We start from the raw sequence: 144,179 nt of genomic DNA, 5'->3' as shown, positions 1-144,179 counted from the left end.
ATTTCTTGTGCTGGAGGAAGGATTGTGTTGTCCTCTCTATGAGTCAGAAGAAGTTCTCATCAAGCCCATTGCAGAATTGATCTCTGAGAGGATTCAGTACACCCCATGTGAAAACAATAAAGACAAAATCAGCATTCCTGGATACTTGAAGACTCTGGTGGAGAAGAAAGTCTCAGTGTGGGTTCAGAATGCCTTTCTGGCAATGTTACTGAAAGAAGGACGAGAATATGTCGTAGAAAATGACAACATCTGTCCAGTGGACTTCAGATCCACTGGTATTGTTGAACTGAATAAGAAATGGGGGGATGGTCTGCAGCAGTTTGTGGAGGTTAAACACCAAGTCAAACTGAGCACAATTTCAACAGTGACAAACTACATTTCCAACATCTCCTTTTTTGAGAAATACCAGGGGAAAATATACGGAACAACAGGAACACTGGGGAGCAAAGCAGACATTCAGTTTTTGCAGGACCTGTATCCAAATCTCTCTGTGTGCAAAATACCAACATTCAGCAGGAAGAAGTTATTTGAGGTCAAAGGTACTCTGAAAAAAACAGCTGAAGAATGGAAATCTGAAATAAAAGATGTGGTCATGGCTCAGATTTCCCCAAATTCATACAGAGAAGGAAGAGCAGCGTTGGTGATCTGTGAAACTATAAACAAAGCCAAAGAGATCTACGAAGAGCTGAAGAGCAGCATCCCAAATAAAAAATTGATTCTCTACTGCCGCAGTGACAGAGACAGTTTGAGTAAAATAGACAAGGAGCTTCATCCTGGTGATGTCATTGTTGCCACAAACCTTGCCGGCCGTGGCACAGACATAAAAGTGTCCCCAAAGGTGAACAATAATGGAGGGTTATTTGTGATCCTCTCCTTCCTTTCTGAGAACACAAGAGTGGAACTCCAGGCTTTTGGACGAACTGCACGCAAAGGTAAACCTGGATCTGCTCAGATAATCATTTCCACTGAACACCTGCAGCCATCTTTTCACACAATGTCCTCTCTGGAGGAAGCCAAGAGCACAAGAGACAGACTTGCAGCAGAAAAGATAAGTTACATGATGAACGATGTTGCTGAGATGAAACTGCGGGAGGACCTGTTTTCAGAATACTGTGAAACACTTCAAGATATTTATGACACCACTGATGGAGACGAGGAAAGAGCTGTTGTTGCCATCATGAATGAGTTCTGGGGGATTTGGCTGCAAACTAAATCAGAAGAAATTGATCAGTTGAAGAGAAATGAACTGCAAGAGAGTCTGAAAGCTGATTTGTCAAAGGCAAAAAGTCAGTCTGAAAGTCAGACTTCACCAAGTTCCAGCATTTATCACTACATCAAGTTTGGAAATGTTGCACTGGATGAAAAAAAGTGGGACACCGCAGCCATAATGTTTGAAAAAGCCACGACAGAGGATAAAAGCTGGGCAGCTGTAGCTTTTTACACTCGTGCATACTGCACTATACAACAGGCGGAAGGAGATTACCTCACCAAGGCAATAGATGATCTAATGAAGGCACAGGAATCTCTGAAGTTTCTCAGTGAAGAATCACTAGTCTGCCTTCAGTTTGTAACAATGTCCTCTGCATACTCAGCCAACAGCAACCCAACCAGTCTGGAAAAACAGTTATCAACCAAGTGCAACGTTCTAAGTTACTTTGACAAAAACATTACTGAGGCCATCAAAAAGTTGGATAAAATAAAACAGCAGAATCCAGTGGTAAAAAAATCCCCTATTTTCTGCTTGGTATCAGGGGCTGATAAAGATCTCCAAGTTGAAGTCTATACCCTCTATAATAGAGGTCTGAGATATATATTTTCTGTGGAAGATGAGCCTCGTTTCTCATGGGAAGGTCTTCTAGTGACCTTTTTTGCAGTTTTACAGAATATTGGAGGATCATTGCTCACTGCATGTATGTTTCATAGATTGGCTCAAGTTGGCATGGGACTCATTACTGAAGAAAAAACAGACAGCACGAGTGAGTCTACGATGACAGGAGAAATCAGCTGGAAGTCATGGGCAACAGAAAAAGCCATTTCTCTTGGTGTATCTCTCGTTGGGTTTGGAGTTGGAAAGTTGGTCGCAAACAGCTTCAAATCTTCTGAAATATTACTCAAAGGAATGGGCAAAAAGATGAAGCCGATGCCAAAGTTTCTCTCCAGACAGGCTGAAGAAAATGTTAGTCCTGTGACAAATATGAAGAATGCAGAAATGACAATCATTACTAATGGTTTTGGGAATAAAGAAGAGAAAATACTGGCAGATATAGTAAACAGCATCAAATCTGATTTAAAAGAAAGGATTGTCCCCAGTGTGGAATCAAACATGGAAAAAGACCCCTTAGCTACATTAGTAGACTTCATCATTCTCTCACAAGCTGAGGATAAAAAGCAACTTCAAGATCTTCTGAACGATAAGAGCACAAAGAATAATCTCTTGGCCATTTTCAAAGAGTTAAGCAAAACTGCAGTGCAGCCATTCTATGCAGACCTCAGTTGGCAAAATAAACTGAATTCATCTCTCTCTAAAATAACTGAAAAAGCCAAATCACACACCAAAGACAATGCATCTGCAATTCTTACCACAATCCAAACTCGTTACATGGGCCGACTGACAGACAATACCATCAGTACAGTGCTCAGCCTCTCATATAAGTTTTTCTCAAATCTTCATGAACAGCTGAAAATATTTAAAGAAAAGAAAAGCAACGAGAATGTGAAAGTAAGTGATCTATCTGGAGAGGACATTAAACTTTTGAAAGACTTCAAGCAAGACTTAGCATCCACCATCAATACTTTATTGGCTAATGCTTTGGTAGAAGTCTTCGACCACAAGTTCTCTACTTACATTGTTTCTCATGTTCACGGTCAAATAAAAAGCAATATTGACCATCATATAATCATAAACAGCTTAAAGAGTGACAGGACAGAGAAAAAACTCAGAGCTGGGCAGAACAACATATACACCCCAAGAAAGCTGAATTCTAAACACAAACTTAAAGGAGAGGCAGGTCAGTGCTCACAATCACATGCTGAAAAGATCAAGAACTCCACGACTGCAGGTACCATCCTCGATATCAAAGTTCTGTCAGAAGCCACTGGCACTAAAGTTGTCATCCTAACAGAGGACAGCAATGGAAGACTTACCAAAATGCAGGAGCTGAGCCCAGACACTCGACCTGCCAATACAACTGTGACATTGATCTACAGACAAAAGAGTGACCAATACCCTGATGGCCATTATGATGTGCACATCAATAACCAGACAGTGATTATAGAGAGTGAGGGCAAGAGCTGTTTGTTTCATGCTTTGGCACGGGGTATGAAACCAGAAGGCAGCTCTGCCGAGATCGCTTTGAAAGCAGACTGCCTTCGATCTGTGGAGGCTGATGCTCTCCTCAGTAACCCAGGCCAATGGGAGCCTTTCCTCAAGCACAAAGAGTTGACTGAATCAATCAGGGGAGGGGACTGGTACGTGGCAGAAGTAGCTGCACCCAAAAAGGCCATAGAAGAAAGCAAAAGGTTACACCAGGAAGAGTTTGGAAAAGTAGAGTTATACCAAGAATGGCAAAAATATACAAAGAAAAACAAGGAACACAATCCTCAGCGTCCTCTACTGAACAGGTACAATCACATTTGATATGATACTAAATTACAGCTAAAATAAAAAATCTGTGCTTTATTTTTAATTGTTATGTTTTGCTCCCTGGTCTAGAGTTATGGATTTATTGTACATTTGTAAAGCAGGATTATAACATTTAATGAATGTGATTGGTGCATGACGCTGTTACACACAATACTTTGATTTGTGGCAAGATTTGACAAGATGGATGTGTTTTTTTTTCTTTCTTTTCTTTCCAGTAACAACAACTGAGAACAAGACTGGTGAACAATCAAACAATTCTTCCGCCTGTCTGATCATCATCAAGAGACCTCTCTATTATGATATGATACTTTTAATTCAGTTTTTTTTTTTTACTTTATTGAAGACAAAAATACAAAAAACCACACACATTTACCTCAATTTGGACATTGAGGCAATTTTTCAATTTAGTTTTAATTTAGATCTTTTGATTCTGTAGTAAAACATACATATTTAATACAGGTAAGACGGCATAAGAATCATACATACTGTTAGAAATCCTTAGTCCTAAATGCTGTTTAGGATTAGGTAAGGTAGGGCCGTTTGATTTCTTTCTAAAAGATTATTTTCAGACTTCAAACAAATTTTGACATGATCAGAAATCAGTAAAGTATAAAGGTCAAATATTCAATTCTAAGGTATTTCCAGACACCATAGCAAAGGATAGCATATTTTAGTCGACTGCATTATTAATCAGTCAGGAAAAAAGAAAGGTTAGCCTGTCTACATGTCCTTCTGTTGTCAGTTTCCAAGTATATTCCCAGTTACTGCCCTATAATGTAACTCTATCTAATATGTAATCTTTTTTCAACAAAAAAGTCATTTATTTTCGATGCAATTTGATTATTACATTGATTATATTGTTTTGCTTATTTACAAAACCAATTCCAAGTATTTGGGATTCTGTGTAAAATGGAAATAGAAACCAAATACAATGATTTGCAGATATTATAAGTTCATATATCTACATTTCAGCCTTGTGAATGCTGCCAATTCCATTATTGCTGCCTAATGGGGGAAAGATATCCAATTGTGATTTTTTGCTTTGATCACTGTACAATTTTTTTTCCAGACTCTGAATTTTTTAATGATGTTGGCATATCTTTCTAATTTTGGACATAGTTATATTGTTCTGAAATAGTTCCATAATTTAAAGGCAGTTTCTTGCAGATTGGTGAACCTCTACCCATCTTAACTTCTGAGATTTTCTTTTTTTTTAATACCCGGTCATGTTAGTGACCTGTTGTCAATTCATATAATTAGTTCCAAAATGTTGCTCCAGTTGTTTTAAGTTTAGTACCACCCTCTTGTTGTTCTTTCCCAACCTTTTTGAGACATGTTGCTACTATTAAATTCAAAATGAGCTAATATTTTTAATAAAATTCTGAACTATGTCTCAGTTTAAACATTTGATATATTTTTACATTTTATTAAGACCATTGCTTTCTTTTTGTATTTAATTTTCTAGCTTTTTAAAAAAAAATGGTTTGTAATCTGATGTATCTCTTCTGTGTGCAAGACTACTTAATTAATTTGATTGTTCAATAACATATAATCAAACAAAAGTATTAATCAATTGACTTATATGGAATTGTTTATATATGTGTCAACCAATAAATGGAAATTAAGTAATGATGTAATAACAAGAGATGATGTAATGTTCTTTATCAGCATCAGGCATTATCATTAAAGTGTTTCAAATTTATGTTGAAATCAAGACTTTAAACTAACTGCAAGTCTACTACATTATCAGAGAACGCTAAAATTGATATTTCTGAGGTTAAAAGTGATCTGTGCAATTACAAAACATATATATATATGTGTATATATATATATACATATAATATTTATTTGTCTTCATAAATCGAGCTTAAATTTACTGTGATCTCTGACTATGTAATATATGAAATCATTACATTTGAATTTGCAAATACACTTCATGAAAATGTGATTATTTATATTTTTATCTAAACATAATTTAGTCTTGTACTTTTCACATATTCTTTAAGGATATTGTAGTTTTGCAAAATCATCCTATAGACTGCTCTGCCAACCATCTGGCATTGACCAATCATGAGAGAAAAATGAATATTTCCTGACTGATCATCAGGGGTTCCTGTAGGTAGGCTGATGGCAGTTGCTAGGTAAATAATGGCTAAGGCCCCAGTGATGCATGTCTACAGACTAGTAGGAGACTCTTGACAACCCCCTGTTGCTAAGAAGAAACTGGTGTTTTACAACCACTGGCAAAAACCACCTTCGGATTTGTGACTTTGGTACCAACAAAGACAAACAAATACATGATCACACTGTCATCAGTATAGCAGAGACTGAAGTGTCCCAGAAGCTGCAGGCAGTCAGACTTAACCTTGGAGAAAGGTATCAGTACAGCTCATCAGTTCAACAAAATAATCAGAGAGTAATGTGGAAGAACAACAGACAACATAAAACATAAACTTCTGAAAAGTTAAGCCAAAGCTGAAGCGTCTTAAAGTTGCATTTCTATGGCTACCAGGGGGTGATATTTGTAGTTCTAGTCCTATATAAGTGACTAGTAAAATGGCTTTCTGACTGATTTCTAAACATTTTCCTAGTGAGTTTGTGTGCTCACATTTTGGGTCATATTGAATGCACTAAGGCCCAGTAGAATAATAAATAAATAAATAAATGCATAAATAAATAAATATCATTTTGAATTACTTTGAATGCAAAGCAAATCTAGTAGTCTGAAATAAGTATAACAGACCCAGTTTTACATGCCTATTTATCTTCTACATTGTCTCAGTCAATGAACTGTCACAGACATTAAACACTAAGATTGTGTAGATGTACTTACTGAACCAAGTGACACAGTTACAAAGAGCTTGGGTTGTCAGAAGAAGTCATGTAACACTCAACACATCTGACAAAATTTCAGAATAAACAGAATTCACAGAATAAATCAGAATTTAAAAGCGGCACTGACAAAATAATGATGATAAATAATCAGATTTCCTCCTCTAAACTGATGTAATCCAGCTAAAAGAAACGTAAAGTCTGTGGATTGTGCAGTATTATACACAAGTTACATAAATTCATGCATATTACCAAAGAGCGGCAGTAAAGATGGCCAAAGGTTTACAATAGTTAGTACGTGACAAGTGATGGAAACTGTGGCTTTGACTGTGGGTTTGTGTGAGCGTATATGAGCCAAGAGATGGCTGTTTGCTTTGTCTATTGCTGTTGCGTGAACTGCTATTTCCTCATTATTGTTCTGTAGACGTGGCTTATTGTGACACCAGTTTTATTCATCAACTATGGTTGAAAGCTTACATTCACATCACAGGAATAATTTAAGGGATTTTAATGATTTGTTTGAAGTGTTCTTTCTCCCGGTTAGAATGATTGCACAGAGTACATCTTTAATTCTGTGCACAGCCACAGAGAACTGTTGATGTTGTAACAGCAAACTGTACTTTGGCAAATACATGAACAGGTTAAACAGTCAGTAAGTACTGAAAGTCATTACTGCAGGCAAATCACCAGCATCAGTCAGATCAGATCAAAGCTCTGCAAATATACATTTATTACTGCAAGTCATCAAGGAAAGGTCTGATGGATCTTCCAGGAATAGTGATGTTGCTTTTAAGATTACTGATTGGTTAGTAGGCGGCAATACCTTCATCTTCATAGTACAGAAACAGTTGCATACTTTGATCTCTTCAGTTTGTTTACTTGTAAGTTTGTGAAAGTAGATGTGAACGGATTGTGGCTGCATATTCATAGGCTTTTTACGTGTTATGATACTAATTTAAAGGCTTGTAAACAGATCTTGTGATTGTTGAGATAGTATGGATAGCTGTTACATCCTGTCTTCAGTCTTTATGCTACATAATTAAGTTTGTAAGCTGTTTTTTTTAAAAAAAATATAGTATTCCATCTATCATCTAGGAAGAATATAACGAAGCATAATGAAATTAAACTCAACTCAATTTTTTTGTAAACCAAGATTAAAGGAGTGGTTTTCACTGTAGTAAAACCACAGCTGTCAATGTATTTGGGTCGCACCTCTTATGCACTCTTATTAATGTAAGTAAGTTTCGTGTTGATAATGACTTGCAGTTTCCTGTTAGTAAGAAAACACAGCTGGCAGTCTGTTATTGCCACATCTTTGTCCACAGCAGTTCTAGTGAGCATCAGCTTTCTGTTCGTTTCTTTTGTCAGCCATGGACAAAACTGTGCTGCTCCTGTTGTGCCTGCAGGTTGTTCTGCTCATCACTGCCTTTCCTTCAGACGCAGCTGGTCAAGTCGTAGTGAAAGGTCCAGATCAGGTAAAAAGATCCGCAACAGCAATCAAAAAGGTAGGGATACATACCTTTAATTATCTGTCTGAATTTACTACAAATTCCATATTATATTTTGTGGAGAGAGGAACTGAATGCCGCAGAAGAGAAAGCTCGCTGTTTTAGGTTGTATCAACAGACCTGGATCATGTGGCTGGCAAATGTGTTTGATTTTGAGTGTATTTCTACTTTTCCATTACAAAATTGGAACGTAGCATCATAATAGGTGTTTGTGCAGTTTTGTGCTCCCTTAAGTTCATTCCTTGTGTTTGGAAAGATTCATCAAAACTTCTAAATGAACAAGTAACTAAGAACTCGTTACTTGTACTTGTACATTTTCTCAGTTTAAACATTTGATCTGTTGTTTTATTAGATCAAATGTGGGATTGTGAGATTTGCAATTTATTGCCTTCTGTATTTATTTACTGTTTACACAGGATCACAATTTTTCAAACTCCTTGTGGACTTTGTATATTAATCTATAAATGTCATGACCATGATTTCTTTATACAGTAACAACATGTCTATACTTTATGTTGATTTTAATTTATCATCATTACATAAAAACGCAATGTTCATGTCATTTCATTATAGGTGGCAAACAGGACGGTCAACCCACCAAACCAAGAACAACAGAAGAGAAGGTGTTCCATTAGACGTGGAGGGTGCGGCCCAATGGTAAATTGTTTTGTTATTTACATTTTCTTTATTTCCTGCTGTTACAGAACAGCAACTTGATAAACACTGAATCATCTTGTGAATTATCCTTCTGTTTCCAAAGCTTTCTTATTACAGAAAACAATAATGGATTGCGAAGCCCATGTTTTTCTTTATAAAGAAAAAGCTGGTCCTGTTATTATGATCACTATTGAATTTATTTATTTATTTTAATTTCAAGCACATAGATATTTAAAGCTAAAGCAGAGCAAAGACTGTTTTATTTATTTCTCTCTCTGCAGGGCCAGTAGTTTACCCATCACACATCGCTGCGGCCAGAAACTCCTTCCTGCATTTTTCCATTGACCTGGGTGCTTCAATAATCTACGCATATAAACTATCACAACAACAGATTCTCTGCAAACATGTTGCAACATTGCAGTTGGTGCAGAAGTCACCTCGCATACATCAGACAGATGCAAAATTTGAACCAGCTCACTGGACTTCTCTGAGAAGTCAGAAATTAAACACAAACAACATTCAACCACTAAAACTAATTTTGGAAGTAAATATAAGGCGGAGTATTAGGGCCACATTAAGAAAATAAAATATTCTGATCAATTTGAGAATAAAGTCAAAATTTCACGATTAAAATCGAAAATCTATTTTGAGAAAAGCATCAAAATGTGGAGATTACTTTTGTTGTTTCAAGACAAACTGCCACGTTTCTTATACCTTTGTGTAGATGAGTTAGCCATTTCACATTACACGAATGCAACCATCTGCACCATCTTTTCAACATCCTTTTACATATCACCATAATATGTTTGTGTGCTAAAAAAGAAATCATTTCCTTCCTTGTTACTTAAGTCGATTCTGAAGTACGATTTCACTCAGAGGGTACAGCAACCATGGCTGATTGTCTTGAAACAAAATAGAATTATAATATTATTCTCAAAATGATGAATGATATTGTTTTTTTAATGCGACCCTAATACTACGTCGTATAAATAACCTTTGCATCTTAATTTAAAAAAAAATAAATCCTAAAGCACTTAACTGTTTTAAGATATATTTTTTTGTAAAACTATGAATTTGAAAAATCATAGATAACAACAATAATTATTTTGATATTAAATAAATAATTGCATGTTGGAGGATTAACCACAGGAACATAAAAAGTGTTTTTGGTAATTACCAGTATTGTGTATTTAGGGCAGCTGTGAGTACCTTGTGTGGAACCTTGTACTGGATAGTAATAATAATTTTGTTAAGTACTGCATGTGCTGAGTATAAACTGGACTAATAAAATATTTAAAGCACTGCACATTTGCGTGAATTAGACTGATATTCTGAAAAGAAGTTGTGTAGTTAATTGTAAGATTGTCCAATGATGACAAATAAAGACATGATAACATGGTGTTAAACACAGCGCCAGAAAATCAGATGTATCAGATGTATATTTGCTTCTCCTTCAAGCCCCTGACTCACTGACTTTGAACAACTGTAAAACTTCCACATGTTTTCTGCACATTTTATTCAGTAACTTACTGACTTACCTGTGTTTGGTTTTAAGACAGTGAAAGAAGAGTTTACTAAAAAAAAAAATAGTTTGATCAGACAATCTGTTCTTGCACTGAGGATGCAACATCAAAACACAGAAGAAGCTTTTCTATATGCAAAAAAATCCCTATTTTCTTTGTAACACTTACTGAAACTGTCAAACTTTTGAGCAGAGTCAGTCACATTACACAGTATATAACTGGTGGCCACAAGCAAACACTACAAAATAAGACTTCTGTTGCCCAGAACATAAACACTTAAAAGCACTTGAGTCTTAGTTTAGTAGTTTCAGTATCAAAAACAGCAATTGTCACACTGCCAGTGTACTTCAATGTAGTTCATTTACTGGAGGTAAAAACCACTGAATGTGAAATTCCTTTGTTTAAATCATCCTTTATACAAAAAACTTAAACCTCTACACTTTAATACCATCAGTAACACAAATATATTAGAACTGCCAGCACAAATGTATTCAGGAGACCAATGCATGAGGAGTGAGGAGTGATCAGAGGCACTAAGTGTTCTGACTCATTAGTAGGTTGGCTCCAGCTCAAAGAGTGTAAGCCTGTTTGAGGTGCACAGTGTTTGAAATAAGACAAATTTAAGTACAACTTTATCCTACTATAAAATTAGCCTGTGCGGAGGGAAAATTTACAGCTCAGCACCATTTTAAAGGGATCACCTGATGCCTCCACTTTGCCTCCAAAGATTCAAACACGAACAAAACTTAAACTGTAACTGAACAAAAATTGTAAATGACATCAAAAAATCAAAACAAGTTTAATAGTTCAATGACTTTGTAGGTAAGTTTGAATAATGTCTATACCTGAAAGTATGTGGAAGATGCTGTCACCTCAGTTGCCCAAATAACTATTATTATCACTTGCATGCTGATAACAGCTTGCATGTTGTGGTCATGTCTAGTAGTTTAAAAAAAAACTTCTGTGCAATCAAATAAATGCTTTGTGTCTTATCAAGCTAAAAGACTTTGTACGTCCTTCAGCACCACTTATTAGGAGATTTGAGTGAGAGCATGTAAATGTTTGAACTTGTACTGTTGACCCTGTGTGGATCAAAACCCAAAATAACTTAATATTTTTTAAAGACATTAAATGTCGAATCATTCACCCTGAAAAAGAACTGTTCAAAAAATCCTTAAAAAATGATGACTGTTTGTAAGCTTATGAACTCAACTGTAGTTTGTACTTAGTTACCACTAGTATTGTAATGATGACTTTCTCATTATTGTTTTATAGAAGTGGCCAATTGCGCATAAACTTTCATTTATCCACAACATGTTTCCTGTTAAAACAACTGACACTTTCCAAGAATTAAGCGATTAAGAAGGAAGGAAATGTTACATACAAAATAAATATGTTAACTTTTTTAAAATTATAATGAGATTCTGTCTGATATAAGTCATTAACAAACATCAGTACCAGCACTTACCATAATATAGCATTATGACTGGAAACAGGACGAAATCTCAAGCTTAAATGCGAAAGGTTATATCTGGTTGTTCAGTGATGACGCAACGAATCCTACTTCCGGGCCTAAAGTAGTCTGCGTTTAATATGGCTTTTGTGTTGTTAACATGTTTAATGTTATGTATTTTCTTCTATTTGATCTCAAAAAGCTCCAAAAACAGTCAGTGATCACTGTTGACCTCCCTCGGCTTTTATTACCGCTAATCATTTATTTAAGCTCAGTTTTTAAAACCTTAGGATGTAGCTACAGCCCATCCCATGCAGCAGTATATGAATGACTAACCTCGTATTGTGGATGGATTATCTCAGTTGTTCTCCTGGCTGAAGTTTGGTCCTTTTACAGCATCCTGCCATGCGATTACATTTGTTCCTGACCACCGAGAACACTCACGTTAACTTTTATCGAGTGGGAAAAAAAAGTTAGCTTGTTTATATTATGCTAACATAGCTGTGTCGCTAGCGGTCACGTAGCACATCATTATATACCAGCTAGCCCAACTTCAGTAACCCTACAAACGTCACTGCTGTTTAGTTTTCTGTCTTCATTTATGAAAGTGAAAGTGATAACAGAGCTGTACGTTTTAATTTGTTTCCAAAACCCGCAGTCAGGACATGCTATATTGTATTTAGATAGAAGCTAGCGAGCTAACTCCCTGCTAACTTCTAACTCCGTTAAATGTCATAAATTCCGTTTTCATGGATGCCTGGATGTTAAACTCAATTGTTACACCTGGTAGAGCAGAACGCTGATCATTTTATTAAAGATGAAAGACTTTAGACAGTTTTTCAACTCTCAGTAATGCCATAGTGATCGTTTGATATATGGACCTGCAGCGGAGTTTAGGTCCACGTCAGTGACGTCAGACTGAACAATCGGATAATGAAATTGTTGGTAAAGTCACACACACATTGGCGTAATTAGAAACTCTTAATGGTTCTGGTGGATGGGTTATATTTCTAGTCAAGGCTAGCTGTGCTGTAGTAATGGCTGGTCCATTGAGGTAAAGTAAGTTGCACTATTTTTTAAACATGAAAGAGATGAAGATATAATTAAACTTCCATTATTTAAATTCAATTGAAATGCCTTAACAGTGCTATTAATTTCATTTTAATAAAATTTTTAACATTCTTGAAAATGTTTTTTAACGATTTCTTTATCCTGAGCTGTTATTAGCCAAGTATAAAGTATAAATTGGGGGAAGTCCAGCCAAGTTTGACGGGGGAGTTCATGTGTGATGATGTATCTCATGACACGCATACTATGTCACGATGAATGTCCAACGTGAAACAAATGCAAAAGCAGAGCATAAGATCACCAGTGGTTGATAAATGTGAAAATCAAAACAGTTGGGATTAATAAAAAATCTTTTTTTTAAACGTACAGACGTCATTAGTCACCTTATGTGTTGCATTTCATTGAGACTGGCTCACTGGTTAAGGGGGAGGTAGGATCCATACACACGTATACATAATACACTACAATCTTAATAGTAAGTATATAGTAACCAAAAAATAGTCCAAAATGTATTTTTCCCATTGCATTCCTGCTTTGTTTTGTTTGTTTTTTGGGGTTTTTTTTTTAAGTTGAGCAGTGTCAGTTGCCTTAGCCAATGCTAACACTGGCTACCTTGTTGTAACAGCACTGAAGGACTGTTAAGTGATTGAAGGACAGCCGTGGTGAAATGATGAGACCTGTGCGATGATGGCACAACATCTTACCTCTCTGACTCAGCTGCCTGGACAGGACAGGACTTACCTGTCACTGATCGGCAGACTGCTGCACAGGCTACAACATAAAAAAGTGTTTTTATATTACAGGTAGTAACCTTCACACATGCAAATTAACTCTCGCACAGGCAAAATTTAATTTGCTAGTACTAAAGTGAATTATCTCTCATCCTCATTTTTGTTATCATTCAATGTGTTCCATACTAGCTCTAGGAGCACATAAAGGTTGGCTTTGTGTTATTTTTAGTGGGTCGGTCATGGACAGAACTTTGATGCTGATCCTGTCAGGCCTGCAGGCTTTCCTGCTCATCATTGCCTTTACTTCTTCTGCTTCTGCAGCTGCTCTGGTCACAGTGGGTAGTTTCACAACAGCATTCAAACATGAAATGACAGTCAGTCGTATTTAAAATATATAGCTGATAATGCGCTAATAATATTAAAAAAATTATATCTGCTATGTGCAATTATATATTTGTGACGAAGAGGGAAGTTTAGAAAAGCTAGTGTAAGACTGATTAGAAAAGAAGAGACAGTTCTATAGTCTAGATTGAGAGCATGTGGCTGGTAAACATGTTTGGTTTTGACAGTTTTATCATATTTCAGTAAAGACCTGAATCTATTCTTGCAAGCGTCGATATGTAACATGTTAAACCTATCTACAAGAAAATCTGTTTGCTTTGTAACACCAACAGTCAGAGCATATCCACAATATGTTACTAGTGTTCAGTAAGACTGGGGGGGTCTTTGTCAAGCAAAGATCAAAGTCATCAATAAGAACAGGATGGACAAAACTGGTACATGTACACTACAAGACTGATAAAGTGAGGGGAACTGCAGGGGAACTAATCAGCATGTGAATGATGGTGGAATGTGGAGTGAACAACTGAGGACCTCTGGTGGGTGAAATCGGTGTTGCAAGGAAACAGTCATAAATGACCAACAAGGGTATGACAGAAATATTCAGCACAGACCAAACTGGCTTACATAATTGATGAGGCTGTGCTCATGTCATATGTGCCACCCCTACATGTCATATGTAAAGATTAAAAACTGCACTCAAAATGTAATGCAATGTACATAAAATTTGAGTTTCACACTGTAATAATGCATAAATTAATAGACAACCAGCTCCAAAACTGCACTTTTGATTTCAAAATTAAGGAAGAAAATATGGCAGAAGAATTGGAAAACAAACATTTTTCGATTAACATGATTTTTAAAAAATGGACATCGTGACGTGGGCGTCGTGTAATTTTCATCAAGATTCAGAAAACAGTCTGCAAGTGAGCACAAAAGCAGAGTCAGTCTGACTTATTTTTAGTTGGTCTGTCTTTATTTTTAACTATTGTATACAAAGTGAAGCATTTTGAGGTAACATCCCTTCACATATACACATATACATTCCTCGGAGTTGTTAAATTTGTTGATATTTACGTGTCTTGCATTAGCCTAAGTCAGGGGTAGGCAACTCCAGGCCTCTGGTGCTGGTGCCATTCAGGTTTTAAATCTCACCCTGGGTCAACACACCTGAATCAAATGCTTAGTTCATTACCAGGCCTCTGGTGAACTTCATGACATGTTGAGGAGGTCATTTAGAAATTTGAATGAGCAGTGCTGGATCAAGGACATATAAAACCTGCAGGACAGCGGCATTCAAGGCCTGGAGTTGCCTACCCCTGGCCTAAGATGTTGTAGTGGTCTGTCTTAGTGTATCTATGTACTATGACCAAAAGATGGAGTCAGTCCACCTTTATTTTCATTCAGTATAGTTTGTTGCATGCAAAATTAAGTATTTATTTGGAGACGTTGACACAGATAACAATTTACCTAAAAACTGTCTTTAATAAACATCAAAACAAAGAAGAAGCCTTGTTTATTAATTAATTTATTATCAGGTAATGAATATAATCAAAGGAAAAATGTGGTAAATACTCTAACTTTAGTCTTACTAAACTTACTGTAACTTTCCATCTTGTTTATAGTCATATCCAGGATGTGATATGAAACATATTATCCAATATTTCTTATGCAAAAGCTACTGGAAAATTACATGTTTACCATTTACAATTTTTCTTGTAAAAACCTAAATACACTCTTACTGCTTCCAGGTGTGTCTTACACAATGCCAAGGAGGAAAAACATCAGCAATAATCCTAGAGATGCTGCGGTTGCTTCCTATCAATCTGGGAAGGATTAAACACCATTTCTAAATAATAAGTCCATCATTTTTCCAGACGTGGCTGTCTGAATAAGTTCACTGCAAGGCCAATCATGCAGACAAACTTCAGATAAAGAAAAAAGAGCCTCAGACTCTAGAGACATTAGTTAACATTTTAAATGTATGCTAATAAGTACAGTTTGGTTTGTTTGGAGTGGTTTCTGTCACAGTTACGTCAAAAAGGGCCCAGATGCAGAAGCCACGGACAACAAGGAAACAAAACTAAGCTTTAATTAGGTCAGGTATAGAAACAAAATAAAACAAATAAAACAAAATCCAGAGTGAAAAAGGGACTGTGAACATCCTCATGAGATCCACAGAGGAACAAACCCAGCTTATCTGACGAAGATATAATGAATGACGCCACTATAGATACACACAAGGTAATCAGAGGAAGTAAACACAACTGGGGGAAACAGGGCACAGGCGAACAGGATCTAGAGAACAACAAAGGGGAATAAGACTAAATGCAAAACACAGGATCGTGACAGCTGCCAGGAGAGAGCCGCGTCTTTCTAAAAGGAACATGGCAGCACAGGGACGATGTCCTCTAGTGAGACAAGACCAAAGTGGAGACATTTGGACATCATGCACAGCCCTGTGTTTGGCAAAATCACACACAGAATATCAACACAAGGATCTCATACCAACGTTTAAGCATGTTGATGGTGGGGTGATGGTTTGGGCTTGTTTTGTAGCCGCAGGAGCTGGGCACCTATCAGTTACTGAGTTGATTAGAACTCAAATATATGAGAAAGTGTAGAGTCAAATGTGAGGCTAACTGCGGGACAGCTAAAGCTTGGCCAAAATTGCAAAAGGCCCAGACAAAGTCCAGACCTCAACCGAATTGAAATAATTTGTCAGGACTTTAGAGAGCTGTGCAAAAGCAAATGTTCACAAATAGCACTGTTCTGCTCAGTTAAGCCCTCAACCAGCTTTCTACTGGAAGCCTCATCCAAGCACTGACACTTGCATTTCTATGCCTACGCACTTTTTAACTCTAACTTCTAAGTAATAGTAGACTAGTGTTTGCACCACAGACACTCACCTAATGCATCAGATGGATGCATTGTGAACAACTCAGGGTTCAGTATCTTGTCCAGAGGTACTTTGTGACGCAGATAAGTGCGGCAAATTCTCCCACAAACATCTACTTCAAATTATTGTTTCTAAAGGGGACTCTACAAGTTAGTCAGTTGAGTTCTAGGAAAACATTCTTCTGTGGATAACTGCATGTGCTGAAAAGTCAGAAGAGAGTCAGCATTATGAAAATATGTGCATGTGTATGGACGAATTAAATGCCTCGATTCTGCCTCTATCAGATATCGGATTTCAGAATCTTTATTGTAAACTCCCTCCTCTCTGTCCACGTAGAAATGATTATTTAGCAGGGATTATATAAATACTGGAGTGTTTCACAACTGCATTACACTCCTCAGTTCACCATGGACAGAAAAGTGCTGCTGCTCCTCTTGAGTCTGCAGGTTTTCCTGCTCATCACAGCCTTCACTTCCACAGATGCAGCCACACTGCCAGACGATCAGAAACAATCTCTGGATGTGGTAAGAAGTCATAAACTTTGGGAACTGCTGGATACATATTAATGCATGTTTCATGTTGTTGCATTAGATGCTTTATTTATTTATTATTTTTTCCTAAATTTTCTAAGACCAATAGTGAATAAAGCATTCTCTTGTTGGTGAAGGGAATAACCAGGGATGACAGACGAAAGGGAAGAGAAAGAGTCAAACGACAGTCCTGTTCCTCGAGGCCTGGTGGATGTTCCCTCCTTGGCCAAGTAAGACCAGATTTCTTTATTTTTTCATTCACAGTAAAATTAATGGATCTAATAATAAACTCACCATTAAAGAGATTGTCTTGCATATAAATGACACAAATTAATTATTTGTTGTTGTTTTGCCACAGGCCAACCCTAATATTCCTGGTAATAAGGTAAACTTACCACAGATGTCTGCAAGTAGCATAAACAAGTGAAATGAGGTGTCTAATGGGAGGCACTGTGCATTGTATATTTGTGTGCATGCTACAGATTAAAAAAAAAAAAAAACTGATTTAGAAGTTTAGATGTTGCCAAAAGAACATCTCACTCAGGCAGCGCTGCTTTCATGTCTAACACGTGCAGCCTGTGGAAGCAGGCTGTGTTGTAATCACACTCTGTTTCTCTCTCTGGTTTTACAGAATGGTAAAACAACATCAATGCCTCCCCGGGCCGTTCTGAAGAAAACCTGAAATGTTTTTTTCGATACACAAAACAAAAAAAAGTGAGCAAAAAATAACTCATCTATGCACTCAGGAAAACTGCTATAGTAACTGATCTATTACAACCAGTCAAATGTTAAATACGTTTTTTTCTGTGTGTGTCTCAGTGATCAGAAGAAAACCAGATGACCCACCGGAGAGCTGAAAACTGAGACCTTTACCGACTACATCTTCCTTCGTTACAAGAAATGTTTTTCGTTGTTTCCATGTACTATTATGAAGGCAATAACCAGTGATGCTTTGCATGATGTAAGAAATCCCTATATTCTTCACTGATATGTATCTGCATTAAAAGAATCAATAATCCCCAGTATACATTTGCACTTATCACACCTGACTGAAGGAAAGCATGAAGCATTCAAACTTGCAGAAAGGTTTTATGGCCTTACTCATGTTCTTCATTGAAATAATAAGCTTTCTCCAAGTGCTGTTGATTTCATAACAGTTCACTTTGTGTATTCTGTGCTGCAAAATAAAGCTGACTGAAGTAGAAATTGTCATCTTTGTGCATCATCTTTAACGGTAATAGAAAGCCATGAAGCATTAAACTTTAAAAAAGCTGTCATCGTGTAAGCGCTCGGCTGGGTCAGTAAATCCTGTACAGTTCTGCGTAGTTTTAAAAGCAAAGCAGTGGAGGCACTTGAGGTCTGTATAATGTTTAACTACAGTGTTATTATTTCATTTTGATGCTGCCTCTCAACTTCCTCCTCCCTGTCCACATTGAAATTATAGCTAGCAGGGAGAATACAAATATTCAAGAGTTTCACAGCTGTATCACACTCCTCAGTTTATCAAATTCAAATTTTATTTGTCACACACACACACAACCATACACAGTATGACATGGGGGTGAAATGCTTGTAGCTGTACAGTGCCCGACCATTAAATGACAGAAGAAAAGTTTTACAATATTTACAATTTACAGTTTACTACAAAATTTACAAATTAACTTAGGAATTTACAGTAAAGAATGTGCAAATAGCAGAAGAGATTATAAAGATAAGGATTATAAATTATAGGAATTATAGGATTATAGGAAATGTGTGGTGGTGCGTGTGGTGACGTGTGTGAGAGTCCAGTCTTATAGTGACGTGTTTGGGAGAGTCCAGTCCTACACCTGGTTCAGGCCCCGAATAGCCTGGGGGAAGAAGCTCCTCCTCATTCTCTCTGTTTTGGCCTTAAGGGAGCGGAAGCGCTTCCCAGACCTCAACAGTGAGAAGAGTCCGTTGTTGGGATGGGAGAGGTCCATCATAATCTTCCTAGCTTTGGACTTGCACCGCTTGGTGTAGATGGACAGCAGGTCAGGGAGCTCTGATTGAATGATGCGTTCTGCCGAGCCCACCACCCTTTGCAGATCTCGTCTGTCCTGCTTGGTGCTGTTCCCAAACCAGGTGCAGATGTTTGCCGTCAGGACGCTCTCGATGGTGCAGGAGTAGAAGTTCTTGAGCACCTTCAGTGGCAGATGGAAGTCTCTAAGTCTTCTGAGGAAGAAGAGACGCTGACGGGCTTTCTTAACCAGGGTGTTGATGTGGCAGGACCATGACAGGTCCTGAGTGATGTGGACACCCAGGTATCGGAAACTGTCCACTCTCTCCACTGGCGTGCCACTGATGATGAGGGGTTTGTAATTCCTCGCCTGCTTTGTAGTGAAGTCCACGATCAGCTCCTTAGTCTTGCTGATGTTTAGGAGGAGGTTATTCTCCTGGCACCAGGTCTCCAGGTTCCTAATCTCCTCCAGGTAGGCCGTCTCGATGTTGTCGGAGATCAGGCCCACAACAGCAGTGTCGTCAGCAAACTTGACAATGGAGGTGGTGTCTGATGTGGCTACACAGTCATAAGTGTACAGTGAGTACAGCAGGGGGCTTAAAACACAGCCCTGAGGCACTCCAGTCAGTGCTGAGTGAGATGGAGGGGGAGACTTGTTTTCCCACCCTCACTGATTGGGGTCTGTCTGTGAGGAAGTTGAGGATCCACTGACACAGTGATGAGCTGAGTCCTAGATCCGTCAACTTGGTGAAAAGCTTAGAGGGAATTATTGTGTTGAATGCTGAACTGTAGTCCACGAACAGCATCCTAACATAATTCCCTCTGCCAGTGTCCAGGTGACTCAGGGATGTGTGGAGCAGGTGAGATATGGCATCGTCTGTGGAACGATTAGTCCGGTAAGCAAACTGAAGTGAGTCGATGGTGGCAGGAAGTGAAGAAGTGATGTGATCTCTCATCAGTCTTTCAAAACACTTCATCACAATTGAAGTCAGTGCTACTGGACGGTAGTCATTGTGGCAAGCGGGCTGTTGTTTCTTTGGAACAGGGACAATAATGGACTGTTTGAAGCACGTGGGAACCACAGCTTGGGCCAGGGAGAGGTTGAAGATCTACGTGAACACCGGTGCTAGTTGATCAGCGCAGGCTCTAAGGACCCGGCCAGGGATTGCATCTGGTCCTGCTGCCTTCCTGGTGTTCACCCTCCTGAAGGTGTTCCTCACGGCATGCTCTGTGATGACGAATGCATTTTCTTCACTGGTGCACTCCGAGCGCGCGCAGCCGTTTGTTGTTTTAATTGCTGCGGCGTCGAAGCGAGCATAAAACGTGTTCAGCTCATCAGCCAGTGAAGCATCTGCATTCATCATTGAAGAAGCTGGTCGTTTATAGTCCGTTATAGTCCGCAGTCCTTTCCACAGGCTCCTAGAGTCGCACAGCCTTGTATAGGTCCATATTACCGGAGACAAGCCCTTCATTGTAGGCAGCGGTGCGTGATCTCAGAGCGTCGCGGATGTTTTTATCCACCCACGGCTTCTGGTTGGGAAACGTTCGGATGATAGTTCTTTCTGCTGTGTCGTCCGCTAGTTTCCCGATAAATCCCACAACCGCTTCCGTAAACATGTTGATGTCATCAGAGCTGCGCCGAAACATGTCCCAGATGTCATGGACAGAACTGTGCTGCTGCTCCTGTTGAGGCCCCGTGCAGCCCCCTGCACGCTATGTACCACTGGTAGCTAAAAAAAAAAAAAAATTGCTGGCATCCAGAAATCCTACCAGTAGCTGGAAAAAGGTGGACTCAAAGACAACACAGAGGCACTAATCATGGCAGCACAGGAACAAGCCCTAAGTACAAGATCCATAGAGGCTGGAGCCTACCACACCAGGCAAGACCCCAGGTGCAGGCTGTGTAAAGATGCCCCTGAGACAATCCAGCACATAACAGCAGGATGCAAGATGCAAGCAGGCAGGGCATACATAGAATGCCATAACCAAGTGGCGGCACAGTATACAGAAACATCTGTCCCGAGTATGGCCAAGAAGGGCCGAGGTCAAAATCGGAGGCGCCTCTAAGGATGGTTGAAAATGACCCAGCTAAGACCCTCTGGGTTTTCTAGATACAGACGGACAAACTGGTGATAGCTAACCAACTGGACATAGTAGTGGTGGACAACCAGAGGAAGACGACCGTAGCGACTGACATAGCGATACAGAATGATAGCTGCATCTGGAAAAAGGAACATGAGAAGCTGGAGAAGTACCAAGGACTCAGAGAAGAGCTCCAGAAGATGTGGAGGGTGAAGGTAACAGTGGTTCCAGTAGGAATCGGAGCACTTGGTTCAGTGACTCTGAAGCTAGCCGAGTGACTCCAGCAGATCTCAGGAACAACATCTGAGATCTCTGTCCAGAAGAGCTAAGATACTGTGCAGGACTGTCTTTTTGTGAAGGTAATTATGTATGAATGTAAACTCAGAAATCAAAATGTTATCTTGCACTGAAATGAATTGTCACGTGTCACATGTGCAGTTATTACACCCTCCGAGTCATAAAGAACTTGACTTAAATTTATAACCACTTTATGCAGTAAGTAAGAAACAGAAACAAGTCAAATCAGGTGTGCAATATCAGGTCGTGTGTACTGCATAAAAAAGTTCTGATGTCTGCTAAAAGAAGATCCGAGCTGGATGATGCGGCCTTCATGTTGAACACCTGCACACAGGAAACAGTGCAGGCTGTGGAAAGATCTCTTTTTACAGTTTATGGCAACAACATAACCCTTGACAGGAAGCTCTGAAAAAACAGTGAAACACATTTTGATCAAATTTTGATCACATCGGTTGTGCAGGTGAGGAAAAAGAAAACATCTCTGCATGCAAGAAAAGTGCTGCTGTTTTATTAACATCAGTCCAATGTTAATTCCTCTGCAATGAGTTTTCCTCTTTTCTGTTTGCGTGTGTGTGTGTGTGTGTGTGTGTGTGTGTGTGTGTGTGTGTGTGTGTGTGTGTGTGTGTGTGTGTGTGTGTTTTCAGAAGAAAACCAGATGAAACAAGACCAGAGAACTAAAGACTATCGCAAGAAATATTCATCACTGCAACTTTATATCAATGTAAATAATTTATATTGATTTGTATACTGTAGCGCCCACTATCTTCATCAAGGATCAATAATTTGCAAGTACCTGCTAGTTATGAAGTTTAACACATATGTTTTAACATAAAAAGGTCAAACTCACATCAACCGCTACAAGTCTGAGTTATAATCACACTGACAGCTGGAAAGCGTGAAGAGCATTCATTATTCTATTCAGTAAATATATCACTTGAAATAATGATTTTATTCCTAGTCTAACGAGCTTGGAAAGAAGGCGACTGGACTCGACTTTTTAGGGTTTTCCATTAGATGGAAATACACGGTACAAGATTTTTTTTTCTGGCCTGGGTTCTAAGAGTTGAGTCAATCTTAAAATGTGACATCCACAGACTGCACGCCACCAATCGGCCACTCAGTGACGAGGGCAACAGGCCGAGCAGCAGGTATACCATCACCTCGACATCCTCTGTTTTTTTGTGTTGAGTGTGTGTGGCATACAAATGATGTCACAGACTTTTGGACGCATTACCATGACTACCGCAAGCACATTGAGGTAATGCTCAGTTGCAATGGAAATTGGAGTAACTGATTTGTAATCGGAGTCTTTGCTTGGCCGATTCTGGCCTCCCCGCAATAAGTTTGACACCCCTGTTGTAAAAGAAAAGTCCACATGTATTACATAACAGCAGGTTTTCCTTCTCTTTACGGGGAATTACAGGACAAACACGCACTTCTCTTGTAGCTGTAATGTGGCAAACAGACACAACAGTGTGTGTCGGCTGTTGGAACGAAAACATTTAGTAAGTGCACATTTCACAATAATGAACCCACATCCACCCACTCATAAACGAAACAACATCTAAGAATGTTCATTTTCTACTGGGTTTTATGTTATACTATTTCCCTGAAGATTCCCCATCTCAACATATCACTTGTTACCGTAAAACAGAGATAAAATCCGCTTTAAACCCACACCACTTCCCTTACAGTGAAGGGCATGTTGTGGTTTTATGCATGTTAGCAACACTTTGTTATGCGACTAAGGCCACAGTGGTTAACAGCTACCAAATTATTAACTCTACTGTTTAAAACATATAGTTTAGAACATATAGAAGCAAATATCCAGGTTATCCTTAAGAAAACACCTCACGAGACTGAAATTTAAAATCTTCCTTCTCGAATGTTGCTTGTGGAAAAAGGTCTTCAATAGAAAGTGAAACTCTGACAGTCCTGTGTTTATTCATTCTTTTTTTATAATGAAGATTAAGTGTTTCATTTCTGGTCTTTGCTGAGTTCAGTGACACATTTTTTTTTAACTGTTGTGAAATACCCAAGGAGGGACTGCAGGAAGGAAACCAAGAGATCAGGTAAATAAACACAGAGTAAATGACGTGATCAAATTAAATCAAGATAAGTTAAACAACCCCCTTCAAACAGCTTTCATATATGCTGCACGTTTTTGGACAAGCTACATTTTATCTACACACACACCCTATTTTTTTCCCTCTTCAGATGGAAGTTATTTGTTGGCGAAGAGTATATAAAGGCCTATGTGTGTGTGTGTGTTTCACATCTTTATCAAACTCTTCAGCCACTTGTCATGAACAAAAACACATTGCTGGTCCTTTTGTGTCTGCAGGCGATCCTGCTCATCACGGCCTCATCTGAGATGACAGCTGAACAGCCGACACCGGTAAGGAGGACAACTTTACAAAACCAGTGTCTAGATTTTCATTAATTATTACAGAAACTATCAAAATGAAATGAAATAAGAAGATGTGGTGTCTAAATATTGAATACTTTTTTCCCAGACAGAGGAGATAACTTCTGTACACAACACGAAGGTGAAAAGCCCAAATGTTAAACATCTGAAAAAATGCCGCGTGACACAAGCAGGATGTCGACGACACCACACAGTAAGGCAAATTTCTGTTTAACAAGTAAAATAAATTAAGGAATAATCATAATAATTTCAGTATTTACATCTCAAAACAATTTGCAGCATATCAGCAGTTTACTCTTTCTGTTGTTTAAAAGAAAAATCAGCAGTTTGACTGCATCTCATTCATTTTACTTCTGCATGGTGTGTGAAACTAGCAGCTCCCCCTAAAACCCTTTTCTCTTTTTATTACAGAAACCACAGCAGGGATCAGACATAAAGCCACAACCCTACAGGTAACCACACAGTGCAATAAAAAAAAAATCAAGAATCAGGTCCAAGTTTCTGCTGAGCAGCAGCACCAATGAAGAAATGTGTGGCATTTTTGGTATGAAGATCAACACAGCAGGACTGGTTCATTTTTTATTTTTTATTTTTTGTTTTGTTCCTAACAGACCCAAAACTCGTAGAGGGAGTCTGGCTCCAATTCTGATACAGTAAAGGAATGAAGTGAAGGAGTGATCACGTCTAGCGCGTAAGTACATGAAAAGTGAAGACAATGGGAACGATTACTAACACATTAAATGACTCCAGTTGCTATTTTATCTGGTTGATGGATTAACATTGTTCAAACTGATGTATTTATTCCTCCACTTCTTCTCAGTGAGTCTCCTGCTTTGTTTCTTCTGAAGATGATGAAATAAAAAGAAAAACAGAAATGAAGACCGACACTATAACTATAAAAATCACAATATTTCTCAGACCAGTGGTATATAAGAAATATGTGTGTAATATAAAAAGGTTATTAAGGCACTACATAAATGAATGTATCTGATACAATTATAATTTGATGTTTATGTTCACAAGTTTTGAATGTGGCCTTGTTCATTTTACTGGTTTTGATGAAATAAAGAGTAAGTTTTCAGACTTCTGTCTGTAACTGTTATTGTTTCATGAATTTCAGTTTCAAATAAAGTCATCCAGAGTTAAAGCACAAAAAACTAGTTATTTGTCGAATGTACTACACACACACACACACATAGAGAGAGAGAGATCCTACATCACCACCGAGTTTCTAGAGCATGTGATAGAGCCAGGTCGCAGGGCCTGAAGGATATGCTGCCAATTCACTGTTATTAGAAACTCCAGCACCAAGATTATTGAATAACCAAGGTTAAATAATGAAATACTAAAACTATATGTGAAAAAAGTTCATTTAACTAAAGATGCAAAAAAAGAAAAATTAATAAAATATTGAACAAATAAAAACTATCTTAAAACAACCTAAAACCAAATAAAAACACATGAGGAAATCTCCTTAGTTTTAGTATTTGTTACACCAATCAAATGTGTTACAACAACTTGCCTGATGTGGCCTTAATGGACATGTTTATTGAGAATTTGGACATCTTCTGTTTTGCAACTTAGCAGGGCAACTTTGTGGTGTGGTGGGATGTAATGATGTAATTTTTGCCCCATGCAGGCCGCTTTGTAATAATTAAAAAGACAATGTCATTTTTCTGCGATAATCACTGACAGAGCAGCTCACTCAGAGAAATAACAAATGCAAAACAATTTCATTCATAAAATCAGAGCGAACTGAGTGTCTGTTGGTTTCCTGTTGATCGAACAGCTCCAACTGGCCTCAGTGGGAACGCTGAACAGAAGAGAAAAAACTCTGTTCTTCTGCCAAATGTGGATAGATGAAAAACAAATCTTCACTCTTCACTCTGCAGGCTGTTATCGCCGTGGGCGTGGGCGTACAGTGAAATACAGTACATCTCTCAGTGGCACTGGTCTACTTCCTCCTTCTTTGAACTCTCCCTGTCCAAATGTTCTTAGAGTGTCTACTCTGACTCAGTCTAAACATGTTCTGTCATGTTCAGACACAGAAACAATTCCTCAATAAACACCACAAACAAATGGTTTAGTGTGACTTGGTTTCTGTCTCCTGTCACTTGACTTCTCTCGGTCTGAGTCATCCTTCTCAGAAGTGCAATTGAACTGCACGGATACAAGATTCAGCTGGACTTGAAACTGGACAGATTTCCTCCCAGTGGTAAGAACAGTTCCTGACTCGATGACAGACAAATCCTTTAACAACTCCGTCAGTGATATATTATTGTTGGAACGTCAGAAAACGATAGAAATGGAAACAGAAATACTTTTTCTTTGTTTTATATCACATGCATTACATAAAAGGGTTTTTCATCACATTGTTAAACTTTGCAGCAACATAAAACTTGTTTTGAAATCCTGTCCCCTTTATTTTTTCTGCAAATGTGAATGCATTTGAAACCAGCGGGTGCTCCCTTCACACAGAGACAGCCCAAATATAATCAAAGTATCCGGGTGGCAGAGTATATTTGATGCAAGCTAACAAACATTAAATTTGAATTAAATCTGACAAAATATGGAGGAAACCTACTGTTAAACTCATCCGGCTGGAAAATGAGTTTCAGCTTTAAACCAAATGCTTAGAACAATTTGTGCTTTATGAGAACTGCTGCAAAGCAAGTTGGTTTTTAAGGTGTTAAAACTGTGTTCGGGTAAGTTTAGTGTAGGGTTTGGAGTTATGGATGTGGCTTAGTATTCAAATGCAGAGTAACAAGTGTGTCCGCATGTGTCATCTCCAGGCATGTGCATAGGTTTCTTCCAAGCACTGGTGGGACATCAGTGGGAGCATTTGAGCATGAAGGGTTCAGTTCCTTGATTTGTGCAGAATTTTGTGCATTTTCTCCACCGGCTTCTGCTGGAGTTTTTCATTTACGTGAAGAGAAACCCGAAAACAAAGCACCAGATGGCACAACCAGATTCCCTGAGTAAATCCTTTGCTTCTTTCTTGTTTTTACTGTGGGGCCTACATACATCTGTTTTAAATACTGGAGCGAGGTATGCCCGCTGAGCAGCCCGAAAATCTCCACATGTGCTTTCTGTTAAATCCAAAGCTTGAGTCTTTATTTTAGTATTTATGAATACAGAGTTTTATTCAATTTGCAGTGGAGAAACAAATGGAAACTTCACAATGGCAGTTTCTGTCCCTTACAATAATCCACTCCTGCACATGCATTGCAAAAAAATAGTTTAGGTAAATAAAATAAATGCAGTGGTGTTACATGCTTACCCTTTCAGATAAACAAAAACTTTAAAATAAAAAATCTGAATCGATCAAACTCACATACTGATTTGTTTTTTTGTTGTTTTTTTTACTTCCCGCCCACACGCGCTGCGCTGGTGTCAAATCAAACGTACCTCCTCAGAGCAGTCTGAAGCCGGTCAGCAGCTTGGAGCGAGCTCGCTGTGCACACGGGACCGATCGTTAATAAGACACAGTGAGTAAATATCAAACACCTTTATGTATCTATGAGACATATTCATGTTTCTATTGTATTCATGCAAGCTTCGTTTTAAAAGCTGATTGGCTGCTTAGATTTACGGTGAACACGAGAGACAGGTTTGTTGTGAGTTCGTTTTTTCCACCTGTGCTATGCAGTCACCATTCATTTATTTTTGTAATATTTTATATTACTGAGTGATTTAAGTCTGTTTGTTTGTCAGTTTTTCGTAATGTAGGTATTAAGAAGTCAGAAACATTATAACGAAGCAGTTATTGAATAAGAAGTTAGATATTTACTTGAGTCATGCATTCCAGTAAAGTTTTTAGTAAAATAAAGATTTAAATAGCTTTACATGCAAATGAATGTAAAATAATCAGCAGCAAGTACAATTTAAAGTAATATTAGAAATGTGATTTATCGTAACTGGTTCTTAGATTGTTTTGCTGAATCAATGTGGAGTGACATGCAGATATTTATTCAAGCACAGCATGTAATATGAGGTACTTTCACTTTATCATTTATACTTTAAATACACCAGATCCACTAAAAAGAAATGATAAGGTCTTTTACAAGCTTGTACGAAGATAAACATGTATTAGTGAGAGTATGGCCTTTTTCTCATTTATTTAAGTGTAGGACTTTCACATGTAAATGACTATATTTTAACATAGTACGACTGAAATTTTTGAACTTATCGACTCAATTATTATTATTCCTTTATTACTGTTTTCTACAGTGCAGAGTAAAACTAATGAGCACTCAGTAAACATTAAACAGGAACATTATTGCACAAAAAGAAGATCATCAATTTCCTCCTTGAGCAGCACTTTGTTGGCTGGGTGTAAAAAAAGTCCCTTTCCATAGCAAGACATCTTGAAGAAACCTTCAATCAAGAATCAGGCTCTCATTATGGATGGTCGTGAGCTTGGACCAACTGGGGTTGTGTAAATAACACATATGGATTCATTGTAAACCAACATATGTCTTTAATCAGAATCAGAATCAGCATACTTCATTAATTCCTGGGGAAATTATGTGGGTTACAGTTGCTCCAGTACCGTAACATCAACAAAAACAGACCAGACTATTTAACAGTAGAATATGTTAAGATATAGGGAATAGCAGAATATAATATATAATCACCAAATAATAAATCATTCCTTAACATTACGCTTTGATAAGAGTTTTACTTTAATTAGTTTTGTTAATTTTGCCTCAAGATGTTTATTCTGAAGCCATTCTCACATATGCTGAACACGTGTTGCTTTTCCTTCACTTTACAATCCAGCTCATCCCAAGCCATCTCTGTTGGGTCTACGCTGGGGGAGTAAGGAGGCCAGGTCATCTGTTATGGTGGTTTGCTCACTGTCCTGTTAAAGGACAAGTGATTCAACTTCATTTCAAGTTAGCAACGGTGGCATTGAAAAAGAACAATTTCTAGAGGAGGAAACCTGGGGCAGAACCACATTCAAGGAGGGTGGACCACAGCAATAACCAGCTGTGGTGGAGAGATAATGTTCACTATAAACTCCAAACAGATGATGATTGTTTGTCGTTCCAAGCTGTTGACTTAGGTGTTCCTTTGAATTCTGAATAAATTACAATAAATCAACCTTGTCACACAAAGATCCTCTCAAACCATCACAGTTCCTTCTCAGTGCTACACAGCAGGATCCACAAACATCCAACCAACTTTGTGTCTTGAAACAGTTAGATCTAAACTAAGACTAATCGGGCCAGAGTAAAAATTTCCACTGCTCTGATGTCATGTCTGATGTGTCTCTTGGCCAGAGTAGTTCTCCAAATCGTATCTGTCTTTCTCGATAATGCTTTATTTCATTTTGTTTATTTATTTTTTACAAATGAAAATATCAGAGGGACAGCTTATGTTGAATAGTTTTGAGATGAAGTTATAGAGGCAACACTGAAATGGTTTGAACGTTACTTGCCTGACTGCATTGTGCAAGTGTAAAGTTTAGTGGAGGGGGTGGGGGTTGTTTTTTCAGGACTTTATCTGAGGCCTGTGATTCCAGTGAAAGGACAGTTTCATTCTTCTGACTTTGTGGGAAAAGTTGGGGGATGGTCCCTGTGCATAAAGCAAGGTCTATAAAGACATGGTTGGGCAGATTTGGTGTGGAAGAACTTAAATGGCCTGCACAGAGTCCTGACCTCAACCTGACAGAACACCTTTGGGATGAATTAGAGAAATGTATTTCTGGAAGAATGGTTGAAAATTCCCATACACGCACTCCTAAACCTTGTCTAAAGCCTTCCCTGGAGAGTTAAAGCTGTTATAGATTGGGTGGGCTGATATCACATTAAACCCTATAGATTAAAAATGGGATCTCACCCAAGTTCATGTGGGTGTGAAGGCAGATGAGCAAATACCTTTGGAGCATAAGACGAGGCGAAAGACCACAGAGAAGATTCATGGATGTAGTGAAGGTGGACATGCAGGAGATTGGTGTGACAGGATGGTAGAGATAGGGTAAGATATATAGGGTAAGCTATAGTGACCATTAAGTGGGATTTATGGTCCATGACCATATTGTGCTCCTTTGTTTCCTTGGCGGTATGTTTTGGGTCATTGTCATGCTGGAAGAACCATCCACGACCCATCTTCAGTGTTTTCCTGAGGGAAGTAGGTACTTGTCCAAGAATTTGTCCTGTACCCTTGGCATAAAAACAGTCCCAGGATATTTTTCCACCTCCATGCTCCATGCTTGATTTTGGTTTCATCTGATCACAGCACTTTCTCCCAAGCCTTGTATCATTTAAATGTTCACTGGCCTGTACATGTCTGTTCTTGAGCAGGGGGACGTTGCAGGAACTGCAAGATTTCTATCTATTAATGTATAGATCGTTACGGATGGCATTTTAGTGACTGTGGTCACAAATGCCTTCAGATCATTAACAACTCTTCCTGTGTAGTTTTGGGCTGATCCACCACCTTTCTAATGATCATTCTCACCCGTGAGAGTCATGGTCTGAATGCTGTGTTGGGTGTTGGGACAATAGTCTAGGATGAAGAACTTTGGCCACGTTTAATGTAAGAGTCCATGACTATGACACTACATACAGAAAGGATGCTTTTCTGAATATGGTTGCTCTGCAGAAAACAACCAATGGCCTTTTAATAATGCCCAACAGTTAACTGAAAAACATTCCACATGATAAACCCATATAACCAGGCAAAAGTAATGAAGATACTGCCAGTAGTGTTGTGTCTACAGTTTATTTTACAAGGGGAAAAATCATATTACAAACAACCTTGATTGGGTCAGTCTGTGCAAATGTTTGACATGGTTCTCTAAATATTTCCCGTGCCATTGCACTTTATTTGTTGATCATTTATTTGTGTGTAGAAGTGAAAAAATGTGGGCATCTCGTGCTCTGAACTTGACTCTAAAAACCTCGAAATCAATGTCTAAAAAAGGGGAACACTTTGAAGATAATTATAAATGTAATTGTCAAATGAATGTAGTGGCAACAATAATATTCCCCTGTGAAAGTCAATGGAGAGGAGATTAATGTGCTGTAATCTTTGCAAGAGGATCTCCAGGGAAATTTGATAACATGCACTGGTAGAAACTAGTGCACTTTGGACTTATCAGTCTGCACAGAGGCTAAATGAACTTGTTTTATTTATCAAAGTGAAGGTACAAAAAGGGAGGAAGAGTTCAAGTCAGGGTATGGTGTCCAGATGTTACCACTGATAGCATCACGACAGAATAATTAACACACAATCACACAACTGTTTCCAGATTGCAGTATTTCTTCTTTACATGTATTTTCTTAAACCCAGGGAACGTGAAGTTTCTAAATGTTTCCTAATGTGGCTCCAGTTCTGCTTACAGCTTAGCAGTGTTGTATTTTACTGTTTTATTGTAATGGGAACATAAAATCCAGACATCAGATCTATAGTTGCCTGCAGCTTTACAGGAATCGTGGCGCTAAATTTTGATTTATTTTTGTCAGTTTCTAATTTGTGTTCCTTCTTGATTTAAGATAGTCCCCCTGCCAAGTAATGTGCACACTGTTGCTCAAGCAGAATGTTTAAAGACACGGTGAAATGCTTTTCAGTATTTTTACAACAAAATCCCTCTCTTCTTTTAACCAATAAGGTATATAAATTGTTCAGTATTCTTATGTTTGAGGAGTGGTTATATGAATCACCTGTGGTATACATCCTGACCTCTGTTGCACTGACTTCACTCCCTCAGAACAATCTCTCATTCAGCATTTCTCGCAATAGTGAAACTCTTGAAAATACAAAAAAAACTGAAGCTGAGAAGAAAACAGAGAAAATAGAAATGAGAACTACAGCACTCGGTTTTAAAACTACAGCCATGGCAGAATGCGTCCTCTGGTTGCACCCTTCTCTATAACACTAACAGCCACTTGCCTTTAAAGTTGTTGATTAAATTTTCATGAGGAAAACTTTTTCATTGTTTTCTTGTATGCATATTCGAGGTGATCATGAACCCCAAAGCTGTATGGCTTTTGGGAATTTGTGCTAGCGTTACTGACATCCTTACCTTAAAAATATGAAACACATCATATGACATACTAGCCATGCTGTAACTTGGGTTTTGGAATTTGGGGTTCCTGTGACATTTTCTTCTTTTTTGATCATAATCAAGCATTATTCATTTTGCAGATTAATTTCACTGTACTCATATCTATTGTTTCGATGAGAGTGGGTCAGCCTATACTTAACCATATTATTACAATAATATGGTGTGTTCATACAAAAAGCAAACCAACTTTTCCCCTCAGATATTGGTCCCCAACATTTAAAAAGAGGAGGAGCACGGCAACCAATCACGTTACAGCAACATACTTTCAGCCGTTACAGTGTAGCCTACCTTTCTCCAAACTGAGTTCATTTTCTCTGTGTTTTATCTAAAAGCAAAGTTTAACCAGACCACTCCAATCGTTATCTCTGCATCCTCCATTTCTGATTTGTCAGTGGTGTCAGGAGAACCCCAGCTGGTTCATGCTTAGGCTGTTTTTCAGCAATGTTGCAATATTTAAACTTGCACAAATGTACTATGCCCTCTTCTTTGGTTTTGTTGAGAATGCACCATTACGCATGCAGTCATAGCTTTTACTACGAATGATCAAGAGAGACTGGAGGACAGGAAAAAAGAAAAGCTTGAAAGAGAATGAAACGTACAGTGCTCTTACAACATAAATAAAGTTTCATTTGGTTAATCTCTAAGGTTTCAGGGTTTTTGGGTTTTTTCTAAGAGGATAATCAAGGAAATTCTAAATGACTGCCCTGAATTACTGCAGTTAAGTCATATCTCAAGAACTGGATTTAAATCTGCCTCGTATATAAATCCTGCAAGTGTTTGTTGTTTGTATCACTCTGGGGATGTATATTTTTGTGAATGTTTACATCTGTATTTCCCTTGACAGTTTTATATCATCAACATGGAATTCTCAGAGGAAGACTACGACTATGAAAACACCACCTACAACTTCACCTATGATGACTATCCTGCCGTATGCGAGAAAGGGGACATCCGATCTTTCGCAGCCCTCTTCCTGCCCATCATGTACACCGTGTGTCTGGTGGTGGGACTGGCTGGAAACGTTTTAGTCGTGGCTGTCTACGCCTACCACAAACGCCTGAAGACCATGACAGATGCCTTCTTGACCCACTTGGCTGTGGCCGACTTGCTCCTGCTCCTCACGCTCCCTTTCTGGGCTGCTGATGCTGCAAGGGGCTGGGAGCTAGGGGAGGTTGTTTGTAAAATCGTGTCCGCCTGCTACACAGTGAATTTCACCTGCTGCATGTTGCTGCTGGCGTGCATCAGCTTGGATCGTTATTTATCGCTGGTCAGAGCACAGGATAGAGACCAAAGACGATGGCTACAGAGGGCGTTCACCAGGAAATGCTGTTGGAAGGTGTGTTTAGCTGTTTGGGTGACAGCTTTCCTCCTTGGCCTTCCTGATTTAATACTCTCAGAAGTGAGGCAGGCATCTGATAGAAATATCTGTCTAACCATCTATCCTTCATCTATGGCTCGAGGAGGTAAAGCTGTCCTAGAGGTGGTCGAGGTGTTGTTGGGATTCCTACTTCCTCTGCTGGTCATGGTGACCTGCTACTGGCGGGTGGGCTGTGCACTCCGGGGCCTCCCTGATGAGAGCAGAGGGAAGAAGTGGAAAGCTCTGCGTGTCCTTCTCATTGTCGTAGGGGTGTTTGTGATGACTCAGCTGCCTTACAACGTGGTTAAGGTGTATCGGGCAATGGATACAGTCTACAGTTTAGTGACCCACTGCGGGGCGAGTAAGGTGCTTGATCAGGCGGCTCAGGTGACAGAAAGCCTGGCTCTCACTCACTGCTGTCTGAACCCGATCCTCTATGCCTTTGTGGGGTCTTCCTTTAAGATGCACATGATGAGAGTGGCCAAGAAGTTTGAAGCGAAGCGAAGGAAGAGGGGAAGCAAAACAACAGAAACTAATGTGGAGGAGGGGATGGAAATGTCATTCAACTCCCACACTGCATCCCAAGAGACAAACTCATTCTCAATATGAGACATGACTAAAATGTCAGCGAGGTCTATGTGTCTATATATGCACACAAGGTCCAGCTGGAGAGCATATAAAGCTTTTGTTGATGTAGGGTGTAGCAGCAGTAGCAAAATGCTTGCAAATCATTAAACTGTTCAAAAATTCCACTAGTTTTAACAGTCTGTTCCTAAAAACAGTCTTTTTCTGCCAAAGCGAACAGTTTATGTGCTGGTTTCAAAGAGCTCCAATATATATTACTTTTGCCCTCTGTTGAAGAGAAAAAAAAATCATTTCAGCCACATATATTTTATGAAAAGACCTGCTGAGACAGTTTGTAGTTACTCTTTGCAGGAGTAGATGTATTTATTTACAGTAGTATCCATTAGTGACAATGACATCCACCACAGTGGGTTCACTGAGAACTAATTCAAGTATTGCATTAACTTTTCAAGAATTACGGACATTCTTATACACAGTGCTCCGTTTTCAAAATCTGGAAATTTTTTGATTTTATATTTAAAATAAATTTTAGATATAAGGATTCTTTTTAATAGCTGGATGAAAATCCAAGTCCACGGACATCACCAACTGCTGCATTTCATTTCTTGAGATACTCCACTTGGCTCTTACTACAGCTACTTCAGTTGCTGCTTGTTTTTTTGGATTCAAAAAGCATGCTTTTCTAAGTTGAAGTCAGGTGACCAAGTGGCAAGTTAAGAATATCCCAGCTCTCTGCCCCGAGAAACTCTTGGGTTGATTTTCCAGGATGTTTTGGGTTTTTTCCGTGTGCACTGTAAAATGCTATCTGAGCAGAGACTACAGGCCTGTACACTTCATAATTCATCCAGCTACTTCTATAAGCAGGCACATCAAACACTAGTGACCCGGTTGCACTGGCAGCCATGCCAATGCCATAACACTGCCTCCACTATGTTTGACAGATGATGTGGTTTGATTCATATCACGAGTCATTTCTCTCTTCCTCCATATGTTTCTTGTCGTATCAGTCTGATAAAAGTTCATCTTGGTTTCATTTGTAAAAAAAAAAAAGGGAAAGTCTAATCTGTCTTTCATGTTGCTGAATGTAACCAGCGGTTTGCACCTTGTGAAACACACTGTGCTGATCATTTATCATGAGGGTGTATCTGGAGAGTAGACTTTGCCAATAATATGTCTACCTCCTCCCCAGTGTTCTTGGTTGTTTTTTTAAACCAAGGAAAGAATTCTGCAATATTCCACTTTAGTTGCTTTCTGTGGTCTTTCAGGTCTTGTTTTTGAGCTGGCCTTCTTTTAAAGAACATACTAGATTGCAGAGTTAGAGATTTATGCTCTCTTTGACAGGTTTGTTTGTTTGTTTGTTTTTTCAACCTAATGTCCTACCTCACCCTTTTTTAATATCTTGCAGGACGTAATATAAGGAGTTCAGTAGACAGTTACCAAATACAAGCTCAACACTTTGAACCAAATGCAGATATTTGTTTAGTTTTCCATTATTCTGCTTCTCAACTGTCCAGTTACATCTAAACCTCTGAAAATGGGAGTCTGTGTAGCTATAAAGTCAGTACATTAATCACGTTTTATCGTTTGATTTAAAAATCTGCTGAGGTGGTGAACAGAGGTAAAATTACATAAAAATATTCTCCAAATACTTATGGACCTAACTATCCTTTTAATCCAGATCTTCAAGTTAACTTGTGCTTCTCTGAAATTTCACCAGAAACTTGCACTCTGCCCACACAGTTAAGATTTATTACTAAACTCTCTCTGCATTACACACTAAAAACACCCACAAAGGAAAGAAAAACCAGACCTGCTGGAACTTCAGCTTTGTTGAAAAAGTGCTTTGTTTAATTACAATCAACCATGAATAAAAACTCCAGACCCATTTCATGTAATAATCTGCACAGCCTGTAAACCAGATATTATATCGTGCACCTATGAAAGGGTGAGCAAAGACTTTAAACCTCTGTATGTTTGCCATATATCTGTTTTTCTCAGCTCAGGATGTATCCTGAAAACTCTTAAAAAAACAAAAACAAAAAAAACCAACAAACATTAACCATCAACAGAATTGCTGTAGTGCGCTGCTGGTGTTTCAGAATCGTGTGATATATCTACATCCACTGGGACTTTGGTTTGATGTGGGAACGCCGCATTTGTTGTTTCCTGAATTCCTAGGAACATCTGAAACACACATTTTTCCACACACAGATTCGCTCCTCTGCACTGAGAGCCGAGGCTGCACAGCGGGGTAAAAAACACTTTTTTATGAGTCAATGACGACAAGTTTGTAATCGTACTTTATCACTACATATGGGTTTACCACTGAGCTGAAATTCCTTAGAAAATGTGTAGCTGCAGACAGAGGGAGGGCTGGACACATTCAGATATTGTTACCCTTACCGTCCAGCATCGGCATCATTAACCCTGACAGATGTAAACAGGATACTGCATAGTTCAAATGTTTTTGATGTCTGTTGCAACTTGTTTTTCTTTTTTCCTTTTTTTTTTTTTTAAATGCTCCAATTTGACAAAATGTATACAATCGAATGTTTACTTGTGTCATTCATTTTCTATTCATTAGATGTGAGGTTTATTTATTATTCTTTGGTATTTTTTTTTCCCTGCATCCCAGCTGGTGGAACTCAAGTATTGGTGTATACTGCAGGTCACACAATGTGGAAAGCATCTGAGAAATGTTATCCATCTGTTAAAAGAGCAAAACACTTTATTGAGCCAAAAAAGAAAAAAAAAAAAAAGGGGGGGGGGGGGGGGAGGGGGTTGATCCAATTTGAATTGTTGCATACCTTCTGTGTGATTCAAGACAATTTTGAAAACAATTACTTGTTTCAGACTCAAAATTTGCATTCGAGTGATTTTTGTTCATTTTCCTTACATGAATTTCCTTTGCAAATACAACTGTGCTCATTAAACTGATTTATTGAGAACATAAACAATATATCTTACAATAAAAAATGAAGTATACAAAAAAAAAAAACCAACTCTGCATTTGTACTATATTTAGAACAAAAGTGCAACAAATTAAATTAAATTATGATTAAGGCAGTCAACTAACTTCAGTTTCAAACCTGAACTACTTTTTTTTTTAATTAAATAAGTAAAAATATTCAATTATTTAACTAATGATAGGATAAACTGAGGCCTAAAATGGCAGTATCACAATAATTTAGAAAAGAAAACTTTCTGACATTTTCACAAAAACAAGGTAAACAAAATGTAGCCAAACCATTAATTCAATAAATACAAAACGGTGGTTGAAATTTAACTGGGAAACTGAACAGATGAAGACGTACTGCATGAAGACAAAGCTTACATCTCCTGAACTGGATCATCAAAGAAGCAAATACTGAAATGTTATTGCAAAGTTCAACTTATCTACAACACTGTTACAGTCCCAAAAGTGGATAAGCTGTGCAAAGGAAAACAGTTATCAACAACTCAAGCTTTCCGCTGGATGTGGAAAAATACAGAGACACAAAAGTGCAGCAGGAATGTGAAGGATTTCTCTGTTTACTTGAGACCTCGTGGCTCATGGCTTTATAAATACCTTATGGTTCATTAAATCAGGCACTTTTTGCTGGACAGAGTCTGGATATGTTTAGCTGTGAGGTGCACATCAGTGAAGTCTTTGTTTTTTGTTTTTGTAAGATGACAGTGGTATATCAAAGTATCATCTCTGAAATTTTAACAAATAGGACAAATCTTTACAGTTTTTAAGAGGCAGAAAGTGCTTCTCAAGATTGTAAGAGTGTGCATCAGAGTCACTGTCAGACATCAGTAATTCAGGATCTGCACATCAAACAGGTCACACACTCCCTCGTTGTCATCCAGGTTGAAGCTGTAGTCTATACCTGAATTTGGAGAAAGGAATCAGTGCAAAAATGAAAAGATGGCACCCACACTGAACACACATTCCAGCTGTTGATGATTTAGGACCTAGATCAGAATGTGAAAGGCAAGACCCAGAGTTCAGAATTGGCCCGACAAAGACATTAATCCAGCCCGCTGCACTGCTTTGGAAAATGTGAAGGAGGGCAAACATTTACACTTTCATCTGTATTTTCATAAGTTTTACAGCTCCTTTAATAGATAAACAATTAAATAACATTTTATATTCATGTTTAACATTCCTGTTTTTTTCGTAGTCTACTATAGAAATTTCCCTTTTCTTAATTAACAAAAATGTTTTGAACAATGAGCTACCAGAACTTTTTCGGTAATTTTACACTTTTATTTTTGAGTTTAAGCCCAAAGAGTTGTGCTGTCAGAGCAGCATTTCTTCTTTAGACTGTAGAAGTGGATGACTTGGGTGACTGATGAAATGTTTCTCCCACTGAAAACACTACTCCCAGGTGAACAGAAGCAACTTTTTGGGAAATGTTAATATGCCAAATTAAGATGTTAAATATGTCAAATAATAAACCTGCTAAGCATCAGGATGTTAGCATTAACTCAGGAGCATCTGTTAATCATTTGAATGTCTTCTCTTTGACCTCCAGTCGTTAAAATGGACACATTATAGTGATGCCTAAGGTCTGAAAGGTAAAACCAGAGAGCTTTATAACAGAGTTAGGGGTCTCAGTTTATCTGAAATAGGACTTTATGGAGGTCTATATGTAGGTAGACTACCTCCAGTAGTTAGGGGTAAGTGTGCCCCCAATTAGACAGCATTACAGAAAATTGGGGCGATGAATGGAAGCCAAGCAATGCACTGCTGTGGAGGGGTGAGCAGCAATATATATTTAAGCGTAGATACTGAATGTAGTTAAAACAGGTGCTGTGATGCTTACCATCAGTGGACATGAGTTCCTCAATCAGGTCAACAGCTCCTACAAAGAAAATTAAAAACATGTTTCTATTCCACTGTGGTGTTAAACGTTCACTGTTCTGGACCATTTGTAGCATATCTGTAAACAATTCATTCCTTTCCTCCCACTGAAAGAAAAAACATTAAATAAAAGCATGCTTAGACCTAAGAACGTCAACTGAATCAGAACTGAAACAAATGTGAAGTAAACATTAAAAAAAAGGAAAAAGACTTATGATTCTATTCATATCCCTGGGCCTCACCCTCTCGGTTATCCTTCATGTGGTCTCCAGTGGCACTGAGCTTCAGTAGGCTGCTCACATCCAGAACAGACTGGAACTCCTGGTCCACCAAGTCCATCTCCTGCTGCTCCAACCCCATCACTGGTCGACCGTGATAGACTGCAGACAGAATGAGGAGTCGAAACAAGGTCACTTGACCTCATAATGAAGGATTAAGTTATCTGGAGGCAGAAAACAACAAATGTTGGAATGTGCACTTGTTTACTATAACCCTGGAGAACCCATGGGGTCAAATTTGACCCCATGGTTTCCTTCAAAAACCAATGTGGTCAGCTCTGACCCCATGGGTTCTCCAGGGTTAATGTAAGAGTTCGAAAAACATGATTACCACCAATCTCATTTGTCCAGTAAATAAGAAGTTAATGCCAAAAGGCTGTTAATTTATTAATGTCCACGAGGTCATGCCTGAAAAGAATCCTATACATGGCCCACTTTAAATCTGAATTATTTTTACCTAACTCATTCTTAATGTACAAAAAAAATAAACACACCCAACCCTATGCACTGGCTTCTCATCTACACACCACTGTGCAAAACATACCATAAGCTTTCATTTTACAGAATCCAAGTGTTTCCAAATGTTGAGTAAGTAAAAATCATTCAGTGAAAGGTCTTGTGATTTTGTTGGGGCAATTCCTCATTTTTTTATTTTCTGGAAGGATGGTCAGACTGGGTTTCGCTTTGACACTCTTCTACTTTTAGTGCAACTCTGACTCATCCTCTATAAAACTTAGAGCTGTCAGCTGTCGATCTGTCAGATATACTGGAAGTCTTTTTTTAATAAAGCCACATGAACATATGCAATGATTAGCCACATTAAAACCAGTGAAGTATATGGCACCGCAATGCAATATTCTGATGGAGGGAAACTGGCATCAACGTGGATGTTACAAGCACCACCCACCTAAATACTGTTATAACCCTTAACAGGCTGCCCACAGGTTGCATGGAATCCAGTCTCAGCATTACAGAAATGTACAAAAACAAGTCAAATTAAGGGAGCGCCAACAAGACCCACTGCAGGCATCCTGGTGACGGACACCACAGGATAACTTCAGCGGTCCTGTGACCATACTCAGAGGGGCCAGAGCTGTTTTGCACAAGTGTATTTTTCCACAGTATTAGGCAGGTGGTGAGGCAACCTTTAAGCAGTGTAAACAAGTTGTCAAGTAGCTGCGATTGGGAGAAATTTGATATCTTGTGACTCATTTAGGTGGAGAATGTTATTCCAGAGAATCTGATAAATAAAAATGAAACTGTCCCATAGTAACAGCACTTTGAGGTTATTGAAGATCAAGTTTTCTGTGCAAAATTTTGTTCATACTCTCCTTGTTTATCATTTTTTCACAAGCTACAAGAGATTGAAGTAAATCTGCAAAGAAATGGGTCAAACTGTGCATACTGACGCTACAGTTTTCCTAAGACTTTAGATTCTTTTCTTACGGCCTAGATCTGGTTCATGTAACTCTGAAAGTCAGCTTGCTAAGAGAGGGAACATAGTGACAGACAGCAGTTTTATTTTTTGTTTCAAGATATTAGCACTGTATAGTATTACAGAAGAAAGTAGCAACTAATAAGTTCTGCTGTTCTTGCATGTCAAGACTCTACAACAGCTAATACTTCCAAGTCAGCTGATAAACAGCAATACTTTTAAAACAATAAATCAATCACATTTACATAATCAATTTCAGTGTTGTCCGTGGACAGTGTCTGATTAAAGTGCAGACTTTCCGGTTTCTTTAAAGGGTTTTAAGAAAAGTACTGCAGCAACCGTTTTGGAATTGCAGCTATTTTAATACACAAGCTCCACATTCAGTGACTCAGAACTCACTAGACAACTGACTGACAAGCAGCTTCCTGTCAAGTGAGGCTTGTTTCCACGTTACCTCACAATAAAACATCTATGACTTCCATGTTGATGTTGCGTACGTGGTTTACTGGAAGCTGAGTCTGTCTGGACTGTGTCTGTAGGCAAAACATTTCCCTGAAGCCATCCTGCAATACAGTTAAACAACCAGGAGATCCTCTGATATTTTTATAAGACTGACAGGCCAATCATTTTGCATTCCAGTGCTGCTGACAAACACCTTTATAACCAGATACTAAAAAGTAAATAGCAAATTGAGAATTTTACATGGTGAATTACAAGAATTACATTTACCTCTATTTACCATTAAAAATAATGATAATGCAAGTTTTTCTTCACCTTGAAAGTTATGGTGTGGATTTGGTAATTTCTGGTATTGTTAAGGAACTATTTTTGAATAAATGCCAGCAAAGGCTGCACAGTACCGGTTGCAGTAATATGCCAAGAAGCGTTGCAATGCATCCGGCCATGACCAGACATGACTATGTGAACATCAAAAATACCAGAAGTGAAATCCTTAAATGAAGAAGGAAGCACTTTTGACTGCTCCTGAGGGGTCACCACAGAGGACACATCTGCACGTTTTATTCTGACACAGATTTCACGCCGGATGCCCTTACTAACACAATCCTCCTCCCATTTATCCAGACTTGTGACTGGCACTCCCAGTACACAGGCCTGGGGCCCCCTGAGGCTTAAATACATTAAAGTGTTAAAAATCAGGACCACACATGCAGTTTATTCTGTTAAAATAGGCACTGAAGTTCAGAAACAACATGCGCAACTGTTACTTGAGGCCAGTTTATACCACCTTCACATTATATCTAAAATATTTTATCAGTTTCTTTCTTTAAGCCAACATGCATGGGATTTATAACTATAGATTTATAGTTAACATCCATAACAATCTGGCACTACAGAAAGAAGAGGAACGCAAACTCCATTGTTAAAAGCAGTTAAATGAAGGGCAGTGCTTACAAATCAAATGTAACAGCAAAAGCACCCATCACTCATAGTAGATCACTCATTGTTTAACATCGACAGTGTGTCTTTCTTAAAAGAAAACACACTATCATGTGTGTTAGGACACATTCATTCTTTTAAGAATATATGATGTTTGATACATTTATTTATTTTTATTTTTTTATAGAAACGACAGTCTTTATATAGGACCTCAAAAAAGGGGTGTACAAAACAAACTGACCGACATCAGAACAACATATAATGGCTTCCTGAAAACTTTCTTTTCCTAGCTAAACATGAGTAACTTCCAAGTCTACAACAAAGGATAGGAAGTCTTCTAATGAAAATATGTATTAAATGCTCTTTTTTAGCAGAAAATTTAATCTATAATTAACAGCTCTCACTAAACATATGGCTAGCAATTAAATCATTTACAAAATAACCAAAATGCTGTTATCAAACAATAAACTGCAATAAAGTTACAACAATATAAAGTAATATTTATTACCCTAGTGCAGTGGTTTTCACATTTGCTCCTGTGTGTGACTCTGACACCGAAAACCTGAAACCTTATGTAGCACCACAAATTGGTTGACTATATAATTAGTAAAAACTATTCCAACGAAAACTGAACATCAGAAAGTAAACCTAGTTCTTCTGAATTGGTCACTATGTCAGAAGTTTCTTCTGAGGCCACTTTAAATTTCACAAATGACTCAGGTTGTAGAAGTTTTTCTTGACTACAAATGCAAAATTTTTATTACACATGTGTTCACCGCAGCCTCTTTAGCAGGCAGTAAAACTCTGTGGTGGTTTTGTTGAAGAACTTCAACAGCATTAAAATTCACATGCCCTAAAGCCCATCCTTACCCATCTGCACGTCAGGAGGGGTGGCCGACGGAGTCAGCACATCATCATGTTCTGGCAGCACCATCTGGTGGTCTGAGCAGAAAGACTCCTGGCTGCAGCAAGAGGTGGTGTTGGTGTTGGAAGTGGAAACTGAAAGAGGGAATCTCTGCAGGCTCGCGGGGGTGCTGGGTGGAGTTGGCATCTGACAGATGTCATCAGTGGGGGGTACAGAGAAGACCACAGGCACTCTGGAATCTGAATCTCTGTTGATAAGCATGACCTGAATGGGAGCAGAGTGGCTGCGCAGGTTCACCTGGTACTTCTTTTGACCACTCTGACCCTTAAAAACAGCAGCATGTCATTAAGTATGTCATTTAATAAAGCAGTTATATAGTTGATCTTTTTTTTAAGAATATTTAAAACTGATCACATGATCACAAGGGCATGAAATAAGATGCTTGCAGTGATAAACACAGAAAACTGTCAGATAAATGTGCAGTGTTTTTAGGTTTGCACTGTTTAGTTTCTGTGCAACTTTACAGTTTTACTGTTTACCATCACAGCAATATCTAGACGCTCATAAAGTTACAGGCTAGCTGATTGATGTTAGAGCACACATATGTACACTTATGTACAAAATAAAAAGCCAAATGTAACGAGAATCTTGCAGCTCACTCACAAGCTTTTATCCACCTGTAATAAAATCTGCTAGATAAAGCCTGTGCTGTGTCTGGCGTCTGTTCTCATTAAAGCAGAGTCAAATAAAACAGTACATTTCTATACAACCAAAGCAATACTACCATTTCTGGCAGTGGCACCTCCAGCTGAGTCCCAGCAGGAGCCACAACAGCTAGAAGTGTTTCTTCACTAAAAGCGCTGCAGATGTCTTCATGCGTCACAAATTTATATGTGTAGAAGTGTTAAAGAAGCCGGATTACTGTTTGAAGGAAATGGAGACAATAAACTTGAAAAACAAGAACTGTGAGCATTGTGCAAATCGGGATTAGCCTGGATGTCACTTCACTACTTGACAATGGCAATTATATTTATAATCCCTGCTTTATAGTGTTTTCTTTGATCAATAGGCAAACAATGTTAAAAGGATCAGAGGAGGATTTGTTGTCTCTGAACTGAGTAAATGGGGCCTCGAGGGAACTAGAATTACAAACCATGCAGACAACAGTACAAAAAAACACCTGGTGATATTTCACTGCAAAACAAAGCAAGCCCTACTAACAGATATTTTACTCATTTAATATGAAAAAAATGAGTTAAGATTTGGTTATTTTACAAAGTCTTAAGATGAAAAAGAAAATCAGAACTTCTCTTCTGCCAACATATGATAGAAAAGGCAGAGCGATGACATGAGATGCACAAAAGCAGTGTCTCCAAGTGAACTAAATAAAAACATTTATTTCAAAAATGTAGTCATAAAAAGGATATGTGTTGACAATGGGATCGTGGTTCAAGTGTTTGATGTTCTCCTCCAGCCAGGCCTTCTGGTTGTCCAGCTCTTTCTCTTGGGCTTCCAGCTCAGCAATTTGGGCCTTTAAGACATTTACCTGCTCCAAAGCCTCCTCAGTTTGGCTGGCTATGTTCTCACCCCTTAACATAACGTACAGGATAAGGATGTTTTCTCAGCATTTGCTCCATCTGCTTCATCTTCAATTAAAGTGTGTTTATCTTTAAATTAATGTAAGCACCAACTCTGCATGCATTTTTAAATCTACAGGAACATTAAAATAATAACAACTTTTTGAAATAGTAAACATTTTGTCTCACACCTCCACTGGATTACATTCTTGTTTTTCTTCTCAATTAGCCCCACCCCTTCCAGTACATTGGTGATATCATATATCCTCCTCTTCTGCTTCACTGCCAAGCTGTCTGCAGCCTGTTAATTCAGACAGACATATCAACATCACATCCATATTTCCATATCAGCTGTTCGTTTATAGCATCTTGAGATATACACTTGCAGGTCCATCATAGATACCAGGAAGTTTCTGCAGGAAATGCTTCATCGGTGAATCCAAGAAATAGGGAATTTGGCAAATTAAGCTGCACAAAATAACAAATCAAACTCCTTGGCAGAAGAAGCCAGTTATACAATACCAGAGGCAAAGGGAGGAGGGAAAGGGCTGAGTAACCTGCTGTGTAAACATTGCCCAAGTTTGGCGGGCAAGAAGAGAGGGAAAATGCTACCAATGATAAAAAATAAATAAATAAATAAACAGTTGCAGTAATTAAAGCTTCAAGTAGATCAGAGATTGACACAGGCAGTTAACATGAAACAGAAGTCTCCAAGGAGAGCACTGGAGTGTAAAAGTCATTTACAAATTTTACTAGATGCCCAATACTTAAGGACATTGCTAGTGGGGAAATTGAATAGATGAAATCAATTACATATATAAAACTGACTGGAAAAAATTTGATTTGGGTACCGCATTGTTATATGTTACTGCAGGATCCCACAGGGAGTCAATTGATATCTGCTAGGTCTCAGGAGCATAAAGACAGGTAGGCAGAAACCTTAATTTCAGGAGTTAAGTCTTAGCCTTCTCTTTTAAAAGGAGATGATTCCTATTTCATCTTATAGCCCATGGACATATGAACCTGGTGACACTGGGTCACAGGATAATGCCATGTTTAATCATAATGCAAAAAGACTGGGGATCAGGGTGCCACTCTGGCATCTCCCCGGTCGCTCATTAAAAGTAGGTTTCAAGGGAGACTGCTAAGTGTATTTTAGTGCAATTCAATTAGGCCTGATTTAGCATTAAACACACGATAAATTGATAAAGCATATGAAATACAATGATTAGCTAATTTTCTGTCAACAAATACTCTAAAAAAAATTTCTTTAATGAAGAAAAAAAAACCTAGTCCACCTGTTAAAAAAATCAGTATACCTGACTGGACCCGTAATGACCGACAGCCCTTTGTTCGCATCTGTTGTATTAATGTTGTCAGTGGAAAACACCACTTAATGCTCCCCCCAAAACAACCCACAAAACCCGTCGTCTCCGTTTTACTGACCACTTTCAAATCAAGGACGCCGTCCTTGGCTTCTTGGAGCAGGCTGACAAACTTAATAGTGAGGAGCCCCAAACTTTTCTCATGGCGACTCGATGTCGAGGGTGCCGTCTCAGTCGTCTCAAACTCCATCTTCTTTTTATAAAAGAAACCCTTACTTGTTTTTACTCAGCCACCTACGTTTTAATGAGAATAACGATAATTTCTTTAAATAGCAAATAACGCCGGATCCCTTAACGGGACGATAGCAGCACCTGAAGGGTTTTTAAATGAACGGACGTTACGTTAGGGTCCTGTTGCTATGGCAACCCATTTGCGGCTCGTGCCACGGTCGACCCCCACCGCCGAGCTCGTGCCAACTAAGTCCCGCCTCCCCGCACATCAAACATCACTGACCAATCGGTACGATTAGTATTAGTATGGAAGCCCATAGCAGCCAAAAATATAGGTTAGCATTTTTTTTAACTAATTAAAAAAAACATAACATTTTATTGAGCTATTCTACTTATTTAAATTATTTTGTTATAGGTCGTGTTTAAATTTAGCTTTCCTAACAAGGATTTCATACCATCTAAGTATATCTTATCATATTTTGGTAAAATTCCCAAACACTATATTCAAATTAACTTTTTTTTTTTATCTTTACTTGATAAGTCATAGTAACTTAACATTCTTGTCATTTTTATTTTTTAAAATGGGGAAAAATCAACTAATCCTAACAACTAATCCTATATACAGGATTATATATAGCACCTATTTAACACAAATTACAAAAATGTTTGGACATCTGTAAAATCACAGTGAAGTGACTTTTAAATCTCATGATCCCATGGGGTGTTTTGTTATTCACAACTGAGACATTTTGTTTTATAATGACAAGTTCTAGCTTATTTTGAGTTTGATGGATGGCAGCAACATATCCCAAAAAGGACAGCACTGGGACAATGAAAGCCTGAAAAAAAATGATTTAAAAGAGAGAGAAAGAGAGAGAGAGAGAGAGAGAGAGAGAGAGAGAGAGAGAGAGAGAGAGAGAGAGAGAGAGAGAGGCCAAAGGACTATTTTACTAATTAACTAGCAACAGGTCAGTAATGTGACTGGTTATAAAAAGAGAGGTGTATCATAGAGGCAGATTTTCTCAGAAGTAAAGATAAGCAGAGGAAGAACAGGTTCACAAATATGAAAAAAAAGACCTGCACTACAAATTGCATTATAAATGACAATTTCAGAAAACTGTTCATCAGCGTGAAATTGTGAATACTTTGAATATCTCATCATCTACAGTATGTGATAGCATCAAAAGATTCTGGGACAAGGCCAAAATTAAATATTATATGCCTGTCATCTCTGATGATATAGGGGTCCATTAGCATCAATGGCAAATTGGCAGCCTGCACCTCTGGAAATGCACTATTTATGTTGCAGGGTCTACAGGTTGTAGGGCAATATACCGTAATTCCCGAACTACAGAGCGCACCTGATTAAAAGCCGCATGCTCTAATTGTAGAAAGAAAATCAATTTTGTACTTGTACAGGCCGCACCGGATTTTAAGCCGTATGCGTTTCACCTGTAATATGAGATATTTACACAGAAATATTACACGTGAGGATTTTTAACGTTTAATATAAGGTAACATAAACATGGTAACATAAACGTTATGGTAACATACAAAAATACATACTGCAAATGCTTTTTTTCCTCGAACAGCGCCTGTAACACGGCTACCTTTAAGTCTACGTACGTATCGTAACACACAAATTACGTTGCTTATGGTTTTTTTACGGAACAGTGCACAAACAACATTACAACGTCTCTTAACAACTGATAAAAATATATACCGTGTATATATACACTACTTGTCATTTTGATTGGTCTACTGTTACCAGGCAAAATGTTTTTGGCCGCATGAAAAAAGAAATGCATTAGCCGCACGTCAGTATAAGTCGCAGTGTTCACAGTGTGGGAAAAAAGTAGCAGCTTATGACCCGAAAACTACGGTATATGCTCCCATCAACATCTTTTTCTGGGAAGGCCTTGCATGTTTCAGCAAGACAATGCTAAACCAAATACTGTAGCTATTACAACAGCAGGACTTCACAGTAGAGGTGTCCATGTGCCAAACCGGCCTCCAACAGTCCAGACCTTTCATTGCAGTTAGAATCAGACAAGAATGGAACACCATTCTCCCAAAAGTCCAAGAACTGATCTCCTCAGTTCCCAGATATTTACAGACTGTTGCTTAAAGTAGAACGGATGCCACACAGTGGTAAACATGGCCCTAGCCCATCTTTTTTGAGATGTGTGACAATCATCAAATTGAAAATTATCCTATTTTTTTATTTCTTAAAATATTATATCTATTCACTTAAAACAATTAATGTATTTTATTTTTTCTATTATGACTACAATATGGCTTTATGAGATGTGCAAAAAATTGCATTCTGTTTTTGTTTACATTCATCACAGCACCCAAACTTTTTGGAATTAAGGTTGTATTTCTTCATTTTAAATGAAAGGAAAACCTTCTGAATTAATTTCTGTTTACCTGCCTATCTTGGAGCAGTTAGACCACAAAGCTGTAATTTAATAACCATTTCAGCCTTAAATAAAACTGCAGGTTTGCATAACGTAGTGACATAACATTAAAGCAGTCAGTTTTGTGCTTTCCTGTGTTTACTCGGAACTGGAGTAGTTATGATTGTTCTTAATGTAACTCTGTATTTAAGAACACAATTTAGCTTCTTTCTATCTGAACTAACCACAAACTGTTAAATCATTATGTCTCATTAGCCTTTTGTGGTCTCTGGTTAGAAACAGAAAACAAAAATAAGATCAAAGAAGAATTTATTGAATAAATAATACAGTACTAAAATAGAACTTATTCTAAAACAAAAATACAAAAACAACCCCGTTATTTGTTAAAAGTCTTTTAGTACACTGCTGAGACGTTTCATTTTCTCTTCCATGATTCTCTTGTTAGTTTCTGTCTCCTCCAGGAGCTGCCGCATCTCCTCCTCCACTTCAAATACCTGAGGAAGAAGCACAGACAGACAACATCAGCAGCAGAAACACAAACTGCTTTTCAAAACATTTGTATGTTAACTAGCATTTTATTAACCATGTCTTGATGGGTAAAATGCAATTAAAACCAGGCAATGACCAGAGCACACATTGGCAACATATGACCAGAGGGCCAGAACCGGTCGCTGAACCATCTCAACCCAGCCCTGGGTGTCTTAAAAGGACAAATAAACAATCCAACAAAAAAAGGAAATGGCATATTTTATGTATCAATTTTATCTATTATGTATATTTTATGTTGAGATGATTAAGTCTAATACATCTGTAAATGGTAAATGGCCTGTATTTGTATAGTGCTTTACTTAGTCCCTATGGACCCCAAAGCGCTTTACACTATATTCAGTGATCGACCCATTCACACACACATTCACACACTGGTGATGGCAAGCTACATTGCAGCCACATCCCAAGGACACAACGACCGAGACTGTCCGGGGCTCGAAACGGCAACCTTCCGATTACAAGATGAACTGCCAACTCTTGAGCCACAATTGCCCCCAATAATACCATTCAGTAAGACTCCAAATGAATGTGTGCCACACAAACAAAGCTTTTCTGTGCACTACAGCACTTTTTACTCATATTTTTCTGGGGGGGGTGTCAAGATTTACTTTATTGTCATTCAGCACTACTTCAAAGATGTAATGCAGAACAAAACTATGTTGCACAAGCTCACTTCTTGGTTTTTGGACTGAGGTCCCATTCTTATTTGTAATGTGTACAAAAATCTGTGGACTATCATTCAATGCTGTGTGTACCACGTTTACATCAAAGTGCAGCACTTTACTTACTTTATGTTAGACAACATAGCCCTCTGAAGAAAACCCACCCCTTGACTGGAGGTATGACAAAAGAAAACATGCTTTACTTTAAAACATTTTCCTCGTCATTATTTTTTAATCTAACGTTGTCACAGTGACTTTTATTTTGACCAGAAAAAGTGATGAATGTCATCAACTGTTGCATAACAACAAACCGTTACAGTATGAGAAGAATTTCAGTTTTTCAGTGACTGAATCTTCCCCATAATTTATAATGAATTATGAATCCAACAGTGAAGCAAGCAACTAAAGTCTGTTACGAAATGCTTCCGTTGCAGCCTCTCTTACACCTTATTTTTGAACTGTCACAGAGGAGGCAAACCAACGCTTGCGTTCCCCTTTCTCATACCAAGACATACCAGTTTCTTTCTTCCACTTTGGAGAAAAAAACATTTGTGGGAAAGCTGCCCACATTTTACCTTCTGATTGGCCTCTTCTATCTTTTGGTGTTTTTCATTAGCAAGTCCCAGAAGCTCAGCTTGATGGGCAGCCTGGACGGACTCCAGCTGTCGACGGAAAGCATCGTCCACGCAGTGTAATTTCTCTAGTGCAGCTCTGCGGAACAGACCAACACAAACGTGACAGGTTGCGTAAGGAGTGGTACTTTGGATGCTCTCCAAATGCTGCCTTGGGAAAAATACATGTCTGCGTTTTTGATGGTGAAGGGCCACAGGTATAAAGTACTAACACAGGAAGTGCAGCCTTATGTGATCATTTATTTACAACAAAAGCATTCACCTTGCCTTGCTTTATGGGGAAAAGACTCAAACACTTTCCTAATCCTGATATGACATCTGAGACTTTTTAAGTACCATAACATTACAGTTTCATAAGGGCTTTGTTAAAAACTACTTCTTACTGGTGCAAAATCTACAAAGCTATATATCATCTTTCTTCTGAGTTCTTCCCAGCAGGCAGGCAAACATCAAACACACAACAATCAATGATAGAAACCAAACAACAGCACTCTAGACACAAAGAAAGGCAAATAAAATGCATTTCAACATGCCTGACCCAAGAGAGTGAACCAGCAGCAGTGCAAAAGTATCACTGAAAGTCCCTGATAAGGGCAGTCTCTGAACAACCGGGAGAGAATAACTTGATATTTAACATACCTGTGTGCTTCTGTTGCCTTTTCTCTTTCTTCCAGCAGCAAGCACTCCCTGGAATCAAAGTTCTCCTTCATACGCTTCACCTGGCTCTCCAGCCGAGTGAGCAAGTCTGCCTTCTCCTGCCACTTCTTAGTGGATTCACTAAAAAGATGAAAGACACAAAGCATAAAACATACTGGTTTAGAAACAGCTTAAAGCTTTAATGTCTGATCATCTTCGGGTCAGTAGCACCACTAACATTGGAACTTGTTTGATTTAAACACAATTGTTACCCTAAAATGTCAGAAAGTACTCTGCCTAAAGCAGGCCCTTTTCCTTTTTGTGGTTATGCTGGGGTACTTGCCTGTAAACTCTTTTGACCTGCTCGAGCTCTGCCTCCTTGTCTTCCAGCTGCTGCTTCAGTTCCTCCTTGCGCAGGCTCAGATGTTCCACTCGCTCTTTCAGTTCAGCCTGCTGGGTTGTTTCCTCCTCCAGCTGCTCTTGAAGCCTCTTCTGAGCCTTTGCTGCCTCCTCCTTCAGCCTTCGGATCTGATCATCACGCTCCTGCAAGGACTACAAAGCAGTGACTGATAATGAGAAACTGCATGATAATATGAATAAATGCATAAATGATTACAAAGCACAACAATGACGGTTAAAACACAAAAGTTTTGTTTTGTTGTTGTTTAGCTTGGAGTTTGAGCCCTCTGGCTTGAGTAAAACAAGTTCTCAACCTACCTCTTTGAGTCTGCGAATGGTTTCTGTCTGGTCGTCCATGATTTTGGCTTTGATTCTAAGAGTATCATTGTCCTTCTCATTCTGTTTCCTTTGAGCCTCCAACTCAGCACTCAGCACCTCTATCCTGGCCTCTAAACGACCACGGTCCTGAGCCAAAGACGCTCCTGGAAAAGAATAACCCATCAAAATATCGCTTTAACTCTCTATGTAAACACATGTGGAAGACAAACGTTAAGAGGGATATAAAAAAGAAAGCTGGCCCGGTGTTTTCTAATTGTGCATCTGGGCTATAACCACTAGATGGCAGACTTTTACCTGATAAAAATGTAAATCAGCACGTACTGTATTGAGCCTCTTTTTAAATTACCTCTAAGGTGGAAATCTCCAAAATTTTACGAGTTAAGCACAAGTCAGTGCATTAGATTGGCTCCAGGGAGGACCCGCACCACTGATTGCCAATAAACAGCTAAAACTGCATTATCAGCTTTTTCTGTGCACTGCAGGGCAGACTCAAGGTGCAAAACAAGTACTCTCCTGAATTTTTCCCACCTTGCTGAGCGAGCTCCTGGCCCCAAATCTTCCTCTCTACCTTGAGGCCGTCTATCACCGACTCCTGAGCCATGAGCTGAGACAACACTCTAGCCTTATCTTTCTTAAGCAACTCTAGCTGCAGGCCAAGATGCCGGTCCTGTCCTACCTCTGCTTCCAAGGAATGCAGACGGCTCTGGCAGAGAGAGACAGACAGTATTAATGATCAATGGCCATCTGTCATGGATGGCAGATGGGAAGGCAGCTGGACCATTCAGTATTCATGATGTCTCAAAGTAGTCAGTCTCCTACAGGACCAGGGTTAACATGTTTTTGAAAAGGCAGTGACTGATGAATCTGTGCCCATGCTATCTCACATGAAGTCATATTTCAATATTTTAAATCCTGCAATCTGGGCTCAAATCCAGTTGAAATGCTGGAATAAAAATCACCCACATCTCCCTCTCTTACTGCAATGCTGCACACCTTTAGATCAGTGACAGCGTCTCTCTTGGCTTTGATGAGCTCAGAGATGCGGCTCTTCTGTTCTTTGACCATAGCAGTGAGCTCCTGCACTAGAGAGCCTGATTTCCTCTCCCTCTCTTGGGACTGGGCCAGGGTTGCCTTGAGTTCCATCAGCTCTGCAGTCATCTGATCACACGCCTCCTTTACCTACAGAAAAAAGTGAGAGTGTGGAACTGAATGTTAATAAGAAATCTTGGGAGTTAACCAAAGCGTAGGTCCGAGCATTACCTGACACTTTAATCGGTCAGAACAGTTTCAGAGCCATGGCTTTACAGAAACACGTGCCCCACAATAGCTTTTTCACACTTTTCTCAAAGGTCACAAGTTTGGGTGACTAAGAGCAGAAATTTGTGCAAGCAGTAGCAATCAAAAATGAGATTACATTTTTGAACATTCTGAATTGATTCGAGCCCAATCCTTTTGTAAGCTTCTGTCCATGTGGCAATCAAAGACTACTTGTCCAGAGGCAAAAGATCCTAATTCAATACCAGTTTTCCCCATCGTGCTGAAAAAAAAACCCATCAGCCAAGTCTCTCCCAACTGGGTGAAATCAAGTTCAATCATTTCACTTTTTAGTGTTCAAAGTAATCATTTATCAGCTGGACTGCTCAGAGATTGTAGTGTAAATTTCAGGGCAACATTACAGTGATTATAGGCCATCTGGATGGCAGGGGTCCATCTTTTAGCAGACCTCAGAGAAGCGAGCAGCCTCAATGGTTAGCGCCATGCGGAACTCGTCCTCCAGAGCAGTGTACTGTTTCCTGCCCTCTGCCAGCTTCTCCTGCAGCTCCGCCTCCCTGTGGCTGTGCCTTTCTTCCACTGATGCCACTTCCTTTGCCACAGCATCATGAAAATCTGCCCCACCGGGTTGTAACCGCAACTCTAGTTGTTTTCTGTAGGAAGAATGACGCAAACGAGGATAAACGCCTCTTTAAATGGAGACTGTGTCGTCAACAGAAACTCTAAAGGCATGTAACTGCTTATTGTAATCTGTTTTTGCATTTGTATCTTTTTTTGCATTTGCATCCAATATTTAATTTAGATGCAAATTTCTAAATTAAACAACATTAGATATTAGAACCCCTTGAAACTTGGCATTCAATCGGGTACCTTGGGGGATTCATGACAAATAAGCAATAATAAAACTTTTCCAGATTTCTAAGCATTTTATAATATTTCAAAATTTATGAGAAAATGTTGCATTTATCTAGGATCACACTGCTCATGAGAAGCAACTCTTTTACAGAAATGGTTTCCATGGAATCTAAAGATGAACTTTATATTTAGCAGGGGTTCTTCTTCTTAGATGTACCTGTGCTCTTGTTCCCTGGCTGCCAGCAGTTCATGCAGCTGCTGCAGTTTGTCTTTGTGCTGTCGTACTGACGCTCTCTGGATGTCCAACTCTCTCTTCAGAGCTGCTGCCTTGTTCTGCAGTTCCTGTTGCCTTTTTATCTGAGGAAGGTCAGCACATGTTTTATACCAGCCTGTCAGAGCTGAATGACCTCTCTGTACTGAATCCTTTTATCTATCTGAATGTATTCACTCCAGGCTGGATCAGTGAACTAATGCGTCGTTACAATCAAAAATTAGAGCGATAAGGGGAGCTCAGCGGCAGGTAATCGAATGTAGCAGAAGCAGTGTGATAAACTTGCTTTGATGGGAGAAAAACTGTATGTCGAGCATCGATTAGCACCGCCTGACTGAATATACCTTATCTTTATCAACATGATTTGTTCTAGGGGAAATAAGCGAACATCTGTACCTCTTCAGCCTGCTGGTGAGCCCTAAGCGCCTCTCCGTGGGAAACGCTTTCCTCCAGTCTATGCAGTGCAGTTTTGTGCTGCTCCTCACAGCTGCGGGCCTGCTCCAGCTGCTGGGTTAGGGATCGACACCTCCCCTCCAGCTCCTCAACACGAGCCTGCAGCTCAGAGTGCCCCGATCGCTCTTTCAGCAGCAATTCTTTCAGTCTGGACGGGGAGAAAAATACGATAAGGGTGTCCAAGGGAAGCCGCGGTAATACCCTGAATTTCTCTTTTCACTTTATATAGAAATTGGTACCAGAAAGCACTCCCCAATTCTGTGATGCCCTTGGCTGTCCTTCCATAGTGTCAAATATGTGATAGCTTTTGAAATTGAAGAACTCTAACGCTATAGTATAGTCAAAATCTTATCTCATGGGAGAGACAATGGAAGTAGAAATGGAAATGAGGCACACAGGGGACAACTAAGAAACTATAAAACAGTAGAAGCAGCTCACGCACAGTAGTCCACTATTAAAATGTGCTTTGATGAGTCACTGTAATCTGTCTCTCGCTGAGCATGGACGGCAACAGTAACAGCCGTGTTCAGTGTCATTAGAAAGTGACAGTTAAGATTGATTTGTGTAATACTGCTGACATATGCGCGTCATCGGGCCTCTAATTACAACCATAATGCAGATTTATCTAAGCAGGATGTGGTGCCAGCGAAGACCGTACAGAGCAGAAGTAAAATGGCCTTGTGGCAGCAGAGATAGGAATATTTAATCAAAGCCTCTGGAAATTTAAACGTTAGGTATATAATCAGGATGGCTGCGTCGCTTAATGATCTTTATACTAAATAGCTTTATTATCGCAGACAACTGCAGGCATACTTGAAAGGTTTTTGGTGTAATGGAGCCAAAATGTGAGCATGATTTCTAAAGAGACTATGGCACCGTGATAGTGAGACATTTTAATGGTGGGATAGATACTCATTGTTGAACAATGAGACATGCAGCAGGCCTTGGTCTCAAGAGAGCCAATACAAAAGATGAAGAGAGTAGAAACAGATGAGGATCCATTATGAAGCTGACAACTAAAATCCACAGAGAAGAGTTCAATTATCGCTTTTTTTCCCAGCATGATATCTGCTTTAGAGCTGCCTAACAGATTCAAGTGGAGGTTTGTGATGAGAGGCGTCCACGGTAAATGTGCCTCCCTCTTACCTGTCTGTAGTGTGCAGGGCCATGCTCTGAAGGTCCTTTTCCTCGCTGACCTTGGTCTGCAGGCACTTGAGCTCCTCTGTTAGCTTTCTCACAGCTTGTTCTGCTTTCCAGCGTCTTTCCCGTTCCTGGTCACGCTCCTCCACAATCGTCTGAGCAGAACACATACACAAAGCATGAATTCCCAGAGTAAACACACACTGAACGCTTAAAAAAAAATTTAAAAAAAAAGTCATTTTTTCTTTAAGTTGAAATACCAATTTATTCTTACAGCTCAAGTGTTTTTTACAGTTTTATTTAAAGCATCTCGTTGTTTTTGTAGGAACAATGAAAGCAACATTGAGGATTTTTACCCCCCTGTATAAACAAGTGAGTACCCCTCAAAAAATATTGTTAGGAATAAAAGATATTTCCACCATTTTTCTCTCGTGTTACATCTGCTTTGAGGATAAATCCAATATTAGAAATTACTGCATGGGATACGTGCCAGAAACAAAAGCCTGTGCTGTCCAAAAAAACATTAAAGAACAACTACCATCTGCCAATAAACATGGAGGACATGACACTGCTTATTTTTTTTTTTTGCTTTTTTTTAAAATAATATGCTCTGAACGGGCAGATCAAATAAAAGAGATGTTTGGCCACAGTGGCAGCAGATATTATCGATGCATATGAATCACAGTTTTTCAGGAAGAGACCCTGAAAGAGTCTGTGAATTATGACTGTAGAAATATTATGACTGGTGTTGCTTTGTTGCCTCAGGATTGGGGAGTTTGCAGGAATTGATTGAACTGTGAATTCTGCTTGAAGATAACAGACGAGCGTTTGTCCAAACGTTGAAGTAAAAGTGGACCCGTCAGCAGGATAAAGAATGGCAGACAAAGAACAAGAAGCACAGATTTAAATCATTTCAGATGTTGGGGGCATTTGAAGCACACAGTATAAGTATGAAAAATCATTAATCTCTTGCAATAGAATGAATTTTACATGGAGGTTGTCAAATAATATCAGCAAACTAATGTAAGAGACTTGTAGAGAACTACATGAAATGCCTACAAGAAGTTTGTTCTGTTACTTTGACAGAAGAATGTTGGATCTGTTGATATTTTTGTTGAATAAATGATTGAAAAAATAGAAACTTTCTTTGTGGAAAGGAATCGAATGTTTTCTTATCACAACAAAAAGCCAAGAGTTTCATTAAATGTACTGAAATTAAATAACCAAACAGATGATGGACTACTGGCTTGAACTCTATTTTGCGCATAATTTAACAAAGTTACCACAAAGAAGTTATTGACATCACAAAGATAAAGTCAATGTTACTGAAACAAAGCTCTCAGAAACAAAGAGCAAAACATGAAAAACCTTCTGTTTACTGTGGTCCTATTTCTGCTGTCACCTTCTAAAAGCATTATCCATTTATTCTATTCCTGCATTTTTTTTTTTGTTTACACAAATGTTTCTGCAAACACACCAATTTACTCTCTTTTTGAATGGGGACAGAACCGTTTCTATTTTACAGTCACTCAATAAAAACAGAAGCAGCTAGGTGACCCGTCCATCGTGTACCCTGTAGGTTTCCTCCTCTTCAGTGGATCTGGTTTTCATATCGCCTGAGGCCTTAGCTGCTCTTAAAGGTCCTTTCCTTGTTGGCCTCACTGCCTCTGCACTCCCTGTGCTACCAGCCTTCGTCCTGGATCCAACGGCAGACTTTGAAGCCCTCCGTTTATGATTCTCCTGATCGCTGCACATAAAACAAATCACAAGTATTAAACTGGCTGTAAAATAGATTCTAAACAACCCTCCAGCTAATGTCTGGCTAAACAAAGGTCAAAGCAGAAGATTTACTGAGTTTTATAGGGAAGCAAAGTCTGAACAACTTTGAATTTTGAAGTAATATTTCAAAGTAACCTTTTTTTGATGAGGGCTATTGTGAGATTACTTAAGTTAAATTTCTGAATCTTAAGCACATGTCATTAGTGGATGATGAAGTAAGATGAGGGGGTTGACCAGAGAAGCGTGGCCATTAATCATGCGAGTGAGCTGCCGGCGGTAATTTCTAACAGAGAGGAGAAACGTCTATAACATATCATCTCTCTGAGGAAAATTTATCACCCCCTCTCAAGTGGGAGGTAAAAGGAATTTCCCTAATCAAGATACCTGATAATATTAAGTTGATGCATGATGAACAATATGGAAAAACCCATTGCTGCATATTGTTTGGTGAATGTATGAATGTGATTATCATTGCTTAGAGGTACACTCTCTGATTTTGATGTAGTGCCCACCAGTGCTGAAAATGTCTTCACATAGTTTAGGTTCATCAAGTTTTAGGCTTTGCTAAGTTGGATCTCAGCTGCTATAACAAAATCAGGGAGTCCAAATATAAACATGATGGCATTTCAAAGCAGCTAACATGACACCAGAAATCTCTTTTGGTGCAGAATCACCTCTCTGATCTCTTGGTCTCTTTGGTGGTTGTCGACGATGTTACGCTGTCATGGTATTTGGGAATTCTCGTTTGCCTCCTGTTTTCCTTCCCGCTGTCACATTCACTTTCTGAAGTGCGGTCTGTGTCCCGCTTGGCTTTCCGTACCATCACCACAGAATGGGCAGATCTTCTGGATTTATTATCTGCAGGGTTCTGGGTAAATAACAAAGAAATACTTAAAGGGTTTTTTTGTCACCCCCCGGTTCCTTATATTTTTCTAGGAAATATAAAAAAGTGGGAAATAGGTACACCAACATCAGTTAACACAAATGGCACATAAGGCAAAAACAGAGTTTTTACAGTTTGAAGCTGTGATCAGACTCTTTTCAGATGGTGGGTCAAATATGAATATACTTTTTTGGGGACAAGATCCCCAACATCAGTGGCTGAAATCCTGCCCGAAACCATGATAGAGCCTCCACTGTGTTCAACAGATAGGCTACTTACAGCTGGGAGGGGTACAAATGACAAGAAAGCCTGGCTCATTATAAGCAAAATATAAAGAGCAGAGGGGTGATTTAGGAGTTTTGCACACTACTTTATTTGGGGATAAATCACCATTTAAGAGCCAAATGTGCAAAAATTAATTCATGTAAAGATGACTTCAAAATATCTCCATGAATAATTTATATTGAACAAATAACTTCAAAGTGCAGTAGATTAAGAGAACATCAATTACATTAACATTTAGTACAACTTTTTCTTTCCCACCTTTTCCTACTATCATTATTTTAAAAAAAAGCCAAAAAACAAAAGAAAAAAAAAACAACAAGGCACATATGCGCAAAAAATTGATCTTCAAAAAGGTGTACACCTGCTGGATGAGCTGGGACATCTGGTGCTCCAGTTTCCTGATGCGCTCTTCATTAACGGGGTCTCCTTTATCAGTCACAGTGGAGCGAACCGGCTGTGTGCGCGGAGGTTCTGGTTGTGTGACTGGGTCTGTGATTACTTCTGAGGTAGCACCTCTCTGACGAAACTGGGTCAGCAGCTGGTCAATGCGGGGTGTGGTGAGAGGAGCATCGCCTCTGACCTGCAACGGAAACTTTCACTTTTATTTCAGAGTTTCCAAATGCAAAAGTGTGGTTTCGAATTATAATGTATTTACAGGACTTCATTGCAGAGACAGAAAAGAGTTAATAACGGCAAGAAAAATGGCTTCTACTGCAGTTTGTTTTCCTGTAGAAAAACAGACAGAAACTGCCATCTGGTGCAATGAATATGCAAAGTAGTATATTGTAAAGCAACCAAACTTTCATCATCCCAGTATACATAAATTCATTATGTTCCAATAATTCAGTGACAACCGGGAAATCTATTTGGCTCGATGATATTCCTCGTTGCAGCGAAGCAGACCTACATAATTAGGTCTTCTATAAGCAAAGCTGTGTAATTATGATATTTTGTCTTAGGTTAATACAAAGTGTTTGTGTGAGGTTTCTCCGGGTGAACCGATTTCCTCCGACGGTACAAAGAGGTGCATTAATTGTTGACTTTAAATTGGACAAAGGTAAAGATGTGAATGGTTGTCTGTCTGTTCTCTGATGGACTGGTGACCTGTACACTGCATCCTGCCCTACGACAGCTGATGGGATAGATGGAATTTGTGTTTTTGCATAACTAACCACCCTCTACTCTTCTGTAAATAGTACGTGCTTTATTTATTAAATTTTTTCTGTGCTTATTAATCTATTATTATATTTTATTTATTTATTTGTGTAGTGAACCCGAAAAGTAAGAACCTCATTGCTCAACATACCCACAGTTATTTGTGGTGTGTATGACAATAAAATTCTCGGTTCTTCTTTCTTTTGTATCAGGAGCGCAGGATTTTGATATGCTGCCTATCAGGCAGTTGAGCATCACTCATACAATAAGTGGAAACTGTTCTACAACTTTCTTGTTCTCATGCGTCTCACATTCTGTTGCGTTATGAAAGCTGTAAATTAATTGTTGGGAAATAACTTTATGTTTGTGTCAGTTGCAAAAAAGCAAACACATGGCGAGAGACTTTCCGGTCAAATAAAACAGGATTTAATAACAAAAGTCCCTAAAGCATGGTGAGTATATCTAAACAAATAAAAGAACTACACTGGAATTGATAGTAGCTTAGCATAAAAAATTACCGGTTCATTGTGACTTGTGTCAGATGAGAGTAGAAGGTCCACGTAATCTTCTAGACCGGGGATATCACAGAGACTACTGAGACTTTGAGGTGATCGGTTTCCCAGTCGGTTTAGGCCATCCAGAACAGAGACCTGCGGCAGTGACCGCAAAACAATCTCCCTGTAACCTGCAGTAAGATAGGAACGCAGGTATATCAGAGAAACCTGTCGAGGCTAGAGCTGCCTGATTGCCATGAGTCTCTTATTCAGTAATGTCACATCAGTGGTGCATATGACCTTCATGAAAGATCAAATAATTCATTCTGAATGAATAACCTTTGTGTGTCACCTTCATATGCACTACTGATGTACCCTATTTAATAGGTAGTGAGCACAACTTATGCAAGTATATCTACACATACAGACAGCAAGAGTTGCAAGAGTGCCTTCTCGTATTTAACAACATGAAAAGAGACGCCTTCAACAACTAGTGCTGTGAATTAATCATTAACTGGAAGATATGGATAATGGGTGCAAAGGATCACTGAAAAGCTTTTTTACATTAATTTAACTGCAGCCAATCCAATTAATGAAGAAGCCAAATATAAGATAAACAAAGAGATTAAAAGATCACAGTCATTACTAATAGCGGCTGTCAGTTTGACTGATATTCACTGGACTTTCATTACAGGGGGAGTTTTAAATCAGTTATTCTGCAAAATTGGAAAAAATATCCTCTAAAACTGCTGTTCATAGCTGATATGCTGGGTGCTATTATTAAAGTTTGATCCAACTGCAGTTGGAAAATATGAATTAAATTGTTTATCTTTTTTATATATATATAATTTATGTATCGACCTATTTTTTTCTGTAATTGGATAACGTACAACAAACTTTTGCTTTTTGCAAATTCAGCGAACTGACATACTCGCATTTGATGCGGAAATGCTCAAAATAAAGTGTAATCCAAAGAAGCGATCCTGGAAGACCTGGAACAAAGTTACAATTCCAACTTTTCATCTTTTCATCTCCTCTCACCCCTGCCATCAGAGACCCTGGCCTTGTTACCACAGCCAGTCTGCAGTAAACATCACATCATAGTCTTTGGTTCACCACAACAGGAAACCTCATTAGTGCTTATCTCCATCAATAAAGCCAAAATATCATACCCCCTGGAGTCCCATCTGCACTCTAGTCTTCCTTCTTACAAAACTACGCACAATTCTGAAGTTAGCCTAACTCTGCCCAGGAGCACACAACAGAGACACAACCATAAAGCACAACTAACAGAGTATTATTACAAAATGAACATCTTACAATAATAATAATAACAATAATAATCTTTCATAGTAGCTGATGTGATGATTTCTCACTGACTTCTGAGATTAGATGGTTGACATTCCATTTAAGTGCCCTCCATTATGTTTCCTGGGATTTTTCCATTCCTTCAGTGTGTTATAGGACTTTGTTGGTACATGTTAAATGTCTGCAAAGTGTCAAAGGGAGTTTTTCTTCCCCTATTCTTCTGAATTTATATCCATTCTTTGCTACTTAGCAAACACCTTGTTGACAGTCCAGTCTTTCATCTACATCATTATGTGATACATGCAAAATGCCTGACAAAAGGTGAATTTGGGATGTTCTTAAACAAAGAATGAACAGCTACCAAGCAGCTTGCCAGATGCTTTTCTTACTCAAAACAATGACCTAAGGCGTTAGGAGAGACTGGACTTCTTTGTCCAAGGTGTATTTGATGTCCTATCCACTCTAGAAAACCTCGTCACAGAGAGACACCTCCCTGCCCTCTTTGCTCTGGAAGGTGTTCCAACGAGCATCTTTTCAATAGCTGTCCAAAAGCCTTTAGAGGCAAGCACTATTGCTGGTGCCATGACCAGGTCTTCAAGGTAAATGCTTTTAGAAACACCAGATGCAACCATCTGGCAATGACTATCACCTTTATAAGAATTGGAGAGAAATCTCGCCCCTAAGCTGAAACTACCGCCTTGGTTAAGCAGCCGAAGTTCTCAGTCCAGATTATAATATCAAAACTGCAGCCAGACGTGACCACTGTGTCCACATTCACCAAGGAAGTGATTATGCTGGAAATAATAGTACTCTGGGAACATCATATGGATGAGGAAATTGAAAGCATGTCAAGTTAATGCGTGCTGAAGAAAAGGCAGGTGATCCCGCTGACAAAAGGAGGACCATTAAATCAGCTGCCAAAACCACAGAGAGAGCAACTATGTGGCTTTCAATTACGAGGGTGGATTTATGGACAATTCCTTGTGGGACACAAGTATGAGGTGCCGTAAGGGACATTATTACTGAAACGCTCTCACACACACAACTGAAACACTCTCACACACACAACTGAAATTTTAGCTCTCACACACACTACTGAAACGCTCTCACACACACAACTGAAATTTTAGCTCTCACACACACTACTGAAACGCTCTCACACACACAACTGAAATTTTAGCTCTCACACACACTACTGAAACGCTCTCACACACACTACTGAAACGCTCTCACACACACACAACTGAAACGCTCTCACACACACACACAACTGAAACGCTCTCACACACACTACTGAAACGCTCTCACACACACTACTGAAATTTTAGCTCTCACACACACAACTGAAACGCTCTCACACACACAACTGAAACGCTCTCACACACACAACTGAAACGCTCTCACACACACAACTGAAACGCTCTCACACACACAACTGAAACGCTCTCACACACACAACTGAAATTTTAGCTCTCACACACACTACTGAAACGCTCTCACACACACAACTGAAACGCTCTCACACACACAACTGAAACGCTCTCACACACACAACTGAAATTTTAGCTCTCACACACACAACTGAAATTTTAGCTCTCACACACACTACTGAAACGCTCTCACACACACTACTGAAACGCTCTCTCACACACACACAACTGAAACGCTCTCACACACACACACAACTGAAACGCTCTCACACACACAACTGAAACGCTCTCACACACACAACTGAAACGCTCTCACACACACACAACTGAAATTTTAGCTCTCACACACACAACTGAAACGCTCTCACACACACAACTGAAACGCTCTCACACACACTACTGAAACGCTCTCACACACACTACTGAAACGCTCTCACACACACTACTGAAACGCTCTCACACACACACACTACTGAAACGCTCTCACACACACAACTGAAACGCTCTCACACACACTAGGGCTGCTCGATTATGGCAAAAATGATAATCACGATTATTTTCACTGAAATTGAGATCACGATTATTTGACGATATTTATTTCGTCCGCCAGAGCTTATATTATTTTTTTTTACATGCTGTAGTGCCATTTGTGGGAGCATTTCAAGTTGCTATACATCAATACAACTGTTATAGCCCATATTTTAAAAATGTGTATGCATTAAGTCCATAGTAACTACATTAATTGCAAAAAAGTGCAATAAACTACAAAAAAATTGAAAATCGTTTTTGTTTTTACATATATTTCTACTTGGAGAAATTTAAGAGGTTTATCCCTCAAAACTTTAAATACAAAAAAGTTGCAAAAAATAGTTTACAACAACAGGAAATTTTTTTTGAGTGTCTTCATAGTTTTATTTTTGGAGATACAGCAATTTTTATATACTGCAGGAAAAACAAAAAAACAATCCTATGATGCAAATTTGCAAAGAATGTGCATGTGCATCAAAATAAACTATTTCCAGCAGTGCAATTCGAGTTCTGAGAGCGTTTCAGTAGTGTGTGTGAGAGCGTTTCAGTAGTGTGTGTGAGAGCTAAAATTTCAGTTGTGTGTGTGAGAGCGTTTCAGTAGTGTGTGTGAGAGCGTTTCAGTAGTGTGTGTGAGAGCGTTTCAGTAGTGTGTGTGAGAGCGTTTCAGTAGTGTGTGTGAGAGCGTTTCAGTTGTGTGTGTGAGAGCGTTTCAGTTGTGTGTGTGAGAGCGTTTCAGTTGTGTGTGTGAGAGCGTTTCAGTTGTGTGTGTGAGAGCTAAAATTTCAGTAGTGTGTGTGAGAGCTAAAATTTCAGTAGTGTGTGTGAGAGCTAAAATTTCAGTAGTGTGTGTGAGAGCTAAAATTTCAGTAGTGTGTGTGAGAGCTAAAATTTCAGTAGTGTGTGTGAGAGCGTTTCAGTAGTGTGTGTGAGAGCGTTTCAGTTGTGTGTGTGAGAGCGTTTCAGTTGTGTGTGTGAGAGCGTTTCAGTTGTGTGTGTGAGAGCGTTTCAGTAGTGTGTGTGAGAGCTAAAATTTCAGTAGTGTGTGTGAGAGCTAAAATTTCAGTAGTGTGTGTCAGTAGTGTGTGTGAGAGCTAAAATTTCAGTAGTGTGTGTGAGAGCTAAAATTTCAGTAGTGTGTGTGAGAGCTAAAATTTCAGTAGTGTGTGTGAGAGCGTTTCAGTAGTGTGTGTGAGAGCGTTTCAGTAGTGTGTGTGAGAGCGTTTCAGTTGTGTGTGTGAGAGCGTTTCAGTTGTGTGTGTGAGAGCGTTTCAGTTGTGTGTGTGAGAGCGTTTCAGTAGTGTGTGTGAGAGCGTTTCAGTAGTGTGTGTGAGAGCTAAAATTTCAGTTGTGTGTGTGAGAGCGTTTCAGTTGTGTGTGTGAGAGCGTTTCAGTAGTGTGTGTGAGAGCGTTTCAGTTGTGTGTGTGAGAGCGTTTCAGTAGTGTGTGTGAGAGCGTTTCAGTTGTGTGTGTGAGAGCGTTTCAGTAGTGTGTGTGAGAGCGTTTCAGTAGTGTGTGTGAGAGCTAAAATTTCAGTAGTGTGTGTGAGAGCGTTTCAGTTGTGTGTGTGAGAGCGTTTCAGTAGTGTGTGTGAGAGCTAAAATTTCAGTAGTGTGTGTGAGAGCGTTTCAGTAGTGTGTGTGAGAGCTAAAATTTCAGTAGTGTGTGTGAGAGCGTTTCAGTAGTGTGTGTGAGAGCGTTTCAGTAGTGTGTGTGAGAGCGTTTCAGTTGTGTGTGTGAGAGCGTTTCAGTTGTGTGTGTGAGAGCGTTTCAGTAGTGTGTGTGAGAGCTAAAATTTCAGTAGTGTGTGTGAGAGCTAAAATTTCAGTAGTGTGTGTGAGAGCGTTTCAGTTGTGTGTGTGAGAGCGTTTCAGTAGTGTGTGTGAGAGCGTTTCAGTAGTGTGTGTCAGTAGTGTGTGTGAGAGCGTTTCAGTAGTGTGTGTCAGTAGTGTGTGTGAGAGCGTTTCAGTAGTGTGTATGAGAGCGTTTCAGTTGTGTGTGTGAGAGCGTTTCAGTAGTGTGTGTGAGAGCGTTTCAGTTGTGTGTGAGAGAGCGTTTCAGTAGTGTGTGTGAGAGCGTTTCAGTAGTGTGTGTGAGAGCTAAAATTTCAGTAGTGTGTGTGAGAGCGTTTCAGTTGTGTGTGTGAGAGCGTTTCAGTAGTGTGTGTGAGAGCGTTTCAGTAGTGTGTGTGAGAGCTAAAATTTCAGTAGTGTGTGTGAGAGCTAAAATTTCAGTAGTGTGTGTGAGAGCGTTTCAGTAGTGTGTGTGAGAGCGTTTCAGTAGTGTGTGTGAGAGCGTTTCAGTTGTGTGTGTGAGAGCGTTTCAGTAGTGTGTGTGAGAGCGTTTCAGTAGTGTGTGTGAGAGCTAAAATTTCAGTAGTGTGTGTGAGAGCGTTTCAGTAGTGTGTGTGAGAGCTAAAATTTCAGTAGTGTGTGTGAGAGCTAAAATTTCAGTAGTGTGTGTGAGAGCTAAAATTTCAGTAGTGTGTGTGAGAGCGTTTCAGTAGTGTGTGTGAGAGCGTTTCAGTTGTGTGTGTGAGAGTGTTTCAGTTGTGTGTGTGAGAGCGTTTCAGTTGTGTGTGTGAGAGCGTTTCAGTAGTGTGTGTGAGAGCTAAAATTTCAGTAGTGTGTGTGAGAGCTAAAATTTCAGTAGTGTGTGTGAGAGCGTTTCAGTAGTGTGTGTCAGTAGTGTGTGTGAGAGCGTTTCAGTAGTGTGTGTGAGAGCTAAAATTTCAGTAGTGTGTGTGAGAGCTAAAATTTCAGTAGTGTGTGTGAGAGCGTTTCAGTAGTGTGTGTGAGAGCGTTTCAGTTGTGTGTGTGAGAGCTAAAATTTCAGTAGTGTGTGTGAGAGCGTTTCAGTAGTGTGTGTGAGAGCGTTTCAGTAGTGTGTGTGAGAGCGTTTCAGTAGTGTGTGTGAGAGCGTTTCAGTAATAATGTCCCTTACGGCACCTCATACACAAGCTGGGATCAGACCAACCTCAACTAGCTCACCCCACTGTTGTAACACCTGAAAAAGCACCTACAAAAGCTTCCACAAGATATGTTTCATCTAGCTAACTAACATACACTTGGACAACAATGACAACACAGCATTTGTAGATATTTAAAACTTTAAATTTGACACTGAATGTATGCAATATGAGTAAGCTAATTTAGTCTGAATTACAGACTACAGTTTTATCACTACTTAAGGGACAAATTTACTTTGCAACAGTGAGCTCCTATTGGCAAAATAAGTCATTTCCTGTATACTGCTGGTTCCATTAAAAAACACATACACACACGCAAACATTTTTTTTAAATGCAAAAAAGACTGAACAAATTGCGTAAAAAATAAATATATGGAAGACTGGTATATTTTTCCGCTTGAGGAGCAAGTCTCACACGCACCATTAGGGCGCTGCTCTAATATAGCCATTTACATTGATGTCAGTGAAAACGTATTGCTGCACTTGCTGGGCGTATGTTATTACACATTCAGTATAGCTACAGGTTCGTACTAAAAATGAAAGGAACAGAAACAAATGAATTCAGAGGGAAACAGCTCAAATATACAAGTACAATGACTTTCAATGCTGAGCTAATGCCCTTTTAGATAAACCATGTTTTCAATGCATTGTGTTTTAATGAAAATTCCATCCCAACAAACATAAGCCTTCTTGTTTGGTTCTCCTACATCAGGCCAGTGCATTTACACATCTGATAGGTCAACATGTACAGCTATCACATCAATCAGCTGCTTGATACAACTGCACTCCAATACAGAAGTGGTCACAGGCTCTATCAGCTGATGTGTCTGCTGGCCTTGTGGTTCAGATAAGATATTGAATACATATCACAAAGCTTCTGGCTCGTTTGTTGCTTCCGTTCTCTCTGCATTTTAAATCTGTATTTCTACAATCACTGTTCACCCTCTGAATATCGTTAAGTACCAGTTTTTTGTTATAGATGTGAACAGGGCTCCTGTCTATGAGTGTTAAGGTTTCCTACCTGGTGACCTACAGACAGGGTTGTCTCTGCCATCCTGACTTAAAATCACCTCTCTTAACCCTTGTATTCCCAGAAGGCACTGCAGGAGGTGATCAATGCTGTCCAGGTAGTTGCTATGGAGACTGAGGTGTTTCAGCTTGTACTCCGTGCCATGGAGATACAACAAGCCTAATGAAGGCATGAAGAATTGACAGCATTGAAGCATCATTCACTTGTTAGCATTCTCATTTGGATGCAGAAAAAGAAAACACTGTTCAGGCAAAATTCAACTCACCGCTGAGATCATTTATCTGATTGTAGGACAAGTTTAATCTCGTTAAATTCACAAGCCCATTCAGTGCTGGAGTGAAGGGAGAGGACATTAACAACTGAGTGATTTTACAGCTCATAGAGCAGTGACAGCAATGTCAGGGTAAACACAAGATCCACTAATAAAGAATTATTACTTGGAGAACTCACAGAGAGCAGAGGCATTTATTATCTCTGTTAAATGGTGACTAAAGACTCACCTTCAACCTTGGTGATTAAGTTGCAGGATAAATTTAAAGTCCTCAGGGAAGTGAGGGAACTCAGACCCTCAATCTTAGAAATGCAATTGGAGGAAAGGTCTAAGTGTCGCAGGTGCCAAGCTGAGGTCAGGCCCTTGATCCTCGGGATGTGATTGCAGTGCAGATTAAGTGACGCTACAGTGGGTATCAGGGGAATATCTAGCAAGCTAGAAAGAGGGCAACAAGGTCAGATTCACAGCGGAAGGTAAAACTTTGTGCAAATAAGTACATGTTCTGAAGGTAAATGTGTACCAACTAATGACTATTATAACAATAACAATAAATTTGTTAATTTATTTAATCAATTGCTTAACAGTTTACTTTAAATGATGTAAAATCTCCTCTGAAAATTCTAAAAACTCAATCCAAGTGTTTAAAACTTAGAGGGTATTCAGTTTTCAATGACATTAAAGACAATTCTCATATTTTACTACAAAGAAAATATTCCAGATAAGCAACCTCTTGTGGACTACTAAAAACATGGCATTTATGCAAATACAGTTTCTGTTGCCTAAGTGTCTCTCAGTTGACTGATGATTCTACTTGTACTTCTATTCTCTCCATATTCGCGAGTTATAGTCTTTACACAAACTGTGAGAACTGAAAAAGCAATCAAACATGAAATCAAACAGAATAACTGGCAAGTCCTGACGGCGAATAAATTAAGAAAAGTCAAGCCCTCTGGTTACAGCTTTTCAGCTAAGAGAATAGGTTTCTGTTATTAAAATATTTTTGGGTTTGGATTTTCAGTCTGTCATACACCCATCAGTCACTGTATTAGTTACACCTGTCCTACTGCTATTAAACACAAATATTTACTCAGCCAATCACATTCCAGCAGGGCTCGAGGAAATTGAGGATAGAGTTCATACAGGGTCACCAGACCTGAACAACAGAATATTGGAGAAATGATGTGGATCTGTACATCTGCAACATTTCAATATGGACCAAAATATTAACAATGAATTGCCACAATGAATTAGGAGAAAATGCATCTTACCCTGCAATGAAAAGGTGTGCCTATTACAGTGACTAGAAAGTTCAAATTATATACAGAACATGGGAATTTAGAACTAATTTAAAACTGACAACCACATAGCCCTTTTTTATTTGCACTTGTTTGTCTGCATATTGCAAGACAGTAATATTGAATTCTTGGTAGTAAAGCTTTTGTCCACCTAACATACAGTCTTTTTAAAATCTGTATTCACTAGATAATGAAGTAGATGACGCTAATAACCTATATAGGCCTTTTCCCCACAGTGCTTAACTTATCTAGGCTTTACTTTAAAGAAATAAAATATTTGTGTTACTTCATTTCGCAATTCAACATTATTTACAGCATTCTTTGTCTGCACTCGCAGGAATGTATCATCTTATTTTATCTTATCTAGAATCAGATCTATACAATTGAAGAATGGTACTGATGTCAACAAAATGTTATTCATATGTTATTCACACGTGTCATTCTCATACAGCAATGAGTTATAGTTCACATTGTATGGGGTCTTATTGTTCCTTATAAATATCACGTTTATCATCAGATTAAAATTGTAACGTAAAGCTCGTCATGAAGTAAGTAAATATTCATGCCAGACTTAATCGGTTCGTCAGTGGTACATAGTAGTCCCTTATTAGCTGATGTAATGTAAATTTTGATACGTTAGTTGTGAATAGGTAACTTTACCTTGTTATGTTCTTGTCAATAAGACTCAGCTCCTTGCCTGCCATAACGACGACATGTAGCTGTCCCACCGCTACGCGTAAAGTCTGCTAACTAACAAAATAAACCAAGGAACCGCTACCGACATCAGGCTAAACACGTAGAAAACTCGCTAAAAAAAAGTCGACGAACACATCCTCTGAACAATCCTGCTAAGTTACCCAGCAGGCTAGCCAAAGTTTAGCGACTACCGAGCGGCCTCAAAGGAGCCAAACTTATTATAGGCCATCAACAGAGAACAACTGCAACTTCTGGGAGAGCCCAAAAGCCTTTCGTACTTCATTTTCTAACAAAGTGTTGTAAATTTATTGTTCGTTGGAGTTCAGTTGAACTAACCGCTTCTCGTATCATACTTCCTGTTTACTAGACGTCGCTAACGGGCACATCCGGGACAGATTCTTTGCTCCGCCCACCTCTAGAAACGTAACATGTTCTCTTCACTCATTAGTACATTTCAATTTCAATTTTTAATCATCTTAACCTGCTGCACATCCTTTCAGCTTGATCCCTCTTCCTACCCAATCAATACAAGTCCTTTTGTCATTCCTTAGTGTCCTGTCTCAAATACAACTCGCTATATGCCTTTTCCTTTGCCTTCACCTCCTCGTTCTTTACCTACTTGACAATCCCACTTTTCCTTTGCTGACTTATTCTACCTTTGCCTTTGAATGCTTTACTGCACTTCCTGATTTCATCACCCAGTATGCATTAGAGTCACATCTTTAAATATTTCTGAAGTTTTATCAAAGAAGGAAAGCAAAGCTAAACTAAACTAAATCTGAAGCACTGGTGTTTGGCATGTCAGGGAATTAATCAGGAATGGTTCATAATATCACAGTGTACACTGTGATATTTGTAATACACTCAGTTAAAAGTGTAAATGAATAAAATTAATACACGTGTGAGAAATTTCATACGCTTAATTATGTGAAAGTGATAAATGACAGCCAGAGTGAAATACACCAACTCTGACCATGTAAAACAAATAGAAGAACATAAAGCTGATGACAGTTGACAGTTTTTGCAGTTCTGGAATTATTCATGGAGCAATAATTTAAATACAGATTTCTCCTTTCATGCTTGCATCCCCAAAGTTATAATTAATAAAACTTCCTACATTAGCACCGTCCTTGACTTATAGCCCTGTGAAACAATGCTTTCTCTAAGTTGAGTATCTTCGCTCAACTATGGCTAATCACAGATGTATTATAAAGATCCTGACCCCTATTATAGTCATAATTTATCCAGCAGCTCTGCAGGCCGGTGATTGATTCAGTTCATCTCACAGTGAGCATTGTCCATATTAGAGACGCTGCATGACTGATCACTGTACTCACTGGCTGCTCGCCAGCAACGATAGAACCAATTATACCTGCAACCCAGCCAATGGCCCTCCTTAACCTGTGAAAATGATGATCTGGTGCAAATGAAGTGAGTGAATTAGAAATCCCATCTGTTGATGCTTCGGCACCTTATCTCTCATTGGCTGCAGTTTTCAAGGTCACTGTAATAAAAAATTTCAAAAGACAGAGGGGAGGAATAATCTCAAAGCCAATTAGGAATCAGTACTAATGCACAAGGGTGCTGTAATTAAAGCCAACTGGAGAATTTTAGCATCATTCTGCACCTTTGTTTTCATCTTATTACTCCCATTTGTTTTGAAAATTGTTTGAGGCTGGCGTGAAAGGTTACAGAGAAGTAAAGCTTCAGGCTTTGGTACAAGCTTGGAAAAGGTTAATAAGAGTGCCTCCCTGATGCTTTGAGCTGAACACATTTGTTTTTTTTTTTCTCTTTAACAACACTGGTCCGGTCGGGTTGAGTCAAACGATGATTTAATGATCACACACGTGGGAGATGGACACTGATGCAGACAGCCTCAAATCTCAAAGTGGTGGAGCATTGCTCAAACTCTTATAGCCTCTGGTTCTCCCATCTTATCATAAAAGCCTAAACATTCACATTCTTTCTCTCACACGGCGCCTAAGCTACGACCTTGGCTCCCTGTTTATCTGCTCGTGCTGAGATGGGGCAGAAAACTCCAGCATGTTCTATTCTCTTCTAATCAGACAAATAAGGCGATGACTTTCTGCGAACAGTATTCCTTATAACTCAACAGTATAATGCATCATAAACAATATCATTCATTCACAATAAATCAGCAGTCTAATGCAATGCAAATCAGTTTAAATACTGCAATAATTATCACCTTCTTCTAATTCAGGAGAATAATGCCAACTTAAACTACATAATAATTCACAATCTTTATTTCGGGGTCTAACATGGCATAAAATAATATCATAATTTTACAATTCCCCCTGATGAGCTCATTATTCTAATGAGCTCACAAACACCCTGTAGCCCAGTGTGGCCGGGTTCATCTCTTCTCACTCCTGAGGTCCTTTGTCCCCCTGACGGGCAAACCATATGTAAGATGACCTCTGTGTTTGCGCAAGTCAGGTGCAAGACAAACTATTACTACAAGGATAGCAGGTCCAGATGACACTCCCCTGTTCTCCCACAGCTTTATTTGGTGTTCCCTTATACCATTCAGACGTAGACTAGAACCTCTGTCCGAAGAGCTCTTAACCTTTATTTTATTGCTGCAGCTACCAGTGTCGTCCAGTTGCGTGATCCTCTGTTCTTCTTACTTCAACCTCAGGGGTTAGACAACCCTTCAGTCGTGACACAGATCAGGGGATATTCTGCCCCTATTTCAAACAACGATCTGTGTATCCTCGGGTCCTGTGTCTCCCGTGTATCCTCCAGAAAAGAACAGGAAGACGTCCCCCTTTTGCCCAAGAGCCTCTCGAACCTCGTTGGTCTGGTGTTTCCGGATTTCCGTCAACCCCTTCATGGTTATTGCTGTATTTATGGGATTCATCCTTTTGAAGTGACTAGCTGGAGCCCAAACGCCATGACCCTTGGACCCAGTTGGTGTCTCGGCAGTCACTGTATCTGTCTCTGCTGCGAAGGACCCTCGTATCTCTGTGGCCTCGTCTGGTGTCTGTTCCTTTCTCTGTAAGAGACAGAAAACCAAAACACCCCCTTCCTAGCCCTAATAATCTAATGTTATTATCTACTGACCTTCTAGTGGATGGAAATAATGATAAATAAATAATGATTTATGCTTCTCACTGATTCTCTACAAAAGACCGTAAACTTCTCGGGCCACCATTAGCTTAAGCTTTACCATTCCTAAGTTATTAAAGACACAAATCAAGTTATAAAAATGTTCAAACAATCCTTGTTTGATGTTGAAACCCAACTTCCCCCCCCCCCCCCCCCCCTTTTTTGACACATTCCAATGTGTCAAATCAACAGAACTAGAACATTAAAAGAAAAGGTGAGGCAGGCACCACGTTACCCAGAATATTAAGTTGATCTGCGTGCAATGTTCTGACTCAAGTATTTTTAATATTTTAATGAATATCGTCTAATTAACTGCCACTACTTATACCTAGCAAAAGACATAATTGAATAAAAATCACAAAGAATAACATGATCTTAGTGTTATGTAAGCGCGTGCAGCCCTCCATGCTCGAAGTCACTCCACACCATAGATCAGTCAGACCTCGCGCTGACTGTAGCTTTTGACCCTTATTAACTTGAGCGCAACTCTATAATGAGCAACAAACTGCCATATGTATATAAATTATCATGATTACCCCTGCAAAGAAAAATTAAATCAATATCCTAACACCTGTAAATAAAAGACTAATCAGAGGTTATAACAATCACAGGGACACAAATGTTAGAATACGGTCAAAAGCTTCTATAAATGCTCGTTGCATAAGTCTCATACAACAATAAAATGCTGATATTAAAACAACAGTAAAACACCCCCTTTTGTCCCATTCAACCTGACACATAAACGTTTATAGATGGCTCTCTTAAATTTGACATTCTCCTGATTTTTCTTCACTGACCACAGCAGGGGAAACTCTGCCATGATACAGCCATAAATGCAGCTCACCTGATTCATCACTGAGCTCCATCGTCACTGGGGTCTGACAGGGTGGCGCTGCATACTCTTCTCATCTAATGTGTCTATTTTCAACCTGTTTAGTCAGAGTGCTCAAACATGAGGCAGACTACGTCCACAACAAGTCAACACAGCCGTAAATGTGGCCAATTATCAATCTATTACCAATCAATAACAACAGATAGCTTTTATTTTATGAATGTTTTCAATCAACCACTCACCCAGAGGATCTTCAATCCCAGGAACTTCCTTCTTCTCATTTAATGAGTCTGTCCTCTTTCCAAGACCTGGTAACTGGTCTATCCAGAGCCACCTGATCTCAAAATATACTTACAACAAGCCAAACCACCCGTTGGTCACACCAACCCTTTTCCGCCCTAAAGATGTTCAACGGCTAAAGATGTTCAATGCCATCGTAGACTGGAGTGCCGAAAGAGACTTTAACGCCAACTGTTCCAACAATCCATTTTATATTGCTTCCTGGTCAGAGTTGCAAAACTCCACACCAGGGTTCAAATCGTTTTACTATTTTCATTAGTTCTTATTTTTTATTTTAGTTTCGACTCCAGATTTACAATAGTCATCAGTCCTGATGTTTGTACCAGGTGTAATCAATGTTTACCAAGTCTTTGCTAGTTTAGTCTAATTTATATTGTCCGAAAATCCTCAGTTTCAGGTTAATGTTGATTAGTGCCAGTTATAATTTTAGTTGTATTTTGCCAAAACTAAGTGTCACAAAATTCCAGTTTCAACACATCAGCCATGCTCCCCTGCTTATCCCTGGGTATTAAGACTATTAACTCCTGCTGCACTGCGTGTTCATAATTTTGGTCAATCGACAAACCTTTTGAAGGTGCTCGCACAATTATTTAGATGTTCCAATCCTGTTGTCTCGAGCTGCACCACGCTGCCTTATCTGGTGTTAGCTGTTTTCCGGTGATGTGGGTTGAATGGGGGAGCTCTTCAAGGAGGGGGAGTATGCTCCCCCTGATGAGCTCTTCAAGGTCAGCTAAGCTAACCTTCGTGTGTGAGCTTTTCAAGTGCATTTCAAGATTTGTGGGATTTTTGCTTTATAAATGTCCCTCATAACCCCCTGACGGCCCTCTAATTTATTTTAACACACCATAGTGTACATTTAGTGTTCACTTGTAGCTCTCATACTCTACTTACCACTCTTCTAAGTCCTGATGTTTCTTAAAGAGGACAACCGTACCTTTAAATAATATCACATGTGTGGGGTGGTGGTCTTACCAATTGTTTTTTCCCACCCTTTTTACATTTTATGAAAGCCAGAGAGACAGACCTGATATTTTCATTTGAAACATTTTGTTAAACTCAGAGTTTTATTTTATTATTTTTATTTATTTATTTTAAGCTTATTTAATTTCACGGAGAACATGCCTAACCTATTAATTTATACTGTAGTGCACGTCGGGACTTTATACTTATATTCATTTCACTTTTTCCTAGTAGACAACTCTTTAACAAGGGCATAGAGAATTCTTGACTGAATAGCGAGATTCAAACATAATTTTTCAAAAGGTAAGAGTCATGTGAGCCAGATAGGGGAGAGTGACACCCCAGGAGGAACAACACAAAGATTATCGAGATGCAGTGGCAGGTGTAATGGAGGAAAACACAGGGCCACAATCTGTCGTCCTATCTGGTTCAAAACTGATATGCAGGAGAATGTGGAATTTTGATTTTTGTTAAAAACAAATATGGATAAAATGCAAAAATATTTTCCAATAAAGTAAAACTGAGAGTCGCACTTATAACTGACTCCATGTCACCTGATTGTTTCTACAAGATCACATTTTTGCTAAGAGTTATTAGTGATCTCAATGTGCGAAAAGACTTCACCATATTTGGAGTTCAAACTCCTCTTGACTGAGAGACCTGGAACAAACATGTGAACAAAACCTGACTAGTACTAGTAATGAAGAGCTCTCTCCAAACGTCAAGAATAAAAGCCCCAATCAGATGGGATTATAACAGAATATGGTTCGCTCCGTTTGCCTGAAATAATTAGGAGTCACAGGCATTTCAGTTGTGGAATGGTTGGGTGCAACAGTAAACATATGTGAGATGTGGGAAGTGCCAAATGTTCCTTTGTGTCTCCAAATTAAATCACAATACTTCCTCAGATATCATAAATGAGTTGACTTTTGTGTAATAGAAAGCCCAGTGCAATCACTTATTCCTAAACCAATGGTTTACAGCTAGTCAAGTGTCAGTGACTTCTAAGTTGGTCCCTGATCTACATTTTTGATATTGTTATATAAATAAGTTTTAATATCCTGCTTATAAAAATTTCAGTGGAACCTGTAAGTTTCTTACATAGCTCCTAAATCTTATTAGTTTCACAGTAGTGATCAATGAACTCCCCTTGTGCACTATGTAAAGTTTAAATGACTTGACTATCGTAGGGCATACACACAACAATGGTGCTACACACATTTTGCTATAAATCCAATTGATTTTAATTAGTTTTGTAAACACTTTTCTTATTTTGATTTTATTTCCGTTAGCACAAATGTTTTTCCACTTCTAGTTTTTGCTATTTCATTTGTATTCTTTAGTAATAATAATCCTGCTCTGCTCACTAGAATAAACATAATCAACGTGATCGACAGCTTACTGCGTATCGATTCACCATCTTATCAATTCATTTGCTTCATCCTTTTGTGGTTTATAACCTTATATTTTATTTCAACCTACTTTGTCTCTAAATATTTGAAGAATTTTTCAAGTTCGGGGTCAAATTTTAAGAATTTGACCATAAGTGAAAGTTATGGTGTTATCACCCCCTTTGGGGCTTACCTTTCCCAGTTTTGGTGATTTTCCTCCCCATTCTCTATTCTCTACAAGTACTCCTTTTCGGTGGCGAAAAACTGTTGGTGTGGTCAAGCGGGTGCTGTAAAAACAAAAGCTCAGGACAGAACAGTCACCAGTCATGTACTTCACTCAAAATTAGCATATATCAAACTTCATATTGATCCTCTGAGTGTAATGGTACATTTTAATTTAAACTTCTCAAAGCTAAACACAATATTTTACTTTATCTTACTCTCGTTCTTGTGCAGCACCACCCCTGTCGGTTCTATCTTACTTTTAAATTGCTGACTATTTCAAGATGTCACCCAAAAGGCGGGGACCAGTATTTATCATTACATTATCTCTATTTTGCGTGTGGCAAGTCTATCATTCCCTGTTATTTATAGGCCTCGGTAGAGGGTTTTTTTCTTTTTTTTTTCTTTCTTTCCTCTAAAAAAGTTACTTGACTCTTTACAGTGACCCACTATGATTAATACTAATAACATGTTCAGTCATAAGTGAATTCAAACCTTTTCTTCATTTTAGCATTTAACATTCCCAACCATTTTATAATGGTACCCTAATCGAAACACAGCTACTAAAACACAATTTTTTATGTAAGCATCAGTAACTCCAACTTGGCAACCCAAGGGTTAAATCCGCAGTTCACACTCCTGTGAAGCTACAGCCTCCCCCCTCAGTCTCTGTCAACCTTCTGCTCTTGCAAAAACAAAACAAAGCAAGACAAAACATCCACCCTTCTTTTACAGGCTGGGTGAACTGTCTGTGGACATTTACTAATCCTAAAGTCGGTACCGTCTTTGTCTCAGTACCAAGTCAGTTAAAGCTTTTAGTCGTCAGTCCATAACAGTCCAGTCACATGCATACATCCACACACATTCATACCAGATATTGCTGATAATGGAGTCTCACGCGCAACCTATTCGAGGCTCCTTCACCAGCAAGATGACGTCATCATTTTAAAGGAAACAATTCCTTATTTATTGCTTTTTCTTGGACTGGATTGACTCGCTGCAATCCTTTTAAGATCAGGACTTTTCATTCGACCAGTGTCCCATACAAGTGAATTTCTCCTCAGCCCATTATAATCATGGAGAAAAATACTTCGCGACTGTTTTCAGTAAGAATATTTTATAGCACTTTAAAATTCACTCTCTCAGGCCTGGATTAAGGAGCTGATTTGTTAAATCAGGAGCTCACAAAATACCAAAATATCACCACCGGTGGATCACACCTCTCAGATGTTCTTATCTCAGTGCACTGTAACGAAAGCAAACACAGACGTAACCAATTAAACACTCATATAATAACAGATACTGGGGCCCATTACAAACATGCCCAAGCATAAAACCATCCTTTTCTCTCTCAGAGAAAGAAAACAATCCAAACCTCACTGATAGAATCAACCTAGTATCAAACAAAACCCAAAGATCAACCAAAACTCCTTTTTGCACCAACAAAACATGTTGGATTTACTTGACTCAATAGTGGACGCTAGTTACACACCAACTCTTTACTTTGGCAAAAACGTAAACAACTAAGTTGAATCAACACAACCTTTTCATAATCTCTTCGAAATAAAACTCACACCATTCATTCATCATTTTCGCTCTGTACCACTGCTCCTTGTTAGACTGTGTGAAGCACAGTAAACAATTCAGTGGAGGCTTTGAGCCATAAACAGACATCACGCACAGACATTGTTTTCATTATCAAAGTGCTTCAGACCATGTCCTCTAAATCTACACAAATGCCCTCTGCGTGGCATGAAATACATTTAAGCAATAAATAATCAATCAGTCCTTGCTGTTGTAACCAGCTCCGTATTTGGATGTTTGTGTGCAGCATTTGTTAGTAAAGCATTCTTCATTGCATCAGCGTGTGTGTGTGTGGATCACTTCTCAGTTCATTGAATCAACATTTTAATTTGTGTGTGTGTGTGTGTCATTTCTCCCTCAATCAACGAGTGCATATGTTCATATGTATGTTTCTTTTCACTCTGAGTCGGTGCATGTAGATGTGTGTGTTTGTGTGGGTGTTTGTGTTCATCACTTTCCTGTTGTAGTGTTCTGGGTAAACCACGGCCTGAAGCGTGCCCTGGGTCCTGCCCTCCTCCTTTTCAGTCTGTTTGCATCCATTGGTGCTGCTGCTCAGAGTTCTGTCCATACTGGTTCTGGCCCCAATTGAGGCAGTCCTTTTCTCCAGTGTCCAGCATCTTCTCCTTATTTCGCTCCTCCTTAACTTGACCCTTTTGCTTCGGTCTTCCTTCAGGGTTTTGATACGCAGCTCAATTGTCTGGATGTCCGTTTGTTGCTTGCAGAAGTGCGACTGCTGTCCGTTTGTTTGCAGGTGGAACGGCTGACATCCAGAAGGTGTATAGGAGAGTCTGCAGCTTCCACCTCCCCAGTGGAAGACCTCAATCTTTGTTCTGTTAGTTTAACACAGGCCTCAAGGCTCTCTGGGATCCCTGCTTGCACTTTCAAGCCCACGGCTCAGGTCGTAGTCGTGGTCCCATTCCAGGGGAATGGAGTCCATGGTTGTTTGGGTGTCTCGGCCCGAGCGTTCAGTCCGGAGCTGGGCAGCCCAGGACGCTGAGCGATCGGAGGACGGCAGAGGCGACAGGAAGCCATCCCCCTAACGTTTGCTCCATAGCAGACCGGACAAATCACACTGCTCATCTAGCTCCAGGATGCTCCGGCCTGATTTCAAGTCCGGTGTCTTGGACTCCAAGCCTGATGGGTTCGATTTTCAGCTAGCTCCTCCTGGGCCATGCTCAGTTTCTGCTCTGATGCCTCGAGGTCTTATTGAGGGCAGAAACCTCAGAGTCTTTTCCGTAGAAATCAGATTAAAGTCCATTGATGTTTCCCTTGGACCTTCTGTGGTTCTGCTGTTCGGCTCTTCCCAGAGGTCAGCTCCTGTCTGAGCCCCGACCCCTGTGCCTTCAGCTTATTTTCTCCTGGTGTTTTTCTCCATTCTGAGGTGCCTCCTGTCCTCAGTTTTCCTTTGTCTGTGGCACGCCCTGTTTTGCTGCCCGATCATCAGTGTTGGTCCGTCACTGTCCTGCACAGTTTTAATGCAGAGTTGTTAAGGTCAGCATTGTTTTGCTCGGCCTCACTTTTCCTCCGGGCTTAATGGGCGTGTCGTCACAGCTCTGTCCGCTGAAGCTGTCTTTTTCCATATGGCAAGAATGTGAAGAGTGTGTGAGAGGGGTGTGTCCGATCAGGCACTGCCTGCTGTGGATTGAGTGCAGGTCAAGGTGTTCGGAGCGGATGGTGCGCTCAGCTGCTCGCATAACCCTCTGTAGAGCTCGTCTGTCCGGCATGTTGCTGTTCCCGAACCAGACAGTGATACAGCTGCTCAGTATGCTCTCGATAGTTCCTCTATAGCAGGTGGTCAAAGTCATTGGTGGGAGCCGGACCTTTCTCAATCTTCTCATTTAAGAAGAGAGACTGACGGAAATCTCCCCGTGTAGTGAAACGGGCCTTGGATTTAACACTCTCCATCTCCGCAGCCTGATATCGTTTTCCTGCAGCACTGTTGACATTTTCAAGCTGTTGTTATAGGTCCAGCTGCTGTAGCATTTGGTCAGGGTCACTTCAAAGATGGTGGAGGAGTGAGCAACGATGGTGGAGGGGAGAGCAGGCGTCCAGGTCAGCCTCGGCTTCCCTACCTGTAATCAAACATAAAGAGAAAAAAAAAACAAAAAAAACAAAACAAAAACAAAACAAAACAAAACTAATGATGTTGTATTGGCTATATCAGTCAGAGAGGGGAGAAACACCGGGGCCAGGCCCTGTGTCAGCCTTCACTCCCCCTTTTTTTTTTTTTTTTTTCTCTCCATATAATCCTCTCATAACCCACCAAGCTGACAGGACGACACAGGTACATTTTAAAATTCTTAAGATTGTATTTAAAGTTCAAAATGGAATTTTCTTTCATTCAGTAATCACCTATATTTATCAATCGGCAGAAAACTTGTCACAATTTGACTTTTCTAACCACTAAATTTGTCATATCTTCACTGGTTTGTCAGACCAGTGTTTTTTTTTTTTTTTTTTTTTTTGTTAGCAGAGCCAAAGTTTAGCGACTACCGAGCGGCCTCAAAGGAGCCAAACTTATTATAGGCCATCAACAGAGAACAACTGCAACTTCTGGGAGAGCCCAAAAGCCTTTCGTACTTCATTTTCTAACAAAGTGTTGTAAATTTATTGTTCGTTGGAGTTCAGTTGAACTAACCGCTTCTCGTATCATACTTCCTGTTTACTAGACGTCGCTAACGGGCACATCCGGGACAGATTCTTTGCTCCGCCCACCTCTAGAAACGTAACATGTTCTCTTCACTCATTAGTACATTTCAATTTCAATTTTTAATCATCTTAACCTGCTGCACATCCTTTCAGCTTGATCCCTCTTCCTACCCAATCAATACAAGTCCTTTTGTCATTCCTTAGTGTCCTGTCTCAAATACAACTCGCTATATGCCTTTTCCTTTGCCTTCACCTCCTCGTTCTTTACCTACTTGACAATCCCACTTTTCCTTTGCTGACTTATTCTACCTTTGCCTTTGAATGCTTTACTGCACTTCCTGATTTCATCACCCAGTATGCATTAGAGTCACATCTTTAAATATTTCTGAAGTTTTATCAAAGAAGGAAAGCAAAGCTAAACTAAACTAAATCTGAAGCACTGGTGTTTGGCATGTCAGGGAATTAATCAGGAATGGTTCATAATATCACAGTGTACACTGTGATATTTGTAATACACTCAGTTAAAAGTGTAAATGAATAAAATTAATACACGTGTGAGAAATTTCATACGCTTAATTATGTGAAAGTGATAAATGACAGCCAGAGTGAAATACACCAACTCTGACCATGTAAAACAAATAGAAGAACATAAAGCTGATGACAGTTGACAGTTTTTGCAGTTCTGGAATTATTCATGGAGCAATAATTTAAATACAGATTTCTCCTTTCATGCTTGCATCCCCAAAGTTATAATTAATAAAACTTCCTACATTAGCACCGTCCTTGACTTATAGCCCTGTGAAACAATGCTTTCTCTAAGTTGAGTATCTTCGCTCAACTATGGCTAATCACAGATGTATTATAAAGATCCTGACCCCTATTATAGTCATAATTTATCCAGCAGCTCTGCAGGCCGGTGATTGATTCAGTTCATCTCACAGTGAGCATTGTCCATATTAGAGACGCTGCATGACTGATCACTGTACTCACTGGCTGCTCGCCAGCAACGATAGAACCAATTATACCTGCAACCCAGCCAATGGCCCTCCTTAACCTGTGAAAATGATGATCTGGTGCAAATGAAGTGAGTGAATTAGAAATCCCATCTGTTGATGCTTCGGCACCTTATCTCTCATTGGTTGCAGTTTTCAAGGTCACTGTAATAAAAAATTTCAAAAGACAGAGGGGAGGAATAATCTCAAAGCCAATTAGGAATCAGTACTAATGCACAAGGGTGCTGTAATTAAAGCCAACTAGAGAATTTTAGCATCATTCTGCACCTTTGTTTTCATCTTATTACTCCCATTTGTTTTGAAAATTGTTTGAGGCTGGCGTGAAAGGTTACAGAGAAGTAAAGCTTCAGGCTTTGGTACAAGCTTGGAAAAGGTTAATAAGAGTGCCTCCCTGATGCTTTGAGCTGAACACTGTCATTTTATTTCCATGCACAAAGTGAGTTTAGCAGGACATTAGGATATATTTTTAATCACATGGCTAGAGCTAAATATTGTTCTCACAACAGATGCTGTTTTTTTTTGTTTTGCTTCAATCTTCAGAAATTATTGGAAAATATCCTTCTCAGTTAACAAAATCCTGACTACACATTGATAATTGAAGCAATTAAATAATTATATGGAAAGACCTCTCAATTCTCATGTTTAAGAAACTGGAAGAATGAAAAGATTATACCAGTTATACAATGTTAATTACTGGAAAAATCTTTTCAGTTGTAAATACACTAATTAGCCACATAACTAAAACCACTGACAGGTGAAGGGATTCATAAACTCGTATAGCACAATGACACCTTCTTTAGGGAAACCTTGAGTCATGGCATCATATGGTTGTTACTTGGACATGCACCACTCAGCTAAACATTGGAATAAGAGTGCACAAGGTCTTGAGACTGATCAATCTGTCCATGAGCGATTCCTGAAATGTACTGAGATAAGTGTGTAATAAATTCATGAAGCATATAGATACAAAAATATGTGCTTTAAAGTTCTCTAATTCGGTGACTGTCTCTACCAAAGGTAAAACTACAGAATATCAACCTCATGGGGATCCTAGATTAAAAGTCAGCAGGCTTACCAACGTTATTAGGATTGGACCATACATATCTGTCGAGGTATTAAATCTGGACCGACAGATTTGAAAATGGCTTGAGAGTGGAGGACGAAGTTTTAGATGAGTCTTATAGAAACTTTCTAAATCCGCTACTGGTGTCATAAGAAGTTAAGTGAAAGTTTCTGGATGGGAGAGTGGGGCAAGGTTAGCTGATCTAACACCTGTACCTATGCAACCCTACACACCTTTTGTTAACTGACCCTAAACTTTAATTAGCACCTTCCTTTTCATCTTTCTTTGAAAGGAAGAACCTTATGAATGAAGCATTTGTTTTTCACAGGTTATTGTGTCCAAGGTTTTTGTAGAGTTACGAGTTATATCAGGTTTGTCAAATGCTTTTTTTAAATCTCAGGTTATAAAGTTCTATATTTTCATAACATGTATCTGCATTATTAAAAAGTTTATCATTAGTTTCTAGACTAAATATTTTATTTATTTATTTAATATTGGCTGTGGGGCAAAATGAGCTCGAGGCTTAGGGGTCAGTTTAGTCAGTGGTTTATCTAACAGCAAGACAAATAAGTGGTCTTAAAATTTATGCGGCATCAAAAAAATGAATAGATCATAATAACTACATTGGATAGTTGCTTGTGCCACATAAGAAAATAAGATAGACACAATGCACCCTTTTTGTCAACACTCATCAGTTCTAGTATTTTTCTTTTTTATTCTTCATTTTGAACAACGATACCTTCAAAACATGTGACGTGCGAGTCTTTATGTCTCTGCCTCCAAAGTTTGCTATTATAAAAATATTTGCAGCATTTTATTCCATGTTGGAATAACATGGAATAAAATGTTATTCCAACATGGAATAACATTTTATTCCATGTTGAGAAACATGCAGACAGCTGCATGTTTCTCAGCTGCAATGTTTCTCAGCTAAACATGCAGCTGTCTGTATAAACTGAAAGTAGAAAGAAAATCATCTCCATCTTCTCACGATGTTGAAAAGCATGAAAAAGGTATTCAATTTAAGACTTCAGTGTTTGTTTGTTTTTCTTAAGAGTTGGTAATGCATATTTGTTGTATGTATTACAATGAATAGGGAGGGAGAGCGAGGCTGGGCTTCTCTGCTTAGGCTGTTGCCCCCGCGACCCGGCACCGGATAAAGCAGAAGAAGATGGATGCAATTTTCCCTCTAAGCCGTGTGCGTGCGCAATTGCGCACTCCTGGCACAGTCTCTGTGCACAGAAAATCTGCGTTGCGCACAAAAAAAAAAAAAACATGACACATGAAAAATTAGAGGGAACATTGGATGGATGGATGGATGGATGGATGGATGGATGGTATTCCATTTTTAAAATTAGAATACAAATTTTTGGTCACAAACTTGAGTTGTCATATACATCTGTGAGTTTATGTGCACAACAGTACATGTACACACATGAAGAATTTGACCTTTGTTCCTTAAATATATGGCATTGTTTCTGACTGATATGCTGCTCAGAGTCTTTTGCTCCTTGCTTTTAAATCAAATGGCACTCTCGACATAAACACAAGCTACTGCAGCCCAGCTGTCTTAGCTGAGGAAACAAAGGTACATTTGTTCCTTTTTCGTAAAATATTGTGATGATGTTACATTATATTAGGCAGTCAGTTGCCCACATTACACTGTAACTATCACCAGTTTGGTTATCTATTTTGAACACCTCAGCTGGAAAAAATTCTAAATGGTTTGTAGAGTTGGCCACAGGTCTGCATGTCAACGGGAGGTAGAAGATTGCTTCATATTTTGCTATATATAACGTTAGTGTTTCTAAAAAAAATTTCTTTATTAACAAAGTAAACTAAAAATACACTTTATCACATTTTATAGTTTTAAAATTGGATAACAACTGACTTGAACACAATATGAAATGATGTGTTTGCACTATAGGAACTTTGATTTTTGATAGGTTTACTAATCTGAAAGCTTTCTAAATTTTATTTTTGTAGTTTTCCATTTGTAGATAGTGCGATTCTCTGATGTGTATGTGTTTCTACCTGTGCTGATGCTAGCATGACTAAAGCTAGCTAAGTACCAGTTAAGCAAGGCAGAAGCATGAACTCATAAAATGAACAGAATCATAAGAATATAACATGACGAGCACCGCAAATGTAACAAAAATATGTTGACATCAAATGGTATGTTATTTGAAATCTATATTAAAAAATGACACATTGATTTTTTCCAATTTCTTTTATTTATTTATTTATTTATTTATTTTTACCAGTTGTCCAAATTAGTCTGTGATCGGCCTTAATGTCCCTGGAATCAAATTTATATACAACTAAATATGACTTGCAAATATGTTTTAAATGGATGATTTCTCATTTAATCACGAATCATCCAGTTACATATTTGGTGAGTCCTAAATTTGATGCCGCTGAACTTTTCAGTGGTTAGTTTTTAAAAAGCCCCCAAATCCCCTATGAGTAAGCACTTGGCGACAGTGGGGAGGAAAAACTCCTTTTCAATGGGGCGAAACCTCCGACAGAACCAGGCTTAGGAAGGGGTTGCCATATGTTGTGACCAAGTGGGGATCAAATGTTCACTGACAATTGTTTTTTTTGTTTTACACTCTCAGAATGAGAGAGGCATTGAGGCACCACCTTCTGCCCCCCGGCATCACTGCTGTGCCCCCTCCTTCTGACAGGAACTGTCTACAGAGCAGGTATGAGTGATGCCTGAGTGCACACACAAGTCATAAGTTCCTGGCTCTCACGGCTCCTCTGCAGAGGGTTTCCCTAAGAAGGGGGGCATCGCAGGGGGCGCCAGGGGACGGGGGGCTGTGCCAAGAACAGGAACTTCTGAGGTGTGTATGTCCTGGTGAGCCTCTACCTTTTACAGGTGGTTGCAGTCTGGATACAGACACTTCAAACCTCATCTGAGGACAAAAACTACAAGAACAACATAAAAATGGAGAAAACATACTTTCTAAACATGCAAGGTTTCAGGAGACGGCAGCACTGCAGAGGTGAAGACAGGCAACTGTTTTAAATACACAAACACTTACATAGACACACACACACTCACAACAACAGAAGAGAAACAAAGAGAGAGAGAGAAAGTGGTTATCAAGCACATGAGGTGAGGACATGCAGCCTGGTGAGTCTGTCTGTCTGATTGTGAATTTCTTTGCAAAATAAAAAGCTCACAAATATATTGTAAGAACAGGCTTTTATTTTTTTTTTAGTATATGCTGAATTAACAGTATAAAAGCTACTCTACCTGAATTTCACAAAAACATTAAATAAAATACAAGTTTTAAAGGAAAGGTTTTAATAAATGATTGTTTAAAAAAAAAAAAACCAAAGTAGAAGACAACTGTTTAGTTGAAAAGTGTTAAACATTCAAGATATTCTCGCTCATAAAAACTTATTTCATAATGTAAACTAGGACATGTAGAAAACTTTCATACTTACTGAAAGATATTTATTAACACTATCTAATTACCAGCATATTTTTCTGAGTGTTACTGAATATGTGTAGGCAGTAGGACATTGGTGGTTGCCTAGGGGACAGAATGTCAGCTATAGTTTGTTTTAAATTCAGTTTCATTGCTGAAACTAAGAATCAACAGGCTGTAGAGGGAGACTTTAATTGCATTCAAATCCAAGATGGAAAAATCTGTGCAGATTTTGCATATATTAACCATTCATTGGAATAATCCAAGTATACAAACTAAATATCACAGGAGAGCTTATGAGGCCACAAACATCGACGAGGTCCAGTTCAGAGACACAGGTTTAGCAGAAGTGAAGCCTAGAGGACAGCTGGCAGCTGCACACGTCTGTCAGTACCCACCTGTCACAAACAGCAGCCTTTTCATGCCTGACTCTGCATAACTGTAAGCGCTAAAAACTGTTAAATGATGAATAAAGAAATCATCATGTGCATAGTTGTTTTAAGGGAAAAATAAACTAAACCCACAATTTCATTTCAACATTATGAGTAAACTAATGCAGGTATGAGCATCAGGCCTATGCTGTTGTTGTCTCATACTGTTATGTCCCTTGCTGTTAGCTTGTTAGCTTTCCTGTTTCTTGCTTTTTGCCTGTTGTTCCCTCTGATTTTTTTGTCTTCCAGCTGTTATTATCCAGACTTTGAATTCGTTATTTAATATGTTTGTAAGGTGCCGATTAAAAATTTAGATTTATTTAAAAAAAATCAGCGTTTTTGAGGGTTCAATTATCAATATTTAAATCCGTCCTAAAGAAAACTTAGTAACTGTTTTATTTAACAGTATCTTGATCGTGTTAGCGCACTGGTAAAGTTTCAAATGTTTGCATTATGCTGCAGTCACACAAGGGAAAACAGTGACTGGTGACCACGGCACAACCGTGCGCAATGAACTTGCGATCTTATTGGAAATGGTTGCTGAGAAGAATGGAGTCACGTTTCTGTCTTGAAAAACGTTGGTGTATCAAGAATTTAATAATATGCCAATAAGCTGATTCCGTCTTTAAGGATGATATTGTATTTAATTGTCAGTTTGACCTCAATCTGGGATGATAAGATGATTCGCTGAGATAAACCTGTGAAAATTGCAAATCTGTTGTCTTTAAAACACACAGAAATTCAAATGAATTGCTTACATTCAGAGTCTAATCAGAACTCAGTTTTGAAACAAATAGTTGCGTAGTTGCTGCAGAACAGTAGTTTAACTTTATAATGACATAAGTGCACAGCAACCTTGTTTTGATAGGAATATAACCAGAAAAAAGACACTTGGAAACTAACTTAGATGAACCTCTTTTTGCAAAGAAACATGATACAGATGAGTTGCAATAATCGGCGTACACCGACTCAGACTGATTGCAACATGTCAACAATCTGCCTGCATTTCTACATTTAATGGGAAATATTTGTAATTCAGAAGTCTGTCTGACAGCATTTGGAAACACTTCATCTCCCACTAGGTGACCTGTGCAATCGCCTTGTCAGACACATTGAATGCTCATCCCCACCCAGAGACTGTCCATGCAACACGGTCTCTGGGTGGGGATGAGCACTACTTTTCATCAGTTAGCAAATGCGAAAAAAATTAAATGCAATCGGCAGTCAAACTAGATGCAAGAAGTATATCTCATCTTTCCTTAGCTTTAGGTCCATTTAAATAGAAAAAGAAACAATACATTTACAAAAAATGCGAGCTACACCACTCAGTTTTGGGGAGGAAGGACACAAGTTTATGTCAAAAATGTTTATTATCCATGGCTGTACAACAGAGGCAAAGAAATGATCCTTGATAGCCACATTTTTAACATGCTGACAGCAAAAATTGTTGTCTTTCATTTTTTAAAATTGTAAACAGAAAGTAAAGAATTTCAAATACACGTTGTCATGTAGAACAAATTAAAAACATGAAATGCATTCAATACCATGTGGCGAGATTGTGAATAAATTACATACTGTACATTTGCTCAAAATGAATGAAAACAAAATGCAGAATTAATGAGTGTCAAAGAAAATATGTTACTGTTACATTCATATTTAGCTCTCTGCCAGCAATGCAGCTTTTCACAGTTTTCAATGCACAGAAACAGAAACAAACATCTGAGGTACAACAAAAGACAAATTTTCTTCTGGTAGATCACATAACTGTATTTTTATACACAATACAGACCACAATATAATAAGCACACAATATACTGTATTGTCTGTATTTTTCAGAACAGCAATCAGTCCGAGGGGAAATGACTGACTGCTGGTTGCGAAGATCTTGCAGTCGTCTGGAGAATATTTATACCCAGGATTTTGATGACGTATGCATCAGCAGTGGCATGTTCTAATGAGGCAAACAAGCAAAATACAAGTCTGACACACTCTTCCACTGCTGTCTGTCACTTCCTTTCCTTTAATGTCAAATGCACCTCCTTGATCAAGAAGATTTTGCTGGTATCTGTCCTCCCATCTTCTGTAATGCAAGCTTCATTATTCCCCAACTTGAAAGAAAAAAGAAAGTTATTATTTTTTCATCTCTCACAGCGACCTCATGTGAAAAAAGGTAGCTGCAGGTTTAAATTTTCCTGTGAAGCTTGGAAACTCAAGAGGACCAACATTAAAATTTTCTAACGCTGCTGTTATTACCTGCAACCACTCAGATATCCACCAGAGGACAAGCAGTTCATTAAACCATCATCTTAACAATCTATCATGTTCAGACCGCCTGAGGAAGGAAAAGAAAAAAAAAAAAAAAAAAAAAAAAAAAGGAAAAACTTCTACTCGCAGGCACTTAAGGACAGCAGGGAGGAAATGTCAGCCAAGAGGCAAATTAAATCTCATAGCTATTTGTTCTTACAAAGAAAATCAGGGGAGATTTAAATGTCGTTTGACAGGAAATGCACATGAGAAAGAGTCTCATCTCTGCGGCTGTTCAGTCATCAGCGATCACTGCAGAGAAGCTGCTTTTCCTTTTGCCCCCAGATGCAGAGAATGACCCCACCTTTAGAAGAACATTTTGGAGGATTAAACTCCAAGGATGAGCAATGTTTCTTACTCTGTTACTCTTTTTAAAGCAGGAAGCGAAAGATCCTTCGAATTGCTTTCAACTGCTGGATGCTAAAATGTTTCTATGATTCTGCTTTTCATACGTTATTCCCAAAAATAAATTCAGCTTTGTGCAAAATGTGTGTTGTTAAACCAAGATTAAATACTGACCTTACTCAGTTGTCAATGTCCGATATGTGGTTCTCTATCTGCAGTAAAAGAAATAAGATTGCTTTAAATCAGTCAAGAATTAATTTTTATAACTAGGCAGCAACATAGCCTTCCCTTTTCTAGCTCAATCCACAGTCATTAAAAAAATGAAACACTTCCAGTTCTAAGTCTGAAATACACATCAGTACATATTTAAAAAATTAACTGGTTCGCACAAGTTCTGTTATTCATTTAACAAAACCCATAAACGTGAAAAAATGGATCCATGCTGCATTTTATTAACAGTTCAAGCTGCTGGTGGTGTAATGGTGTGGGGAATATCTTCTTGACACATTTAGTAACACCTGAGCATTGTTTCAATGACAAATAACACTCAGAGTATTGCTGCGGACCATGTGCATCGCTTCATGACCACAGTGTTCCCAGGAGGATGACGCACCATGTCACATAGCTCAAAATGTCTTAAGCTGATTTCTTGAACATGGCAGTGAGTTCACTGTACTCAAATGGACTCCACAGTCATCAGAACCTGGTCAATACCTGAGGATCTTTCATGTCCTGATTTTTAAAACCTTAGAAATGGCTGTACTTTTTTTTTTGTTTCGCAAATCTTTTTTTTTCTTTTTGTTTGTCCAAACCTTGAAAATGTGCATCAATTCACATCTCATCCATGTCCTCTGAGACACATTTTATACAGTGTGTTTTCACTAAATCAATATAGGGATTTGGGGTTTTTGTTTATTCTAAGCCTTTTGGCCACAGTATCTATTGGATTAACACATATAAGCTTTAATGATTACCAGTAATCAATAGTTTAGTCTGCTTGCAGAATGAAGCCAATAAACCACCCAACAGTGGGTCCAGATCTCATAAAACAGGAAGCAGGTATGATTATATAACCTTTCTTTAGTGTCAAAGTAAGGCAATAGTTTTGAGAAATAAAACTGTCACAGTAATAAAACTGGAAAGCAAATGTTCAGTTAGATGATTTATGATTTTTAAAGTAAAAATTGGTGATATGCTGCATGCATTACACTCTTTTACTGCATTACAGTAAATTAACACCACCCAAAAAGTTTCACAAGTGTATCCAGAGAGTGATGTAGTTAGTAGCAGATCAGTTTCAAACACTCTGTGAGAAACTTTGCTCCGATTTCATTCTGCACACGGCGAAGCGTCTGCAAACAGCAGCCTAACTTCACCGAGGAGCTGGAGGTGCATAGCTTGTCACCTGCAGCTCTTCATCTAACAGCTTAGTGTTGTTGCTCCGTCTTGTTCCGTTACTCCAGCTGTCTTGTTTCATAGCTGAATGACAGCATTAATTACTGAGGTAGCTGACAGATGTGTCCCATTTCTTGTAAATATCTTGTGAAAGTCAAGTCTTGTTTTGTCAGTTAAATTATTTTTAATGCTTGGTGGCATCAGAAGAAAATGTTTGGTTTGCCATGGCAGGTTTCAATACAGCAGTTTTTCCAAGTATGTTGCCGTGGAAACTAAGTATAAACGCTCTCTTCATCAGTGATCGTGCGTTACCTCACTCAGCGATAGATAGTGACTTAAAAAAGTCTGGCACTTAACTGTATAATTAAATTATTTACTCTTTTATTAAAATAAACAATGCTTTCAAAGATTTATAAAACTTCTATGCCTGAGGCTTTGCGTATAACACAGAGAAGAAGTTTGCCTTCGAGTTCTTCTGGCAGATGGGCTCAGTACCACACATTTTATTCAATCTGAGGGAAAATTATAAGGGTCTCTCCCAAACCTAAGTTCTGTTGCCTGAACCTGACCAAACTAAGAGTTTAAAAATGTAAAATACATTTCCGAAGACAAACTCCTCCCATTCAGGTTTGTCTGAGACAGGGAAGGAAAGCCAAAGTATTCACAGACACCGTTACGTGCTGCTGACTTTGGTGTTTTCATGTGATTTGTTCAGTTTCATGGCGGTTTGTGATAGAGACGACCTCGAATTATTTTGTCATTGATGATAGTTATTACTTTGTAATACAATATTAATTCAAAACACATTAAGATTAAGCTTTAAAACAACAGCTACTACTTTTCTTGGTTGCCACAACAACGTGTCCCCACTTTGCAGCATGTATGTTGTTCAGACAGAGACAAAATACACCTCACTCAAAAATAACATAAAATAAAAAAATTGCCCTTCTGACTTCAACTAATTTAATTATATGTAATTTATCCATGTAATTTTGTTGCATAAGTACAATGTAAAATGTTACATTTAATGGGATCTGGTCAAACTAAACTTAATTGATTGATACACATTTAGTTTGTACCAGGCACATTATCTTTAATTATTAATTAATTAAATAAATTCAAATGTAATTTTATATATATTTCAGAGTATTGTATTGTGTTTATTGTGGGTGAAGAATCATTTTCTGAGTGTTTTTACTCATATAGTTTAGACTTTTCAAATCATGCTGATTGTCACAAAAGACAGCAAAACTTTGTATCCATCACCACGAACAACCTGATTACTTTTTCATGACCATTTCACCTTTTAGTTTTATAAGAATCCTGTATGACTCAAATGGTTCCATCTAAGGCAAAGTTATTTATACAACAGAGTTGAATGTACATTATACTTACTGTTATTATTGGCATATTATGTCAGTGGAAAACATTTTCCGCATCATAAAATAGATAAACTACTATGCAAGAGTCTTGAAACACCCCTCATTTCTTTATATCTTGCTTGGGAGATGGGATGGGAAACGTCGAAATATACATGGATATACAGAAAAAGAGTTTTTATAATTCTGCTGTGCTTGAAAGTTGATATTTGGTGTGAGCACCTTTATTCTTCAACACAGCCTGAAGTCTCACAGACAGCTTTCATGTAAGCTATTCCTGAAGTATTCTTCAGGAATAGTTCTCCAGGCTTCTTTAAGGACAATCAAAGTATTCTTTGAATGTTGGGTGCCTTTTATTCTGTTCTCTCTCAAAATGATCCCACACTGCTTCCAAAATGTTGAGGTCCAGGTTCTGGGAGGGGTGTGATTCATGACTGTGTTTCTCGTCAGCTACTATCGGCTTTTACGGCATTGACAGTGTATTTGGATCACTGTCGTGTTAAAAGAAAATGACATCAGCTGTGTTGCAGATGGTATTGGTGGATTGAAATTTGATGGTTCTGTTCTGCATTCATAGTTCCATGTAGATGCTCACCACTATACCTCTCTCCTGACCTCTGTGCATACTGGCAATGACTTACACTAATGATGACAACGATTTGGATTCATCAGTCTACAGGCCTTGTTGCCAACGATTTTCTGTCCTGTTCTTGTGTAATTTGGAAGCTAGGGAAGTACTGCCAAAACTATGCCTCTACGCGGGGGCGGGGGAGTGGACTTTGAGTGTCCAAAGAAAAACTTTGAAGGACCTTCAGAAAGCCTGCACAAATATGAATCAAGTCCACTTTAAAAAATTACAAGAAAATCTGTAGGTAATTAGGACTTCTTGTGACTTTTGCAGACACGCACGCACACACACACACACACGCGCGCACACACACGCGCGCACACACACACGCGCGCACACACACACACGCGCGCACACTTTGCAGCTAAATTGGAACCAAATAACTTCTTATTAATACTGGACATGGGTACTTGGCCTGCTCACCATGTCGCTTGTGCCTTCATCTTCAAAGTCGTCTTCACCACCGTCTGTCATCTCCCCTGCCTCAACCTCAGCCGTCCCCTCCACTTCCTCCCCCCCAGAGTGGTCTGCTGCATCACCATGGAGACACTCGCACACCTCCTCCTGCTTCCTCTGCATCTCTGGCAAAAGACATCAAGAGACAAAGACTGGCAGTTAACATCAGAGCATAGTAGATTTATTGACTTTCTATCTTGTTTTGATAATAGAAGAACCTGTATTTCAGACAAGCCTCCGAACAAGCATTTAATATGTTCAGTATCATTCCGTCAACTCTCCTCAAAGGACGTTTGTGTGGCTTTTATTTCAGTACATGGCGGCCTCTCTCAGCATCTTCCCCGTTTTTCTATGCATGCTCATCAGACAGGTCCTCCCCTCCTGGCTGTCAAATCTTACCGGCGTCAGAGCGATGTTGCCTCTCTATCTTCTCAAGCCTTCCCAGCAGTGAGTCGATCTTGGTTTTGATTTGCGACAGTTCCTTTTTGATTGTTAGAAGCTGATCTGTCTTCACTGCAAGCATACATTAATAAAGTTAAAAAGCATAATTAATGGGATGTTCTACAAGAGACACTGTGACAGCAGCAGACTCTTCTCAACAGTCAAGTTCTTCACTGAAAATGTGGCACAACTGATGAAAAGCAGGAAATCTCACTGTGTTGCATTGAGGGGAGAATAATAATAAGCATGCGAGAGTTTGAACAGTACAGCAGCTGCTAAAGCCATAATCTCACTGTTGTTGCTACCAGCGAAAATGTTTCTTTCTTAGCCATGTTTTACCTCAATTTTTGTAGAGGAAAGATCTGGCTCTTACTATTAGATTTACCACCTTGTTACTAGCTTAGATGATGAGAAAACAGCTGCCTGCTTGCTGTAAAACAATAGAAAGTGATGAGCAATATGATGCAGAAATGCTACACAGAGCAGAAAATAAAAAAATAACCAAACAACTAGCTGAGACTCTGATCTAAGATTTATTCTGTATAATTTTGGTTTATTCCCAACATTTCTGGTGTGCTTACTTTTGTTTTAACACGAATAAAAACTCTGGTTTAAATGTGTTTCAATGCATCTCAAGAAAAGAAAAAAAATTACTGTTTATCCCAGTCATTCCTAAAGAGTGTGGCGGTGGTCTGCAGGAGGTCAAAGTTTCTCATGTACAAACATGTAATTAGCTTGAAGCTACAATGGAACAGCTTAAATATTTACATCAAAAAGGTCATCAGAACTAAAGAAAAGATGTGAGATTCAAATGATTTGTTTTTCTTTTCAGATGGCAAGGGAAAGGAAAGTGTTTAATGAAGATTCAGCCTCAACAAGAAAATCACCAGAAGATCAAAAGGAATCAGAGAAAACACATCAAGTCTTGTGTTTCAATCAGAGTTTTGATTAAAGGTTCAGTCGGCGCAGGTTTAAAATTTGGCCAAGACATCCTTAAGTTTGACAATGGCTGGCTTTGTCACCTGACTGAAGATTAATCAGCAATGATTGTTAAAATCAAATGATAATAAATGCCATAATAAAGTAATTTTTCAAGAAGAAAATATTTAAAACCAGCTTTCAAATGTGACAATTTCTTGTGAATCTGTTCGGTTAGCTTAGGAAGTCATTATGGTCATTTTTTTCCTCCCCATTTTATTGCATTATTTGACAGTTTTTGCCTCAACAATCAAAATAGCTTGTACATTAACCTCTTATTAAAATCAAAGGTGGTGTTTTTAAAAAAATTACTCATTTATTCAAGAGTAAATCGCATTCAACGACAGTTTTGACATGAAAATGATTCAGCATTTGGAAATCACTACAGTTTTTTATCTCCAACGTGAGGATAAGCCACTTTTCTTTGTTTTGTATGAAAATCTCTTATTATTTTGGGGTTTTGGACAGTTTGGTGAAAAAACAAACAAACAAAGTACTGTAAATGTCAGTTTTGGCATCTTAAAAATTACAATATTTTTTTTTTAAATGCACTCACTAGACACTTAATTAGGTACACCTTACTAGGACCAGGTTGGACCTCCTTGTGTCTTCAGAACTGCCTTCATTCTTCATGTTATTCAACAAAGACTCATTAAGATGCTGGAAACATTCCTCAAAACCTTTGGTTCAACGCTGACATGATAGCATCACACAGTGCACACTGCAGATTTGTTGGGTGCACATTCATGATGCAAATCTCCCCCTGCATCACATCCCAAAGGTGCTCTATTTGACTGCGATCTGGAGACTGTGCAGGACATTTGAGTACAGTGAACTCACTGTCTTGTTTAGGACACCCATTTGAGAAGATTTGAGGTTTGTGACATGGTTTTATATCCTGCTACAACCAGCCATTAGACGATGGGTACACTGTGGTCAAAAAGGCACTGGGCATGGTCAATAACGATACTCAAGTAGTCTGTGGCATTTAAACAATGCCCAGTTGATATTAAGAGGCCCAAATTGAGCAAAGAAAGTTTCCTCCACGCCTTGGGGGCGACCATGGTTCAGGGGATTGGGAAGCTCATCTGTAACCGGAAGGTTGCCTTTTCGATCCCCCTGCTCTCTCTGTCCTGGTCGTTGTGTCCTTGGGCAAGCCACTTTACCCTACCGCCTACTGGTGTTGGCCAGAGGGGTCGATGGTGCAATATGGCAGCCTCGCTTCTGTCAGTCTGCCCCAGGGCAGCTGTGGCTACAACTGTAGCTGCCTCCACCAGTGTGTGAATGTGAGAGTGAATGAATAGTGGAATTGTAAAGCGCTTTGGGTGCCTAGAAAAGCGCTATATAAATGCAATCCATTATTATTATTATTATTATTATTATTATTATTATTATGACATAATATAACAGATTAATTTTGACCATGTCATGTCTAAAATCTTTGAGTCGCTGCCATGTGATTGGCTGGCTAAATATTTGAGTTAAAGAGCAGTTGAACGGGTGTACCTAATGAAGTGTCCAATGAGCGTATACTCTAATCAGTTCAAGAGGGACTATCAAGACTACTAATGAAAATAATCAGGAATTGCAGGCCTGACCTTTTTCGATTATTAACCTTTTTTTTTGTTTCGAGAGCTTAGCATTTACACTTGCTGAGTACATTTCCATCATAATGGGCAGAAATGATACCCGCCAACATGTGTTCAAAGTTATGATAATAGGAAATGTTCTTTGTAGCGGCTGAATTTATTTTCTTTGCCATTAACTTGACTCAAACCCCAAAAATGGACATGGAGGTAAGTTCAAAACAAACAATCACATAAAAATCACATTTAGAAAACATTTGGAAATCACTTTAGAGATGGCAGGATACTATAGGAACAAAAAGGGACAAAGAAAAACCACCAAACATACGTTTAGGGCCAGTGATGGAAGAGCCGACATTGAGTGCTCGGGAGGAGGAAGAGGAGGAGGAAGAGGAAGAGCAAGCCCTGACTGGAAAAGAGGATTTGGCTCTGCGTGTGGTTGGGACAACTAGTCGTGAGCGTTTGATGGGGATCACAGCTCGGGTCGGAGGCACAACGCGGCCGTGGTACTCAAACAGTCTGAAGACACATGAAGAATAAAGTTGTAGCAACAGAAATATTCCAAGAGTATTACAATGCAGAGAAATAACAAAACAAAAAAAGTGGGGATATAACTCTGTAATCACTATGGGAGTTTTTGTGGAGATTTTTTCCCTTGTTTTTGGTCAGATGTTTTTATTCAAGCAGCAAGGAACACTTACAAAGCACCTAATAGACATGCTGCAAAAGATGTCTGAATGATAGAGGTACACATTGAACAATGCCACAGCAATTCAATCAAAGCCTGTTCCCAGTTGCCTTTGACATATCAAATTGCCAAAATAGCAATAATGACTCAAAGCTGAAGGATTCTGCTCTTGGGGATATTGCAAAGAAGAGGAAGTAAACAAACCAATGAAAATGTCAGAATGAAGATACATTCTGTGCCTTGCCAGCGCAAATGACCAGCCGGGGGACTATCTGACATTCAGTACCCGGCTATGCGGATAAAAGCATCATTAGTAAGCCCAACGGAGAGGAATAAAAACCTCCTCAATATGACATTCATTATGCCTGTGATAATGTAGTTACTTTGTCTCAGAAGGAAATGGGGCCATTCTGCTCAAAAATCATCTTTATTCAAGATGGGAAATTGGGAGAAAGGATGTGTATACTAAGGGCAAAATATCGGGAGGAAAGGGACTGGTTGAAAAAAGAAAAGTTGCAAATGACAAAGACGTGTTATTTACCAGTGAGCCAACGTTTTTTTTAAACATACCTACTGTAGAAGTCATCTCTGTAGTAGTCGTAGTCAAATTCATAGCCACTGTGGAAATAAAAGAGAACATTTCTATTTTACTTTGATTTCTGTGCACAAAAACATAAAACAATAAAGGAAGAAAATGACGGTGCAAATACATTTAGACTGAATTCTTTATTCAGTGTCCTAAAAGACTATTACTGGAAAATTCCTTCTTGTTAAGATTTGATGTGTGGTTTCTTAACTGAGCTGAGCACTGGAATCGAATTTCCTTTAATCCATTTAAAAAATGAAATGCACCAACAACAAGTTTGCCTCATTATGTTGCATTTCTTTCTTGGTTGCTATAGCGGTAAACTTACCAGATTCCCATCAAACTAGAAAGCAAGGTAATGCAGGCTATTTCTACAAACAACTGCTGACAACAGGAAGCTTCCGTTCCCGGCTACAAATTACACTGTGATAAATCTGGCACAACAGGAGTGGCCTTAAGACTTCTGCCACGATATGCACGAGTTCCTGATGGTTGCATTTTGATTACTTTTCAAAAATTCAGGATAAAAGAAAGCAGGAATCAAAAGAGCTTGAGAGACGGTGGGCAGCTCAACACTGCTCACAGCTACACAGCTTACTCTTCCATTTTGGAAAAAGAAAGGAAGCAGCGACAGTAAAACTCGAACAAACTTGATAAATGTAGAGAAATTAAAGCACTGTCATTTACAATATTGTGCCTAACGAATTCATTTTCATGAGTATTTTCAATAACTGTGTGTGCGCGCGTGTGTGTGTGTGTGTGTGTGTGTGTGTGTGTGAGGACGGGTATTAACATCTTCATGTGGACCAAAAATTGGTAGTTTACTATACTTGTGGGGACAAACAGCCCTCGTGGGCTGTTTGAAGGCATTTTTGAGACTCTAAATGTGGTTTTTGTGTCAGGGTTACAATTAGGTTCTGATTAGTTTTAGGGTAAGAGTCAGGGTTAGGCATTCATTTTTGATGGTTAGGGTAAGCGGCTAGGGAAAGCATTATGTCAATGAGATGTCCCCACAAGGATATAAATACACACAGTGTGTGTGTGTGTGTGTGTTGCATAGTGCTGCCATCTTCCCGCCCCTGACACACAGGTCCAAGAGAGCGATCTCTTTTCTGGATTTGGAGGCAAAAATCAGGCACAAATGTTTGAATTCTTTTGCAAATTTAAAAAGAAGAAGAAAATCTGAGCTCTATAATGATGCAGGCCACTCTGTTCCCATTGCATTGCTCACTGTGATGTGAAGAGTATTTCATCTATTGTTACCCCAGCACCTCGGTACAGCCTTCACATTAAAGTTGTGTGATTAGAGCGCCTGACTACCTAAAGGCGCACGGTTCTAATCAATTCACAAAAGGCTGAAACAAAGGAAATTTGTCCAGCTGCTAGCTGTCGTCTTCCTAAACCTCCCCTCCTGCCTTTTAATAAGCATCCCCACTGGCCAATGGCAAGAATACAGATGAAAATACTGTGGTTCATGACAGCTTCCTTCCTAATGTAACAGATTTGTGTTGCAGGATAGTTGTTAAGCTCGAAGTACACTTTTACAGCTATTGGGCTAGCAACCAATTAGCAGTAAAAGCAAGACAGCGCACTAGAATCGTCAACTATGATGAATAAGTAGCTCCCTTTACAGATAAGATCTACTATGAAGATTGGATCTTTGACATGTTTCAGCACGTTTTGCCCAGGCAACATGTTTGATGTAATCTCTTCAAAATCAGTCTGGCACATAAAACTGCTACAAAACCACAACATGACCATTTTACTTAACATACAAACATACAAACATAAAACACGTGTTTTGTCAGATTTTATTAAATTTTAGTGAGACAGTTTAAATAGGTAGAATTTGTTATGTGTATGTTGTGTTCCTTCTCATTTTCAAATCCTCTAGTAAAGGAGTTCCCAAACTCTTGTTCTTATCTTATTATCTTTTAAATAACACATAATCATGCAAAAAATAATACTAATAAACCTTTCATAGCCTCATGACTCAATACCAGGTTCTAAAATTATTTAAACACACCATCTCACTTATTTAACAACAACTAAGCCGACATGTTGAAGCAGTGTGAGAAAACCAAGGAACACCCAATGATTCATTTGCTTCAAGTTATTATAGCTTGTATAATAAGAGACTGTTGTAGATTTGCTGCTAGGCTTGATATGTGCATTACCCAGATTCAACCAAGCTTTAGCCGTAGGACAGATGGCCTTACATTTGACTAAAACACTTTGGTATACAGAGGAGTTTATGGTAAACTCAGGGACTGCATTTTCAAACCAAGTCCAATTAACCACCCCTTCACTACGGTGCTTGACAGTTGGTATGAGGTGTTTGTGCTGATGGGTTTGGTTTTTACCAAACATGACACTGCATTATAGTCAAACATTGTCAGTTTGGTGTCATCTGTCTAAATGACATTGTCCTAGAAGTGGTTTGTTCACAAGATTTCCAGAACCATGCAAACCAAAGCTGTGCTGCTGTTTTCTTTTTAGAGAGAAGACACTTTGTTGTGCAAACCTCCCAAACAAACCACACTTGTTCCATTTTGTATTGTGGTGAACTTTAACATTTCAATAAGCTAACTGAGTCGGAGATGTATCTTGTGGATTTTTTTGACAATCTTGAAAGCTCCAGACCAGCAAACTGTCAAAACCTCTGCTCTTATGGGGGCGCTCACACGTGCTGATTATCAGTTAATCAAGTGCATTTGATTAACAGCACCTGGCTGCTACTTACCCTTTTAATTCTGATTGAAGCACTAAGTGTGCACTACATTTTTCCAAAGAGTCCTGCCAAACCTGTCTGTTTCACATGACTGTGTAAGCTTTTAACAGAGGGTCTGCTGGGTTGATCCTGTTACTTTGGGACAGAATATAATATAGACAGAATTTGGTCATGTTTCCAGTCTGTGTCTTAAACTATGTAAATCATATTCAAAGCCCCCGCAGGAAGAGACATTTCCCAAAACTATTCCTTTAAAAGCCTGAATAAGGTGTTATTTTGTATTTTTATTATACTGCCAAGCAACTTTGTGTGGACTTTTTTTTGGTTTGTTTTGTTGTTGTTTCTTTCAACGAGATGACAAAAGAGCAAAGTGTGTAACAGCAACAGACAAAAAATGGCACTAATAGCACAAGTAGGGAATTGGCTGTTTGTCCTTAAGAGCACAGCCTGCCAGAGAGGATCATAAACACATATTTTACAGACAGCAGAGGGAGAGGGTACAACAGAAAAAGTAGGTCAGGAAAGGAACATCCACCTGACACTCTAAAATAAGAAAAACATGTTTCACCTGTAGAGGGATGAGAGAGGCCTCTTGGAGCCCATCTTAGGCCTGTACGGTTTGGGCTCTCCAGCCATGTTGATATCTGGGGGAAAAAATGAGAGTTGAAGTCGTGGTGTGATAGAGAAGCAGTTTATAATATAAAGATCATCCACAACATACAGTTGGATCCACGTATATTTGGACAATTGCACCAATTTGTGTCGTTTTGCCTTTGCACACCATCACAGACAATACATTTTCAACTTCAGTTCAAGGGCTTTAACAAAAGAACTGCATTAATAGTTCAAGAGGCAAATGTTCAAAGGCTCAAAGGTAACACTTAAAGGTCCAGGTGAACACTTAAATCAAGAACACTCCCGAGGAGGTACACAGCAAATTCTCCAGTGTTAAATTAACACTGGAGAGTGTCTATATGGGTCCACACCTCTGAGTGTTAAATTAACACTTTTGACAGTGTTATATGTTTAAAAGTAACCTAGTCAGTTTTGAAGATTAACAAAGACTAACACTGAGCAGTGCTGATTTTCTAACACTGGAATATTTCTAACATTTTGAGTTATTTTCCAGTGTTAGAAAATCAGCACTGCTCAGTGTTAGTCTTTGTTAATCTTCAAAACTGACTAGGTTACTTTTAAACATATAACACTGTCAAAAGTGTTAATTTAACACTAAAGATTTTGCTGTGTAGGAGTATCACTGTCAAGGTCTACAATCAATAGAAGCCTTCATGAATAGGAGATGAATGCAGAACAAGGTGCAGACTACTGGCTAAACTCAGCAAGAAGGCCGGATTAGAATTTGCCAGAAAACATCTGAAAAAGCCTTTAGTTCTGGAAAAATATAATTTCTAAACTTGAGTGATGGGGCGACACAAGTATGACAGAGAGAAGCAGCTCATGATCGAAAGCATATTATCTGTCAGACATGGAGGCAATGTTATGGTGTGGGCATGTATGGCTGCCAGGGAAACCAAACGAAAGTGCTGGTTGATGTGACTGCTGGTAGAAGAAGCAAAATGTGCACGGGGCTGTACTCTCTGCTCACATTCAGCCAAATGCAGCCAAACTGCTCAGACAGTGCTTCATAGTGCAACTGGATAATGACCCAAAGCAAGCTGCACCCAAGAAACCCGAGAGTTTCTCAAGAGACAGAAATGGGATATTCTTCAATGACCAAGTCAGTCAGCTGATCCCAGTCCAACAGAGCATGCTTTTCAGCTACTGAAGACAAAACTGAAGGCAGAGACCCACAAATGAGCAGCTACTGAAGGTGGCTGCAGTAAAAGCCAAACAGAGCATCTGAAGGGAGAAAACACAGCAGCTGGTGTTTTTTATGAAAGTATAAAAATATAATACTTATATCTAAAATTATTTTATCTTGTCCAACAGTTTTTTAAGCCTCTGAAGTGAGAGACTGTATGAAGACAGCTGCAATTTAAAAAAATGTTCAAGTGGGTTTTAATTAAAAACAACCAACATGATTTTTTTCTGTCATTTAAGTTATCGTTTGGTTAATATCAATGCAAATATTGTAGCTATTTTCTCTGATAAAACATAACTTGATTTTCCAAGCACTGTAATTTTACCTAAATGTTACACAAAAAATTGTTTTCTGCTTAGACTGGAAATATTCTACAGTGTGAAAAAAATAAATATTTATATCGTAATGAAGGACACCGATGCTTAGATCATAATATTATTTTTTATTTGAATATTTGTATAAACACATTTTAATCCTCTATATTCATATACATCTTATGACAGATGGAAGTAAATCTTCAATGTTTTAAGTGCTTATTTATGATGGTCATTCATGAGTCCAGCTTTTTTTTCCCCCTGGATGACCATAAACTTTTATTTTTATGAAACCAAAAGACTTCAAAGCACCTACACCCAAAGCTTTTTAAAGAGTGGCACAAATAAAATTATGTTGCCAAGGAGACAATAGGATAATGGAAAATAAAGGGTAAACATATCTTCATATGTATACTGTAATAATTTTATAGTTATATTCTTATAAAAGCACTATACCTGCCTGACTCCAGGAGCTATTTTTTAGCCTGTCCTGCAGAATACCACATCATACGATGTAGCACAGTCTTTATAAAGAGGCTCCCTGGGCATTTTCAAGCTCCTAAGAATTTTTGTTTAAAGGTTTGAACAAATTACAAACTGCATTTTTATGAGATTATCAGTGTGACAGTGTTTTCATTCAGAATTGCCATATTATGGGCCAGGGCTCATGTACTGTAGCAGTGTACATTCATCCTCACTGAACTAGATGTTCAGCCGAAACTGTGAATTTTAAAATTGTATGATCCTCACCCTCAGATCTCATGCATTAAAAGGAAGTTTATTTAAAATTTCTTAGCTGAATGGTCAAAGTGGGTTTTGAAGATGAAAGATGCTGTGAAAAGTGGGCCAACATCGTTTTAAATTAAAGAGCAGCAGTAAAAGTAAGAGGGTGGTTGCTAGCTAAAGCTAATTACGTCTCGTAGCATTTCTGAGTGCATGACCATATCAATGGGATCAAATAAAGAAAAGAGAGAGAGCGAGAGCGAGAGAGCGAGTGAGCGATGGTCAGTTTGTGTTTGTCATTAAAAACATTTATAACAGTCAGGATGTTATGGAGTATTCATTGCTACTTTACTGTTCCTGTTTCCTTATTAACGCAGTTATTCGATTTTATATGAAGAAGGATATAAAAGTGTAAACCTGCATTCTTTCTAGTGGCCAGGAGGTGGCGATCCAGGGGAAATGAAAAACAAATCGAGTTGTATCAGAGTCTATCAGAAAACAACCATCTAAGTCATGTTATTTATGATCTCCTTAAATGTTTTCCTGATTAATGTTTAGTGTCTACCTTTAACTTTAAGACTTCTGTAATAAAGCAGAACGTATATTTTTGTAAATTATGTAAATTATGGCCCCATTTAAGTAAAATAGACGATAAACAATGCCAGGCCTGCATTATAACTAGAGAGCTGCTGCCATATGAGCTTTTGGCATTCTTAATTTGTAGGTCAGATTCAAATTCCTCAATTTAAGCTTTCCAAAAACAGCTGATGATGTCATAATAGCTACGTCCACCCTTTATATACAGTCTATATTTGGAAAAGAGCCACAAATCTTATCCCAAATGTTCTTATAGTTTAATTAGTTAATAGTTGAACAATGAAAATTCATCTTTTAAGACTTATCTATAGATTGTCTAGTGTATAACATGTGAAAACCCATTTGAAAAAGCCTTCCTCTATTTTCTGTTTTAATAGGTGTGAAATAGCAATCTCATCAGAGATGAGGAAGTAGTGAAGAGCTTTTCTTAGTTTGAGCTGTCTGGGTGCCTATAGGGCTCTGTGTGATGAAACTAACCAGGTGAACTGGGGTACAAAACATTGATTCATTTAATGATTTCACTTCACTTCATTGTAACGCTCAAACAGACGGTGCATAGTTTGCAAGATTTTGTAAGAGCCTCGAAACAACCGAGACTGACTGTGCAAAAAAGGGACTTCAAGAAAGAAATCCCCTTCAAATGCATTAGCAGACAGCTGTGACTCATCTGCACGCACCTCATGACTACTGCCATGATTGACAGCCCCTTCTACCTGCCAAGAACACCGGCGCATTAAACCCGGCTGGTATCATACCGCGTTTAGTCTGTCGGCTTTCCGACGTTGCTTCTGCTCAATCAGCCTCGAGTGCTGCTCAAGGTCATACACAAAAAACACTAACAAAAATCAAAACGCCACCTTCCCACGCATACACACAAACGAACACAGGGGTGAACCGACAAAGCAGCAACAGAGATCCCTTTCTGATGGATGAGTCACCCTTGAGTTGCAGAGATAAAACATCAGCTTTGGGGATCATGCAGCAGCAAGTGTCATGACTGGAGCTGGAGTCAAGTTGTTGTGCCTAAAGGGTTGCAGTCGCAGTTTTTTGGGCTTTTTCTTCCAGGGGTGGGGTAAGCATGAACTCTCTGCTGCAATATTAATGCACCAATCTTATGAATTAAAGAATGGAAAATATCTCAGATAAATCCAAGCACTTCTCTCAGATTCACATTTTCACACAGAGTCCTGCAGCTGCAGATGTGTCTGGATCTTCCATCACATTGTCTACAGAATCACCATGGGTGCAATGGTTGGAGCCCAGACTGTCTCGCTCTTTCTCATTCTCTTGATTTCCTCCTTTCCTTCCTTGTTCTCCCTAATGGACTAATGGAGTGGGGGGATGTATCGCTAGCTCTCAGGTGCACAGGGACAGCTGTATCATTATCATTAGGACACAGGAAGACGTGAGGAATGGTTCGCACTGTAAAGCCTGCTCTTCTTTGGGCCCCTGCTAGGGTCATTAAAGAGAGAGTGGAGCACTAAAAAGCACTCTAAAATGAACACTGTCACCTCACAACACCCCTTCCCTCCACATCTCAACAGACACACATAGAGTCTCTGATTAATTACAGTCATTATACTAATCATATACAAAAGTCGCATGAATAAGTATATGTGTGCTTGCAGCCGAGACTTGTTTGTGCGTGTATTCATAAAAAGTTGAAGCGGGAGATAGAGGAGATAGAGCCTGTGTTGCTAAGCAATAGCCACTTAGGACTTGATTGATACTATAAACTGCATGCGGCATCGCATTGAAGGGGAATATAAAAATGTACTTTGCTGAAGCCATTATGTCCAGGTTGGCCACAAAAACCGATCACAGAGGTGAACTCAAAGTAGAAGAAAGTCTGTCACAGACACTGTAAAAACACTGGCCGCCCTCTTAACTCCTGAGAGCATACTCCTATTGGCGCTGCTACAATGCAGAATGCACTGCTGTCAGAATATGATGAACAACGCACATCTACTCACTTTATCAAGTATGCCTGTTCAATGCTTTTTAAAGCAAATATCTAATCAGCTAGTCACGTAGCAAACACTTAAGGCATTCAGGCACGCAGACATGGTCAAAACAACCTACTCAAGCCCAACACAAGCATTAGAATGAGTATGGACAGTGATTTCAGTAAGTTGGTAAGTGTCATAGCTGAAATGGTTGATGCCAGAGAACTGCTTTGAGCTCACAGGAAGGCGACAATAACTAAAATACCAAAAGGTATCCAGAAAACCTTCAAACAGATGGTCTACAGCAGCAAAAGACCACACAGTGCCATCAGTGTCAACAATTCACAAAGGCTCAGAATTGGGTGTAAACAACGTGAAAGCATTCTGCCTTGTATCAACAGTCCAGTAATGGTGTTAGGGATATTTTGTTGGCACACTTTGGGCCTCTCAGTATCCGTTGAGTATTGTTTTAAAACCACAACCTGCCTGAACATTGTTGCTAACCATGCTTATTTCTTTATGAAGAGTGTACCAGTCTTCTGACGGCTGCTTCAAACAGGACAATGTGCCTTTTCACAAAGCTCAGATTATCTCAACCTGGTTTCTTGAACATAACAATGCGTCCATTGTACTCAAATGGCTGCTATAGTCACAACATCTCAATCCAATAGAGCACCTTTTAAATTCCGAGGAATGTTTCCAGCACCCTGTTGCATCTGTCATGAAGAATTAAAGCTTTGAAGGCAAAAGGTTACAGTTTTATTGTTCAGAAATATTTAGTTTCAGTGTTCATGTCATGGTTCACTGTGTGGCAGACAGGAAAAGGACCCCAGTGCAGGAGACGAGACTGACTTAAACTTGCAGCTTTATTGCTCTACTTCAGCAGAAACAAACAAAAAACAAACAAAAAAATCTCAAATCAGGCAGAAACTAGGAAATAACTAGGCACTTGGGAAGAGACTTGGAACAATCTGCAAACACAGCTAGAGGGGAGAACGCAACAAAGAACAGGAGGAGATGCATACAATATATAGACAGCAGGAGATACACAAGAAGGAACTAATGTAATAAAACAAGAACCAGGAAATAACAAAGTCACATTTACAAACACTTGAAACAGTCACACAGACAAAAATGTATACAATTCTATATTTATTTTATATTTTTTAAATAAAATTTTTTATAGCTTTTCTTTATGTTAGCTAGTTTAGTTACATTGTGTTTGGTTACAGAGTGTTTTTTAAAATTTTAATCTGGTTAAATAAATGTTTTCATTGGCTGTTTTTAGCTAACTAAAGCACTCAACGGATATTTTGTCGTTAAGTGCTCCAGTATGCTCACCAGCTAGTAACTTCAGCTGTCTGCTGAAACAACCAAAGACTTTTATACACTTCATAGGGAGGGTGATAATTATCAGCAGGCTGATAATTCTTATGTTCACCTCACATTTAGACACTGGTTCAAGTGTTAATAACAGAAGGACAAGGACATCTGCCAGGGCCAATGACACTATCTCACTATGTGTTAAAAAGTCATTCAGATCCACACAAAAAATTCATCAGACTTCTTCCTCTTCCTTTCCACTGCCTGTACAACAAGTCTCACAAAATATCAGCTTTATAGTCTTTGTGTATTTTAGCAGAATCGCACAAACAGATAGTCAAATGGTACTGAAAGTATTACCTCCACAGAGCATCTGCATCCTTTCAGGAAGTAATACGACTACAAATAAAACTACCTCTGTGGATGCTACACAAGTATTTCCTAAACCTGAGCACTGCACAACAGCAGCTTCTCACTAATGTGTAACTGATATTCCCTGTTTACACTTTTTAAGACTTTAAAAATCTGGGAATTTCAGTACTAACATATTTACTTTTTTTGTGTAATTTGGTGCATTTTCTCTCATAAACTTCTCAACTAACCTCCCTCTTCTACAACTCCATATTAACATTTCTACCTACAATGGTACGTCCTATTATTTACTGTGCAATGTGAAATATTCCAGCCATGTTTTTCTGTCTTACACAGTCAGTTTGTAAGTCACAGTCTCAAAAGCTGAAGTGGTGTTTTCACACTGTCTTCCTCTTCCTCGTCTGTGTAGAAGATGAAAGGGCCAATAGCCGACTTTACAAGACCTCATTTCAGCTCAGCGTCTCCTACAGAAAAGCTGCGACTGAGCTCAGTAACAGTTCTATCTATCCACAGTGGCTCCTTCAAGAATACAATCATCTGCACCTCAGGGGCCCTCTGACTCACTTTGGATTTATTCATATTAATGAGGCTGTGCTGAATTACCTATGAGTGCTTCGCCGTGTTACTGCTTGCATGCGTGTCTGTTTTAGTTAGATACTGATCCCTCAGCTCACAGTGCCCTTCGTAACTTTCCCCTCCGGAGACATGATAACTGGACTGGGCACAGACAAAGGGAGTCATAGCACAGGCTAAATCTGAATCAGACGAGCCTGCTTTTAAAAGTTAAAAAAAAAAGGAAATGGATGCATAACCCCTCCGCTGCCTCTATTTAGCCAAGCGTAAGCTGAATCACAGAGCACTTGCAATTTTCCTCTTGAGTGAGGTTACTTTGATATGTGATAATACATTTGAAGAGACTGTACAAAGCAACTGAACATTTAACACTGCCGTCCTTCAGTGTTCTCGCTGCAAAAACAAAACAATTATGACAGAGGAGGTGAGTGCTGTAGTACTACAATATCACCTGAGAAAAGAAATGGGAGAAAACATTTCCTTCCTCAGCTAATGCCAAAACATAATCTTTTGGCAGGCAAACGATCAATTCTGGCACAGAACAAACTCCCATCTCTGCGGAGTCTACACGCATCCTGAGAGCAGGTGAGTGATATTTGATTAAGAGATCATCCAGGCACCTGCATGAATACAAATGTACCACTAAGAGACATCCTGCAAGACAGCGGCCGCAGATTCAATCTAGGCTGTGTTCTCGCGCCCTGTAAATCTGACAGAGCAGACTTGAATAATCTCCGATCACAGCTCATCGGCACAGGCAGCTCTTTTTCTTTTTGCGACACCTGAAAATACATTTTCTCAAATGGAGCAGGGTGACTGAAAGGTTGAAAGAGAAGACACGGCGAATGTGCCGCTGGGCGTTTGACTGCTCACACATGCGGACATCATCATCTCTGGTTCACATAATTATATTTAGAGGATTATATATTGTCCTAGAAATAATACCAAGAAATGATGTTAATGTAATTTTCAGACCGTTTTAAGCCAGTTATCCAATAATATTAATATAAAAACAAAGACCTATTAATTCTTAAGGATATTCAGTCTGGAAGTTGATGACCTGATTACTGTAATAGAACGAGACTGCTACTGCTCACAATGAAAATGGAGCGTGATTTACAGTCGCAAGGAATGACAATGGGATTAGATCTGAACTGAATGTTATTACAAACCATCTATGTTCATGTTAGGCTACCTATATTGTAGACTACATCACACGATGCAATAAAACACTACTTCTCTCGATTTAACACACATTTATTCAATTTAGAGCTGATTTCACAAGAAAAGTCTCTGACCTGAGTTGTGGATCACAGGGATAGTCAGATGTTCATAAATGAATCATCTCTGGTGGGAGCTTCTTGAGTGTTTTAACCGAGAAAAATTTCATGATGTTAAGCCGTACGAAGCGAAGCAGACTTAACAAGTTGCGGCATTTTAATTTGGAAAGGCTCAAAGCTTCTGCTGAATGGTCAGCCATGTTAAGGATATCAACCTGATCTTTCCGGGTGGATTTCAGATGCTGTCCTCTCACTGTGTCTGTGTGATTCCCCTTCCACTCTGCAGTCCAAGGACTGCGAGTGTGCGTTTGTCTGAATCTCTGTTTGGTGGACTAACGATGCTAAGTTTGAAAAGTTGGAGATAAAAAGAATAAATGGATGTGGTGAGAGTGCCATTTAAAGACAAACTCTACCCAGGCATCACATGCATTCTCCCATGGATTATACTAAGATACCAACAATCCTGCACACTCATATATTACAGTAGTAACTTGTCAATAACAAAGTATCAATACTTTAAAGTGTACCCTGCTTTATCATTTATTTACCACACCATAAATTACAGTAGATGACCTTAAACCTTTGCCTGGAAAGCCTAATCTCATCAGGCAGTGTGTAACGAGAAATCACCCACAAACAAGAAGTAGGAACTTTCTTTTGTACAGTTGGACTCTTTTTTGCAACCACAGAAGTCGCCCCCTGCTGGTCAATACTGGCCTCTCTTTTCAGACCAGGAGGCTACATCCTATCTTTTGTATATTTATGACACCCAAATGTTTGCTCTGCTGTTAATACTTTGTTTCAGCCTGTAAACGTTTACCTGAACACCAGGTTTCAGGAGTATTTGCCTTTTGTGTCTACCATTTCCTGAGTTCTGGCAATTCAATCAATGCTAGTTTAAAAAAAAGCACATCTCCATGATTTGACAGCGTGGATGTGTTGTGACAGGCAAGATACTGAAAACGTGTGTACTGCAAAACACAGAAATCGGTGCTGTGTGAACTCATTTTTGAAGGGCTCAGGTGTGACTGATGTTCATTTATATGTAAAAGTCCAGCAGCGTTGATAAAACCATCAAAGCCGGCAAATAATCTGAAGGTAAACTGATCAGAGATATAAACTGAATCATCTACTGCATTAACATATTCTTAGTATGTATGCAGACATAACACTAAAGCAGTGAATCCTTTCATCAATACACCTAGGACGTCTCGGTTAATATCTTGAGGTACAAGTTGTTGATGATGATGACATGTATACCTTTCTACTTTTGTTCTGAAAAATATCGCCATTCCTATAAACACACACAAAAAAACAATGCCATGCACTCTCAATAGCATGCCAAAGCATCAGGTGAGGAAGCTCATCTGTAACCGAAGGTCGCCTTATCGATCCCCGGGCTCTCTGTCCTGGTCATTGTGTCCTTGGGCAAGACACTTTACCCTACCGCCTACTGGTGTTGGCCAGAGGGGCCGATGGCGCAATATGGCAGCCTCGCGTCTGTCAGTCTGCCCCAGGGCAGCTGTGGCTACAACTGTAACTTGCCTCCACCAGTGTGTGAATGTGAGAGTGAAAGAATAGTGGCATTGTAAAGCGCTTTGGGTGCCTTGAAAAGCACTATATAAAACCAATCCATTATTATTATTATTGTACTTTTCATTGAAAAATCATTTAAAAGAACCTGATAGTTTGTATTTAGCTGTTAATAATTTAGAGCTTCATGCCGTCCAGGTGTAGCACCGAGTCCTTATTCTATATTCTATGAGAAAAACATCCATAAATTATCCTTCCTGGACCAGCAGTGCCCAAAATAGCTCCCCCCTCACTCCAAGCTCAATAGCAGCTTAACTAACATAGTTACGCTTGATTTATAGTACCCACATCCAATCTACAGCGTAGGCCTACACCCTATGCTGTAGCTTGACCTGCGCCTCCCCAAAATATGTTACTACACGTCGCAGCGATGCAGCAGCTGTGACAGGTCTGACTGGTGGTAATATGCACACATTGATTAGCACAAGGCTCGTGACTCTGTGAAACAAAATGTAATAGGCTGTAATTGTATTTAGTGTGCCCATTATTCTACTGCAACAGCTAGTATTCTGCCAGTGTGGACACAGGCTGTTTTTCTTGTTGTCACAGCTCTGTGTGACATTATGTGTATAGAATCAAATGTGTATAAAGTGTTCTCTTCTCCCTGCACTTGATTAAAAGTAACAGTTGTTCAATATTTACCAGCTCCGAGTTGAAAATGATCAGCCGAGTTTCACTTGTAAGGACGGAGCAATGCAGACGGACCAGCTCACAACGTCACGCACTGTGACAGGGATTCAATGCAGTACTATGAATGAAGCTGTAGCTCCGCTTTTTTGTTAGATCTGTGACCAGGTAATTACTGGAAGATATCTTTTATCTCAAAATTCCCTGTAAGTCGCTTTGATTTAGCTCATTCTTACTAATAGGAATTTGAAATAGCTTGTTATATATGTTTCAATGTGAAGTCAAACGCAGTTAGAGTGAATTTAAGATTGGACTGCTTTAATGAGCTACTGACATATATGAATCATCCTGTCAATATCAAATACTTTAGTCTTAACCTGCTTGCAGGACTCCCACCCAAGAAGTGTACTGTAATTAATCTGTCAGCTCTCTTTGAACTGCATGGCTCCGTCTAACCATGTAGTTATTCCAATATGGATGAAGACCTCGGGGCTTAGACAGTTTTTGTTGTGGGGATACGGAGATTAATCGCTCAACAGCTTGTCCTTCCTTAATGAAATCCGTGTACTTTACTCTTTTGCCCTTTTCAGGAAAATGGTTTCCTGGCAGTGCATAAATTTGGCAGCCTGTCTTCAAGCTCCTGAGCATCTAATGAAATTATTTGACCTGCTGATCTATGAGTCATTTAGAAGAATGTGATGTTAGGCCACTGAACTTCCAAGTTGACTGGAGTCACTGGACTCTAAATATCACATTGGCGATATAACTATTAGTAGGCGGATGTTCGTAAGCACAAAAGGCAACATTCTGATGCCACTGTTGTATCTCCCAACATTGGTATGTGTTAATTTTTTTTGCATTAAAACATAATGAGCATACAGCTGTAGCCTGAGGTAAAGATAATTTAAGAGTCTTTCATCTCTCCTGAGCTGCACTCCTGCACTAATGCACTTTCCTCCTTTTCCAGTTTGGCATTTTTTTTTCCTATGATGTAACTACGTGGCTCTCAAGTGCAACACTTTGAAGCACTTTAACCCCTGGAGCCGGTCCAACACTTCCACATAAGCACACGCTTGTTAATCTGTGCAAGCAGCTGGAAAACAAAGTGACAGCTGCAACGTGCTTGAAACTACTTGAACATCTGCTCCAAAACTTGTGTACTTCATTCAAAGGTGGACTGTAGACAAAACCACCTGCCTAAACTAATACAAGCACACAAACCTCCCGTGAGACATCTTTAGCATACATGAATTGTCACCAACTCTGTGATGAGCTACTTTGATAATTCATTGTTCAAACCAGTAGGTCCCAACATGTTGGTACTCATCCTCCAATAAAAGGACAAAGTTTAATCAGACAAGCGATGTGGAGGTTATTTGTATTTGAAAGGAGAACAATTTTTGTGACATTTTCCTCCTTCGCAAGCTAATAAAAGGTTGAAAACCACTGGCTTAATCACATTTAAGCCAAAATAGAAATACAAAAATTCACATTCAAATTTACTGCATGGGTTGATTTTATGTAATAGTAGTGACTTAGATTTCTTTAAAATAGGAAATATCACAATAATAATACTAAAGTTAATGATGCGGTGCCATTTAGCCGCTTCAATTTCAGAGTCCTGATGCACCAGAGCCTTACGTGACGTTACAAACTCGGGGCTGTGCGTGTGTGAATGAGCATGTCTGCTGAGAAATCCCTGCTGCTGACAAAAATAACGCTCAGTTGCGGGCCACGTTTAATTAATTTCAATAAAATATTAATAGGAGAGTTAGAAACGCAAACTGCAGCCTTTTATAAATAATTGATGACGATTATCAGTTAGTACATATAGAGCTTGGTACATGAGGTTTATTAAAAATTATTCATGCACCCACAAATTTGCAAAGATGGACCCGCAGCACTCAGCCTCGTACGCGCACAGGTGCGCGCACACCTGGAGCTGCGAGCCACTGAGCAGCTCCAGAGAAGACGTCTTACTCGTACAACCGCACTCTAAATTTGTCTCCAGCGACAGTAAAATTAAATCAGATCCCGCATCCTCAGAAATCTCCAAGCCCTCTGAAAAGCAAAGAAACAGGAAGAGGATCTTTTGCTGTATGAAGTGCTTAAATGACTCGGAGGTGTTGATTCTGCGCGATTTAGTTACAGTGCGACAGCCCACGCTGTGAGATCAAGCGAGTTGTTCGAAAAGGTGCATCCACTCATTAAAATACTGAGGATGGAAAAGCAGTGTTTACAAACTTTATTCCGAAAAGTGCCTCAAATAAACACATTTCCAGTTACTTAGTTTCTCACTTCCAGTTGAACAACTTTTTAATCATTTACACGACTAAAACAAAAACCACAATCTTCCTATACGTTCTGCACCAGATGTTTAAAGTGCCAGTAATGACCTCCTCATACTCACATCTCTGATTGCGACGCCTGCCTTTGTACATGGTCATGACGAGCGTAGAAACAAAACGGGTGATGCTGTGGCTGAGCCGACTTTGCCTCCTCTTTCTCCTAAAAACCAGACAGACTGCCGGAGCACCTCCAGACTCCGAGCACAGCTGAGCGGAGCCGCTCTGGACCGTACCATTAATCCACCTATTCCAGGGGGAGCCATAGACGCAAACGCTCCGCTATGCTCCAATAGCAAAAGCACAGAAGGGGAAGTAAAAATCCTGCTTTCACGTCTTTGCGCGGTTTATTTGCTGAGAATTAAAATGCGTTAATTATAATGATTATCTAAGGATGGCAGAAAAAAATACTGGCTACTCTCCCCTTAAAGTTTTGCCTAATAGAAGTTGTTGTAATATCTGGTATTTTTTGTGGAGCCCCTGAAGCCAAAAAAAAAAAAAAAAAAAAAATCTTGAAGAAGCTGTATGACTCCAGTAGATAAGTCTTCCAATGTTTTATATATTTTGCCCATGGCTACATTCAAAGTTTCTCCATTCCTTCACAAAGTGTTTACCAAATTAACCGGGTTTTTTGTCATTTTTCATTTCTCCTGTAATGTTTGAATATTTTCAAAAGATGCCACACATCATATTTCACTTACTTACTGGCCAAAATATGCTTTTGTTATTATTAGAAAATTTTGTCTTATATTCTAATTTTCTGTTACATATAAACAGTTCCAGTGTTGGATGTTCTTATTAAACATGGTCAAAGTTTTCAAAAATTAGGTCAGTGTAGATGTGTTATCCCCATGAGACAAAAAAAAGAGCTGAGGCTCTACTTTTTTCTACTTTCTACATAGCTACACTCACTTGCAGTTCAAACCTTCTCTTTTCATCGGGCAGCCAATAAGAAAAGGGTTGGCTTAAAGTGAGGGTGCCGGAAAGAGAGAGAGGGTTGACCGAGTGTCTGCCCCAACCCCCACTGTATGTTGAAAATCATTTATTTTGAACTATGCTGATCATGCAAAGCTGCTTCAGTAGAATCCACTTTAATCTAAGACTACTGAATCTAAAATAGCCATGATAGATGCAGAAAAATGTAACTGTCATGTCACAAACATGGCATGTTTAAAAGACTCTTTTCAAAGACTCCACAGATATGTCCTTAAAATATCTTCTTTGGTAATCTGACAGTTAATGATTGAATGGATGGATGGATGGATGATTTGTTTTTCTACACATCAAAATAAATTAATAAATTAGGATAACATCAGTTTACATCCCCATTGCATTCACCATCTCATTATTTCCATCGTCTTTAAAGGTGAAATATTTCTCTACAGTGAATGGTAATCAAATAATTTAAAGGTTACACAGATTCTTCCTGACTTACAGGGTTCTCGTTGTTCTCAGTTTGATGGTGAGGAGATGAAATTCCATTTAATTTGCAACAACAGTTACCTCAAGGTGCTTTATAATGTGAGGTAAAGACCCCACACTAACATAGAGAAAACCCAGACAATCCGACGCCCCCCTATGAACAAGCACTTGGCAACAGTGGGAAGAGTCAGGCTGAGGGAGGGGCCGCCATCTGCTGCGCCAGGTCGGCGGTGAATAGACCCACTAGGCAAAAAGGGTGGGGTTACATAGACTAATGGGTGTCCATGAGACTCACAGGTGACCAATATGATTGATGCCGGGTGTATCAAATAGGCTTAGCCTTAAAAATCTTCATTTAAAAAAATAAAAATGAACATAAAATACTTGCATCCAATCTACAGTGTAGGCCTAATATAAAGCGAAAACAGGAGCACTGAGCAGCACTGTTCCAGTTTGCATAATCATGACCAGATGTAAATAAACATACATGTGTGATATTGTTATGTAAAAATTGCTGGCAAGGGGAAACGTTTTGATAACTTTCTGGGTTCTTGATTTTAGCCGACCTGGCCTGTGACCTAGGAGATTTGAGCAGGCTTAGCTTGCATGCAGGTGAACAGCTCATGGCATTTGTCCAGATAGCCTTGAACTTTCGTCAAATTATGTTTCCACTTATTTTTCTTTTCTAAACAGTGCCCAGCAGAGAGAAACAGCACAGAAAAACTGACCTTTGCCCACATTAGCCCAGACTGGGTCCCCAAAAGAGAAATGGGGTTGTATCAAACATAAAGCTGTAGGCAGTAAAAGCAAGACTAAAAGCTGAAAGATGCTGAATTGTGCGCTCACATGTGTGAGTCTGCACTTGTGAGCGGCCCTCTCTAACTCACTTAACCCAACAATGATATAAAAATAGTGATTGGTACAACAACAAAGATGCACACGTGTGTGCACTGCACACTCTAAATATAGACTTCTGCATTGTGTGAACACTTGCCCAGTCATAGATAATATGTTTAACATGTTTAATTACATACACACAGACTGTTGTATTCATTTTATTATTATATAATTTCAACTGTAAGAACTGTTAAGATCTTATCCTTAGTTCCATGATGCTTTATAGGTATAATGACTACATGCAAGCATAAAAAAAGGTCATTCTTTCTATTAATCACAGAATTTTAACCAATCTTTTTAGCAGAATAAACAAAACAAAATCTAATCACGGGGGTCACAAATGAACGATTCATTTGATATTTGAGCTACATCTTTAAAAAATGTCCTGATTTTTCTGTCCTCTAAAGCCACAGAAATTTTCTGTGTGACCTCACTATTCAAATGGCATCCTGTCATAAAAGTAAATCAGCCTCCCATTGTCACTGTCTCTCATTCATCAATCAGGGTTTTTAATTCATTTTAAAGTGGATAGCCTGTGGACTTAAGAGACAGATTTAAAAAAAAAAATCAGCAGTGTGTCTAAAGGAGCCGACTCCCCAGCTGTTGCAGCTTTTAGGCTTGGATGAAGATGAAGCCTTGTAATTGTGATATCTAATTACACTGACATGGGGTTTGCAGCTGCCTCGTGCAAAGCCTGAAGTCTTAATTGTTTCTTTGTTCTCACAAAAAAAAGACAAGAAACTAAAAGCTCGTGAAGAAAACAGGCTGAGTGAGACGATTTGTGGCTTCAAGTCGCCGAAATCAAACTCCAGTGTCATCAGCTATTGTCTCAATTTGACATCTCTTAAGAAAGAGTAAAAATACCGCTGTGTGACTTAAGTGGTGAAAATACTGCGTGACAACAACATATAACATATATATATAATTGTGTTCTGGCATATTTTCAAAAAAGTGGCCTGAGGCTAATTTAGAAATAAACCACATTGAGTGGCAGGCGAAGAACTTTCTAACAAACAGAGAAAAATCTTTTTGTGGAATTTAATGATTCATAAATGGAAAAATGCGATTGGATATTCTGTGCAGGATGCATGCAGTCTTTCCCTCGCTGACTACAAATGAATGATACATGCTGAGGGACAGCATGAGATGTCCCAGTTTTGGTCTCAATGCTATTCTCTCAGCACCATCTAGTGTTCATGCAGATGAGAAATTAATAAATGCATCAGCAGAGGCCAACAAACTGCTGCTATTGGAAAGAAAACAGAGGAACCTTTAGACAAAAGTTTAAGCATTAATATATGAATGTCAATGTGGCCTCACAGCAAGAAGGTCCTGAGTCCAGCTGGGGTCTTTCAGTGTGAAAGACCCCAGCAGGTTCTTCCTGTGTCTGCGTGGGTTATGTCTGGGTATTCCAGGATCTTCCTACAGTCCATCTTGTACCAATTGGTGACTCTAAGTGAATGCGAGCGTGAATGATTGTCTGTCTCTCTGTGTTAGCCCTGCAAAAGCCTGCCAACCTGTCCACTGTGCACCCCTATGACAGCTGCAATAGGATACCCCACTCGTGCAACCCTGAACTGGATAAGCAGAAGAACATGAATCAATATAAATATCAAATTAGCAAAAGAAAAACAAACAGGCATCTAATCAATCCTCTGTATTGATTTTATGCCATTATTCTTGTGCGTGTAACGACGTTTGTTCTCCTTTGTTATCTTTTTCGTTCTTGTGAAGCCCTTCAAAACGTACTATATAAATTGATTTTAAACTAAAGCAATCTCAAAGAAATGTTTCTCCTTGTGGGGTTATTTTTATTTAAGATGGAGTTTCAGTAAACAAGCCTACAATTAAACTATTACTAGTTAACTACTACAATGTAACACCTTTCCTGACTCAAACTCACAAGTGCAGAATTTATTATAGGACCATCCGCTCTTCTCAACTAAACGCCAGGATTTCACAGGTTTTACTGTAGTATCTATTTCAACCACAGGGAGGCACTCAAACACTACAAGACTGCTGTCACCCATGAACGCTCTCAAACACTATAAACCTAAGCAAGATGTGATCACACAAACACTGATTATGAAAAATGAATGTGGGAAATATCAGTACATCTGTGTCCAGATTTTATCCACAGAGACATTACAAGAAGGGAAGCTGAGTGAGTAAAAAAAGAAATGAAACCCTCCCCTATGACCAGCAGACATCTTCATCAGGGGCCCAAGAAGCGGTTGCGAGACGAAGACCGCATCAGGGTGATTGAATGTCACTTTTAGTCACATTTAACACTTTAAGTCATTGTATCTGCAATCCAGTCATGTCTGAAGAAATTAAAGCAGGTAAAGCAAGCACGTCAGTATCTCATTGCTATCAAATCTACTCATGCAAGGGGTGCTGTGGTACCTCAGCAGGCTGAGCTGCTCACTGCAGGATATACAGGTTTGATTCTGACCTTGTAACATTCCTGTCACATATCATACCTTCACACAGCTGCATTTTCTGTCATGCTTCAGTGAATATAATTTAATAAAAAAAAAAATGTTAAGGAAAATATCAAGCATTAATATCTTAGGCAGGCTGCAGATGCCTGTTCATGTTTAAAAGATAAGGTGTTTAGGGTTAAATTTCTTGGAAGAATAAAGGCAGAAGAGATTACTTCCAAAGTAGGAAGAGACATTACTGTGTGTGTGTGTGTGTGTGTGTGTGTGTGCATGCGCGCACAGATGGTCAGACAATCAAGAGCAGCCAGTGGAGCCTCAGTATGGCACACTAAGCAAAGTAGTATTTCACTTTGGCTGCTGTATGAAGCTCAGATGACGTGTTGACCCGAGATCTTCTCTAGACACTCTTTCTGTGTGTTTCTCAGAGAATACAACTGTGTCAGCATGCATAACAATGAGGCGAGCTTCTTTTAGCAGAGCAAAGGGGACATGTGGTTTTGTGCTGACATCACTGTGAATATGTCTGTGTTGTGGCAAAGTGAAACAGAGTGGTGTTTATGACTACGACTGTTTTTCTTGGCACTAACTGGGTCTTATGAATGCAGTGATGAGCAGCATTTATTAGAGATCTTATTATACCCCCAATTTCTGGCCTACATTTAGAGCTAAAATGTTGATTTACACCGGAGTAAAAACTTTGATTGCTACTTAGACGAAGTGATTGATACCATTTTTTTCATGGTACATTTAACACAAAGCTAGAGCCAGCAGAGACAGGAAGATAGGGACACAGGAGGGATAGCTAGTTAAGCTAAAGCCAGCAGCCACTTAATTTGGAAAGAGAATTAAAATGAAGTCAGTGCCAAAAACTCCCATGTTAAAATGCCCAACTTTGCAGCATTAAAAGCACATTTACAGCGTGGTACAAACAGTTTGGTCCTTTATGGATTGTTTAACACATCATAACAACTCTCAGGAGGGTAATTTATTTTTTTTTATAACTTATCCACCTGGACACTGAAGGTAGGAGCTTGGCTGGTTTGACAGGCAGATGCCTCAACACCTGGCAGCTGTGGTGGATCATCTAATTAGCAGCCTCGTCTCTGCTAATTAGAGTCACTAAACTAAAACTTTCTACTTTGTCTGCACTGTTGGTGTCTTTTGGAGCGAATTTAGGAAATAATCTGACACTTAATATTGGCTTGCTCTTTGGTGCATCCTTGTGCTTCAGTTTAGGTGAGTGAGATTCTAGTGTTTCATTAGTCGGTTAGTACTAAATAGCGGTTATGCATGTCTATAGATATCTATAGATATCTTGCTAGCTAAGCTCATTAGCATTAACTAATAACTTTACTGCCTTGTACAACTACATGACAACTTCTAGCTAAAAGCTAACATAAAGACCACATCTATTTTTTAAACACAATCTTTGCTGGAAAACTGTTTAAAACAGTTGATTGGGCGCTGAGCTGAAGCTAGCTGACAGATAGTCTAACTTAGCCATAAAGAGACTGTTCAAAGCTAGAATACTGCTATTTCTAAAATAGACCTATGGTCTTTATGTAGTTTTGTTTTTAGTTTTTTCAAACAAAAATAGAGAGAAAATCAAAAGGAGCAAACCCTGGCTGGTCTGTCTTTATTTTATATTTGTTTCCTAAAGACACAGCTGGTTTGCCTGATAAGCTGACAGCTAGCAAGACATATAAGCAGGGATTTGACATTGGGTTTTCATTACTGAGCTTAAGGGTTCAGCTGACAAATGTCCTGCAAACACATAGGAGACATTGTGATACTTTTTCATATGTTGTCTGATAGTGAATTGATGCTAATCTCTGGTGCCCACCTATCACATTTCACTATACTCTTGACAATTTTTGAGTCTGAACAGCAACTTGAATTAATCATATGCAAACAACTTTGGCTTTTGTGGCATTTCTATTTTAACTATGATGTTAAAAAAAATCACAGTGCTTACTGTTTTTTCCAGTTTTACTAAATTAAGTATCCCTGAAATGTCTCTAATATTGTCTCTGCCTGAGACAGCTATTCACTTTGAAAAGTAAAGCCTTATAGCAAATGTTAGAAAGGGTTACGTTATCTGAGGAGCTGTCGGTTACCAAATTTAAGTTTTTATATTTTTACCTAACTGTGGTGAGCTCAGGTATTCTTTTAGTTAGTTGGTGGACTGCTTTGACTCTACAGTCCTCAGTTAGCATGTTAAAGTTCCTGACAGCACAATTAGAAAATAACTGGACAAGTGTGGCTCATTTGGAAGTGTTACTAGGAGAAAGTCTCTTCTCTCTAAAAGGAACAAGGCAGCAAGGCTTAGGCTTCCAGAGTCGCATCTGATAAAGACACAAGACTTGTACAAATGAGACCAAAAGTGGAGATGTTTGGCCATAATGCTCAGAGCCAGATTTGGCAAAAAACAAACACATCAGAATAAGCACCTCGTACCAACTGTCACGCACGGTGGTGGAGGGGTGATGATCTTGGCTTGTTTTGTAGTTACAGGACCTGGGTGCCTTACAGACATTGAGTCGACCTGTATACCAAAGTATTATAGAGTCAAATGTGAGGCGAACCCATCTACCAGCTAAACCTTTGCCAGAACGAGGTCATGTAACAGGAAAATGATCCCAAGCACAGCAGCAAATGTAGAACAGAATAGCTGAAAAAGAAAAGTCTAGACCTCAACCTGATTGAAATGCAGCGGTGGGACCTTAAGCTGTGAATAAACGAATGGCCACAAACGCCAATGAACTGAAGCAATGCTGTAAAGAAGAGTGGGCCAAAATTCCTCCACAATGATGTAAGAGACTGATAAAGCCATACAGAAAATGGTTATTTCAAGTTATTGCTGCTAAAGGTGCTTCTACCAGCTATTCAATCATGGGGACTGAATAGAGGTCTGTGAAAACTCTTTTTCACAGGACTGTAAACTAGAGTCTTGTTGATGTATAAATGCAAAGTTTGGTACAAACTAAAGGACAAAACCAGAAACTTAGTCTTTAAATTATAATGAACTGATAGATTGGGTAGTTCCAGTTAATCATTTCCAGAGAGGTCTGAGATCTGGAGGGTTCCTCACCATTAGACTTGTACTGATATCTTGGTGAGTACAATAATCATATTATATGAATAATCATCAAAAACACTCGTGTGTGGTGTTTTTTTTTTTTGTTTTTGTTTTTTTAAAGGATACATTTTCATTACTGGCTCAGGCTGATAACTTGAGTGACAGTTTCACTAAAGAGATCAGTCATATAGTTACAATAATACCAGAACAGTTCTCAAGTCACGTAATTATGTGTAATAACTGTTAACCTTGCAATTTTACCACTGCCGCATGTAATTTCATATCCAGAAATGCATGAAACTGGGAAAATATAAGGTGGAATTACAGATGTGACCCTGCAGCACTCTTATTCTTATTGGGGGCGATCGTGGCTCAAGAGTTGGGAGTTCGCCTTGTAATCGGAAGGTTGCCGGTTCGAGCCCCGGCTTGGACAGTCTCGGTCGTTGTGTCCTTGGGCAAGACACTTCACCCGTTGCCTACTGGTGGTGGTCAGAGGGCCCGGTGGCGCCAGTGTCCGGCAGCCTCGCCTCTGTCAGTGCGCCCCAGGGTGGCTGTGGCTACAATGTAGCTTGCCATCACCAGTGTGTGAATGTGTGCGTGAATGGGTGGATGACTGGATATGTAAAGCGCTTTGGGGTCCTTAGGGACTAGTAAAGCGCTATATAAATACAGGCCATTTACCATTTATTCATATTTAATGAGAGAACAGGGCTTGGGGAGGACTTTTATTCTCTATGGAGGAGGCTGTGAGCCAATCAATAAGTAATATAAGGAAGACTTAGAGGGATCCACAGAATGCCTATGAGGACTGAGGCCTGAATGTATGTACAGTATGAGCTCGCCTTGTGTCCTTCCCGCAGCATCTCCCTTTTTAACTCAGCTGATTAAGTAAAAACGTATTCTGTATCTCAGAAACTTTGCCGAGGCCATACTTCAGTTTATTAAATTATTTCATACTTTTTACAGATCAAATATAAGACTGGCAACCAGATACAGTGCAGAACTTTTGACCATGAATGGTAAAAACCAAATGACAGCTCAAGGTCTTCCGGCATTATTGATTAAAAATAAGAGTTGATCATTTGTAAGCTGTTCAGGCTCCATGAGGTTGAAACATAATTCTAGAAGCCCTTACACGGACCAAATCAATCATATTTTAAATCTTAAATTAAAACTGATTTTGTTTAGGTTTCTAAATAAACATTTATTATTGCTAGTTATTTTATTTAAAAAGGGAAAAAATGATCAAGTCTACTAGTTCATCTCAGAAAATGTAAATATCTGGATGGGTAAGCAGGAACAGATGGATTTATGGATGGAAACTTTCATATATTTTGAATTTATTCAATGTAAAGTAAAATATCAGGTCTTTCCTGTATTTGGCTTATAGATCATGAAAATCAGAACTCAGGCTTCTCAAATTGTGAAAATATCATAAGAACATTTCCTAGTATTCTGTAAAATATGTTCATTTTTATATTGAGTACTTGGTTGGGAGTCGATGCAGGATGGCATGGAGACAATCAGCTTGTGACACTGCTGAGTTGACACTGAAGCCCAGGTGGTTTTGATAGTAACAGGCCTAGGGAGCTGAATACAGTAATGACATGTCTAGCAAACAATTTGGTAATAGCTGTGGCATTGTGGGCAGGTACTAAGTCCTGGTGGAAAAGGCAATACACATCTTCCGGTAGACGACTATGTTGACTCTGGACTTGATAAAACACAGTGGACAAGCCATTCCAGCAGATTACATGGCACCCCAAATCAACCCAGATTTAGGAAACTTTACACTGGTCTGGATTCTGTGCTCTCCACTACTCCTCCAGACTCTGGGACCTTGATTTCCAAATGAAATGAAAGAATGTACCTTCACCAGAAAAGAGGACTTTGGACTATTGAGCAATATTTCAGTTCTTTTTCTCCTTAGCCCAGACAAGATACTTCTGACACTGTCTCTGGTTCAGGAATAGCTTAATATCATAATAGCCCCTTTTCTGAATACCCCTGTGTGTGGTGGCTCTTGCACTGATACCAGCCTCAGTCCTTGTGAAGTTCTCTTGACAATCCACTGTTGCTTGTCCACCTTTTCCCATCATACTTTTTCCTTCCAGTTAATTTTAATACAGCACTCTGTGAACAGCCATCCTTTTCAGCAATGACCTGCTGTTGCTTACCTCGTTTGCATGAACTTCTATTATTGTTTCCCATGCTTTTCCACCAAGGTTATCCAAATTGACATCATTAAGATCATTTCCTTTAGTAAAAGTATAAATATACTACTATGAAATCGTTCATAACAAGAAAAAGTCTTTCAAAGATATAATGGAAAGACTCAAATTGCTGTACCGTATATGTCGTGTGCAAGTGACCTCTTTAGCATTTTATTGTTATTGATACATTATTGAGCAGTAAATGAGCCCTGCAGCAGGTCAAGTTGGAGCATTTTTCAATAACTATATTGTGTGCATATAACATTATAAGAGTAGTATCAGGATGGATTACTGAATAGGACTGCCAGGCACAGAGCCAGATCACATGGCCTTAGAGATTTCATTTGGCCAGAGCCCTGGTAAGACATGACTGTTAACATCTCTTGTTGGGCAGTCAATCAAACAACAAAGAGACACAAAAACCTCTTAAACAGCCACACTACTAAGAGGCACAGAACAAAAAAGTCACAATACAGATGAAAATGCCAACAGCTTTAAAGAAACACAAAATGTTTGCAGTCAAAGCAACGCGGTAAAAAAAAAAGAAGCACAGAGACAAAGATAAACCACCAGCAGGCTTTCAGTCTGGTTTTGCTGTTGTATAGCACGGATGCGGGCTTTCTGGATGAAAGTGCCCAGAAGTTTATTCTGTCATAATCAGATCTGTCAACAATAGCAGCTTAAGCTCAGAAGTAAATGTATTAAAGTGTATTGAGAGAATGTAGTAGATTGACTGCAAATCCAAACACTTATACAAGTACCTGAAAATTGTACAGTACAGTGTTGGAGTAAATAATCACGTTAATTTCCTGCTCTGAATTTTCAGATCAATCTGACGAATAAAAGTGGCCATGTAAACTGAAAACTAGAAACTGCTGGTACACCAGCATCCCTGTCCACAGTGCAGCGAGATTTACATGTAGCGGGTGTCAATCAAGAAGGAAGCCCCTGCTCTAAAACCTTCGGCATTCCTCACTTCTGCTAAGAGGACATTAAAGATGTATGTTGTACAATCATTCCACTGTGGAAAAGGTTTAAAAAAAATAACAATTAAAAGCCCCAAACTATTGTTGATCAGTGTATAAAAATTTCTGACCACAATTGTATGTCCTGACACACAGTGAAACTAGAACCAACTCCGAAGTATTGAAAGTACACTCTAAAAAACGATTCATGGGTTTAGTAAGTAAAGCTTAAAATCAATAGCTTTTTCTGCATAAAAAATTAAGTTTGTTGCATGTACACATTGTAATCAGTTGATAACTTAATTTAATGAGTTGGTCGAAATGAAAATAAAGAAAACAGTCTTAGCTCAGTAATATATCGATTTTGAACAGACATTTCTGTGTTAACTTAACATGAAAGTGTATTCAGTTAATACAACTTAAAAATCTCGTAAGCGTCCTTTAAAAGCTGAGTACAAGGCTGACTTGCCCGGACATGTTGTGCTCTCAGACCACTGATCGAAAGAAACTGAGGGAAAGAGAGAAAGCGGAGAAACGCCATTTTGTACGGAACGTTATCAAACGTTAAAGCTTTGTGGTGAGTACAATTTTTTGCCTTGTTTTATTCACAGCAGCTAATAACTCTAACTTTAACTCTATCAAGACGCACTGCAAGAAATCTATTTTTACACAACACTAAACTCTTCCTCGGCGAGTGGTGGTGATAAGCTAGTAACATTACACTTCTGGCTAACTTGTGAAGTAATTCGACCGTAACATTAGTCTTTGTTAAGTTTTGTTTTACGGTGGCAGCCAAATGGTGTTAATTGACACTGAGCTTCTGTAGCCGTAGTTTTTAACTCTGCAAAGACAGGGTAATACACGTTTTTCTTCTTTCTACTTTGAAATCGTTGCAGCGTTGATGAAGGTTTGACCAGCAAAAGGCTGGGCCGTTTTACATTCATGACTAAACAAATGTAGGTTACTGAGTATACATTCGGTTTAACATCGATGCATTTTGATGTTTAAGTCCTAGAGTTATTTTTATGTGAGATTGAAGTTTGTTAATTGAGCCCTAGCTGAAGAACAGCCTGTGTCAAAGTTCAGTCAAAAAACGCGGGCGAGGAAGCGAACGCCATGTTGTAGAAACGCCACACGAAAGATCTTAAGTAACATTCATAAACTAGTTGTTTTAATGACATTACATTGAGTGTGCATTAGCACATAAAATATAATATTGCTCTTTTGGGTGTTAACTGCAGATACATAAGCGCAGTTGTATCACTTAAGAAAAAATATCTTTGATTTGGAAACATAAAGCAACTTTTAGGAGAAACTCAACACTAAAAATAATATACATAGTTTTAACTTTTAATGTCATAAGGATTTCCTGTGAGATAATGATTAGACTAAAGACTATAGTTAAAAAAGCGTGAATATTGATTGCGTGTAATTTGCCCATTTCTTTGCAGTAGTTTACAAGCATTTTTCTTGTTTTTCATCTTGAATATTCAAAAACAATGAATTAAAATTTACTGTAATGCTGATGTAGCACAAGTTGTTTGTACTACAGCCTTCTGAATCACCCAAGTTAAAGTAATTTAAACTGTTTGTTTTTAAAATGAAGTGGATCTGTAAAATTTGCAAATTTGAAACACCAAGAAAGACATTCTCCATTCGCAGGCAGGAAGTTGTCAATCAAGCACCAAAAATCAATGACCTGAAAGAAAGATGGCCTGCTCTTTTTGATGCAGTTCAGGTAAATATTTTTCCATAAGATAATTTGCAGTATGTATTCTTTTAAAGTAAATTGTATACATTAACATGTTGTGCCTATTTGTGCCTTTTTTTTTTTATACAGATAAACCAAGAATTCAGAAGGATCACCACTGTTAACCTGGAAACAACATTCATGGCAAAGCTGGACCAGTACTCTCAGAAAATAATGTCCTTGCTGTCCTCAAGAGGAGGGGCTGCAAAAATGCGCATTCGGCGCATCCAGAACATGCTGCTAGAGGTATGAATGAATGAAATGTAGTTTTTTTTTTTCCAATAGGTGATATTGAGTCTTAAAAGGTAGCTGTTTACAACTCAACTATGTCAAATTATTGTTTAGAGCTTGAGGCACAAATATCAATTAAAACTATAAATACTTAATAATAAAACAAATTATAGGTGATGTGGATCATGATTGGCAGAGTAATTTGCAAGATTTTGCAGTTTTTCTATTTGTTACCTGGATTTTTCAAGTTCATGAATTGATCATTTCAGAGAAATGGCTCTTTGAAATGATCAATTCATTATTTTGATTATCACTGGAAATCTATAATTGGTACAGTTCAGGCCATATAAAGTCAATCTTTTTTTTTTTTTTTTTTGATGTAATTATCAAAAACCCATCCTCCTCGAAGAGCAGTTCGACATTCTTTTTCTTATTCACAGGATGATTCTGTGGAGAGAAGGCGAGAGGTCGCTATCCGTGGCTTAGTGGTGTATCTCAGGGAAAAGGAGGAGGATCTCTTCAAAGAGCAGGTAAATCAGACATGACTATACTTTGTATTAGAGCTACGATCTAATCTATTATTAATTGATTTCTAAATTTTTACTCAGTTGTATATAGTATTTGTATTCTATTTTTATCTTATTGTATATTTATTTTATTCTACTGTGTATATAGTATTTTATTTTATTCTATTCTGTACAGTTGTGTACTGTATTTATTCTTATTGTATTCTAATTTTTGCCTCATAACTTTTGCACTGTCCACTCCTGCTGTGACAAAACAAATTTCCCACGTGTGGGACTAATAAAGGTTATCTTATCTTATCTTATCTTAATTAATCGGCAATTATTTTGATAATTGATTGATCGGTTTGAGTAATTATTTTAGAAAAAGAAGTCCAAATTCTCTGGTTTCAGCTTCATAAATGTGAATGGTTTCTGGTTTCTTTACTCCTCTATGACAGCAAACTGAATATGTTTGACATTTGAGGTCATCATATTGGGCTCTGAGAAACATTGACATTTTTCACCATTTTCTGACATTTTCTGGACCAAACAACTAATCAGATAATCGAGAAAATTGTTAGTTGCAGCCCTATTTTGTGTTACTCTCATGTATAAGTATGATTACTTAAAACATTTATATTGATTCTGACCTACCAGGATGGTGGCGGGGATATTACCAATGAAGTGATGAAGATTGTAACCAGAGGTGCCACAACGTCTGATCCAGCCAACGCAAGGATCATACTTGAAGGAACAGAAGTCCTAGCAGACCTGGGTGTACCCAGAGCCTGTGCCTTGCTAATGGGGCTGATATATGCACTCAACCTCAGCTACCCAAAAGAACTGAAAAACACTTTTGAAGTGTTTCAAAAGATATTCCTCGAGCTGGATGATCTGAAAGCCAGTCCTAAGGTAATGTCACTAAAAAGTAAACTGTTGTACTAAAAAAATGTGAAGAGTGAGGCTATCCTCAAATTAAACGGGAAATGTTCCACTGTTGTTTGCAATGTGTTGTGTTACATACTGTACAGTAGGCAGTAGGTGTAAAGTTGAGCGTTGAGCATTAAGTACACCTAGTTCAAAATAATGCACTTTAAAAGGATAGCTCGGGTCTTTTGAAGTGAGGCTGTATGAGGTACATATGTATAGTGAGTGTATTACACACAGTAGATGGCAGTCAGTAAGCTCCACCTACGGAGAAGCAGACGGGGCCACCGGCATGCAAGATGAGCCTCCATCCTAATAAAACTGATGTCAGTTTAAATGTACATTATATCAAGAATATGTTTACTGCTTTATTTTGCTATCAGACAGCCTTTTCTGTGAGGAAAGAGAAGTTCTACTGCTTGTTGTTTCAATCGCTCTGGCCCACCAGCGTCCATGGACAAAAACAGCAATTTTACCTGACAGCACACAGGAGTTGCTGGTCTCCTGCTGCCTTGATCAGTAAGTGTAATTGTGTTATTTGGTGACTTTGGTGTTAGTTCGGGTTAGTTCAGATTTACCAAAGTCACACAAACAAACTGAGCCTATCGTGCGTGTCGGTGGCAGGAATGTGCTGACTGCTGTCTACTGTGTGTAATACACTCACAATGTACTTCATACTTAAAAAAACCTAAACTATCACTTTAACACAAACAAACTTGAATCAGAGCATGACTGTCAAAATGTTCAGTCTTTTTGAGACAGATTTACAGGGGTGTTTTATGTCATTTATTTTATGGAGGCAACAATTTTGTCTGCTATTGAAATGTCAATGAGTCTGGAATGGTGGACTGGTGTTCTAATAAACAGTTTGATCATAAAACTGGAATTTCAATGCGTAATTTATTGTATAATTGTAAGTTATAAGTTATTGTAAGTTATTAGTACTCAAAAAAATTAAGGTAACAATTTGCATGGATATTTCTGAGTAGAATAAAAGTAAAAAAATAAGTTTTAATAACTAAATGGAGTAATTTTTAAACAATTAAAATTAAGTTGGTTCAACTTAATTAAGCTTGTAGAGGACAAAGCAAATCATGTTGTTTGTACGTAAGGAATAGAGTTTGCCTAACTAAAGAACTCTTGTGGCATTTACGCTATAGTGGCTAAGCTGAAGTAACTTAAAAAGATCCATGCAAATTGTTACCTTAATTTTTTTACGTTAAGCCAGCAGATCTTTTTTTAGAGTGTATTTAAGCTGTAAACAAAGTTCTCTCTATTTATACTGCAAGTACTGAATATACTGCTTCAGTTGATCATATGTTCACTGTAGTATATGTGGAGTATAATGGAAAGTTTCACCTGTTCATGGATCAAAATTGTTGCTTACCAAGTGATTGTCCAGCAACGATCCTGGCGTTCTCTCCAGCCACGGCTGCCCGGGCATTCCTCTCGCTGGCGTACTGAACAAAGGCGTAGCCTTTGTGGACAGAACAGCCCACAATCTTGCCGTATTTGGCAAAGATGGCCTCAATGTCAGCCTTGGTTACTACGGCTGTGTTGAGGTTGCCGATGAAAACGCGAGAGTTGAGGGAGCGAGGATCATTCTTGTTGGTCACGTTGCTGGTCTGGGTCTTCCCAGTCATCCTATTCCTGCAGCAATGCCTGCAGGGAGACACAGTTGAACACTGCTCAGGAAGCCAGGAAGGTTAGATTGCAGAGGTTATACATAGAGAGTCAAACAGCGAGCAGCAGTGGGATGTAAACACTGGTCAGATCTGAGAGCATATGTTGTAAATAATTCCTCAGATTTTCTTTGTACAGGCTGAGAAACAAATCCCTCCCTAGTAAAACTGCACAGCAAATTCAAAAGTGTTAAATGTTTTGGTGTTAATAGTCTCCTTGCAAAAGTAGAGTTAATTTTACTCTAAGCAGAGTCACATTCTTTTAATGTAACTCTGAGGTGTAAAATGATAGTAGTTAAAATCGAGTGTTAAAAATGAGTGTTTCTCTGTCAAATCTGGGGGTGTTACAATGGAAACATTAACTCTTGACCTCTTAACTCTGAACTCCTACAGGGGCTATGACACCAACAGAGTACATTCACAGACTCCGCCCCCAGCACCATAGGCTCCAATCGAAGCTGAAGTGAAGCCGTTTCAGAACATTTTGCTCTACATATTTGAGTTGTTTGCCATGCTTGGTAAGTCATTCTTTCAAAGATTGTTTCAATTGTTATTAGCTTTTACTTCTGTGGCTCTTTGGAGTTGAGACAAAGCTGTGTGAAAGGCATTAGCCATGTTGCTCGCTGATAGCATAATATTCTGTTTTAGCTAGCTGAAAGGTATTGTTTGCAGGCAAATACCACAGCCTTGAAAAAAAGCTTGCATGTGAATTTTCAGTCAAACCTTTGGTCAAATACGCCTAAAACAATGTCTAGAATGTGAAATGTTGGTATAATGGTGCTGCTTGAAGCCTGAAAACGATCGCCCATAAAAAAGCGAGCAAACAGCAGTAGCAGACGTCCTGACTGGATTCTACGTTAGCATTTAGATCCCTCCAGAGTTTTGTGCACACGGTTTAGGTAAAAATGAAAAAGGTTGAGGTTTTACATTTAGTTCAGTATTACCTGTTGCCTGTGTCTTTGTCTTTTGGGAAAATACTTTACACAAGTAATGGCTCAAAGAGGATTCCTTTTTTTTTTTTTTTTTTTTTACTGTGCTGCAATTGTTTACTGGATTATTTGTGCCATTAATTAGTGTCAACTAATTTTTATTCAATCTCCGCACAGGATATGCTTGTGAAGATGGAATATGGGGGAGAGCAGAAGTGCGTTGAAGTTCCACAAAGGGATGAATGAAGGACATGCATATTGTATTGAAGAAATAAGTGATGAGAATGCTGTTATTTGCATTTACCATGTCAGACCTTTTGATAAACAAAATTCTAATGAAAGTGAGAACATGTATACTGTTACATCTTTCAGAAAATGTTTTGAAATTGTGGTGCACAGTTCAGAATAAATGTTTTTCAAAAACCATTGCGTCTTTTTAGTAAATGTTTATTTCCAAAAGAAATTTCTAGAAGTTCAGAACAGTAAAATCCCCGCTTTTTAGAATGAATTAGAAGATAACTCTTACGTAGTTAAACTAAAATACTCTTTGAGAGTTAATATATAAACTCTTAACACCAAGTGTTAAATTATCAACTCCAGACAGATTTGGTGTTTAACACTAAATCAGAGTTAACGTACCAACTCTCCAAAAAGAGTTAAATTAACACTCTCTGGTGTGGACCCATATAGACACTTTAATAGTGTTGAAATCAAATCCGACAGTGTTAATTTGGACATGCTGGATTTGCTGTGTGGGGTAAAAAGGCTTGCATGTTATCCTAAAGGCTTTTTGTAGACAAATCTTTAATGATTTTAGATTAGTCATATTCACGTATTTATTTATTTATTTATTTTTAAAACTGCCACTTGTAAAAATTATAATACAGCATGTATTTGGTGTCATCTTTCCCTCCTGAGAAATTTTTATGATTAAACAAATGAGCAAAAGGACTGACAAAGAGGAAGACATTGATAGATAATAATTACAATAAATATCAAGCAAAGTTTAAATCAAACTCCAGGCACCATTGAACATAATTTTACAAAGCCAAACCTTGATTGCTGACATTTTTTTTTCAATCATCTTTCAACTGTTTTCTCAATTAATCATTTAAAACATCAAAAAATAAAATAAGGTAAGAGGGAACTCTTTCCTGGTGTCTATTTTTTTTAGTTGATAAAACCCAACAATATTCAGTTTGCTGACATAAAACAAAGAAAAAAACAAGAAAATCTATAATTTAAAAAATGACTGACAGTAACTTTGGATTTACTCCACTGCTTATATATTTTTAAACTAATTGCTTGATTGTGGAAGCAAAAATCAAAAACCCAATGAAAATGAAATACATTTAAAATGTCTGAACAGACTGATTTTGGTTATTTTTGCCTAAACTGCTATTTTAAAATTCTACATTATTTATCTCGAGTATTCAATGAATCACATGGTTACAGCTCATGAGTCGTTATGCTGCTTATGCTGTTATTATCCTTGTCTAAGTGTTCACTTGTACTTGTGCCTACCTCAGTGAGCATGGAGACTGAGACAGATTGCTGTCTGCAGGAGGGGAGAGGAACTCTGACACGGAGGCGGCTGTGATTCAGGCGTGTGAATCTGATAGATCTCACTATATATGTGAACTGTGTTCCCACATTTGAAAATAGCGCATCACACTGAAGTCACAAGAATCCCCACTCACTGTTTTACCCTTTTCTTTTTTTTTTTCCTTTTGAGTCTCTTCTATATGCAGTGCCAGAGGTGGCCTTTATACTCCAACTGAGTATTTCACATTATAATCACTATGTTCATCTTTTTCACAGCGTTTCAAAAAGGAGAAAATGTAGTATTATATATTGTTACCGCTATGGTTGACACATTGTTTCTATATACATGTTCATGTGATAAATAAAGCACACCCTACTTATCAGCACATTAAAAAAGTCCTTAGCAAGTCTTAAAATTAGGTAAATATACCAACATTATTTATTTACATCCATTATTTATTTATTTACCAAAAACTAAGTGCAAATGCAGAAGTATGTTAATGTTCATGACAGTACATTTACCTTGTTTGTAAAGGATGCCATGAGAAAGTGTCTTTTTTTCTAAAAACAGCATGGCAACACAGCTTAGGATCACATTATACATGCCGCTTTGGTTGCTTTGCACATTGCTATTGATGTTGCATTCACTTGAATGATAGGTGTGAGGCCCCAGACATCAGCACTGGTATAAGAGGAGAAATCTAATCTTTTCAAACTTTTGCAATAACTCTCTCTGTATACACTGTGAATTCTGGGCTTGTACTAATATATCATTAAACTGGTGGTTTAAAAAATCGACACGACAAACTGGCTGTATCTCTAGCAACCAACATTCAAGGTGTAGGTAATTGGTGCACAACCGGCCAAAACAAGTTTGAAGCAATGGTGTAAATATGAGTGTGCCAAAATTCCTCCACAGCCATGTGACAGACTGATAAATTCATACAGAAAACAATTACTACATGCTAAAGCAGCTAAAGGTCATTCTACAAACTCAAACAAATAAATGACATGGTGTAACACGTTGTTGTATTTAGATTTTTTTTAACAAGCAAAAACACAGATTTTTTTATTATATCCTGATAAACACCTGATAAAACCTTAGACTTGAGAGGTGTACTTTCTTTTTTACATGACTGTATATGTACAAACTTGCTTTGTGTAAAGGTACCAACCTCCCAGGTTATCAGCATTAATCTTGTAGTATGTCATTATATTTGCATCATAATATCACAAATGACATTTAACTGCATAACCACTACTTATGCTTAGGTTAAGTACTCTTTGAATGAAAGATTTATTTGAGTGCAGCATGGTATGTGAAAGCATGTGAATATTTTAACCACCAGAAGAAGAATTACTTTCAAACAGAAACCAGGTCAACAGAAATAAAGATAATTTAACTGGACTCCTAACATTAATTTGCATTTAAGCATAAAGCCAATAGGTCATCTAGAATTAATCTTAGGGCAATCCTTCTGTAAACATCAGCAGCACATCATGATCTTTTTACCTCTGTGGAGCCTGCACTGTTTGCTCCTATCATGCCACAGTCCTGGGAGACGAGCATAAAGATGTGCACCACAATAATCGGACACATCCACTTCAAGAGGAAGGAAGAAACTTTCAAGTTGTTTCTTCTTGGAATTCCCAGTTGGTGGTGGTCTTTGTTTGTGAGTGAGAGTGTGTAATGAGGCTTTCTTAACCCAGATTTCACAAAGTGTAGACACATTGCCATGCAGGATAAGCTCTCATGAGGCTATAAGGACAGAAGTGAGTCCCAGTGGTTAGCGCTGTTACAGCTACTCACAGAGAGTAGAGAGATTAATTATTAATACTAAGAATTATTTAACTAGATTTAGATATATTTGTTTATATATAGTCATAATCAATTAATTTACAATCTCTGTGGTTTAAGCTTCTTAATTGAGAGGGTGCTCTGGGTTGTTCTTGTGTTATGGAGCTTTAAAAAGTCTCATTAGTAGATTTTATTTCCTGTACTGAATCAAGTTAGCTGTCTTTGTTCTTCTAATTAAACATTAAAGCTAAGAAATCTAAAAAACTCATTTTATAGAATCTAAAATATTTACTGTTTTCTATATAGTACTTGCTAGCTGATGTGCCTCTTACGAATATATTTAATTGCTTGATTTTGCTGCACAGCTGAAATCAAATGACCTGAATATAAAACATATACAAAAAGAGGTGCAGTTATATCCATTAGGTATTTTCTCAGAAATATTTTCCCTGCTGGAGGTGGAGTGCAAGCATGTCGAGTGACAGTTACTCTAAACATCTGCACACATCTACACCAACACAGACGCACTGAGTGCAGTCAATCCTCTCTCAGGTTCCCCTTGCATCACAGCTTCCCCCATCCTCCCCAACCGCTTCTTTACTTCCATCCTTTGCCTCCACCCACATATAATCCACTCTAAATCTCCTCTGCTGCTCTTCAAAAAATCTCCTTTTGCACAACAGAGAAGAGTAGATGAATTAAAACTGGTGCATGTCCCATATTACGGTAGTGCTGTGAGTTTGGAGTTAATTGACTTAATTATCGGTAGTGAGAGAGCAGGAAGCTGACACTCTATCCAATCAAACCTCAAATCCCATTCACCCCGTCTCTACCTTTTGAATGGTATCGCACCCCCAACACCTTACCCAACCTGCGGAGTGACTGATGGATGTGGAGTGCACTGAATGGTCTCTTTGAGGCAAATGTACAGAGGTGAGGCCATTAGATGGAAGATAGTTGATTAAGCAGGAGAATATTTTAAATAGATTTAATAAGAGAAAATGTGATTCAGACAAATGCTGAGCACTGAATGAAAGAGGTGGCATTTGCTTATTAAATACTAGTTAAGCGGTTTAAATGCACAGTGCTGGAAAGACTACAGTAGTTTGTAAATAATTTTTTTAGGTATTATATATTTATTCATTACATACAGTGGAGTGGGACATGCTAAATGGAATCTGCTGTTTCTTACATTTAATTAATGGACACTCAGCATTAACCCTACGATGTAACCTACGCCATAACAGATGCCATAATTGACAAGCAGCTCCCTGGAAAATCGAGCTACACATCATGTCGATGCAGCCTACAACTATTGTGTTTGGCCTGTTCAGTACTGTCAATCCCTCCTGGGTTTCCAGATACTTCTTTCCCACAGTTTTTTCACTTATCAGTGGGAGAAAAATAATCATAGCTTCAATATAAGGATTCCAGGAGGCAGACGGTACGCAAAGGCATGAATAGCCTACTCGTAATGACGTCGGTCAGTTAAGGCAAAAACTGAACAATTATACATATTCTGTCTTAAAACAGAGAATGAGTTTTCAGTGATCACAAGATTAATCACATGTATTAATATGAGACAAAAGAGTCTTACATCTGCACCATCGCTCATTCTTAAAAAAAAAAAACTGCAGTGAGGATTTATTCTTTAAAAAGAATTTTAGCTTTGGAGGTGGGAATGTGGCTTTGGTCCAGAAAATATTCCAGTAAACTACTGGAAGTACAGCCTTGAAATTATAATTAACAGACTTTACAGCATGCATGGTTGTATTGTTTCAGAGTTAATGACATATTTTAGAGGGTACCTTATTATTTTATTATTTTATTTTCATGCAGTTTGAGGAGTCAGTATATGTGTTCATTATTGCTAAAATCCAACTGTTCCAATATACACTGAACTGTTAAAATATACATTAGAACCCAAATGAGCCACACTTTATGCCATCCATCCATTTTCTTAGCCACTTATCCAATTCAGAATCGTAGGGAACCTGAAACCTCCACTGGGTAGAAGGTGGGGTACCCAGGGTAGAGCTATGGCCAATTTAGAATGACCAGTTAAGCTAACATGGATGTCTTTGGACTGTAAGAGGGAGCTGGAGTACCCAGAAAGAACAAAACACCAACTTCACACATAAAAGCCTGTAGGCAGGTTCAAACCAGGAACCTTTTGGCAACTGTAACCACCTAACCACCGCACCATCCAAACCATAGATGTCCAAACTTTCATTAGATAATTGCATAGCAAGTGGCTAAGCTTTCCTACCTGAATATTAGAAGCTCACCGGACATCGAGAGTAACTTTGGGTTGAATATATGTTGTTCTCAAACTGCCATCTCTGTGACTAGGGGACATTCCCTCTATAGCTTGAGCCACAGCTGCTCAAACGTTAGCATCTAAGTAAGGTAATGAGCACGAAGACAAATGCCTGCCCAGCATCAGTAGGTTCTTCAAAGCCTGAGGGAACGGCATCGAGCAAAAACAGCTATATAGACCAGAAACGGTTGAAAACAGCAAATTGCTTCTTAAGTGTTTGTATGTCTGTTTCTGAATTTAAAGCCTGGTGCAAAGTTGCTTGTAGACACAAGACATTACCTTGACTAATGGCTTGAAGTTTCTTACAATGTCTGCAAACTTGTCAAACTTCTATTAGCAGCTGACAGCATCAGATGGTCACTGAGCAACCGCTCAAGCGACGCTTTAAATAACCGCAGGCTGCATCTGGTACAAAAATACAACCACAGTCAGTCTAAGCAGAAGCTTTCAGTCGCCACATTTTTCACGTAGAGCATCACTCAGTTATCCTCAATTACATGTTTTTAATGAAAGTGATCACAGGAAAAAGGAGTAACATTATTCCTCTGGTTTTCAAAATGGAAAGAAAGAGACTTCAAAGGCCATTTACAATATTCATGAGGCTCTAAGATCCTCAAAGCCTTTTAAGAAGAAGCATGTGGCATAACTGCTGGCAAATGCTTGGTGGAAACGTCCCAGGCCAGGAAACACGCTCACATCGAATTCAAAGCAGTCTGATAGGCAAGACAGGAGGAGAGAGATGGTGCTGGATTCATCTTGGCATGCTTAACGCTCCTGAAATTAATGCAAAATGACATCTTCGTGCATCACCGGAGCTGTGAATACATCCAAACTCATCACTGGCATGTTTTTCCACACACAGACTTTGTTTTGTCTCTTAAAAGTCTTTCTTATAACACAGAAGTGAGTGTCTGACAGTGATGTTTTCCTTTCCTTTTTTTGTTCAGGGCTTCTACAGCATCCTCCCGTGTTGCAGAGGTTCCAAGTGTAAGTATTTCATGGATCCTCTTTGGTCCTTTCACACTGACTGTCAGGGGCTTCAGAGCCTGAATTCTCCTGAGATAAAGAAGCGAGGAACTGGTGAAAGTAATCATTTTAGCACTTCCTCTCTCCCTGATCTCTCCTCACTGACTCACGCTCCTGTCTGAGGAAGAAAGATGAAAACTTCTCATCCGATATGACAAATACATATGGGATGTGAAAGATGCATTCAGGCCACACTCACTCCCCACTGTTTGAATGCTGCACTGCAACATTTTATCTTTAGCAAGTTGACAGCGCACAACCAAAAGCGACTAACCTCGACTCTCGTCAACAGAGGAAAGTTTAATTTGCAGACGTCTTCATAGTCTGTCTGAACAGAGCCATCGACACACGTCGGTTCTGCTTTATCAGGAGGCAGGTGTTTTTCAGCTGTGTCTCATGTCTCTTGCTTGTAGTGCCTTTCTGGAAAAACGTGGCTGCTCAAGTGAACAAAATATTGGTTTATAATAAGACACCTTTTCACCTTTTTGCCTCATTTCTTTGATGGACAGCCAAACACATTACAAGGGAAATACTGTGTACTGAAACCTAATTACGCTTTCATACAATCTAAATTTACAAACTGGGCACCAATGCAGCTATGGATTATTTCTTCTCTTTCTACTGTTTAACATGTGTAACGCAAACCATGAGGATCATCATGTAGATTAAAATAGATCAAACAAATGTTAATCAGCCATAAACAACAGGTAGGTTTAAGGTGTTTAAGATAGATTCCACCTGAGCGTATGTTTGATAAAGATGAAGCTGGAGGTTAGCTTAGCCAAGAGGCTAAACAGCAAGAGTAGCATGTCTGGAGAATAGAAGTTCTTCAACCACCTCTAAACCTTTTATCAGGGGACCGGAGGTGTCAAACAGGGGTATTTAACATCATGGGCCACTGAACTCTCCTCTCAGTGTGAAAAACTTTGAATTTACTGCTGTAAAATAAATAAAAAAATGATTGTCAATCGTGAAAAAACAGAAATCTTTTCCAGGCAGGTTCTGGCCCCCAGGCCTTATGTTTGACATCCCTGCCTTATATTAACACTATATACCCTGAATGTTTAATGTGTAATAAGAACAATAAACACTATGGTGATACCAGGTTAATTGAGTTTTTCTCTTGACTGTTGTTCCGAATTTAACAGACATGAAGAATGAAGCATTCGTGTATTTTAATTCTTTCTTTGTTTTTTTTCATGCAGACGCGTAGCACTTTCCATGTTTCTGTTGTGAAGATGTGAGGATTTAACAAAATGTTTCAATAATTTTGCTGAAATCACTCAGTTACTTGGTCTGTGGCTGTCACTCTCAGTCATGGGCCAGTAAAAAAGCTTAATTACAGCAGAAAAACATCTCCAGACAAAAACAGGTTTAATTTTCAAAATTGAAAAACCTTGTTAAAATTGCATGAGGAGTGCATTGAATACAATCTTGTAATGAATTCAACTCAGAAAAACAGAAAAATATTTTGTTGAATATAAACTGATAACACTGTTGTATTTGTGAGTTCAGTATAAAGGTGCAATGAGCCGCTCTGTAACTTATAATAGAAAAACACAACAGATCAAAGTAACAATTGGATGATGATTAAAAACTATTTTAACTACTCATCATGTAGAGTGATGTAGATTAGTGAATGTTATTTATTAGGACTAAACCTAGTATTATGATTTATTAAATGTTATGCTGGAAACGGGCATTAATGATTAGTTTGAATGCAATAAACTAATCACATCTGGTTTGTAATTTCAATGTAATCGCCGCACATGAAAGGAAGTAACCACTTTCAATCTCAGCAAATGAAACTATCTGAAAACAACTTGACAGCACAGTAAGAGATGTGTTGTTCCAACGGAAAAATTTGTATTCCCCAATCGGTTGCTATAAACTTTATTGGTAGTCCCACATTCATGGAGGCTTGAAAACTATTGGTAACCACCGACTTGTGTGCAAACACTCTACTCGTCAAGCAGCAATGAAACTGAAAAACCAGAAATGGAGAATGTCACCTTCAAAGTTGCACCATTTGAAATGTGGTAAGGCTGGGGAATACATTTTCCATAGCAAGCAGAGGTTGCCAGGGGGTCAACAGCTGATTACTAGACCTATATCTCTGAGGCTGTAGGGAGTGAGAATAATATACCTGAAGCTTATTAATCTAATTTATGTCTCCTTTGTTCAAAGACATGCGCATTACAAAGGAATCCGTTTTTATGATACGCCCGTTTTCTCCATTCTTTTGAATCACAGCCAAATGAGAAACTAAATGTGGACAGAAAAACATTTATAAACTATGCTGCTTCCATGTATGAGTTTTTTCCCCGTCCTCTCTTATGTGAGAATATACACAGCATGAGGTGTGAAGATTTATCAAAATGCTGGGGAAAATGCTGTTAAGAATCTCTCAGTGACCCACCAGCTTTTATTGTTACTGGGAGACTTTGGAGCAGGAATAATGACTGCAGCTGATAGGACCGCCGCAATTTTTCATTGTCTGTCACAGTCAAAGAAAGAGATGTCATCACTTTAAATGCACAAATTCCACAAAGGCACAATAATATGCTTAATCAAAAAAAAAAAATTGCATTAGTGCTAAATTAAATTTAATTGCAGAACATAATGAATTTAACTCAGACAAATGGTGAAAATCAGACAGAAAAAAAGAGCATACCACAGACTTCTGAGCATTAACATAAGGTGACTGTGTAATAACAACACTATGTGGGCACCAGTGCCCTTTTTTAATAACCCTGTCTCACCCTCGTTCATTATTCCATGCTCCCTCTCAGCCATAAATTACTCGGCTAATGCCCCAACAGCAGCAGCTATTGCTGAATCATTCAAAGACCCCAATTAGCAATTAAGGACTTAATGAATAGAGGTCCTTGCTGGGCCGTTTTCCTCCCTGCCCAGAGGAGCCTGGTGGAATCTAATTTCTCCTGCAGGACTTGTACAGTAAATACTGGCTAACAGTGCAAAGGAAATAGAGAATAGCCCATTACTGCACACATATAACCAGAAACCTGCCCTCCAGTTTCGAGCCCTGTTTACTATGTAGCAGGAATTTCAGTTCTGCTGTGGATCTTAACAAGGAAGGATGACTGTCAGGCACTATTCTTATATTTTTTCCCTTCAGTTCACACCCCATTACCTTCTGCATAATACCTGTCTTGAGTTTGAATTGAAGAAGGAGAGGGGAAATGGCAACAAAAGGAGAGAGAAAGAGAGAGGGGGGTTTTAAAAGGAGGTGAGATGGAAGGAGAGAATGAGCGAACTTCAAAAAAGGAAGAAGGGAAAAAGACATTTGCAATGCCAATCATTTTCAAGGAGCTTAGAACTGGGCCTTGGACCGGAATATCAAAGATGGAAAATGCAGGCATACATCATGCGGTTGGTAGGTAGTGCTAGCTTATAAATTATTACTGCGACTCTATCCTTTTATATTACTATCCCATCAGCCTTTTATCGTTTACATATTTTTCATATATTTGATGAATTGACTTTTGAACTGCAAGGCTATGCTTTACTGTGCGAGAGTCCACAAGTATGCGAATATGCAGAGTTTCTCAAAGGAGAATACACTCTATTTTCCATCAGCTTTACCAGCCTCTTTATGGAGTCTCTGTGAAGCATGAAGACTGAGGGCACACGGTCACGTGCCTAAAATGAGCAGTGCCATAATCTGATTTGAGCAACCTATAGCGACGACAGCCGGGAGATAAAGCACAATGTGACCTGTACAGTGAGATGGGATGAAGTCATATCTCTGGAAGACATTTTATCTCGCATCTTACAATAATAGAAGTTCTGATTATCTCTGAAATCGGTGCAATTTAATAACATACCAGAAACGTGATCTGTGAGGTCAGTGTGTGTCTTTCACACTACTCTGTTTTGGGGTGATTTTGATGGTAAAAGCTGCTTACATATAGTCTCACTGATTCCACAGGGACATTGTTTTCAGGCATTTTTGCTTTACTGCATCGCTGTGCACCAATTCATTACATTCAAAGTATTCTTAAAATTTTACTTTCCGTCTTGTTGGGAGTCTACCCTGTTCTCATGAAAACAGAGGATTTCTCCTGCATTACTAATATGTGTATGTGAATGAATGACAGGGGGGGGGGAAAAGGCTCCACCTGCTGTTGCAGCAGGGGGAGTCCACACACAGCTCTGCTCGAGGGCATACGAACATATGCCATGCTTTCCCATATCTCTTGGCACGGACATATTTCTCCATTTCCTTAATTCTCCTCTTGTGTGAGTGCCAAATTTAGCTTCCTCTCCAGCAGGCTAAAGTAACTGGGTCACTAGAGCTGTGGGTAATTAGCAGATAACAAAATATGTTTCCGCTTTATGACACCAGAAGGGTGAAGACTGGGGGTTAAAAGGCATATTGAGGTAATAATTTGGGGCAGGAGTTGACACCCAGGGTGAAAGGTCAAACGTGAAAGTCAGAAATGGAGCAAATGAGTCGAAATATGCATGAGGCTGAGGGGGATGCGGATGATGTGGAGGTTCTTTTCCATGAATGTGAAAAACAGCACGACAAAGAGCTGATTATCATTTCATTTTAGGAAGAATTTGCAATTTAAATGAAAAAAAGGCTCTCTTCTGCTGCTAAACGTTACGTGCCGACAATGTTTTCAGTTTATTGTGCACAACAGATTTTGTAAGCAGAGTGACGGCATGGTGAATGCATGCTGTGTCACAAACACAAAATAGTGCTCATTTTAATGCAAATACACATCCACTGTGATGCAAGCAGGAAAGATTCAATTAAAAAAGAACAAAAACATTCGGGCAGGAGCCAGTTTTTCTCTCTTCGTGATCCTTCGCTTTCTGGTTTCTATATTTGTTGACAAAAAAAAAAAAAAAATCCCAATCCCAAACAAGAGTCGTGTGGGAAATGCTACATTTGTAAATATTACAGTTCTTATTTTGTGTTGGAGATGAAAATAAGGGGAAGAATGTTAATTAACATCCACCAGCCAATTTTTTTACGTAGACCTGGAAAGACTGTTCTGAGATTTTGGTACATATGGACATGATAGCGTCACACAGCTGCTGCAGATGTGTCAGCTGCACATCCATGATGCAAATCTCCCATCCCTGCACAAAGACGCTCTATTGGATTGAGATCTGGTGACTCTGGAGGTCGTGTGAGTACGGTGAACTCAACATCATGTTTGAGAAACCAGTTTGACAGGATGCGAGCCCTGTCACATTATGTATTCTTTTACAGGAAGCAACCATTAGAAGATGGGTACACTTTGGTCATATAGGGATGGACATGGTCACTGACAATACTCAGGTAGACTGTGCTGTTTAAATTATGCTCAGTTGCTACTAACGAGCCCAAAGTGTACCAAGAAATTATCCTCTGCACTGTTACGACACCACAAGCAGCCTGAACTGTTGCTACACGATGTTTCATGTTTTTACACAAAATATTGATACTTTTTTTTTAATGCCTGGTCCCATCTGACCTGATTAGAGCCATCATTAACAAACACCTGAACAGGTGTATTTGATAAAGTGGCCAGTGAGTGTCAGGTAGAGCATATTCCAGCTTTGTTTTGTTTTGTTTTTTACCCGTGGCTTTGAAATCTAACTACAGAAAAGACCAGTCTCACTTATACAACTACATAACAGCTTCTTTCAGCTCCTCATTCACAAGGGGTCGCCAGCGGGAAGCTCTGCATATTTGATTTGGCAGATTTTTATGTTGCGTGGCCTTCCTGATGCAACTTCCAAGGGTTCTGTGTCTCCTCCTGGAATCCTTTGCTTTTTAGGCAAAAGTGTAGAACTCATAACTAATTTACTAAATTACCTGGGTGCTTTAGATCAGTTTCTGACAGTGAGTGTGCCTGAAATAAACCACATTTTTTTAGGTTTACAGTAATGATGGAGACCGTGCAACAGCTTGAGTCATTTATGAGTCATGTTCAAAGTGTGTGTCTTTTTAAAGGTTTTAAAGTGGCTGCTATCAAACACAATCAATTTTAAAACAGCTGAATTTCTTTTAGTATTTTTAGATTTACTAAGCTTGGAATTTCCCAAACTTTGAGCCTGGTATGCTGCTGATCTGCTTTTGGTCAAATACCCATTTCAGCTGTAAATTAATAGCAACAAATGGAGTCCTGTGCAGCTTTCACACCGACAGTCTGCATAGCCCCTTGGATGATGTATCCCTGATTGGGAATACTCGGCACGGCGGTATAATCTTTAGGCTTTGCATGCAGACAATACATGTTGTGGGATCAGTCGGTGGTTGGTTTTAATGGGATTTGTGATTAAGGTTCCTATCTAAGTGGATTCCTCAGAGGTGTGTTCAGAACACGATCTGATGCATTTTTTTTTTTTTTACCAGAGTTTGACTGTTTATTAAATTGTATCTGCATTTCTATCCTTAAAAACTAAAGGATATTCCAGTTTTAAAGATTTACTATAGTATAATGTGTATTCTACGAAAACATTTCAATGTTTTTAAGGTGAAAGAGCTTCTTTAATCTTCATCAAATAACATTTTGGAGCAACAATAATATTTACTCCTTACCAAGAACCAATCTTCAAAATGCAGAGTAAAAACTGAAAACCATTGTATTTTGAATGGCACTGGACTCGATTATACATTGTTTGAAAGCACAAAGCCGCATGGCTCAAAGCGTGTGGTCATTTTAGGATACCAATACCACGGCAGCAAA

General features: G+C 38.8%; 5 protein-coding genes and 1 long non-coding RNA gene across 9 annotated transcripts in view; 3 read left to right on the top strand and 3 right to left on the bottom strand.

The window, feature by feature from the left end:
* LOC146613214 (uncharacterized) overlaps window positions 1-8,618 on the top strand; it is a 12,352-nt gene extending 3,734 nt beyond the window's left edge. Inside the window, exons 1-3 of the mRNA XM_085377748.1 lie at window positions 1-3,621; window positions 7,844-7,980; window positions 8,557-8,618. The exon at window positions 1-3,621 is cut by the window's left edge and continues 3,734 nt beyond it. Coding sequence (XP_085233874.1) covers window positions 1-3,621; window positions 7,844-7,980; window positions 8,557-8,618 — 3,820 coding nt within the window. The remainder of the gene's footprint in view (window positions 3,622-7,843; window positions 7,981-8,556) is intronic.
* Window positions 8,619-17,054: 8,436 nt separating this feature from the next.
* LOC146613213 (uncharacterized) lies at window positions 17,055-18,380 on the top strand. 2 transcript variants are annotated; one of them, XR_014907069.1, is made up of 5 exons: window positions 17,055-17,177; window positions 17,321-17,413; window positions 17,542-17,568; window positions 17,815-17,897; window positions 18,003-18,380. It is a non-coding gene; the product is annotated as an uncharacterized LOC146613213 (long non-coding RNA). The 2 variants fall into 2 exon arrangements; XR_014907070.1 differs by having other exon boundaries at window positions 17,285-17,413.
* Window positions 18,381-27,384: 9,004 nt separating this feature from the next.
* Window positions 27,385-36,734, top strand: ackr4a (atypical chemokine receptor 4a). 2 transcript variants are annotated; one of them, XM_085377195.1, is made up of 2 exons: window positions 27,385-27,456; window positions 32,887-36,734. In XM_085377195.1, exon 2 carries the CDS (start codon window positions 32,902-32,904, stop codon window positions 34,006-34,008), a length of 1,107 nt encoding a protein of 368 aa, XP_085233321.1. In that variant the 5' UTR covers window positions 27,385-27,456; window positions 32,887-32,901; the 3' UTR covers window positions 34,009-36,734. The 2 variants fall into 2 exon arrangements, with proteins under 2 accessions (XP_085233321.1, XP_085233322.1); XM_085377196.1 differs by lacking the exon at window positions 27,385-27,456 and adding an exon at window positions 32,551-32,637.
* Window positions 36,735-37,767: 1,033 nt separating this feature from the next.
* Window positions 37,768-45,961, bottom strand: e2f5 (E2F transcription factor 5). 2 transcript variants are annotated; one of them, XM_085378280.1, is made up of 8 exons: window positions 45,833-45,961; window positions 44,578-44,687; window positions 44,237-44,398; window positions 43,594-43,702; window positions 42,815-43,133; window positions 39,076-39,213; window positions 38,796-38,834; window positions 37,768-37,856 (listed from the first exon to the last, which is right to left on the bottom strand). In XM_085378280.1, the coding sequence occupies exons 1-8, from the start codon at window positions 45,959-45,961 to the stop codon at window positions 37,780-37,782; spliced, it is 1,083 nt and encodes a 360-aa protein (XP_085234406.1). In that variant the 3' UTR covers window positions 37,768-37,779. The 2 variants fall into 2 exon arrangements, with proteins under 2 accessions (XP_085234406.1, XP_085234407.1); XM_085378281.1 differs by having other exon boundaries at window positions 42,815-43,127.
* Window positions 45,962-48,742: 2,781 nt separating this feature from the next.
* On the bottom strand, window positions 48,743-69,833 carry lrrcc1 (leucine rich repeat and coiled-coil centrosomal protein 1). Its single transcript, XM_085377998.1, has 19 exons — window positions 69,654-69,833; window positions 67,928-68,133; window positions 67,693-67,758; window positions 67,419-67,586; window positions 60,191-60,357; window positions 58,879-59,097; window positions 58,024-58,217; window positions 57,143-57,317; window positions 55,577-55,725; window positions 54,374-54,578; window positions 53,924-54,063; window positions 53,303-53,504; window positions 52,573-52,758; window positions 52,108-52,282; window positions 51,559-51,722; window positions 51,185-51,393; window positions 50,845-50,982; window positions 50,149-50,284; window positions 48,743-48,856 (listed from the first exon to the last, which is right to left on the bottom strand). The coding sequence occupies exons 1-19, from the start codon at window positions 69,695-69,697 to the stop codon at window positions 48,746-48,748; spliced, it is 3,054 nt and encodes a 1,017-aa protein (XP_085234124.1). The 5' UTR covers window positions 69,698-69,833; the 3' UTR covers window positions 48,743-48,745.
* Window positions 69,834-88,367: 18,534 nt separating this feature from the next.
* LOC146613209 (RNA-binding Raly-like protein) lies at window positions 88,368-136,523 on the bottom strand. Its single transcript, XM_085377932.1, has 9 exons — window positions 136,504-136,523; window positions 129,557-129,831; window positions 100,789-100,864; window positions 97,474-97,521; window positions 96,544-96,734; window positions 93,610-93,723; window positions 93,178-93,335; window positions 89,527-89,564; window positions 88,368-88,811 (listed from the first exon to the last, which is right to left on the bottom strand). The coding sequence occupies exons 1-8, from the start codon at window positions 136,521-136,523 to the stop codon at window positions 89,532-89,534; spliced, it is 915 nt and encodes a 304-aa protein (XP_085234058.1). The 3' UTR covers window positions 88,368-88,811; window positions 89,527-89,531.
* Between the last annotated feature and the right edge of the window lie 7,656 nt (window positions 136,524-144,179).

This window comes from Diplotaxodon limnothrissa, linkage group LG18, assembly GCF_057381915.1.
Source record: "Diplotaxodon limnothrissa isolate DT_005_m linkage group LG18, D_limnothrissa_male_GT1.1, whole genome shotgun sequence".
Lineage (NCBI taxonomy): Eukaryota > Metazoa > Chordata > Actinopteri > Cichliformes > Cichlidae > Diplotaxodon > Diplotaxodon limnothrissa.
The sequence above is the reverse complement of the archived record's forward strand: the minus strand, read 5'-3'. Positions and strand labels throughout refer to the sequence as shown.

What these genes read in the sequence shown, in the direction of transcription:
- ackr4a (XM_085377195.1), top strand. Translation starts at nt 32,902, where the DNA reads ATGGAATTCTCAGAGGAAGACTACGACTATGAAAACACCACCTACAAC.
- e2f5 (XM_085378280.1), bottom strand. Translation starts at nt 45,961, where the DNA reads ATGGAGTTTGAGACGACTGAGACGGCACCCTCGACATCGAGTCGCCAT. An exon ending in GCGTCCTTGATTTGAAAGTG is followed by an intron (nt 44,688 to 45,832) that starts GTCAGTAAAACG and finishes CTGAATTAACAG; the next exon opens with GCTGCAGACAGCTTGGCAGT. An exon ending in CACGATCCCATTGTCAACAC is followed by an intron (nt 43,703 to 44,236) that starts ATATCCTTTTTA and finishes ACACTTCTACAC; the next exon opens with ATATAAATTTGTGACGCATG.
- lrrcc1 (XM_085377998.1), bottom strand. Translation starts at nt 69,697, where the DNA reads ATGGCAGGCAAGGAGCTGAGTCTTATTGACAAGAACATAACAAG. An exon ending in GCCAGGGAACAAGAGCACAG is followed by an intron (nt 53,505 to 53,923) that starts GTACATCTAAGA and finishes TTCTTCCTACAG; the next exon opens with AAAACAACTAGAGTTGCGGT. An exon ending in CAGGTCAAAAGAGTTTACAG is followed by an intron (nt 50,983 to 51,184) that starts GCAAGTACCCCA and finishes TCATCTTTTTAG; the next exon opens with TGAATCCACTAAGAAGTGGC.
- LOC146613209 (XM_085377932.1), bottom strand. Translation starts at nt 136,523, where the DNA reads ATGCTAACGTTTGAGCAGCT. An exon ending in AGAGATGACTTCTACAGTAG is followed by an intron (nt 96,735 to 97,473) that starts GTATGTTTAAAA and finishes ATGTGTCTTCAG; the next exon opens with ACTGTTTGAGTACCACGGCC. An exon ending in GCAACATCGCTCTGACGCCG is followed by an intron (nt 93,336 to 93,609) that starts GTAAGATTTGAC and finishes GTCTTTTGCCAG; the next exon opens with AGATGCAGAGGAAGCAGGAG.